General features: G+C 41.4%; 1 protein-coding gene across 2 annotated transcripts; it reads right to left on the reverse strand.

Annotated features, from left to right (window-relative positions):
* Positions 1-6936: 6936 nt before the first annotated feature.
* LOC131246135 (E3 ubiquitin-protein ligase RGLG2-like) lies at positions 6937-73031 on the reverse strand. 2 transcript variants are annotated; one of them, XR_009171203.1, is made up of 14 exons: positions 72907-73031; positions 72522-72820; positions 46610-46694; positions 46388-46528; positions 46180-46293; positions 45992-46089; positions 19859-19938; positions 19676-19781; positions 19452-19579; positions 19108-19288; positions 18778-18834; positions 18458-18562; positions 18063-18258; positions 6937-7308 (listed from the first exon to the last, which is right to left on the reverse strand). XR_009171203.1 is itself a non-coding variant. In XM_058246030.1 (13 exons), the coding sequence occupies exons 2-12, from the start codon at positions 72726-72728 to the stop codon at positions 18482-18484; spliced, it is 1278 nt and encodes a 425-aa protein (XP_058102013.1). In that variant the 5' UTR covers positions 72729-72820; positions 72907-73031; the 3' UTR covers positions 6937-7308; positions 18458-18481. The 2 variants fall into 2 exon arrangements, 1 of the variants encoding a protein (XP_058102013.1); XM_058246030.1 differs by lacking the exon at positions 18063-18258.
* Positions 73032-144179: the final 71148 nt, after the last annotated feature.

A 144179-nucleotide genomic window follows, 5' to 3' on the forward strand; every position in this document is an offset into this window, starting at 1 on the left:
TACACACGTGGACAAGTATACGTGGGCGGACGCTGATGTGAGTGGGGCCCAAAGGCTTGGGCGAGCTACCAGTGGTTAGCAGGCTACTGTGCTAGCATGCTACTGTGCATATAGTGGGGTGGAACCTTCTCCCACATCGAAAGGCTATGGTGGTTATATGTGGACCTACTGAGTAGGAGTTGCGTACTCAGCATCTGATTCATTCACTATCCACTCGGGTTGGTGGTGCGTAACTAAATCATTATATGAACCTTCGCTATAGCCATGATTTCGGTTGGGTACACAACCAACCTGAGATCAAGAGTTTAACAAACTAAGTCTACCTATCCAAAGTTAGGTTTGGTATTGGTGAGACTGGTTTGGATAGAAGTCCCTTATGATGATCCCCACAGCTTGCGATACCGCGTACTATCATCTCGACTACACGCTCCAGCTTTGTCATTTCTTTTGCATTGCATATGACATTTCATCATCAGCATATGACATTTGGTTCACTATGTTTCTGCATTACATGGCCTAAATGGGGCTGTTTTTATTCGTGGATCCGTTAAGATTTGCATATTGCATCCTCAACATATGACATTTGGCTTATTTTGTCTTTGCATCACATAGTCTGGTAAGGCTGACGGTATCTATGGACTTGCTAGTATTTTCACTTACTTTGATACTGTACGATTTATGGACTGATAGTATTTTCGCTTAATCTGATATGGTATGCTTGGCACATACATTGTGCACACACGCACCACCCTTTGAACTTCTTAGTAATCTTATGCACGACCATTGCGTGCAAGTGACGTTAGGTCACAGTAGCATTGAGGCAGGAGCTTATGGCAGATCACTTTGGAGATTTTTATTTATTTATGTATTTCCCTTTTATTACTATAATCTAATGTTTATATTAGTGGATATGTAGTGATAATGTTGTTCTTGTGATTTGGGTACTCTTGTGGTTATGCTTCTTTACAAAAAAAAAAAAAAACATACTGAAAATCATCTTTGTAGGATCCCAGGATCGGGATCTGGCGTATGAGCACTGGGAGTCAAGAGTGGGGTACTACGGAGGCTGTCGATGCCGGATTCGGTGATCAGGAATTCTGTGAGCCCGGTTTCCGAGTTTGGGGCATGACACCCATCGGCCGTCGGTGCATTTGGACAATCCTAGGCTAGGTTCATATGCCGAAGGGAAACCCAAGATGTATATCTAAGTGTTAATATTTGAGGAAAGTTCCCAAGTAGGAAAGTTATTTATGGAAGATTTATTGATTGAGAATGAAAGGTAAGGAAAATGTTGTTAAGAAAACCTAGATAGTCATATGAAAGAAGAAAAAAAGGAGATCTATGTTGTGAGTGTTATATGCAAGACTCCAATGGACGCATTCTATTTGTGTGTGGAAATGTTTTGGTAAGCGGGTCTAAATCCAAGGTGCATCTTATTTCCTAATTTATTTACTAGTATTTTATCTATTGAAAGTTTCCTTATTTGGAAAATGATGCTTTGTTTGAAATGTCTCGTGATATACACTATATTTGGGAAGTTGTATTTGGAAATTATTACACCATATACTATTCTTTGAAAATCACCATGCCAAATCTATTTCTGACAAGTTTTCATGAAAACGTGTATATTTGGAAAGATGATTTCATACATGAAAACACCATGGTGAGGACTGACCGAGAATGGTGATGATTGATTTTAATTGAGAGATGGTAAGGCTCGATGATGAGGATTTGTTTTAATAGAGAGATGGTGAGGATAGATTCAAGAGTGATGATGAGTGATGGTGAGGATTATTATTGAGGGAATTATTAAGTGGTTGTGAGGAATGTTGAGAGGAAAGAATAATGTTAAGGACCATGTGTCTATTTGAGTGGATGATTCCTTGAAATTCAGTGTGACCTAGATGAAGGCATGTGTCTGTCCAAATTGGGAATGACACAAATTGTTGAGTCTTTACTTATGCCCATGAATTGGCTTTGCTAAGTGAGTATTATGCCTCTTGTTGACTTTGTTGAGTGACCGTTATGCCTCGTGTTGGCTTTGTTGAGTGAATATTATGTCATGAGATGGCTTTATTGAGCGGTGGCTCATATTGAGTGAAGAGTGATATTGAGTGTCTTGAGAGAATTTGACGAGTTGATCCTAGTGTTATTTGATAAACCCCGCTTGAGAGTTTATAAATCATTCTTCATTGTTTTGCCAAATGAATTTGCCATAACCTTTCTATACTCGTCAAATTGATATATATTGCCTTGTATATAGAATCCCCTTATTGGGCTCTAGGTCATGCTTTCATTAATAGAAAAACTGCAGACTAAAGAACAGGTGAAGAAACTTCTGAGCTAGCCAAACGAGTTTGACAACATAGACCATTTACTCGTTATGGATGTGGAACTTCAGTTTAAAGACATTTAATGTTTTCAGTCATTTGATGTTTGGATGGGTGATGTTATGACTTCAAATAATTTGATTTATTGATGTGATGATCATTTGAAAATAATTATTCAATAAAGTTTTAGTAGTTGATATATCAGTTTATGTGGTTGAATGTGATTGATGGCAAAATAAATGCTAAATTTTCTTTGACCTGAGTCACCACTCTAAACTTGAAGCTAGAGTTTGTGTTAACCACGGTTTTGGATTTAGGGTCATGACATAAAGTTTTCCCTAAATTCTCCTTTTGGGATCCTGTTTTTGAAACTTGGCATAGGAGAGGTAGGAGCTGAAATTGGGGTACTATAGAGGCTGTCAAGCTCCGGATTCGGGTTACGTCAAATGGGCGTTAGGAACCCGGATTTGGGGTATGACACCCTTTGCACCTATTTGTTTTGCTGAAGAAAAGTCTTCGAAAATTCTTTTTCTTTGCATTTGTAATTATTTGGATTGCAATCTCACAAAGAAAAACGTTTTTCGTTTCAAAGTTGCCACTAAATAAGTCACATTAGAGGCAAACACATTTCCATTTGACTTTAAAATAAAAAAAAAAAAAAAGTTTCTACTCTTGTTGGGAAGGGGAAAGAAAATGAGAACGCTTTCCTAAGTACGTTGTTTCTTGAATAGGTGCATAACTTGTCGATGCAAATTGGTTGCACAAGCTAGTATGCATTTATCCAAACAGACCCTTATTTTTCTTCATTTTGTTGCACAAGATTCTTGCCAAGGTGGTGATTGTTTGTTGTACAAATAAGGTGTATGTGTTTTGGCTTAAATCGGATATTCTGTTATGAGCGGTGGTGATGGCTGCTACAAGTGGTATTAAAGTGTCTAGGTTTTGTGTGGCAATTGGGGTGCATGTTTAGTGGGTAGATTAAGGAGAGAAATTTGATGGCCAAAAAAATTTCGAGCTTTGAAAATCAAATGTGGAAAATTTATTAGTACAATAAGAGCAATACAAGGTATTGCTAAGAAAGGTAAAGAAACCAGAGTCTGTCAGTGATGATGCTCACGAGGAGATGGATCTCAAGGATCCATCAACGATTTGCTGTCTAGCCAATGAGATTTTTTTCAACGAAGTTGATGAAAGGACAGCGATAGCTTTTCTTATATCAAACCAAATGTCTCACGAGTCACATTTTATTTTAGAAAAATGTTATATTATTTGACAATAAAGGAATTAAATACATTCAACAACATCATTTGTCAACTTGAAAGTACCAGTGTTAACATAAGGGAAGTGGAGCACCCAGATTCATAGCTCGAGTGGCAGACTGAGTGAAAGATACCTCGTTTCAACACCGAGGTCTTGGCATCGATTACCTAGTGGGGGTGGCTAACAGTGAAGTGTGAACTGACAGTGGCTGTACTAACGAGCTAACTAAAATAAAATTAATTTTTTTTATTAAAAAAAAAAAAAAAAAAAAAACATAAGGGAAGTGTATAATGCCATGACATTGCTATGCACATTATCAGAAATATATGATAACTTGGTCTTGACTTTTAAGTTATACCAAGGAGGATTCTCTTGATACAGATAAGGTTTGTAGTGCATTATTTGGCGATGAACTTTGGGAAAATGATCTTCAGAAAGTTTGGGTGATTCAGAAGCAGCTCTTGTGACAGGAGGTTAATCTAAAGGTAGCGACAGCACATGAAGAAACTCCTCAAGAAACAAGTCTCTTCACCACATGTGCCCTCTTAGGTATTGGTTTAGCTCATATGGACCAGTGTTGAGGGGGAATGACTCAGCTAGATCAATGATTGGAGTTGGTTCAGTTACACTGTAGATGTCTGATGGGATGATGATAAACCTTGAAAGTGTGGGAGACGTGCCAAAATTGAAGAGAAGTTTACTTTCATTCTCTAAATTAGACACAGAGGGTTGCAAGTTTACTAGTCAAGGTGGGGTACGCAATGTCTCTAAAAGGGCCCGCATAATCATGAAAGGTAGGGCTCGCGTAATCATGAAAAGTATGGCAAACACAACAGTTGAAGATGATGAACTTTCATTGTGGGTATGGCATAGAGGTTGGGTCACATGAGCGGGAGGGCTATGGAAGTGCCAGCAAAATAAAATTTTATATCCATGACAAGTTTGGTGGAGTAGAATTTTTGTAATCATTCTCTATGGGAAGTAACATAGCAAAAGTTTAATGTCAGGAGTCACACTGGCAATGGTGTGCTTGATTACTTACACTCAGATGTGCGCCGACTACATGAAGTGGTACATTATTCTCTGTCTTTCATTAATGACTTTTCTAGAAAAGTGTGGGCAAGAACACTAAGGTCCAATAGTGATGTGTTCAATGCTTTTAAACATTTTAGAGTCGAGATGGAAAAACAAAACAGGTACTACATCAAGACTCCCAAGGATAGTAATGGGGAGGAATAAATGTCAAATGGATTCATCAAATTTTTTACAAGTATAAATGAATCACTCCCCACTTCATAAGCATACACACCCCTCAGGATCCTTACTCTTGCTCGGGTGGTAGACTCTCAGGAGTTTCAACTCCCGGTCAAGGGTTCGAGTACCCATAGCTGGTGAAATTCCACTAGCGTGAGTGTGTGGGGTGTGTGTGCGTGTGTATAAAAAAAAAAACATACACACCCCTCAACTAAATGTTGTTGAAAGAAATAATTGTACATTGATGGAACATGTTAGCACCATGCCAACAAGTAATGTTGGTTTATAGAAAGAATTGTGCGTGGAAGTGTATCCACGACTTGCTATCTCGTCAATCAATCAATCATCAATAGATTTGGAGGAAAAAAAATATAACAAAAGAAATGGTCTAGGACTCTTTTGTGATTATTTTTAGTTAATGATTTTCAATTGTGATGCATATGCTCTGATTCCTAGTTACCAAAGGAATAAGTTAGAACGAATGTTAAGATGTGCATTTTATTTGTTAGCTAAATGGTTTGGAAGGATAACATTTGTGAGATCTAATTGATAAAGAGTGTTCATTAGTCACGATGTTCACTTTAATGAATCTCATACGCTCATGAATGCTTTGTAAAGAGAAAAAATAAATGCAAGTTTTTGGTCAGATGATGTCCAACATTTTGAAGATACACTGAAATATTCGGTTTCCAAACATTGTAGACCCGATAGATCTAAAGAAGAAATTCATGGTGAACTTTAAGAGTTGAAAATAAACAATGTGAACAAGATTGTAAGCAACACATGCATTTTATGATGGAGTATCCATAACTTGTAACTTATCAACCGGCATATTTGAAGGATTATGTGGATCCAGCCACATTAAGGACTTTAGTCGCTGAAAATGACAGATCAAGGTCTTTTAACGAGGCATTTAAAGATGGTTCGGGAATTGGATAAAGGCCATGGAATAAGAAATTTTCTACTTTGAGAAGAACCAAATATGAGATTTGGTAGAATTACCTATGGGCTATAAGGAGGTTGGTTATTGATGTATATGCTAAAGAAGATTATTAAAGTGGAGAAGTTAGAGCAGAAGTTAACTTCTATAATCCCCAGGGCAGTGTGATTATAGTGGTTTGACAAGGATGTGATTTTACTAAACCTCAATTGCACCATAATATAGTGCATATTTGAGTTGCACCGGCATTGAAGACTCGAATACTGCTCATATGGAATGGGTAAAGAATCATGCACCTGCCAAAATAGACAATGGCAATTGTAACTCGTACACTGTTTTTAATCGCTTCTTTTAGGCAGTTGTAACCATCCCCATCCATGTATTTGGACATGGATAACTGTAGAAAATAAGGCCAAATCATGGATGTATCAGATCATTCGATTAGTGCTAATTTTGCATGATAGCATACAAAATGTGTTCTGGATTTAGCAGGTTGTTCAGATCGATCGATAGACTGTATGAGTGAACCGGTGCAACTAGGAGCACGACAACTTATAGCATTCCTCATATTTAATTCCCCGTTACACGTTAGAATCGATTACAAGGAGCAGAAAATTAATACTTTGGTTAATCATGTACAGCGCAAGGCCTTTCTAGAAGAGAACCTGCTATAATTGTACCCCGTCCAACCCTACATTCAAAATAATAATAATAATAATAAATCTAATAACACACTTTTGAAAATTCCCCCGCATGAAAGCATTGGTCCACCATCCATTCTTTGCAATGTGACCGAAAATACTACATGATCACTTATCAAATAAAACAACTTTATTCCGAAAATTCTCCAACATTGACGACATTGAGTGTTTATTATTATTATTATTATTATTATTATTATTATTACGCACACACACACTCACGCCATAGTGGGATTTCACCACCTATGGATACTTGAACCCTTGACTGGATGTTGAAACCCCTGGGGGTCTACCACCCAAGCAAGAGTACATTGAGTTAGCTTCTTTGTAACATATCCCAACCATATTACGTTTATTAGAAAATTTTCAAATAGCACACTTCATTCTGAAAGTTTCTCCAGTATCAACAGCAATGGCTCATGACACATTTATTACAAAATTTCAAATAACACTTTCTTTTTTTCTTATTCTTTTTTTGCAAATTCTGCAACCATGAAATATCACCTTGTATAACCACAATTTCTCACAGATTTCAGACTACACACTTGATACTGAAATTTCTATCCTTGAGACAGCAGCTCACCATTCATGCTGATGGAACAGGACAGTCTTATCTACAAACCTAGTTTGCAAATAACCCATTGAAGAAATTGAAGGGAATTGGGCCTGTTAGTCTCCGCTTTCAATTACAGGATTAACCTTACACTGCTTGAATCCAATCCACATTAACCACGGCTATGTCCTAACCTGCACAATTTCTTGCCGAATTCATTTGGGAGGAGGCCTTCCCTGGATTCCTTGCAACAGATGATAATGACGAGCTCTGCAACAACCATGGCATCAGTTCTCTACTAGCAATGAAGGTGAAATCCACAACCTTTCATGATGATGGCAAGGTTAAAGCCATAAATACCAGCGAGTGCAAGAAATCCCTTTGATACGATAGGGGAAAATTTTTTGATCATGGCACTACTTAACATCTAGATAAATCAACATAATAAGTAGGGCTTCTGCTCATAGGAAGAGAGTGGAAGCCCAATCAATTCTCAAATTGTAGGGCTTCTCCTATGAGCCTAAGGACTGGAGTAATCAGAGAAAGAATAAAGAACCCAAAATGAGAAGATAAAGAAAATTAAGAGGGCAATGAGGAAAAGAAGAAAATTCATCATCATCACTATTGTTAGATGACCATATGCAAAAAATCCAGACGGTCCAATAATCAGGCAGGACACTCGTATGTTGAATGTGGGTTCTTGGCAATTTTATTGAAACCGTTTCTTTTCATGAAAGGGATGGGCAACCTATTGAATGGACCAGCATGAGTTTTGTGCATGGTCATTTTAATGGTGAGGGACACTTGTATGTTGAATGTGGGTCCTTGGCAATTGTATTGAAACCATTTCTTTTCATGTCAGGGATGAAATACCTATTGAATGGACCAGCCTGAGTTTCGTGCATGGTCATTTTAATGGTGAGGACCACCGTATTGTCACAGATTTGCTAATCCTAGCCCTCTTGGTGTAGAGGCACTTTGCTCAAAGCCCTAAAGCTACCCAAGGCATTCTACACCCATGTGCATCACCAATTGCCATGCACTGAATGTGCCAAGAATGCTAGAGAACATAACAAAGCTCAAGTGAAGAATGTTACAGATTTAATGTTTTTGGTCAAAATAAAGAAAGCTCACCTACATATAGGCCAAAGAAACTTTTGGATAAGTTACACCCATGGCCTAGATTATGACACTTGGATCCAATGCTCTAGGAACCTTCCAAACCTTTAAGACGATTCTACACATATCTAATTATGAAACTTCCAAGGGAACTCTAGAATCTTGCAGAGATCTCTGCACATCTCTACAAGGGTCTAACTTGCTCTAGAACCTTGATGCGGACATCACGCGCACACGCGCACTCACGCCACCCCCCCTACGCATGTACGCCAGAAGGAGGCCCCCACCATCGATCTGAATCGATGACGACGTCCAGGGAGGGCCTCTTAGTTAGAAGACAGAGTTTTGGGTCAAGAGAGTGGGCCCGATAGCCAAAAAAAGCCCATCATGAGATCTCATGATCGTGGCCCACTAGTTGGATTGATTTCATATTTTAGGTTTTGCTTATTTATGTTATTTAGAACATCGTGAAGCTTTAGATTTCTTTGATTGGTTTTTATTTTAATTTACTTCATCGGCAAGTAATAGGTTGCGCACATGGCACGAGTTTTGGGGTATAGGGTTTTCCCTATAAATAGACACCCTTTGTAGTTCTTTTGATTCATTGAAAATTAATAAAAATTATGTATTTTCCTACTCTCTGAGTTGTAAAGCCTAATTGGGTGCGAAGTCCTCCCTTCATCGAAGGGTTAACTACCGTGATGCGAAGCCACATCTATCCCAATTCGCCCCCATCCATCGCCATCTCTACTGCTCATCTTTTACCATCCCTTCTTCTCATCTCACCCTATCATCTACACTTCGAATCAATCATCTATTATAGCAATTCTCCTCCCCACAGCAAAATTTCAGCGTCTAGCGCTACAGGAGGGCTGAAACTTCGGTGAAGCACCACGCACAAACCGTACATCGGATCGAGCTGGGATTTGGGGGTTTTGGAGTCCATCACTGGCCGATCAAGGCCAAGGTGGCCTTTTTCTAAATAGTGGGCCCCACACACGTGCGGCCGAGATCACACGCATGTGCGTCTGGGCCATTGTTGTTGTCCACGCGTGCGGTACTTCTCTGGTTCGTCTCTCTCTTCTCTTTTACTCCGCTTTCACCCAAAATCCCTAAATCTAATCCTAAATTACTCAAATCTCCAATTTTATGCCCATTTTCTCACCCTAGGGTTCCTTGATTTAAAATTGGTGAATCCCTTGGATCAGAGATTGATTACTATGCATGTGTGGATGATTATTTTTTATTTTTTAGTATCGTTTGGTTCATAATTTTTATTGATCCAGCCCTATCATGTGTAGGCCTGGACCCACATAGATTCCCCTTAATTGAATGTTTAGACTTTCATGTGGGATATAGACTTTGTGTAATTGTTTCTGAACTAACGTGATCTTAAGCCTGAAATGTCGCATATCATATTTAATTTTCATGTCCTGCATCGAATTTGGTATCAAAGCCTAGGGTTCTTGTAGGGGAATTCATTACATGTTTAGGGTTTGGTTGTTTACATTCATTACGCATCAATTCTCATCATATATGGTTGTTTAGAGGTCCATAAACCCTGACATAAGGTGCTGAAATTTTCTGTTATCCCCTTATTTGAATTATCTTAGAACTTAGTTTTCTATTTCTAGGTTTAGAAACTTTCCTTTTCTGTTTTTTTAGAAAGTTTCTTAATCTGTTTTTATAAACTAATTTCTTTTCCTTTTTCTTTTTTAGAAACTAATTTACTTTAACTTTTTCTTTTTTAGAAACTAACTTACTTTCTATTTTTAGAAACTTTCCTTTTTCTTTTTCTTTAGAAACTAGGTTGTTTATTTTTAGAAACTTTTTTAACTTTTTTTTTTTTTTTTTGGGAAGCTTTCCTAATTTGTTTTTAGAAACTTTCATTTTTCGTTTTTAGAAACTAGGTTGCTTTTCTTTAGAAACTTTCCTAATTTGTTTTTTTTTTTTTAGAAACTTTCTTAACTTGTTTTAAAAACTTTCCTATTTCGTATTTAGAAACTAGGTTATTTATTAATATAAAAAAAAATCTTATATTTTGACAATTATATTGCTAAATTTTGGTTGGCACTCTACACTAAACATGGAACAATTGCAAGAGTCACTAAACAAGTTGTCCCAGAAGTTGGAGTTTCTAATTAAGCGCTTGGAAATGGACCAATGCTTTGAACAGCTTGATGTACGCATTACCCGACTAAAGACCATCGCCAGGACAAACCCCACCATTTAGGTAGATGTCCAATCTCAGGCAGGTGGCCTGGAAGATAGATCAATGAATGGAGTTGGTCAAGGAATCAATTATGGGTGTGTACCCGTGCACCCACCTCATAAGAGACATCAATACCACTATTTTGAGGGGTACAACATGTGTGGCCTTGTGACTAGAGAGAGTGCACCAGAGGCTAGTGTAGAGTTACCCACTAAGGCCATTCCAGAAATGGATGAGTTACGTGATGTCTTTCCTGATGATCTACCGGATGAGTCTCCCCCTAGGAGGGATATAGAGTACACCAGAACATGGGACACTATAATACCTACAGCCGAGTTTACGTTAAATAGTTCTGTTGATAGGTCCACAGGTCTAAGTCCTCGTGAAGTCGTTACTGGTTATAAACCCAGGAAACCTATTGATCTTGTCCCTATGTCACTATCTCATAGGCTGTCAGAGTCTGTAGAGTCTTTTGCGCATCACATTCATTCATGGCATCAAGAAATCAGGCAGAAGATCATGACTAGTAATGAACATTACACATTTTCTGCAGACCAGCATAAACGTTTCAAAGGATTCAATATTGGAGACTCCATGATGGTTCACATCAGCCCCGAGCGGTACCCACCAAGGGCCATTCGTAAGTTACACGCGCGTAGCGCTGGACCCTTCAAAATTATAAAACGAAACGGTCTCAATGTGTATGAGGTAGATCTTCTACCTTCCATGGGAATTAGTTTCACATCCGATGTGGAGGATTTAGTTACTTTTCAGAGGACCACTGATACTTTGTCCGACCCTTCACCCACCCATCCTGATTCCCCATATTTATCCCTTGAACCATGACCCTTTCCCGACCCATTTTCCCAGCCTCTACCTCCCATACATACTCTTTCTAACCTTTCTTCCCAGCCTCTACCTCCCATACCTACCCTTCCAGACCCATTTTTTCAGCCTCTACGTCATATACCTACCCATCCTGACCCATTTTTCCAACCTCTACCTCCCGTACCTACCCTTCTCAACCCGTTTTCCCAGCCTCTACGTCCCATACCTACCCGTCCCGACCCATTTTCCCAGCCTCTACCTCCCATACCTGCCCGTCCCAACCCATCTTCCCAGCCTCTACCTCCCATACATATCCTTCCCGACACATTTTCTCAGCCTCTACCTCCCATACCTAACCTTCACACACCTAAAAAGGAAATAGAAGATATCCTGGACCATCAGATAGTTTCAACGTCGGACGGCGGGTTTCAGAAGTACGTGGTTAAATGGAAGTCACGCCCAGCTTCAGACAGCACGTGGCTCACTGAGGAGGAGCTTCAGAGACTTGATCCTGACATCCTGGAACAGTTCAGGAGTTTTATTTCGCCAGTGGCGAAATCTTTGCAGCCGGGGAGAATTTATGGGGACAACACACGCACTCACGCCGCCCCCCTACGCACGTACGCCAGGAGGGCCCCATCGTCGATCTGGATCGATGACGGCGTCCAGGGAGGGCCTCCTAGTTAGAAGACGAAGTTTTGGTTCAAGAGAATGTGCCTGATAGCTAAGAAAAGCCCATCATAAGATCTCATGATCGTGGCCCACTAGTCGGATTGATTTCATATTTTAGGTTTTGCTTATTTATGTTATTTAGAACATCGTGAAGCTTTAGATTTCTTTGATTGGTTTTTATTTTAATTTACTTCATCGGCAAGTAATAGGTTGCGCACATGGCACGAGTTTTGGAGTATAGGGTTTTCCCTATAAATAGACACCCCTTGTAGTTCTTTTGATTCATTGAAGATTAATAAAAATTCTGCGTTTTCCTACTCTCTGAGTTGTAAAGCATAATTGGGTGCGAAGTCCTCCCTTCATCGAAGGGTTAACTACCGTAGTGCGAAGCCACATCTATCCCGATTCGCCCCCATCCATCGCCATCTCTACTACCCATCTTCTACCATCTCTTCTTCTCATCTCACCCCATCATCTACACTTCGAATCAATCATCTATTGCAGCAATTCTCCTCCCCACAGCATAATTTCAGAATCTGGCCCTACAGGAGGGCTGAAACTTCGACGGAGCACCATGCACAAACCGTACATCAGAGCGAGCTGAGATTTGGGAGTTTTGGAGTCCATCACTGGCCGATCAAGGCTAAGGTGGCCTTTTTCTGAATAGTGGGCCCCACACACGTGCGGCCGAGATCACACGCATGTGCGTTTGGGCCATTGTTGTTGTCCACGTGTGCAGTATTTCTCTGGTTCGTCTCTCTCCTCTCTTTCACTCCGCTTTCACCCAAAATCCCTAAACCTAACCCTAAATTACTCAAATCTCCAATTTTATGCCCCTTTTCTTACTCTAGGGTTCCTTGGTTTGAAATTGGTGAACCCTGGATTAGGGACTGATTACTATGCATGTGTGGATGATTATTTCTTTTTTTTAGTATTGTTTGGTTCATAATTTTTATTGATCCAGCCCTATCATGTGTAGGCCTGGACCCGCATAGATTCCCCTTAATTGAATGTTTGGACTTTCATGTGGGATATGGAATTTGTGTAATTGTTTTTGAACTAACGTGATCTTAAGCCTGAAATCTCGCATATCATATTTAATTTTCATGTCCTGCATCAAACCTTCTACACTTCTACTATGTACAAGCCTCACTACTATGTGCATGTAGAGCCAAAAGGACTAACCCCACGGTGTTGGCCTCTGTGATAGATCTTCCATACCTACTGCACTAACACCCTTGTCAAACCTATAGCATGATAGTGAGCCCGATTGACAAAAATCTCAAGTCCAACGAATCTACATGATCTAATCTTGTGGGCTTCTGCAAAGCGGAAGATGGACGACCTCTTTCTAGCGGATCCTCAATTCTTATGGCCGACCAGACATGATCAACAGCTTGGATCATCAGGTTAGAACCAAATGGACAGGGATATGTCCCACTCTCTCTAGTCTCCGCTTTCTCTTCTCAAAGGAAATTGCTTACAAATGATCTTTTGAAGAGAATTCAAGAGGAATGAAATAGTGATTAGAGGAGACATTTAAGGGGATTAGGATAAGATCCTATTCTTTTGCCCCATCTAATCCCTGTCAACAATTTGGTAACCTCTCTTGGAGTTGGCCCAATTGACCGAGGGCTTCTCAAAGGCCTTAGCAATCAACTTCACATTTGTGGCCTTGAGATCCTCAATCTACTTTTCCAAACCTTCATGGATTCCGGCCATCCAAGCCTTCAATACGTCCACATCACAATTCCTGTCACTCTTGAGTTCCTCTAACTGTCTTGGCATGCTCTTTTCTGTTACTCACCGAGGTCCCCAACTCTCCATTGGTCATGGCAAACTCCAACCTGCCAATGCAATCATCCAATAACCAAATTTCATAGACTTGAATTAGTGGAGATGTCCCTCTAGCTCAGATGTTGCACTTCCTGCCAGCATGCTCAGTCACAATGACCTTTGACATAGAGACGATGCCAAGAGAAATGACTTGCTCTGATACCGATTCTCATAGACTCAATGACTCCTTCATGAATACCCCAACTACTAAAAGTAGCCTTCACTAGTATGCATAACCAAGTGTATGCACAAAACTTAGCTAGAATGCTAGAAAACACATGTGAAAAAACTATTGTTGTAGGTAGAGGATGTTATAAGTCTAATTCAATTTCATCAAGACTTCTCACTACAAGACCATCTTCAAGGGCTGGAAAATGTCTTTGAAAAGCGATGTTTCTTTGTCATCTTTAGAGTGTAATAAGGGAATATATGAAAGAGATCGTGGGTGGTAGCTTTATAGCCCAACAAGAGGCATCCCTCAAATCTAAATTTTCTTAAGCATGGGTAGTGAGATAGATTAGGGTTCTAATTGCCAAACTATGCATGAAACAAGACAACAAGAAAAACAAGAAGCTCTTGAAGTCTTTACTCACAATTATTGTGCACGGTCTTCTCTTCCTATATATATTTTATTTAAATGCCCACAGTCCTATAAACTGCATGTTTGACAAAAGGTTGCCACATGTGAAATGAACCCCATATACCACAAAAATATGTCCCAATAAGAAAGGCCACATGATGAAATTTTATCGGATAGCTATAAGATCAGACATGTTTTATATGATAGAATGTTGGGTAGTCAAGGAACAACATGTCTATAGGATGAGTATAGCTGAAACGAGCATGGTGAGATGAATGAGTGGCAAGACAAGAAAGGATAGAATTGAAAAGACGGCATTTGAGGGAACTTAGGAGTAGCACCAATAGGAAATAAGATGGGTGAAAGTAAACATAGATGGTTTGGCTATGTCATATGCAATGGAGACGTGAACTACACTATCAAGAGTGAATGGGTTCAAGTTGAAGGCTGTAAATGGTCAAGGGGAAGGCTCAAAAGAACGTGGGTGGAGATCACAAGAAAAGTTTTGATGACCTATGGTTTATTCGACTAAAGGATATGGTCCTTGATAAAGCGGGAAGGCAGAACATGATTCGAGTAGCCAACCCCAATTAGTTGGAGTAAGGCTTGGATGATAATGATGATGATGATGATGATGACAATGATGATGAAATAGGCCACATAATCCGGAAAAATCAAGAGAATGCCCTTGATAGGAACATTATGAACAAAACCTTGGTACAAGATGATGAAGTCTGCAAGAAAATGAATATGAAGATCCTAAAGATTGTGCAAGTTATAGAAAACTCAGCATTGCTTTGATTCAAAGGATTTAGCTGAGTTGGCGTGTTTCCATAATATCCATATTCTACCTTTTGGGTTGGAAGAATAATTAGGTGTGATTGTGTGAAAAATCACAAGGATGACACAAGCCTGCCAAGCCCTTGTCTAAAATGCTAGAGCGCCAGCTCGAAAATATCGAATGCTCCTAAGAAGAGTTGCGCTGCCTGTGCTCTTGCTAGACAAGCGAAGGGTGCCAGCCCTCTTGCCTCCAGTGCCCGCACTCATCTTAGAAGCAAAGGAGCACAAGTTGACAAATTCCTTCTAGTCTTTAAAGAGCATGAGATAGAGTGCGTGTCAGTTATCACCTCGTGTGGACCCTATTTGGGTACGGACCCAAGAGCACGTTTATTAATACCCCATCAAGGGTCCGTTTTGAATGTTAGTTTTCATATTCTCGAAATCAGTTTTGAGAATTCCCTTAGAGCTCTGAATCTTTGCAGGTGAATCCTGAGCTCACGCCCTTCTGTTCCTAGCAATCTGCACCATGCAGAATCAGTGCTATGGTGCAGATAGTGCATTTCCACGCTCGGACCTGCACCAAGCATTCTCCAGCCTGCACCTTGGATTTAGAAAAATCAACATCTTAGGAACTGTTCGCAAAGAACCTTAGAGCACTGTTCGCGACGTGCGAACATCTCCTTGGATGTTGGGATTTCTGAAAGTCCCCTTACCCCTTGTAGAGATACCCGTTGGCACTCTTACCCTAGATGAGAGCTGCTCTAGCAACTCGATGAAGACAGATCCAAGTGGTGGCCGTGCTCTTACATCTTGAGGACTATCCCTTAAAGCAATGGTTGCGGTCCACGCTCTAGTATATGGCGCTGCCCATGGCTGAGGCCTAACCTTTATGTTGGCCAAGTAATTAGGCCCAACGCTCTTCGAGTCCACACCCTTATAGTGTTCAAGGCCTCTTTCTCTACCAATTAGCCATAGCTCAGCAAGGATGTTCTCTGAACCTCTAGCCTTAGTTGCTAATGCTTTACTAATTACACATATGCCAAGCCCCCATCTGGAATTCCACACCCTTAGACCTCACGCTCATATCTTCAGCACTCATAATAGACTTAGCGCCCATAGGCCCCACGCCGACTCACATCGCTCCAATGAGTGCCCTTGCCATTGTCCGACGCCCTCTCTCATCTAGCATCCGTGATTCTTTTAAGTACATGATTGGTACTGTGTACCACTTCATGCTTGCTCTTCCAGACTATGTTGTGATGCGCACTCCACGAAAGCACAGTCCTGCATTCCTTGTCTTGTGAGCTGAATGTGCAATACCACACACGGTTCCCCACTCCCTCAGTCCATCCTGTACTAATTGTACCAAGGACTCTATATGTGAGAGAGAGTTGCAAAGTGCCTAGAGCACTCCACACCTCATTGTGTAAGGAGAGCAGGGACTACACTTTGTTCTGCATTGCATGCATTATCCTATGCATCTGCATTAAACAACTTTTAACCTTATTTTAAATAAACTATTTTGTCACCTACTATTGTCTTAGAATCAAGGTTTACTTTATATAGTATAATTAAGGGCTTCTGGTATGTCGTAGCCTTGAATGTAATCAGAACCTGAGATCATAATAAAAGGCTTCCAATTATATGATCTTGTCTCTCTTGTGCAGATGTGGCAACATCTTGTGAATGTCTATAAATGTGAATGTGGATGTCCATGTGATATTTATCCCGATAACAAATACAAGCAAACAGAAATATAGCCAACAAGAACATTCAACCACTTACCTTCAAGACCACATCCTCGTCAAAGAAGCAACAATGTCACTACTTATTCATTCTGTTGGCATGTATATTCACGTCAAAGGGCTGTGATAAAGGTCATATATAAATATGTTCTCTTAATTGGACAATCTGAATAGATGGGAATGTATTGAAGTCACACTTAAAGATTGTTTATACTAGTGTAGTCAAAGGCAACCCAGGTGCACCTCGCCTGGATCCCAAGTGAGGCATTTACCTCGGGCATGCACTTCAGTGCACCTAAGTCTGCCTTAGTGATTGTGCCCAGTTGAGGTACTCTACCCTTATGGGTACCTCCTTTTTATGGTTTCTTTGGGCATTTTACCACCCGTTCAAGGGTGTAAAACATAGAGGGGTCTTTTAAACCCCATTTTGACCAGTGTCCTCTTTTCTTTTAAGACTAAAAGTTCAAGATTACTTTGCCCCAAATTTATTTGTTTCAGGGATTGGGAGTTGGAACTTGGGGCATGGTTTTTATAATCCATATAGGAGCTTTAGCTTTTGATTAATCGTATTACTTTAGTGGTTGACTACTTCCATTGATGGTTTGATTAATGATTATCAATTAGTTGGTTGCAAATACTATCTTAATAAATAGATCAGTTTAGTGTGTATGTTGATCTGTTTGTCTTAACTCCATTTTACTTTTCATTGATTGGTATTGATTTTGATTGATTATTAAAGTTAACATATATCTATCTATCTATCTATCTATCTATCTATCTATATATATATATATATATATATATATATATATATATATATATATATATATATATATATATATATATATAAGTATTAATATTTAATATACATTTCATGTAAATATTAATACTTATTATATATTTTTTAAAAAAATTGCTCTTGGAAACTACAAACCTATGCATAGGCACGGTAGGGTTTCGGGAGCTCTAGGGGCAAGTGTGCCTGGGGTGCGCCTAGTGTCATTAACTACACTGGTTCATACTTGATTTCCAGCATACAATTCATGATTGGATCATTCCTATCAAGATTCAGAAATTTCTTCTGCGACAAGATTCCCATTACAATTTGCACTGCTGACATGTGAAGCTTGCATTGCAAGTTGGTGGATCACCACACTACAAGTTAGTAATAACAGGTAAACTGATAGTGTCTGAGTTTGCTGTGAATGGATAGCATATTTAGGCAATGCAATCTGCATGGACAAATTCTTACCATCAAGATATGAAATACTATAACAGTGTGAAAAGTTAACAACAATGCGAATGTCCCTCCGCATGATGATTAGAACAAATTCTGCGTTTCCCACATGCAGACATTGATAAAATCACAGGTGTAGAGAAAATCACAACTTGAGTTTGGGAAGGGGATGGCGTCATGTTAATCCTCCCAAACCTTCAGATTCATTTATCTGGAGAGATAAAAGGAAAGACAACACAATAAGAATATAAGCAATACTACATCTAAATTTTGTCAACAATGTTCCTTCCTATGCAGATCAAACCATCAGAATTTTCACTATTTTCTCTACAAGTTCACAGAGAATTTAGACATCCTTAGTCAAAAAGGGAACAGAAGATCATAAATAGTGAGAAATCCACAGTACTAACCTCTATACAAAAGATAGGGGCCTTTTAATAGAGCTTGATTCTGGTTCGAACCTTGCTCCCGCACACAGTGCATACATGAAGGTTCTGTCCGCAGTCATAACATGTCTGCCAACCAATTTCTAACATTTCAATGTCTGATAAACATGGCCATAAGAATTGAGGGCAAAAGATTTAAAACTCCAATGCCATGGCCAAGATGTACTACTTTTTTTTAAAAAAAAAAAAACCAACCAGAGATATCTAGTTTGAGTCGCCCAAAATAGAAGCAAGAAAAGAAAGAGAAGATGGAGAGATAAATGAACAAAAGCTTGAAAATTCACCCGATGCCCACAATCAAAGGCCATGTCTTTGGGGCTGCTAAAGCAGATGGGGCAAACCTGTTCAGCTCCATAGGGACAAAAAGATAAAATCAATTAACATATTTCAAAAGAACTCTCTGATATTTAATATCAAATGGCTACTGCACATATAACAAGACTCAGGAAACCAGTTGCACCACTCAAAGGTCTCACTGTGCACAGCATCAAAATATGATACCATTTTCACCATTCAAACCCAAGGAAAGTATCCTTTCACTAGTAGAAACAATTAATTTTTGGTATCAAATCAAAACAAAAAATCCAAAATTAAATATTCCTAAGAACAGCGACCTGCTTATCCTTTGCATCACTTGCTGGTGGAGCCGTACTCATGGAGAAAGTGGTTCCATGATAAGAAGGCTCATTTTGCTGGAAACTGCTAGGTCTAGAACGCTTCAGACTACGAGAAGGCAAGGCATGATTTCTAGGTGGGGGAAGAGGAATCCTGCCTGGTGCATTACCTCTACGTCGACTGTTCAAGCACAAAGAGAGCAATGAAAGCAGTCAATCTATGCCTCGGAATAAGTATTAATTGAGCCAATAAAATAAAATGACAAATAAAAGTGTACAGTTTCATACCCAGCCAACCCCAATTAACTGGGATAAGGCTTAGATGATGATGATTAGTTTCATACCCCAAGATAAGAAGCTCCAAAGTCGCTTCATACTGTGAAGGTATTTCCATCAGCGCAGCAACTGCAAACTCTGTCTCTTTTTTAGGAAGTGGCACATTCTTCGACATAATCTCTGTGAAATTCACAAACTAAATAGACAAACCCATCCATCCCAGTTACTTGTGCTTGCAACATAACTTGTCACTAAATGGCCAAACAAGGGCATAAATATAGATGGGATGAACCTGGAAATTATCGAAAGCCCGAGAAGGGATGTTATCATCAAATTCCTTCATCATGTCCCAAGGCCCATCTCCAACTCCAACTAAAATGATCGACAACGGATACTTGCTGCAAGGAAATGGGTATGTAAGGACTCATATCCAGCCAAAACATTATCTAACTGGAAATAAGTTGCCAAAAATTACCTTGCTTCTACAATAGCATCAATTGTACTTTTCTCTTGCGGGCTTAATTGATCACCTTCGGTATTTACACTTCTTGTAACCTTCATCAACCACAGTTTTTTGGTGAGACAAGCTTTGGTATTGTCCAGTAAAACCTTTACTCATGTTACTGTAGTAGGATATATTTATGTTTGGAAGGAACAGTAATGAATTCGTGACTTAGGCCTATGACCCTATGGCATCAGTGATAGACTCACAAGAGTTTCAACATGAGGTCATGGATTCAAGCACCCATTGTGGTGTAAGTATGTGGGCGTGTGTGGGGTGTGTGAGTGTGTGTGCCAAAAAGAAAAAAAAAAAAAAAAAAAGAAGAAAAAAACAAAGAAAGAAAGAAAGAAAAAAGAATTCATGACTTAGATGAGTAATACCAAAGGATTATATTTAAAAACGAGAAATTTCAAGTTTCCCACTATTACTGACATGAGTGTTACTGTAGTTCAATGGAATTAACAAAGGCAGTGTAAACTTCGTTCTTTGACATTTCGTCATTCAACTAGACAAACCATTCAAAATAGAAACAGAAACAAAAACATAAACATTTCCTTCAAGATTCAACAATATTGAATTGACAAAAGCTGAACAGGCTAGGAGATGGGTTGCACCTGGGTTGAGTTAGGTCAAAGGAGTATCAAACCCAACACATAAAGAACAGATGGCCTGTATATAATTATTTTCTGTACATCAAGGTCCCTCGTAATACTCTCAGTCATCTTATTAAGCCCATAGTGGTGGAGTCCATGTCACGCTCAGCCATAACGATGACGATCTTATCCCACCACATATTTCCATCGACACGTAAACCAAGGCTTGCACATCTACATCCCCAGGGTTGGAAGGAACTCGACCTCAAGTTTTGCTTACTAAGGATCTTTGACAAAACTTGCAAAGCACACCAGTCAGAATGGTGGGTGATGCTAAAGAAATCTGATCAAAAAATAATCGCATTTGGCCCATCCAACAAGGTGATGGATATATGACTGCATTACAAATTAATCAGCTATCTACAATATGGACATTCTCCTCCTAACTTCCAATCAGGTCACATGTGTCAGTTGAAGGCTTTTGAAATGAACACCCCTCTGAAGTGAGAGATCTGACCCAGAATTCTCTCAGAAACAGGATTTGGTGACATAGGAAGGCAGCATCTTCTTCCTGAGGATCACAATTGTTAACACAGGGTTTCTCATGGTACACAGGCCTTTGTCAAGGTGCAAATCTCCAACATGCTTGTTGAGAACGTTTTCATTACTAAAAATATGTTCAAAATATTTATGGGACAAAAACGATGAAGGGGATAGAATTGTCTGTCTATATCTGAGCACGTGCATCCATCATCTTTTCATAATAACGTTGCAGGCTGTCAGACTTGAACTCGAACTTATAATCCATAATGCCAAGTTGTTGAACCTTGAACCATGCTATGCATAAGGCATGGTCATCTATTTGATTATAAAGGAACTTGGTATCATGACTGCCTTAGACGCACAAGCGACCCACTACTAGGGTAGGTAGTTGGTTCGGATGACTCAACAATGGGCTGTCAGGAGGTGTAGATTCGATGAATGGATGAATGAGGTCAAAGTAATGTGGATGGTGGGCGAACGAATTGGACGGTAAAAGGAGAAAAGGTACCATGCTCATTAGGGACTTTGGGCTAGAGTGGGGCAGTTAGGGTCATCTTGGAACTGTTATGGTTATATGGTAGTAAAGGGTTATTCGGAACGTAGAGTGATGGCCTGAACATGAGCTGGAATCTAAACGCTAGGTGAAGATGTGCTAGTGATTGCATGGCTCGAAATGGACAGCTGTTGTGGATGGGAAATCTGAAAGTTTGATGATGTAAAGCTGATGATCAATGAGGATAATTATCTTGGATGTGTTAAGTCTTTGGATGGTCTGAAAATAATTGCACAAGACTGGATTGCTTGAGACGAGGATGGGTTGCTTTGCGAGGGACGATAAATTCAAGAGCAAACAGTGGAATCAAGGATATGGGTTGTACTGTGCACATGGGGGAGATAGGGACTGCTTGGCAGCAGGGGGCAGTAGGGGGGCAATCTTAGAAGGCTGATAGTTTGGCTTGAAGGTTAGAAAGGATAGGGTGGTTTGGATAGGTAATGAAGTGGAGACTTTAACCAGGCACCAAGACTAGATGGTTGCCTAAAATGTATTTTGGGTGGCTGAAAAAAAGTTGTGAAGGATTAACAAGTTGGAATCTGGGATTGCTCGGTTGTCATGGATAGGGGGATATGGATGGGCACGAGTCTGAGAGTATGCATGGGTAGAGAACAAAAGAGGCAGCCATTAAAGAGAAGGAATCTAGGAAAAGAGAACAACACCTGGATGAAGACACGCTAATAGAACATGATGCACCCCATTCACGATGAAACAGCAACACGCACGTGTTACAGTAACGGAGGCAGGGGGAAAACAGATGGAATTGGCACACAATAACTAAGCTATGAGATTTTTGCAAGCATCTCAGTAATGGAATGATGTAAAACATTTCAAAAAAAAAAAAAAAAAAGGATCTGTGAGTATCTTAGCAAGACCAGATCATACTTTGAAATTGCGGGGTCCACAGTAGCTTAGGGCCTGTTTGGAACACATGATTAAATGGTAGTGAATTGCATTAGGTGGAATTAACACCATTATTGCACAATGATTATATGTCTAGAAATACCATGGTATTTTGACTGTCCAATCTCTTATTTGGGATCAAATTCTTCCTTTGGGAAAAACATTGTATTAAGTAAAACCTGTGTTTGGTGGACCATGGAATTGTTCCACCATGGAATTGTAATCAAGGGATCAGATTTCACAACTGATACCGGTCACCTGTATGCATATGCAACTCGATTGTCATGTGTAAAGGGCGCATATGGATGGATGGATGGTGTGGATAAAACACATGCATCAACATGGGGCCCACAGATGTAGTGGATTTCAAAATCCACCAGAAATCCCACCATACCTCCGCTGAGACTGGTGATATGATTCCTAGATTAATCCAATCCTTCCCATCTTTTCCAAATGCTAGATGGAATTTACATCAGACCAAATGCAATTCCAAACCCTTAATCCCACGTTCTAAACAGGCCCTTATCGGGATCAAATGGTTTAATTTAAAAGATGGTCTCGAACGAAAGTGAGGAGAACACCTCATGCAAGGAGAAACAAAATCAATTCACCATTCCTAAACTCTCCAGGAAAAGTACGAGCCAATAGACTTTTGAGATTACAGAGCAAGTAAACCTAGCCTAAGAGAGAAGTATCTTGCTCTCTAAGCTAACAAAACAACTCCAAAAATGACTTATAACCCAGCCCCAGGAAAATTAGAAACTAGGACAAATCAAATGGGACTACTAGCTAGAAACAATCACAGCCCTCTAGGATCAAAGAGAATGAACTGTGTGCAATTAGGCTACTAGTTAGAAACAATCACGGCCCTCTAGGACCAAAGATGAACTGTATATAATTAGACTACTAGCTAGAAACAATCATGGCCCTCTAGGATCAAGGACAATGAACTGTATACAATTATGTAGGTTGTTTTCCTTAATCTACTCAGTCATTCTAAGGGGCTCGCGACTGTTCACATGTCTGAGTGAAGTGGGCTCGAAGTTAGGCTTGGTCATAACAAGACCGATCTCATCCATTCACGTATCATACACATATGAACACAAGGCTAGGATGTCCATGTGACTAATCCATAACCTAATGGATAGGGTCCAGGTTAAGTCTAACAATATTCATAAAATACTTGTGTGATCTCATCAGGTATTAAAAACCAGCTGTAGTTATGAACACATTGACCATTAAATAAATTGATAAAGGAAAAGGTCATCCCTGTTACGCGATACAGGGTGAATTGGTCAGGGAAAAAATGGGTCCTATTGGCGGCCAGTATAGGCCAATAAGCCCGGTATTGGCACCTGTTATACGGCTAGCCATAAGTGGCCGATTCTCACAATTTTATTTTCAGTTTCTCTCGTTTTTTCACTTCTTTATTCATTCGACCTGAAGGGAACTTAGAAACTAATTTTAAACTAAATCTACGCCTATTTTGAGGATCAAAACACAAATTTTGAGTGAGACTCGGTGAATTAAGTAGAGTAGACCATGTTGAAATATTAGAAGGACCATCATTTTTTTTTTCCACTTTCCATCTTCTTTTTGTTGTATTATATTTCATGGGCCCTAATGCACCCAATTATGCTTGATTCATTTTCGGTTAGGGCATATTTGATTGACTTTCAGTACCTCAAACTGGCACTACCCCACCAACAACATCCTTACCAACAAGTGGTCCACTACACCATCAAATACATGTCCAATACCAAGACAGAATATATTTGGGATCCTCATTTTAGGTTTTAGAAATTTACCGATAATTTTTTTGGATTTTTCCCCAAAAATAAATTCAGCCATTGCAAGGCCATATCAATTGATGCAGCCCATACCGTATCGGCCAACTGATGCCATTACATAATACCCTGGACCTCATCAGATATAAATTTTTAAGTACCAAATTTGCCCATAATAGGTGCACTCAATCACTAAAAGGAAGGATTCAACAGAATCTACATGAATTGGGTCAACCTTTTCAAAGTTGAAGATGGACAACCATCTTCCATTGATCCACCAAGAAACTACAGGAGCAAGATTGAACTTATCGACTCCTCTGATTCACGGTTAGTATAGCCCATAGGATACAATCTGGTTTTGTTTGATCGTATGATCGGAGCCTTATGGACAAGCTTGGCCAATCTATCCTTTCCTCTCTATTCTCTTGATTCATATGTTTTCGGTGCTTCTCCTTTGAGAGAATTCCTCCTCTTATAAAGAGTGGTATCAGAGAGGATTAGAGTGAGTCGATTAAGATAGGGATGAGATCTTGTCAATATCTCCTCTAATCTATCTCTCTCCTCTCACCTAGTTTGAATTCAAGAGCACAGGAGGAAGAAGATATCCACACAAACAAGGAAAAATCGTTTTATAGTGTGACTCACGCCTCTGATTCCTTTAATCAGGGTCTTTCGCTTTATGTTGATATGAGACAAGTTGTGTGCGCAATCAACATTGTGACCCTCCCACAATGTGATTGAGTGGGAGATGTTGGACTTGGGTCTATAGGGCCCACTTGCGAGCAACCACTAGTAGGTAGGTCGCACACGGCTTTTCCTAGTGATATCTCCGCTTGCATATCCTTTCCTTCCTATCCACTCAAATTTGAAATAATTGGGAGGTGATAGATATGGATTAGAGAGAATGGGATATGGATTAGAAGAGAATGGGATGCGATTAGATGCGATAGGGATAAGATCGTATCTAGATGTTAACCAACTCCTCTAATCCTCTCTAATGTCTCTTCATAAGGGGAGAATTCTCTTGGAGGACTAAAAAATACAATAGAGAGAAAATAGAGATGAGAGGAGAGTGACTACACTAGTCCATAGGATTCGATCATATGATAAAAAGCATTGATCGTATCTAGTGGGCCATCGTAACTATGAGTCAGAGGGGTGGATTAATTCTATCTCACCCTAGTAGTGTTTATCAGACTACTAGAAAAAGGTCATCCATCTTCGGTTTGGAAATTGTCCATCTAAATCATGTAGATACCGCTGGATCCTACTTTTTAGTGATTGAGCACATAAAAAATACATTAGTTTTCTAGCTAGTCGTAGGAAAGTCCTTATGAGTCTTCAAGTGCGTACTAATAGTTGTAGGAGCTTGATATAACTGTCATTGGAATCTTCTGCACAAATGTGTAATTCAAATCGACCAAACCGCTTTCCTAGCATAACCAAGTTAGTCCAATCTATTTGAGATTGCTTTCCTAGCATAACAAAGTCAGTCCAATCCATTCAAGACAACTTTCCTAGCGTAACCAATCAGTCCAATCCATTCAAGACCTTCATTATCATATATTAAAGTAGCAACACCCATTCTCATCCTCCTATACATAAGAGGGCAGCTAATGACATAAAAAGTCACTTACAAGATTAGCTACTCACATGATGCAATGATTAAATCAAATTAAAGCAATCTATAGGTAATAATAGTGGCTACAATCCATGTTGTAAAAGTAAACAATAATAGTATATTATAGGTCTACAGTAGCATGTGAGGTATGACTCATTCCCTCACAGATTGGCCTTAATAGCCATAATGTTCATCAAATAAAATAGCATTGGATCACAATTACGTTATTTAATCTTTTATCAGTCTCATCCTCAGTTTTAGGACTGAAAGCAGACACCTGTTTCATTTTCAAATGCCCATCGAGGCCCTTTTACACCTTATCATGTAAACATTACCCAAATAGTACCTTAACTTGTTCATTAAGGTTTTTTTTTTTAAGATACATGAATTAACTAATTGAGAACCCAATTTTTAATATGATGGTAAGGGTTAGTTGATCTATCGATTCATGTATATCTTTCGACTTTTCAGATTTTTTAAATTTTTTTAAAAAATAAAAAAATTGTTTAATTTGGAAAAAATAATTTCAAATTTATTTTTATTTTTTACATTTCTATTTTTTTTTCCTTCTTCCTAATGGTTGTATGTTAATGATCAATGGGGTCCATATTTAAAACGTATTACTCCAGTTGAAAATTTATTCTCTATGGATACATAGTTGTATCATGAAATGCACGTACGTATGCATGCATAGATGGATGGATGGATCGATGTGTGTGTGTGTGTGTGTGTGTGTGGATGGATTGATGGATGGTAGGATGGAGGGAAGGATGGATCATGTATGTGTGTATGTACGGATGTATGCATGGATGGATCATGTATGTGTGTATGGATGGATGGATGAATGTATGTATGAATTTATGTATGCATATATGGATTGATGGATGTACTAATGTATGTATGTTTATGAATGGATGGATGGATAGACATGTATGCATGCATGCATGGATGGATGATCACAAATGTGTATATGCAAGATGCATGGTTCATAGATGTGTGTATTAGGTCTGCGTGGATGGATTGATGAATGGTCAGATGGATGGATAGTCGGATGGATGGATGGATGGATGTATCATGTATGTTTGTATGTAGGCATGGGATGGATGCATGGATGGTTCGATAAATGTATGTATGTATGCATGCATGTGTGGATGGATGGATGGATCATGTATGTATGTACGTATATATGCATGGATGGATGGATGGATCATATATATGTATATTTATGTGTGCATGGATTGATGGATGGATGCATGTTTGTATGCATGGATGGATGGATATATTAGTGTATGTATGCATGGATAGACATGTACGTATGCATGGATGGACATATGGACATCTATATATGTATGCATGCATTGCATGGATGTATGACTTTTCTTTACTTTAAAGAAATTTAAGTGATCAATGTGTTCCTAATATTATTGGTTGTATATGTATGCAGGTAGTAGGAAGTAAAATGTCATTAGGAAAAGGAACAATGGACATCGGGTGGAAATGTGGACGGCAAATAGAGGATAATATATTTGGAACAATTTGCAATTATTGTGGCCACCCGTCGAGGAGTGTTGGGGGAGGGAAGACAACACAAGTATTGCAAAGGAGGGAAAGAAGAGATTAGGAAAGTGTTGAGCGATGGGAAGACACAAAAGTAGTGGCAATAGGCACGGGAGAGGGATATTAGGGAGGAGTTATAGGTTCCTAGACAGGATGTTGATGAGGAGCGGAAAGATGATAATGATGACTGTAAACAAGGAAGAAGAAAATGGACAAAATGTACAAAAGAGGACATTCACATCGATCATCTCCCTTTCCCCAATGCTTTATTTATAACCAAAGAGATTTACAAGGATAAACATTTAAAGAAGCTTGGATAAACACAACTACTACAAGAGACCAAGATAAACACACCTATGACCCCAACTAAGATAATCTATAGGTAGGGTACAGCACAAGTGCACGGATGAATATGAAAATTATCATTCCATATGGTGCACCGCAAGTGCGCCCAGGCTATGTACTCTTAAGGGTCTATTTGGTACGTGGGCTTAAATGGGATTCAGTGGGATGGAATTGCATTTGGTCCCATGCGAGATTTCTGATGGATTTTGAAAACCACTACACATGTGGGCCTCACATTGATGCATGTGTTTTATCCATTCCGTCCGTCCATATATGCACGTGACATTCTAGTTATATATGTGTACAAGTGACTGACATCTGTTGTGAATTTGGTTCGTTGATTACAATTCCATGGTCCACTAAACGGGTTTTGCTTAATCCAATGTTTTTCCCATAGCAAGAATTTTATCCCAAACATGGGGATTGGATGGCCAAAATACCATGGTATTTCTAGACATGCAATCATTGTGCAACAATGATGTTAATCCTATCTAATACAAGTCAATACCATTTAATCCCACTGACCAAACAGGCCTTAACACTCCTGATGCATGGATATCAGACATGCCAAGCTTGGTAGTGATGGTTTTTAGGCGAATGGATGGAGCAACTTTGGTGAAGATATCTACTAGCTGATCTTCTGAAGGAACAAAAGGAGTATGCAGAACATTAGAGGTTAATTTTTCTCGAATAAAGTGGCTGTCGACTTCTACATGTTTTGTTCCTTCATGGAATATTGGGTTTAACGCAATCTGTATGGCTTCTTAATAATCACAATGTAGTGAAGTAGGAGAGGATGCAATAAAACCCTTATCCTAAAGGATGGATTTGACCCATACTAGTTCATATGTTGCATGAGTCATGGTGAGTCATGGTATGATATTCAACTCCGGCAAAGGATTAAGCGACAACTAACTGATGCTTACCTCGGCTATTATTCGGCCAAGTATTAGCTCTTACCCTTCGCCAGTGGTGTTGGTCTGGAGGAGGGATAGTTCATGGTGTTTTTGCATTGATCATCGCATTCTGAATCAGACTACTTTTAAGGACAAGTTTATGATTCCTATCACTGATGAGCTATTGGAAGAATTACATGGCACTTGCTTCTTCTCCAAACTGGACCGGTTTGGGTATCATCATATTCATGTTTGGATACTGATATTCCCAAGACCGCTTTATGCACTCATGATGGTCACTATGAATTCTTCGTTATGCTATTTGGTCTTACTAACGCACCTTCTACCTTTCAGAGCCTTATGAATGATATTTTCAGGACATATCTTCGGCAATTCCTTCTAGTCTTCTTTGATGATATTTTGGTGTACAACACGTCTTGGTCCGATCACCTACAAGGCTACAACACCTGTGACACACACTTCTGATTTTAAAGACAAATCAGCTATATGTCAAGCATTTGAAATGTAGCTTCGGACAATTGGAGATTGACTATCAGGGGCACATCATTTCCAGGCACGGTATGGGTGTTGATCCTTCCAAAATTGAGTGTATGGTCCAATGGCCTCAGCCAACCACAATTAAGGTTACGTGAAGTTTCATGGGTCCCCACAATTACTGTTGACGATTTGTCAAGGATTATGGCATTATTAGTGCCCCACTAACTACTCTTCTAAAGAAAAACAATTTCCAATGGATTGATGAGGCGACCCATGCAAGGTATTCCGTAACAGCAACGGTGGCCATAACGGCCACCACTATTAGCTCTAAGATATATGGGTCATAACAGCTATTACAACTGTCGTTACGAACTCTTTTTTTATTATTGAAAAAAAAATAATCCAAAAAACAACAGTGGCTATAACGGCCACCACTATTAGCTCTAAGATATATGGGTCATAACAGCTATTACAACTATCGTTACGACCTCTTTTTTTATTATTGAAAAAAAAAAAAATCCAAAAAACATGTATCTGTCCCATAACATTGAAAAAACCCATAACATTGAAAAAAATAATCGAAAAACCTATATTTGCCTCGTAACAAACAATTATAGGGTTGTTACGGCTTTTACAGGGGACGTATGGGCCGTTAACAACGGTTATGGGTTATTTTTTCCGTAACGGCTGTTACGACCCAATAACGTGTAACAGTTGCCACCATTACCTTCAAGTAGCAGTAGCCTTTACGACACACCACGGACTCATGCCTTTCGGGCCCTTAAGGCAACAATGACCACCACACCTGTTTTAGCTCCCCTGAATTTTTCCAAGACCTTTGTTTTAGAGTGCGATGCATTCAAGACATGCCTAAGGGCGGTATTGATGCAAGTTGGCCCATTGCTTACCTTAACAAGGCCTTATCTAGGAAATCTTGTGGTCTCTCAACTTATGAAAAGAAGATGCTTGCCATTGTCCAAGAGGGCTCCAAATGGCGCCCATACCTCCTTGGTCGATGATTTCAAATCTTGATTGACCATCACAACCTCAAGGTTTTCTTAGAGCAGCAACTCTCCTCTCTTGAGCAACAAAAGTGGGTCTCAAAACTATTGGGGTTTTGACTATGAGATTGTTAATAGGAAAGGGAAAGACTATTGTTGCATATGCACTTTCTCGCCATCATGAGGAAGGTTCTATTCATGCCATTACCATTCCAATTTTCTCATTCCTAAAGGATTTAAGATCCAAACACTCTTCAGTCCAATGTGATTCACCACCGCATTCAACAACTACACTCCAATCCTTCCTCCTCGCCTGGGTATGTGATGGGGACATCATCCACACGCCCCCTCTACGCACGTATTCGAGGAGGAGGCAGGCCCCACTTTCGATTTAGATCGATGACGACATCTTTGGAGGGCCTCATAATTAGGAGGCTGCGTTACGGAGCACTGGAGTGGACCCGATCATCACATAGATTCTACCATCGGATCTCATGATCGTGGCCCACTACTTTAGATGATCTAGAATTTTTAGTTTTGACTATTTTTGTTATTAGAAACTTCATGAACGGCTTTGATTGCTTAGATTAGTATTTATTTGTTTTAGCTTTTGATATTAATGTGTGCACATAGCGCAAGGGTAATTCTGTCTTTTTTGGGTTTTGGGTTTTGGGTTTTCTTATAAATATAGCAATCCCATGTAGGTATGGTAATGATATTTGATGAATAAAAATTCTTGCGTTTCTTCCTCTCTCTTTGCGTTGAAGAATTGAATTGGGTGCGAAGCCCTCCCTTCTTCAAATGGCTAACTACCGTGGTGCAAAGCCACATCCGCTCCAAATCCTCTCCATCTTCTTACGCATCACCTCCATCACCCTCTACACCCCTTTCACCATTTGTTTCACCCCTTTTCACATCCACATTTTCTCCTACAACAGTGCACAAACAAATTTTCAGATTCTGGCCCATCTGAAGGGCTGAAACTTTGGCGGGGTACTGCGCACAGACCTTGCGAAGAATCGATGTGAGACTTGGTATGGTAGCAGCCCATCCTTGGCCGATCCTAGCCTAGAAGTTGGTTTCCGACTTTGTGAGCCCCACACACGTGTGGACGACCTGTCACGCATGTGCGTCCAGGCTCATCATCTGTCCAGTGCGCGTGGTTCATCCCAGGTTCTCTTTTTCCTCTATTTCCTTCTCTTTTGATTAAAAAAGCCCCTTAATCCAAATCCTTAAACCTAAAGAGTCTCAAATCCCAATTATCCCCGATTTTCAAACACTAGATTTTCCCCCAAATTGAAACTTAGTGAATCTCTTGAGTTGGGAACAATCCTTTGTAAGAATGGATGATTCTTACACTCCTTTGGGCTTGTTTGGCTTATAATTTTATTTGATCCAACCCTAAAGTTGTGTAGGCTTGGACCCCCATAGGAATCCTTTTTGAATGTTTGATAGTATGTAGGATGTGGAATTTTGTGACTGTTTAAAATTGGTATAATCACAAGCTTGATTTCTTGCATCCCATATTTAATTTCATGTCCTGCATCAAATTTGGTATCAGAGCGCAAGGTTGTCATAGGGGAATATAATGCATGATTAGGGGTTAGTTCATTTTTTTTTTTTAATGCACCACACCCATTCATTTAGGGTTGTTTAGAGGTCCATAATTCATGATATAGGCTGCTGAAATTTCTGTTATCAGAAAGTTAGCAATTCACATTGCTGAATTTTCTGTTATCCATTTATTTTGACAGCCATATTCCTGGATTTTTGTAGAGTTGCATAATTTCGTCCATATAGCGTCCTATATGTTCATCTAATGTCATTAGTGTGCATATAGTGGAGTCTAGGCGCATATAGTTGCATCTTAGGAACCCTTGAGTTGAGTAGTGCATGCCCACATGTACTGGACGTGGCTTTGGTCTGCTCCCCATCATGAATACCGAGCAACTTACCAAGTCTCTCAGGAGAATAACCCAAAAGTTGGACGCCATGGATGCAAGCATCAAAGCATCTTCGCAATGGATTAATAATCGTTTGGACCAATTAGATGCACGTGTCCATCAAGTTGAAACCTCCACCCGAGCAAACACCACCGTTGGTGAAGATACTCAATCTCAGGCAGGTGGTTAGGAGGATAGAAAAGGGAATAGGAGTGACCAAGGAAATGGTCGTGGGCGCACACCCGTGCACCCACCCAACGAGGGGCATCATGATTAGGAGTGTACACGAACCAGGCTAGCCCGGTTAGCTCGCTCGACTCGGCCCGAAAAAGCTCAACTCGGTCCAACCTGGAACTGAGTTCAGGTCGGTACGGGCCATTTTTCTCAGCCCGAAACTGAGTTCAGGCCGAGTTCGGATAGGCCCTAGTTCGGCCCGACTTGGTCCGAAACCCGACTCGGCCCAACCCGGATAGGGCCTGGTTTCTCATGGGCCATGTCGTACGGATAGAAGATGAATTGTAGCAACAACCCAGCCACAACACGTGTGGAATACGTGTGCATCAATCTAGACCATCCCAAGTCATTGGCCCACTGTTGATGGAGCATATCCCAAACATTGGACTAATCCTACAAACAAATACATCCAATTTGCCTTCTGAATTTGGACCCTTGATCATTTCCCTTCTAATAACCATGTGATGGCCCACAGATGGTTGCCGATCATGTGAGCATGGTTCATCGCAAGGTTACAGCCGGCCTTAAAGCCATGTTGCTATACAAGATTGCTCTGCTATTATTAAAAATCTCTATGTTGGTAAGTTGGAATGGTGGGCCCCACTATTCCAACAAGTTGGGGCCTACCACGGAGACGTGACCCACCTACATTGTTGAATGTGGACCGTTTATCCCTTTACTTCTAACCGTCCAATCTCACATCTCACATACTAGAATGGTACTTAATGATGCCCCTTATTTGATGAATGGCCTATATCTTTCACACACGCATGGGAAGGGGTGGCCTCTTACAGAAACAAATCCAGAGGCGTTATTTGATACTCTGGTAGGTACGACACTTGATACACAGACACAGAATTTGTTCACGTTGCCTACAGTAGCTGGAATTAAGCCAACTAAATTGTGGTCGAAAATCAGATTGGTTGGAGAGTTCCTAACATCTGATTCAGGAACTCTTTGTGGAAAAATGGCCATTGGATGTTTTCATTTTTAACCGTCCAATAAATTTCCATCAATCCATTGTCATTAATCCAATCAAGTGTTCCTTTTTGGTTCCTGTTAAATGGTTTGATTTATGTTAGTATATACTAAGAGTACAAATTCTGGCCCGAACTCGAAGGTTCGAAACTGGCCTGAACTCAGGTTCAAAACTGGCTCGAACTCGAAGGTTCGAAACTGGCTCGAACTCGGCCTAAACTCGCCCGATTGCTGCCGGGCCGGGCTCGGGCTGGACATGTTGGCCCGGTGACCGGGCCGGGCCGGGTTCGAGCTGGGTGTGCCAGATGGCCGGGCGAGGCCGGGTTGAGCCCAGTTCGACTCGGATCGACCCGTGTACACCCCTAATCGTGATCATTATGACCCAGATGTGCAACTCCTCAAGGGAGTTAGGGTAGAGGGCCCTACGTTTAATGGTCACTTGGACCATAAAGCTTTTTTAGATTGGTTGGCGAATATGGACCACAATTTTGAGTGGTACGACATGTCGGATACTCGCTGAATCCAATTTACTAAGATGAGGCTTGTGGGCCAAACAAAGAGGTTTTGTACTACCGTGGAACGAAATAAAGAAAGGTTGAGGGAACCCCCAATAGTCCATTGGGAAGGAATGAAAGCAATTCTAAAAGAGAAGTACCTCCCTTTCTCTTATCACTTGAGGCTGGTTGAAGATTGGCAGTCTCTTCGACAGGGTTCCATGAGTGTGGTTGAATACATTAAGAAGTTTAAAGAGTACTTGACCCAATGTGAGGTTAAAGAGGATCCTATGCTCACTCTTGCTCGATTTAAGACGAGCCTCCGTTCTGACATTAGGAGAGAGTTGCTCGCCAAAGACATAAACACTCTTGAACAAATGTATCAAGTGGTGTTGGAGGTCGAGCAATACCTCAAGGCATTTGTGGGAAGGCGGTTTGAGTCCCGTGATTCTGGCTCTAAGGCCAACCCTTCTGGGGCTAAGCCTGGCACTGGATATCAATACAAGCCTTCCAGTAGTTCTCAGTCTAGGCCCGAGATGATAAGGGTAAAGGACTTGTTGGGTCTAACTCACATAGAGGCGATGTGACTAGGTGTTTTAGATGTCAGGGATTTGGTCACTTTACCCACCAGTGTGGCACGAAAGATGGCACCAAGGTGTTCTTTATTGATGGGCAAATAAAAGTAGTGCCCCCAAAAGTAACGGTGAGGAGGAAGAATATGAGCCAACGGAGATCCCTAGTGATGAGGAAGAGGGAGAGCAAAAGACTGCGACACTTGCAGCTGTTCGTTGCGCCTTTGCACAAACAAAGAATGTCAACGATTGGCGCTGCAATGTCTTCTATACCTATAGAAAATGTGGTGATAAGAGTTGCAAGATGATTGTGGATAGTGGTAGTTGTGCCAATGTGGCATCAACTGGCACTGTGAGTCGTTTGGGCTTGAAGCTTGAAGCCCATCATCAACCCTATAGAGTGTCTTGGGTTGATGAGACTTCCATTCCAGTCTCGCATCGTTGTCTTGTTCCTATTTAGTTTGGAACATATAAAGACACTCTGGTGTGATGTTGTTCCCATGGATGTTAGCCACATTATTTTGGGTAGGCCCTGGCTCTATGACAGGGATGTCACCATATTTGGTCGTTCGAATTTGTGTACATTCTAGTTTGAGGGCAAGAAAGTCAAGCTAAATCCTCTCCCACCCAAGAACACGACTGGAAAGGAGTCCACCACAAAGAGTGGTGCGAGCGGCTCGAAGGAATTGAAAGAATCGAAGTCCAAGTCTAAGCCTCTCCATATTCTAAATGACAAAGACTTTGAGTGAGAGACTGAATCGGACTCAATGGTGTACGCCCTTGTGGCTAGGGAGAGTGCACCAGAAGGTAGTGTAAAGTTATCCACTGAGGCCATTCCGATGGTGGATGAGTTTCGTGATATCTTTCCTGATGATCTACAGGATGAGCTTCCCCTTATGAGGGATATACAACATGCCATTAATTTAGTCCCTGGGGCGACTCTGTCAAACCTCCCTCATTACAAAATGAACCCAAAGGAGCATGTAGAGTTGAAGAGGCAGGTTGATGAGCTCCTAGAAAAGGGTTTCATTCGAGAGAGCATGAGCCCGTGTGTCGTGCCCGCCCTTCTTACACCTAAAAAGGATGGCACATGGAGGATGTGTGTTGATAGTAGGGTCATCAACAAAATCACAATCAAGGATCGGTTTCCCATACTGCGTCTTGATGAAATGTTCGACATGATGACCAACGCTAATATCTTCTCGAAAATTGACCTCAAAAGTGGTTATCACCAAATCCATATACGCCCTGGTGACGAGTGGAAGACGGTCTTCAAAACGAAGGATGGGTTATACGAGTGGCTAGTCATGCCTTTTGAGTTGACTAATGCCCCGAGTACCTTCATGCGTGTGATGACCCGAGTGTTGAGGCCCTTCGTGGAGAAGTTCTTGGTCGTCTACTTTAATGATATCTTGATTTATAGCATGACCAAGGAACAACACCTCAACCATTTGAGGTAGGTTTGTGGGATCCTTAGAGCCGAAAAATTGTACACCAACCTAAAGAAATGTGCGTTTATGTCTAGCAGTGTTATCTTCTTAGGTTTTGTTGTGTCAGCTGAGAGTATGTCAGCGGATCCCAAGAAAGTCAAGGCCATTATCAATTAGCCTAAACCCCACAATATTCACAAGGTGCGTAGCTTTCACGGCTTGACCACCTTCTATAAGCAGTTCATTCGAGGCTTCAGTTTAGTTATGGCTCCCATCATGGATTGCATAAAATAAAATAAATAAATAAATAAATAAAAAGAAGAGTTTCACTGGACGAAGGCAGCCTCGAAGGCCTTCAACGAGATAAAGGCTAAGATGATTGAGGCTCCAGTCACGCGACTTCCGGATTTTTCGAAAGTTTTTGAGGTTGCATGCGACGCGTCAAGAGTTGGTATAAGAGTACTTAGTCAGGAAGGACACCCTGTCGCCTTTTTTTGTGAGAAACTGAATGAGGCGAAGCAAAAATACTCCACTTATGACAGAATTCTATGCAGTAGTGAAGTCGTCGGTGACACTATCTATTGCCGCAAGAATTCGTCTTGTTCTCAGATCACGAGGCCTTGCGATATATGAACTCTCATAAGGCTGGTGTAGAGAATAAGTCTGTCGACGCGTTGAGTCATCGAGTCGCGTTACTCAATTCCATGAGTGTCGAACTCACGGGGCTCGAGCGTGTTAGAGAGGATTATTTTGAGTGCCCAGATTTTGGAGTTGTGTACACATTGTTGTTAGAGAGTCCGTCAGGAGCTAGCAGTGAGTATTTGATATTGAACGAATATTTGTTTAGGAGTGACCATTTGTGCATACATGGCCAAAATTATAGGGCAGTGTCGTACTTGTCAACTGGCAAAGCAAAAAAAAGCAGCATACGGGGCTATACACACCTTTGTCAGTTCCATTCGCCCCTTGGCAGGACATCAGTATGTACTTCGTGAATGGGCTCCCCAAGACCATTTGAAAACACGATTCCATATTTGTTGTCGTGGACCGTTTTTCTAAAATGGCCCACTTCATCCCATGTTTGAAGACTTCTGACGCATCCCATGTTGCCAAATTGTTCTTTAGTGAGGTTCTCAAACTTCATGGGTTACAAAAAACCATAGTGTCTGACCGTGACGTACGGTTCATGAGTTATTTTTAGAAGACACTATGGCATATGATGAGTACTAGGCTCCAATTTTCTTCTGCCTACCACCCTCTAACCGATGGTCAGACTGAGGTGGCCAATAGGAGCCTAGGAAATTTGCTCAGGTGTTTAGTGGGGGAGCACACCAGGACGTGGGACACTACACTACCTATCGCCGAATTTGCATATAATAGTTTTGTCAATAAATCCACAGGTTTTAAGTCCTTTTGAAGTCGTTACTGGTTATACACCTAGAAAGCCTATTGATCTTATCCCTATGTCCCTGTCTTATAGGCCATCAGAGTCTGCGGAGTCCTTTGCACATCATATTCATTCATTGCATCAAGAAATCAGGAGAAGGATCAATACTAGTAATGAATAATACAAATTTTCTGCAGACCAACATAAACGATTCAAGGAATTCAATGTAGGGTACTCTATGATGGTCTGCATCAGGCCAGAGCAATATCCTCAGGGAACCGTTCGGAAATTACACGCGCGTTGCGCTGGACCATTCAAAATTATAAAACGAAACAGTCCCAATGCATATGTGGTAGATCTTCCACCTTCCATGGGTATTAGTTTCACATTCAATGTGGAGGATCTAATTTCATTTTAGGGGACCACTGACACATTGTTTAGCCTTTCACCTAACCATCCCAGTTCCCAAGATCTTTCCCTTGACCCATGGCCTCTTCCCGATCCATCTTCCCAGCCTTTTACCTCCTATACCTACTCTTCCCACATCCAGAGAGGAGATAAGAGGATATTTTAGACCATCAGATTGTATCGACGCTGGACGGTGGTTTTCAAAAGTTCTTTGTAAAGTGGAAGTCACGCCTAACTTCAGACAGTACGTGGCTCACTGAGGAGGAGCTTCAGAGACTTAATCCAAACATCTTGGAGCGATTCAGGAGCTTTGTTTCGCCAGTGGCGAAACCTTCGCAATCAGGGAGAGTTGATGGGAACATCATGCACACGCCCCCTCTACGCACGAATTCGAGGAGGAGGCAGGCCCCACTTTCGATTTGGATCGATGACGACATCTTTGGAGGGCCTCATAATTAGGGGGTTGGGTTATGGAGCATTGGAGTGGACCCGATCATCACATAGATTCTACCATCGGATCTCATGATCGTGGCCCACTACTTTAGATGATCTAGGATTTTGAATTTTGACTATTTTTGCAATTAGAAACTTCATAAACAGCTTTGACTGCTGAGATTAGTATTTATTTTCTTTAGTGTTGGTATTAGTGTGCGCACATGGTGAAAGGGTGATTTTGTCTTTTTTGGGTTTCAGGTTTTCTTATAAATATAGTAATCCCATGTAGGTAGGCAATGATATTTGATGAATAAAAATTCCTGCATTTCTTCCACTCTCTCTCTCTTTGAGTTGAAGAATCGAATTGGGTGTGAAGCCCTCCCTTCCTCGAAGGGCTAACTACCGTGGTGCGAAGCCACATCTGCTCAATATCCTCTCCATCTTCTTACGCATCACCTCCATCACCCTCTATACCCCTTTCACCATCTGTTTCACCCCTTTTCACATCCACGTTTTCTCCTACAGCAGTGCACAAACAGATTTTCAAATTCTGAACCATCTAAGGGGTTGAAACTTCGGCGGAGTACTGCGTACAGACCTTTCGATGGATCGACATGAAACTTGATATGGAGGCAGCGCATCCCTGGCCGATCCTAGCTTAGAAGTCGGTTTCTGACTTTGTGGGCCCCACACACGTGCAGACGACCTGTCACGCACATGCATCCAGGCCCAGACCCATCTGTTGTCCAACGCGCGTGGTTCATCCCAGGTTCTCTTTTTCCTCTATTTCCTTCTCTTTTGACAAAAAAGCCCCTTAATCCAAATCCCTAACCCTAAAGAGTCCCAAATCCCAATTTTCAAACCCTAGATTTTCCCCCAAATTGAAACTTAGTGTATCTCTTGAGTTGGGAACAATTCTTTGCAAGAATGGATGATTCTTACACTCCTTTGGGCTTGTTTGGCTTATAATTTTATTTGATCCAGTCCTAAAGTTGTGTAGGCTTGGACCCCCATAGATTCTCCTTTTTGAATGTTTGATAGTGTGTATGATGTGGAATTTTATGACTATTTAAAAAATGGTATAATCACAAGCTTGATTTCTTGCATCACATATTTAATTTCATGTCCTGCATCAGTATGCTTATGTTGACTCTCTTCTCCTTTATAAGGGTCGTCTCTTTGTTCCAACCAATTCCACTCTTAAGTCGGCCATTTTAAAGGAATTCCATTGCACACTATCTACTATCTGCGCTGGCCTATTTCGGACTTACAAGCAGCTATCACTTAATTTCTATTGGCATGGAATGAAGAAAGATGTAAAGGACTTCATCATTGTGTACCATCTGCCAACAACACAAATATGAGACCAGTTCTCTGGCCGGACTTCTCCAATCATTGCCAATTACAGACCATATTTGGGAGGACATCTCCATAGACTTCATCAAGGGCCTACCTAAGTCCGCGAGCAACTCAACAATCATTGTTGTAATTGATCGCCTCTCCATGTATGCCCATTTTTCGTCCTTAGCTCATCCATATACGACTCATATGGTGGTTGAGGTTTTTGTTCGGGATATCTCCAAATTACATGGCATGCCTCGTACTATCGTATCGGACCGTGACTGCATCTTCCTTGGCAAGTTTTGGCAGGAATTCTTCTCCTTGCAATGTAAGGAGCTTCACATGAGCACAGCTTATCATCCCCAAACTAACAACTAGACCGAATTGCTTAATCATTGCCTCGAAACCTATCTCCTGGATGACCGTCCCAAAACTTGGGTTCAATGGCTTTCGTGGGCCGAATGGTGGTACAACACCTGTTATCAAATAGTTGTTAAGATGATTCCTTTCTAGGCCGTTTGCAAGCGACTTCCTCTGACCATCACTACATACATTCCAAGGACAGTTAATGTTGCACAAGTCAACCAACAATTGTAGGATCGAGATCAGGTTCTTCACACACTACAAGTCCATTTATCGAAGGCCCAAAACCAAATGACAGTACAATATGGCCATCATAGGACTGAGCACAAATTTCGGGTTGGTCATTTGGTGTACCAACGCCTGCATCATTACCGACAATCCTCATTGGCTCATCACCCCAATAACAACCTGGCTCCCCGCTTCTTTGGCTCGTTTCCCATGACGAAGCACAATGGCCCAGTTACATATCGTTTGGCGCTTCCACCAAATTCTAAAATACACCTAGTGTTTCATGTTTCCTTGCTTAAAAAGCATGTTGGCCCTCATGTTCCAATCTCCTCCAACTTACCACTCATGGTAGATGATGTACATGTCCCACTTGTTCCACATGTTGTCCAGACTGTTGAGTTCTCGGGCGTGGTTCAAATTGAATATTGTAGGTCTTGGTTCAGCAACAACATCACTCGGCCGATGATGCAACATGGGAAGACATTGATCTTTAGAAGACTCACTTTCCCAATTTTGAACCTTGAGGACAAGGTTCGTATGAAGGAGAGAAGGATGATATGCACCCATGGGATTGGTGACATGGCATGCTAATGACGTGGCTACTGACATGGTGTGGTAATTATTTGGCTTCTTAGTAGGATGTTGCATTGGGATTTCTTTATTCATTTTCTTCATTATTAGTTAGATGAGGGGTCTTATAATAAAGGGTTATGATTAAGTAGGGCATGTGGGCCTAGGATATGAAATGAATGTTAAAAACCCTACGAACAATGAAATAAGGGCATTGCAGAGTTTCTTTTAGCCTAGTGCTAAGAGGTTGTCTCCCTCAAAGAAGACCATCTTCCATTGGTAAATCCCACATTCTCATAGGGATATACTACCAAGCCCCATCAATCGTCCATCAAGTAGGTTGTGTCCCACCAATCAGGCATCAAGTAGGTCGAGTTCCCAGCAGTTATGTATTCAAGCAAGTCGTGTTGCATCAACCTAGTGAACTGCGCTCTGTGTAGTCTTGATCAGTCATGCTCATCATTTGACATTCAATTAACAAGGGGCGCACTCCACACCCCACTATTCAGATGGCCCGCCTTTAATCAAATGGCCCATCAATCAACGCACCCTGACAGCATCCCATCAATTAAATGCGCGTTCCCTCCTTCGAGTGTACTATTGGCACCTCGACAATGGCAGCAGCCCCTAATATCCTTGGAGTGTGTTGTTGACACTTTGATAACAACAACCCTCATGCTCTTTGGGTTGTGTTGCCAATGCCCTCGCAGCAACACCCCCACACTCTCTATCGAAGAGGCCAACACCCTCTCACTCTTCAATTGGGGCTTGGCAATGGGCGGCATCCTCTCCTTATATGGGCTTACAACTATATGTGCTTTGTCCCTTTCTTATGCGTATCTTAGCAATGCTATGAATCCTCTATGAATGTCAATAGAAATCATATTAATCAGAACAATATAAACAAAGGTACATCTTGATGACAGTGGTGATGCGCAGTCACAGCCTACTCCCTGACATTGGGTAGTCTTGAGCGATTAACAAATTTTATCCGCATCCGGTAGTGGCGATGGCAACGGAGATGGTGACGGCGATGATAGAGTTAATGGCAGTGGTGATGACGGGGATGTAGACCACTCCGGCGAGGGTGGAGATGATACCACTGGGATTGAAGGTGGCAGTAGTGCGGGTTAACGATCAATCTGAATCAACGATCTATCAACCAGTTCATTTGGAAGGGCCGCTTTCACCATGCCACTTGAGACAAGAACATAAATCTCTTCTGTTACAATTGAGCAAAGGAGCATAGCGTTGAAATGGTGGAAAGAAGTTCACACATCGAGGGGTCTCTTGCATGCATCTTGTCATTGATAAATGCCAGCTCAAAACCTAGGAGCTCCACTTCCATCCCACCTTACGCACATGGGGAGTATCATGGTTATGAGCATGGAGGCTACAACACTCTGTCACAGTCGTCTAGCTATGGATACTTGTAGGCCCAAGAGAGCACTTATAATTACAGGTATGGAGAAGGATATTCGGGGTACTCATCATATTATTGGGCTCGGTTCTATGCAAAAGACAGGGTTGGAGTCAGTTTGTTTCATCAAGACCGTACTCGGCCACAGTTAGTTACCATCATACAGTACCCACATCTAGGTATATTCATATAGTTTGAAGAGAGTGAGTACTAGAGATACGTGAGAGAGTACCTCAACTAATATGAATAGACAATGACCTGAGCATAGCATTGTCAATAGTGGAGCATCAGTGATTAGGACATCACTTCACGTACACCTTTGCGTACGTATCAAAGGAGGAGGTGGGCTGCACCGATTTCCCAGTGGCTAAGCGAGCACCCATGATCATGCTAAAGACCCCATGTGCATGTGCAAGCATCTGGAAGACCCCATAATAGGAAAATGCACATGGGCTGCTTAATGGAGTGATCCAAACCGTTGGATTGGATGGACATGACAATTGGGCCGTTGGATCACATGATCGGGCCCTTGATCGTGAATCGTCCATACTAGTTTTTCTTAAATTTTATCAGCTCATAGGATTTAATTTTGTTTATGTTATATTTGGACACCATTATGAGTGTTTTTAGTTGATTTTAGTTAGACTATAGATATTTTCGTCAAAATTCACAAAACAGGGTGTTTATTATAATTTTGGAACTTTCTTGGAGCTATAAAAGAGGATGGGCGTGTGACCCTCTCCCTCATTGGATTTTGTGATTAAGAGAGAGAGAGAGAGAGAGAGAGAGAGAGAGAGAGAGAGAGAGATCTTACTTTCTTCTTCCATCTTCATGAGATTTGAAGATACTTCCATGTGATTTGAGAGAGAGATTGGTGTGAGGCTAATCTTCATCAACGGAGGTGCGAGGTCCCCATCTATCCCCATATCACCATCTATTTTCCCCTCTATCAAGTTATTTTTTTTTTTTCAACTTCTTCGATTCTCCTATCCTAAGCCTTCATCTTCTCCTAAACTCATCTTTCCTTTACCTATCTACAATCTCAAACGCTAAGAGACCTAACCCATCCATTCAATGCCACACGTGTGAACTTTCCAAGTTGGCCGTACGGCCACACCTATCCTTTTTTGCTTCCTTTCACCCTTAAATCAAGAACCCCTTTACTCTCTACCAAAACTCTAACCCTAAATCTAGAAATCCCTAACTTTCCTAGATTTTCCCAATTTCTTAAAACCTTAATTTTACCCTATGTTGTATTAGGCTTTCTATTTTGAAATAGACTATACCCTATGCTAAATGGATGTCCCTAAATCCATTAGATCCTAGTTTCCTTTTATTTAATAATCTTGTGTGACAATGTTGGTAACTTAGGCTAGGATTATGCATGATATTTTTTTGGTTTTCATAATATTCATGATGATTATCGCAATGTTTGTGTTTTTTTGTTAATTGCCTTAATTCTGCTACTTGATCTCACATGTTATTTTGTTCATGCATCAGTCATACATCAAGTAGTATTATGGTCGATCGAGTGGGGCCAACAATGACAACTTGAGCTACCTTGCAACTCTGTGTGAGTACGAGGGACGACTAGATGGGTATTTTTCCAATTCCTTTTTTAGATGTTTTAGCCATTGTTTAATACCTGCATTTGTATGATATGAACTCATTTTGGTTACCATTGCACTATTTTTATTTTTTTATTTTTTTCATTTTTTTTTATGACAGCATATGCTTTAGGCCCCTATTAAATGGAAACTAATTATGTTCAGTTCCTTTTTGCAATTTTTTAATTCATAAATATGTAAATATATGTCTTTTAGCATACCCTGAAGTTTTATTAAAAAATTCCACCATTTATGCCATGTTTCCCTGAGTTAGCGATACATCTCCCGGTATCAACAATATCAATACATGTTTCTGTATCCCCAGTCAACAACACATGTAATGATATCCTTGTTACGAACATTGATCTCCTCGTAATCAGTGCCTTCGATCTGTGTGACATTTGGAAACTAAGCGTGCATAATTTTTGTCCCCGTACCATCTTGCCATTCTTTAATTTCGAATACTCATTTACTCCTTATCACTTCACAATTGGGTGGCAAATCTCTAAGTTCTCAGACTCGATTTTTAGCCATGGAGACAAATCTTCTCACCAATGGTAGTTACCTAATCAATCAAATATAGAGACAACAATGCATCCTAATAAGAATCATGCTTATCATCGTCAATCGCAATGCAATAGTACAATTCTCCCTTGATTTGGAAGTATCTAGAGGGAATTTCTCCACTCTCACTTTGACGAGGTTCAAGAGCTTGTTTAAGAATACTCCCATTGTCCTAATGAACCATAGGAGTGTGCCCATCAGTCCTCTTTTATACATGTTTTTTAATTACATTACAACAAATAATGTATGAAACATATTGTGAATCACTAAACAGAGCACGTAAACAAAACACGCACAAAAGCGTGGTACTAAATTAGTATTTATGGGTTGGGTCCATTTCCATGTCTTCCAAACCCAACCTATTTAATAATTGGGTCCAATGCATGACAACTTAGAGAGATTCTGTGGAACAATCAGGGTGATGTTTTGGACCAAGATCTAAGGCTAGATTCAGATACAGATCATTTAGTATTGGGTTGGGTCTGATGACTCATTGAGTCAGCCTGTATAGTATTGGCTTCGATCAGGCCCATTTGCACTCTACTGGGGGAACACATCCTATCATCATTTCCACTCTGATAAGAGAAATCAAACCCATGAAAGGGTGGAGGCAAAGCAAGTATAGGACTGAATCTTTTTTGTGGTGTGCACCGGTTCTTATAGTAGTTTAACTTACTAACTCTTGTGCTTTCTTTATGGTTTATTGAAATGAATTTCAGATCCCTCCAGCCATAGTCTGTCTTGACTAATATGCTTTTTTCCAGGAGAAAATGTATTCTACTTAGAGACAACTAAAATCCGCTCCCATAGCAAGTTAGAAAACTAGGCTTCTTTGTCAAAAAATGATAATGTTATTGAATGCTATATCTAAAGAAATATCCTTCTCTTTTTTATTCAACCTAACAATGGTACAATTGAGGCTCGCCTTTTAGTAACTTAAGTTGTTGATATGATGGGCCACATCATGGGATGAGTGATTACTAAACCTTATTTGAGCAAAGCATGATGAGAGGAATAGAATTGGGTGTTGGAGCATGAGAGTGCCTGTTTTAAAATGTTAGTGAAGGTCAAGCCTAGGAGGAGCAACAAAGCAAGTTCGAGGGGGAGCAACAACTTCATAGAAGAAACCTGCCATTAAGGCCAAAATATCTCCCCTATCAAGTGATCCTAGCCATCAGATGACAATAGACAATTACAACAAAATGTCCCATTTAGCATGTACAATTCTGGGCGCAATTAGACAGCTTGGACTATCCAATGGGGAGGTAATTGAGTGTTCTCCAATTTCCCATGTTGACCCACTAGACGAATGGTTTATATCACCAAAATATCCTTCTTTTTTTATTCAACTTAGCAATGGTACAGTTAAGGCTCACCTTTTAGTAACTTGTTGATATGATGGGCCACATCATGGGATGAGCAATTTCTAAACCTTACTTGAACAAAGCATGATGAGAGGGAGTAGAATTGGGTGTTGGAGCATGGGAGTGCCAGTTTTAAAATGTTAGCGAAGGTCAAGCCTAGGAGGGAGAGCAACAAAGCAAGTTCGAGGGAGAGCAACAACTTTGTAGAAGAAACCTGCCATAAAGGATAAAATATTTCCCCTATCAAGTGATCCTAGCCTTCGGATGACAATAGACAACTACTACAAAATGTTCCATTTAGCATGTACAATTTTGGGCCCAAATGGGGAGGCAATTGGGTGTCTCCAATTTGCAGTGTTGACCAACTAGACAAATGATCTATATCTCCAAAAGGTGGCCCCACATATATGATATATGTTAGGCCGAGCAAATGCTAAATCCAGGGTGTATATTTCCTCAGAGACATTATACCTGTCCATCAGCAATTATCAACAAAATATGATACTGGCCACCACTTTGCTCCACAATCGTCATAGCAGTATTGATGATAGGAGCAAACGACGTTGGGCCTGCAACATGAAATAGTAAAACCACAACTTATAATCACCAAATGGTCAAACTTTGAGAAGTGCTGAGGAGCGGAGGGGTAGAATACTAACCAGATAGTTGCAGATGTGGGACTATTTCTTTGTACTGCATCAGTACTTCCTCAAAACCATTACAGCGTCTCTCATCTGGATAGAAACCAAAAACATCTTGATCGTGTGTCGATGCTGTCCAAAAACAAAACGGATGTTCATGATCTATCTAATGTGGATAATATCTTTTAATCTAATTCGCTTAAGACACTCTTAACAGAAAACCTACCATCTCCAAACCCAAAACACGGTATCAAGTTATCCTCATCAAAAGTAGATAAGGTTCTTCCAATAATAGAGATTGCTTGTTCATAAGGATTTGGAGAGTCTCCAATGTGATGCAAGCTCCGGTGGTTGAACGATACTTTACCTGATTTGCAAAATAAGTTGGCATGTCACAATACTCACAAAAAGGGTGGGAAACTACTTTAGCAGTTAGATAAGGGCATACCAGTCCACTCATTGCTCTTTGTGAAATCAATACCAATGATGAGATTGGAAGATTCAAGGCCAGCATGTCTAAGAGCCTCTGTCACCTGTGAATATATAATGTGCTTGTCATCCTCATAATCAAACTATAAAGTGAAATACTCTATAAGTGGTATGGTGAACACTATCAATTCAAATTCCAGTTGATAAAGCAACATTGTTTAAATTCTATAATTGACATACCACCATAGACACAAATAATCCACAGAATCATGCTGATATGTAGTGGACAGGAAATACCAAGACAAAGCTCAAGTGGAGTAAATCAGCAATTAAAAGGCAATCGACACAACTCATTGGCATATCTTGGTACTCCCTACACATAATCTAAATACCATTGTTTGGAGTATCCATGATATTATTTGTGTCTCCAGCTTAGCGATACCAATAACACTAGTAGCGATACCGATAACACAAGTAACCTAAAAAATTCCAGGTATTGGTGATATATTGCTAAGTATTGCCAATGTATCGCAAATATTTTCTACTGTGTAAATTCCAAGTGTCACCTGTATCACCAATGTATCGATATCACCAATATTTTCAACAGTGTACATTCCAAGTGTCATTTGTATTGAAAATGTATTAGTGATATTTCGATAATATTACCAGTGTATCGATATTGTGAAAAACTAGTTTATTAAAAAAAAATCCATTTCAATTTTTTTTAATGAGTGCATGGCTGTATGCAAGGTTCAAATTGTCAGCGATAATATCGATCATTATCGCAACGTGGACGATATCGAGACAACAACCTTACATTTCCTTTCCAGTTGTCGATGATTTGTCGACGAAATATCGTGTTCTGGATTTTCTGAAACATTGATGGATGTTTGGATGGAAGGTTGGATGGTTGGATGGATGTATGGGATGATTGGATGGATGGTTTGGATGGTTGGAGTAGTTTCTTACAATAACACATGCTTTTAGGCCATCATTAAATGGAAACTTATTATGTATGCATTCTTTTAGGGTCTGTTTGATTTTCCGACTCAAGTGTAATTACCATGTAAATAGGTAATAATTATTTACCTAGGTAATCACCGCATCTTTCCCAATGCAGATGTTACAACTTACTTTTTTAACACTTTAATCGAGAAATTTACAACATCAATGTGGGGGCCCATCATGATATATGTTACTTATCCACACCGCTCATTTGTTATGCCAGACGATTTTATGGCATGAGCAAAAAAATGAGGCAGATCCAAAGGTCAAGTGGACCACACCACAGGAAATAACGAGAATCGAACGCCTACCATTAAAATCTTCTTAGGGCCCTTAGAAGTTTTGGATCAAGCTGATATTCGTGTTTTCCCCTTATCCACACCTGTGTGACCCTATGAACAGGTTAGATGATGAAAAAACCTCAATGTGGGCCCAGTGAAGAAAATAACTTTCAATGGTGGATGAATTAAGGCCACTGTTGCCTTTAGTGTGGGCCATTTGAGTGTTGGATTTGCCTCATTTTTCGATTCATGTTCCAAAATGTTCTAATAAAATAGATGGACAGTGTGGATATACCATATACATTACAGTGGGGTCCACATATTTAAGTCAACATTTTTGTTTCGATTTTCAAGGTGGAATTACTCTCATATTTTCAAACATGGTGAAAAAGTAATAATTACTTGTTTACCGTGATTTACATGTATCTTGGAAAATCAAGCAGGCCCTTAGCATCTTTTTATTCCTAAATATGCAAATATGTGTATTTTAACATCTCCTGAAGTTTCGCTGAAAAATTCCACCGTTATTTTCCGTGTTTCCCCAATGTTTCCCCGCATTTTCGGTTATTAGCAATATCAATATTATTCCTGTATCCCCAGTCAATTTAACTTGTAGCAATACCAATACTTCGAATGCTACTGAATACCATAGCTATTGTTTGCCATTAGATTTACATAAAATACAAGACTTTTCTACCAATAATTTACCCAATTTAGCATCAAATCTATCAACTATTTCCTTTCTAGATATTTGTTGTGGAAACCAAAAGACTGACACCTAACCCACAATTGACAAGCATTTTTTAGGAGCCGGTGTGATGTCGTAAACTTGAAAGTATTGAAATTAATTGAAGAGATAAAAAGACTTACCACTCACGAGATCATATCCTCCAATTATTAGCCGGAAGAGTGATAATCAATCAAAATTAATGGACTGTGATATATAAGTGTACCTTACAAAAAAGGTGATGCTAAGCGTTCTGAGTCTACCAAAATACATTCTTTGCATTCCCATGTTTACAAAAATGATATATATATATATATATATATATATATATATATATTTCAAATAGTGCCCGTAGCATACACTACATAGTGTAGCATGGTCATAGCGCTACGTATCGTCCTAAATAGCGTAAATCCCCTGCAACGTACGCTACAGGGGTCGTAGCATACACCATAGCTTCGTAGCACGTAGCATACGTAGCGTAAACTACAATGCATTTTTTTTACCATTTTATTTTTTATTACTTTTTTCATGTTTTCTTTGTATCTAATGTTGAGGAATGTGACACTTGTATTCTACTGATACTTTTAACCTTTGTATTTTTATTTCTTCTCATAATTGTGACTCATAGTTTCAATTAGACATTATTAATTAAAGTGGTTTGCTTAGAAAATTGTGATGTGATAATTATTTGATTTGGCTTATATATGTGGATTGGCTTTTAATAAATGATAATTAATAAATCATTTGAACATGCTTATAATTGATAAAATGAATCATCTTTTAGGCATTTTTATATTTTTCTTTTCCTTTTTCCCAATATTTATTTTATTTGTCCTATTTTTAAATTAAAAAATAGAAGTAGCATGCAGCTTACGCTACACGCTATAGAGGGTTGAGCGCTACGTATCACGCTACTGCTATTTAAAACACTGATATATATATATAATGCTCCCCTACAAACCGTAGCATAAGGGAGCTAGATATATGTGAACCTAATCTAAACCATAGCTTTCCAACCACCGTAGACTCCCTCTCACTTATGTTTTAGACTGTCTGAAAGAGAGTCACGAGTCTCTCTCCCTCTCTACTTTCTCTTTCCTATTCCTGCTTTACACTCTGTGCTTAATACTTCATGCCTCTCTCTCTATTCCCTCCTTAGATTATCTATGCGTATAGATTAGGTGTGCTAACATCACCAAGTTCTGTGGAGCCCACCATGATGTATGTGTTATATCCACATCGACCATCCATTTTGTGAGATCATTTTATGGCATGTGCCCCAAAATGAGGCAAATCCAAAGCTCACATCGACCACACTATAGAAGGCAATGTTATTGAACACCTACCATTGAAATCTTCTTGGGGCCATGGAAGTTTTTTATCAAGCTGATATTTGTTTTTTTTCCCCTTAATCTAGGTCTGTGTGACCTTATCAACTGGTTGGATGGGAAATGAACATTACGGTGAGCTCCAGTATGTTTTTTTATTGTGAGCGTTCAATCACCACCGTTTCCTATGATGCTGTCCACTTAAGATTTGGATATGGTTCATTTTTCAGAAAATGCACTAAAAAAAGTTAGAAAAATGAATGGGCCAAGTGCATATAAACAAATATATTAAGGTGGGCCCCACGATCATGACGTGGCCCAACCAAGTGTTTTAACAACGCACCTAGGGGGAATGATTGGTCTTCCGTTTTGAAAATGCACTCACGCAACCCACAGAAGTTGATTGCATGGTGTGCTTGTCACCAAGTTTTGTGGGCCCCACCATGATGTATGTGTTCTATCCACAATTAATCGTTTTTGCTAGATCATTTTAGGGCATGGGCCAAAAAATGAGGCAAATCCACAGATCAAGTGGACCACTCCACAGAAGATAGTGTGGATTGAATGCCTACTATTGAAATCTTCTTGGGCCCATGAAAGTTTTGGATCAAGCTGATATTTGTTTTCTTCCTTAATCCATGTCTATGTGACCTTTTGAATGGGTTGTATTGCAAATAAACACCATGGTGGACCCTAGGAAGGTTTCAATGGTAAGTCATTGTCCCCACTGCTTTCTGCGGTATGGTACACTTGCGCTTTGGATTTGCCACGTTTTTGGGCTCATGCCCTAAAATGATGTCGCCAAATGGATGAATTGTTTGGATATAAAACATACGTCATGGTGGGGCCCACAAAACTTGATGACATCAACACACCACCAGTAGACCATGCAATCCACTTCCATGCAGATTCCCCGCGAAAGCCTTTGGCAGGAACTCCCTGCTTTGGAATGCTAGGCAGGGCCCACCGTGATGTTTGTGAGATATCCACCCCGTCCATTTGTTTTTCTAGATCATGTTAGGATATGATCCAAAAAATAAGACAGATCCAAAATTCAAGTAAGCTACATGAGAGAAAATAGTAAGGATTGAATGTCCACCATTGAGGCATTTGTGGGGCCACAAAACTCCTGGGTTAGGCTAATATTTTTGTGTTTTCAATTCATCTCAATAAGAATGACCTTAAGAATAGTATGAATGGCATATAAACATCACAATGGGCATTTCCATACACACTTTTTCCGGTCGCGTGTCCCATTTGGGTATTGGATCTTCCTCATTTTTGGGGATTGTCCTAACATGATCTAGAAAAACGAATGGACGGGGTGGAAATCTCATAAACATCACGGTGGGCCCCACCTAGCTTTTCTTGGTCGGAAGTTCCTCCATAGTCTTTCGAAGGGATCCATGTCAGTGGAAGCGAATTGCGTGGTGTGCCACACCATGGACTTCGGAGAGGGAGAAGATTGCACACCATGGACTTTAGAGGGAGCGTGGATTGGGTAATATCCCCACTAGGCAACTAGAGACGAACGATCATGTCAAGGGATTTGTGGGGCCCACCAAGATCTATATGTTTTATCCATGTCGTCAATTTCTTTTGATAGATCATTTTAAGGCATTAGCCAAGAAAGGATTCAGATTGAAGGCTCAAGTGGATCACACCACATGAAGTAGTGGGGAATTTAAATTCTACAGTTGAAAACTTCTTAGGGGCTACATAAGTTTTGGATGAAGCTTATATTTATGTTTTCCCTTCATACAACTTGGATTGTAAATAAACATCACAGTGGGCCTTAGGATGTTTCCAACAGTAAGAGGTCAATCCCCACTGCTTAATGTGTGTGGTCTACTGAGCCTTTAATAGGCATTTTTTTGGGCTAATGACCTAAAATAATCTATCGAAATAGATGGATAGTGTGGATCAAAACATATTGATCACGGTGGGCCACATAGAGCCCCTAACATGATTGTTTGTCTCTAGCTACGTCCTGGTGGGGATTGTACCCAATCAGCGCCCAATCCGTGCCCCTTTAAAGATGCTTGACATTGGCGTATTGATTTGTTGGCGTCATCAAGTAATGTGGGCCCCACCATGATGTATGTTTTATATCCAAACCGTTCATTTATTTGGCAAGATCATTGTAGGGCATGAGCCCAAAAATGTGGCAGGTACAAAGTTCAAGTGGACCATACCACAGAAAACAATGAGGACAATGATGACCACTGTTGAAACCTTTCTATCACCCATTATGATGTTTATTTGCCATCCAGCGTGTTCAAAAGGTCACAGAGACCTTTAAATTAAGGGGGGAAAAAGCAAATATCAACTTGAGACAACTTCTGTGGCACCAAGAAGATTTCAATGGTAGGCGTTCAATAACACTGCCTTCTGTGGCGTGGTCCACATGAGCTTTGGATTTGCTTCATTTTTGGCAAATGCCATAAAATGATCTTACAAAATGGATGGTCGGTGTAGATATAACACATACATCATGGTGGGGTCCACAAAACTAGGCGACATCAACACACCTAATTTATATGCATAATAATGTGAGGCAATAAAGAGAGTAATGCAGGGGCATTTTCACACTGTGCTCGAGTGGGGTGGCCTGTGGGATGCGAGGACACACTCGGGGTGAGTGGCCTATGTGAGTTGGGTGGCCTGTGTGAGTCGGGTGGCTAGTGTGAAGCGGAACCAATGTGAAGTGGGGCCCACGAGGGGGGTTCGGCCGAGTTCCTAACCCATGGGATATAGGGCCTGGGATATGAGATAAAGGGATTGATTCACCATGCTCTATCAATTAGAGCTTTTAGAGCAAGTGTTTAATTGTCCTGCGTCAAAGCGGTATCAGAGCGGGAGTTCTCGTGTTTGAAACTCCTCACCGGGGGTGATTAACGCAAGGGCATTTTCACACCGGGCTGGAGTGGGGTGGCCTGTGGGATGCGGGGGCACACTTGGGGTGGGCAGCCCATGTGAGGCGAGGCCCACTCGTGTGAGGCGGGTGCCTCATGCGAAGCGAAACCCATGTGAAGTGGGGCCCACGGGGGGGAGGGGGGGGTTCGGCCAAGGTCCTAACCCATGGGATGTGGGGCCTGAGCTATGAGATAAAGGTATTGATTTGCCATGCTCTATCAATTCGAGCTTTTAGAGTAAGTGATTAATTGTCCTGCATCAGAAAGGCTTGTAGTATTATGCAGGGAGTGTGAGAGAATAGGAGAGAGAAAGTAGAGAGAGAGAGAGACTCGTGACTCTCTTTCGGACAATCTACAACATAAGTGAGAGGGAGTCTTCAGAGGCTAGAAAGGTATGGTTTAGATTAAGTGCGCATATAGCTCCCCTACACTATGGTTCACTATGGTTTAGATTAAGTGCGCATATAGCTCCCCTACACTATGGTTCACAAGGGAGCTACGAGAGCCTCATACTCAAGACTAAGCCCAATAAGAATATCAAAGATATGTTGCTACTCAAATCAACTCTACGATGCTTACCATAGCAAGGCCGTATGAGCCTGTAGTGACTCAATTCCAACCACATTTTCCCAAGCACAGTATAATAATCTCCAAGGATTTCTCCCCCTGACAAAAATTTGTAATTTCAGCATCAACTAAATAGACTTGTCACATTCTTTTTCTGCGAATATGAAGCTGCAATGGGATCCCAAATACTTCTAGTTGATCCACAGTACACAAAGGCTTTGTTGATCTCAAACTTCATGGAGAAAGCAACCCAGACCAAGCTTACCTGGATCGTGGGTCGCTTTGGTACATTGTACGGGAACAGGTACGCAATGCGATACTTCCTCCAATACATGGTACGCTAAGGGTAGGATCATGTGCATCACCCCAATACATACAATGTGTATGCAATATAGTTTTATATATGAACTCATAATGCAATTTATACATGAAAATATGAATGTTATTGTTACAAACCCACATGGTTAGTGTTATATTATAACTAAATAAATATAGTTATAAATCTTTATAACTAAATAAATAAAGTTATAAATCTCTATATTGAAATTTGTAAATATAAATTTACATTAACTTAACCAATAGTAAGAACAAAGAGCACTAATTCGAGTTACTAAAGAGCACTAATTCGAGTTGTTAAAAATAGCAATCTGGATCACAAATGACCCATAAATCCGGAACACTTGACCAGGAACGTAAAACATGGGAGGTTTCATGTTTTAGGTAACATTAACCAAGACAGTACAATCATATCGTCAACCTCCCAATCAGAATGAGCAGGATCATCTAATGTAGGTTCCTCAATCTTTTCCTCTAGATAACCTAGTTCTTCCATCCACCAATGAACATGTGGGTTAACCTAGACTACTCCAAATACTTCTCACTAAGAAGCAATTTCAACAACTAGATACCATCTATATCATCCCCTGTGACAATAATATCATTGAAATAGAAAAAGACAATAAAGAGACCCACGGGTTGCTTGAAATAAAGAGTGTGATCACCACTACTTCAAGAGTAACCAAACTTCAACAACGCAATACTAACACACTTAAACATGACCATGGAGATTGCTTCAGACCATAGCCTTGATGATGCAGGACATGAAATTTTAAACATGATACGTGAGATTCCAGGCTTTAGATCATACTAGTTCAAAACAATCACACAAAATTCCACATCCCACATAAAGTTAAGCATTCAACAAGGGGAATCTACAAGGGTCCAAGCCTACACATGTTAGGGCTGAATCAATTAAAAATTATAGACCAAACAATGCTCAAAGAATAGTAGATTCATCCACACATGCAAAGGATTATTTCCCAATCCAAGGGATTCTCACGTTTTAATTTAGGAAAACCTAGGGTTTCAAAAGTGGAATAGAACTTGGGGATTTGAGATGATCTAAGGTTAGGGTTATGGAAACAAGGCGAAAGAGGAACGAAATAGAGACGAGAGGGAACCTGTAATCAGCCTGCATGTGTGGACAGCAAACCGGCCTAATGCACGTGCGTGGATGGCGGCCCGCATGTGTGTGGGGCCCACGAATCTGGAATCGGCCAGCTAGGGCCTGGTCGGCCAGGGTTGGGCCACCTTCCCTCCAAAATTCAGGCCAAACGGATGATCGGTTTAAACACGGTGCTCCGCCGAAGTTTCAGCCCTCCTGCAGGGCCAGATTCTGGAAATCTGTTGTAGAAGAAAGATTAGCTACAAACGTGGGTGGATTTGATGAGGGGATGGCTGTAGGAGACGAGGAATATGGAGGGTAAGAGATGGAGGCAATTTGGGATGGATGCAGCTTCGCACTACGGTAGTTGGCCCTTTGAAGAAGGGAGGGTTTCGCACCCAATTAGATTTCAACAACTCAGAGAATTAGAAAAGCAGAAAAACGCAGAATTTTATTAATCATCTTCAATGAAAAAAACCCTACAAGGGGTTGCCTATTTATAAGAAAAACCTATACCTCAAAAGTCGTGCCATATGCGTATACTATTACTTAAAGACGAAGTAATAAAAAATACCAAGTAATTAATGCAATCTAAACCGTTCATAATGTTCCTAATAACAGTAATAAGCAAAACTCAAAGTCCTACGTCACCTATGGCAGTGGGCCACAATCATGAGATCCAATGAAGGGATCCACATGATGATCGGGTCCACCCCAAGGAATCAAAACACAGTCCTCTAACTAGGAGGCCCTCCAAGGATATCATCATAGATCCAGATCGAAGGTGGGGCCCTCCTCCTTGTGTACATGCGAAATGGGGGCGTGTGTGTGCGCGAGATGTCCCCATCAACTCTCTCCGGCTGTGAACATTTCACTACTGGCGAAACAAAACTCCTAAACCACTCCAAGATGTCAGGATCAAGTCTTTGAAACTTTTCCTTAGTGAACTATGTACTATCTGAAGCTAGGCATGACTTCCAATTGGCCACAAACTTTTGAAATCTGCCGTCTGACGTCGATATTATCTGATGGTCCAAAATATCATCTATCTCCTCTCTGGGTGTGGGAATGGTAGGTATGGGAGGTAGAGGCTGGAAAGATGAGTCGGAAGGGGGCCATGGATTAAGGGAAATGTCTAAGGAATCAGGATTGTTAGATGACAGGCTAGACAATATATCAGTGGTCCCCTGAAATGTAACTAGATCCTCCACATTGAATGTGGAACTAATTTCCATGGAAGGTGGAATATCTACCACATACGCATCAAGACCGTTTTGTTTTATAATTTTGAATGGTCCAGCGCTACATGCGTGTAATTTACGAACGACTCCCTGAGGGTACTGCTCTGGCCTGATGTGGACCATCACAGAGTCCCCTACATTGAATTCCTTGAATCGTTATGTTGATCGGCAAAAATTTTGTAATGTTCATTACTAGTATTGATCTTTCGCCTGATTTCTTGATGCAATGAATGAATGTAATGTGCAAAGGACTCTGCAGACTCTGATGGCCTATGGGACAGGGACATAGGGACAAGATCAATAGGCTTCCTAAGTTTATAACCAATAACGATTTCAAAAGGACTTAAACCTGCGAATCTGTTGACAGAACTATTAAATGCAAACTCGGCGATAGGTAGTGCAGCGTCCCACGTCCTGGTGTGCCCCCCTACTAAACACCTGAGCAAATTTCCCAAACTCCTATTGACCACCTCAGACAGGTTTGGTAAAGTCGCCCTAGGTACTAAATCAATGGCGGGTTGTATATCCCTCATAGGGGGAAGCTCATCCGGTAGATCATCAAGAACGACATCACGAAACTCATCCACTACCAGAATGGCCTCAGTGGGTAACTCTACACTAGCCTCTGGTACACTTTCCCTAGCCACAAGGGCGTACACCATCGAGTCTGACTCAGTCTCTCGATCAAAGTCTTTGGTATTTAAAATATGGAGAGGCTTAGACTTGGACTTCAATTCCTCAACCAACCTCAAGTGATAAGAGAAAGAGAGGTATTTTTCCTTAAGAGTTTCTTTCATTTCTCCCCAATGGACTATTGGAGGTTCCCTCAACCTCTCTTTCTTTCGCTCCACAGTAGCCCAAAACCTCTTTGCTTAGCCCACAAGTTTCATCTTGGCAAATCGAACTCAACGAGCATCCGACATGTCGTACCACTCAAAATAGTGGTTCATATCCACCAACCAATCTACAAAAGCTTTAGGGCCCAAGTGGCCATTAAACATAGGGGCCTCTACTCTAACTCCGTTAAGGTGTTGCACATCTGGGTCATAATGATCATGATGCCCTCGCGGGCTGGGTGCACGGGTGCGCGCCCATGTTTGTTTCTTTGGCCACCCCCATTCCCTTATCTATCCTCCTGACCACCTGCCTGAGATTGGGCATCTTCCCCAATGGTGGGGTTTGCCCAAGCGGAGGTCTCTAGTTGGGTAATGCGCACATTAAGCTAATCTCAGCATTGGTCAATACGTTGTTCCAAGCGCCTACCCAAAGAATCAAACTGTCGGGTTATGTTGTCCATTGACTCTTGTAATTGCTCCATGTTTAGTGCAGGGTGCAACCCAAAACCGCAACCAGTACGTGTGGGCATACAACTACCCACTCAACTCAAAGGTCTTCTAATGCAACTATATGCGTCTAAATGGGACCAGCAACATAACTGTCCAAACAGTTTGTTAACAGAAAATTCAGCAATGAAAATTGGGGAATTTCTGACAATAGAAAATTCAGCAGTCTATGTTGTGAATGATGGGTCCTAAACAGCCCTATATGATGAAATTTAATGCAAAATAAATGCAAGTAGACTAAACCCTAAACATGCAATGCAATCCCCTATGAAAAACCTAAGCTCTGATACCAAATTTGATGCAGGACATGAAATTTTAAACATGATACGCGAGTTTCCAGGCTTTAGATCATACTAGTTCAAAACAATCACATAAAATTCCACATTCCACATAAAGTCAAGCATTCAACAAGGGGAATCTACAAGGGTCCAAGCCTACACATGTTAGGGTTGAATCAATTAAAAATTATAGACCAAACAATGCTCAAAGGATAGTAGATTCATCCACACATACAAAGGATTATTTCTCAATCCAAGGGATTCTCACGTTTCAATTCTAGAAAACCTAGGGTTTCAAAAGTGGAATAGAACTCAGGGATTTGAAATGATTTAGAATTAGCGTTATGAAAACAAGGAGAAAGGGGTGAAATAGAGACGAGAGGGAACCTGTGATCAACCCGCATGAGTGGACAGCAAACTGGCTTGACGCACGTGTGTGGATGTCGGCCCGCACGTGTGGGGCCCACAAATCTAGAATCAGTCAGCTAGGGCTTAGTCGGCCAGGGATGGGCCACCTTCCCTCCAAAATTCAGGTCAAACGGATGATCAGTTTGAACACGGTGCTCTGCCAAAATTTCAGCCCTCCTGCTGGGCTAGATTCTAGAAATCTGTTGTAAAAGAAAGATTAGCTGCAAACGTGGGTGGATTTGATGAGTGGATGGCTGTAGGAGATGAGGAATATGGAGGGTAAGAGATGGGAGAGATTTGGGATGGATGTGGCTTTGCACCACGATAGTTAGCCCTTCGAAGAAGGGAGGGTTTCAAACCCAATTAGGTTTCCACAACTCAAAGAATTAGAGAAGCAGAAAAACGCAGAATTTTATTAATCATCTTCAATAGAAAAAAAAAACCCTACAAGGGGTTGCCTATTTATAAGAAAAACCTATACCTCAAAAGTCGTGCCATGTGCGTATACTATTACTTAAAGACGAAGTAATAAAAAATAACAAGTAATCAATGCAATCTAAACTGTTCATGATGTTCCTAATAATAGTAATAAGCAAAACTCAAAGTCCTACGTCACAGGGTAGTGGGCCACGATCATGAGATCCAATGATGGGATCCACATGATGATCGGGTCCACCCCTAGGAATCAAAACACAGTCCTCTAACTAAGAGGCCCTCCATGGATAGCGTCATCGATCCAGATCGAAGGTGGGGCCCTCCTTGCGTACGTGCATAAGGGGGGCGTGTCTGTGCGCGAGATATCCCCATCAACTCTCCTTGGCTGCGAAGATTTCACCACTGACGAAACAAAACTCCTGAACCGCTCCAAGAAGTCAAGATCAAGTCTCTGAAGCCCCTCCTCAGTGAACTGTGTACTATCTGAAGCTGGGCGTGACTTCCACTTGACCAGGAACTTTTGAAATCCGTCGTCTGACTTCGATATTATCTGATGGTCCAAAATATCATCTATCTCCTCTCTAGGTGTGGGAATGGTAGGTATGGGAGGTAGAGGCTGGGAAGATGAATCGGAAGGGGGCCATGGATCAAGGGAAATGTCTAAGGAATCAGGATTGTTAGGTGACAGGCTAGACAATGTATCAGTGGTCCCCTGAAATGTAAGTAGATCCTCCACATTGAATGTGGAACTAATTCCCATGGAAGGTGGAAGATCTACCACATACGCATCAAGACCGCTTTGTTTTATAATTTTGAATGGTCCAGCGCTACATGCATGTAATTTACGAACGGCTCCCTGAGGGTACCACTCTGGCCTGATGCGGACCATCACAGAGTCCCCTACATTAAATTCCTTGAATCGTTTATGTTGGTCAGCAGAAATTTTGTAATGTTCATTACTAGTATTGATCTTTCGCCTGATTTCTTGATGCAATGAATGAATGTGATATGCAAAGGACTCTACAGACTCTGATGGCCTATGGGTCAGGGACATAGGGACAATATCAATAGGCTTCCTAAGTTTATAACCAATAACGATTTCAAAAGGACTTAAACCTATGGATCTGTTGACGAAACTATTAAATGCAAACTCGACGATAGGTAGTGCAGTGTCCCACGTCCTGGTGTGCTCCCTCACTAAACACCTGAGCAAATTTCTCAAACTCCTATTGACGACCTCAGACAGGTTTGGTAAAGTCGCCCTAGGTACTAAATCAATGGCGTGTTATATATCCCTCATAAGAGGAAGCTCATCCGGTAGATCATCAGGAAACTCATCCACTACCAGAATGGCCTCAGTGAGTAACTCTACACTAGCCTCTGGTGCACTTTCCCTAGCCACAAGGGTGTACACTATCGAGTCCGACTCAGTCTCTCGCTTAAAGTCTTTGGTATTTAGAATATGGAGAGGCTTAGACTTGGGCTTCGATTCCTCAACCAACCTCAAGTGATAAGAGAGAGAGATATTTTTCCTTAAGAATTTCTTTCATTTCTCCCCAATGGACAATTAGAGGTTCCCTCAACCTCTTTCTTTCGCTCCACAGTAGCCCAAAACCTCTTTGTTTGACCCACAAGTTTCATCTTGGCAAATCAAACTCTACGAGCATCCGACATACCGTACACTCAAAATAGTGGTTCATATCCGCCAACCAATCTACAAAAGCTTTAGGGGCCCAAGTGGCCATTAAACGTAGGGGCCTCTACTCTAACTCCGTTAAAGTGTTGCGTATCTGGGTCATAATAATCATGATGCCCCTCGCGGGGTGGGAGCACGGGTGCGCGCCCATATCTGTTTCTTTGGCCACCCCCATTCCCTTATCTATCCTCCTGACCACCTGCCTGAGATTGGGCATCTTCCCCAATGGCAAGGTTTGCCCAGGCAGAGGTCTCTAGTTAGGTAATGCGCACATTAAGTTGATCTCAGCATTGGTCAATACGTTGTTCCAAGCGCCTATCCAAAGAATCAAACTGTCGGGTTATGTTGTCCATTGACTCTTGTAATTGCTCCATATTTAGTGCAGGGTGCAACCCAAAACCGCAACCAGTACGTGTGGGCATACAACTACCCACTCAACTCAAAGGTCCTCTAATGCGACCATATGCGTCTAAATGGGACTAAATGCTCCTATAGGACTCTATATGAGGGAAACTATGCAATGCTTCTGAAATTCCAGCAACATAACTGTCCAAACAGTTTGTTAACAGAAAATTCAGCAATAAAAATTGGGGAATTTCTGACAATAGAAAATTCGGCAGTCTATGTTGTGAATGATGGGTCCTAAACAACCCTATATGATGAAATTTAATGCAAAATAAACGCGAGAAGACTAAACCCTAAACATGCAATGCAATCCCCTATGAAAAACTTAAGCTCTGATACCAAATTTGATGCAGGACATGAAATTTTAAACATGATATGTGAGATTCCAGGCTTTAGATCATACTAGTTCAAAACAATCACACAAAATTCCACATCCCATATAAAGTCAAGCATTCAACAAGGGGAATCTACAAGGGTCCAAGCCTACACATGTTAGGGCTGAATCAATTAAAAATTATAAACCAAACAATGCTCAAAGGATAGTAGATTCATCCACACATGCAAAGGATTATTTCTCAATCCAAGGGATTCTCACGTTTCAATTCTAGAAAACCCAGGGTTTCAAAAGTGGAATAGAACTTGAGGATTTGGGATGATCTAGAGTTAGGGTTATAGAAACAAGGAGAAAGAGGGGTGAAATAGAGACAAGAGGGAACCTGTGATCAACCCGCATGAGTGGACAGCAAACCCGCCTGATGCACGTGCGTGGATGGCGGCCCGCACCTGTGTGGGGCCCACGAATCTGGAATCGGCCAGTTAGGGCCTGGTCGGCCAGGGATGGGCCACATTCCCTCCAAATTTCAAGCCAAACGGATGATCGGTTTCAACACGATGCTCCGCCGAAATTTCAGCCCTCGTGTTGAGCCAGATTCTGGAAATCTGTTGTAGAAGAAAGATTAGCAGCAAACGTGGGTGGATTTGATGAGGGGATGGCTGTAGGAGATGAGGAATATGGAGGGTAAGAGATGGGGGAGATTTGGGATGGGTGTGGCTTCGCACCACGGTAGTTAGCCCTTCGAAGAAGGAAGGGTTTCGTACCTAATTAGGTTTCCACAGCTCAGAGAATTAGAGAAGCATGAAAATGCAGAGTTTTATTAATCATCTTCAATGGAAAAAAAAAAAAAAAAACCCTACAAAGGGTTGCCTATTCATAAGAAAAACCTATAACCCAAAAGCCGCGCCATGTGTGCATACTATTATTTAAAGACGAAGTAATAAAAAATAACAAGTAATCAATGCAATCTAAATCATTCATGATGTTCCTAATAACGGTAATAAGCAAAACTCAAAGTCCTAAGTCACCTAGGGTAGTGGGCCACGATCATGAGATCTGATAATGAGATCCACATGATGATCGGGCCCACCCCAAGGAACCAAAACACAGTCCTCTAACTAAGAGGCCCTCCATGGATGTCGTCATCGATCTAGATCGAAGGTGGGGCCCTCCTTGCGTACATGCGTAAGGGGGGCGTGCGTGTGCGCGAGATGTCCCCATCACTTGAAAAGTTTGTAAACTGACCCCTTTCCCAGCACTGCAAGAAATCTTGGAGGAGATGCCATATTCACCTCTTCTTGAAGATCACCATGGAGAAAGGCACTTTTGATGTCTACCTGATAAAAGGGTCACAAGAAGTTCGCAGCAAATGAGAGGAACATATGTACTGAATTCAATTTGGTAACAGTAGCAAAAGCCTCATGAAAATCAACTCTATGGGTTCAAGTAAAGCCTTTTATTGCAAGACGGACTTTATAGCACTCTTCTCCATTAGGCTTCTGCTAGTTTGTGCAAATTCTTTTTTAAGGCACATATTTCTTCTAGCATTGCACTTTTCTATTCAGGATGAGAGACTGCCTATCTAACACTAGAATGGACAAAAAAAAAAAAGTGCAAAGCATGAAATGAAAGCCCAATAGCATGGTGATAGAGAATAATATAAAATAAGATTAGAGATGGGATAACCAGTGCATAACCTCTTCCCTTTACATAGCGAAATAGGAAGATCATTTGAATTATAAGTTGGAATCACACGTGATTTAGGAACATCATATTGGAGCACACCACTAAGTGGAAGAACATTTTCTCTTTCGTTGAACATGTCTTCAAGCTTCCTAGTTTTTGAGTAGGAATGGAAACAAAGGATGGAGTCATCAAGGGATTAACAAAAGAAGAATCAAGTGGAGATACAAGAATTAGAAAAGGTAAACAGTCAGACATTGAAGACACCTAAGAAACTAGAGACTCCTGAGGTGAATAAAATGGAATATTCTCAAAGAATGTGACATCCATAGAGACAAATTGCCCATCAGGAATTGTTGAAGAGCAACACTTGTATCCTATTTTTATTACTTAAGTAACACAAAAGATCCATTTGACTACCTTGGAATCCAATTTGTCACGTTGAATGCCCATGAGGAACATGAACAAAATACACACATCCAAATATTGTGGGAGATATAGTAGTCCAATAGGAAGAATCGGCGTGTGAAGGAATCCTACATAACAGATTTGGAAGTAATGAGTGGTTCAAGGGTTTGAAGGGGGTCCAAGCTTCTAATCTGACCACAATAAGAGACCCACAGGGCACTTCTGATGGCAATAGAGGCCTTTGGACTCAAATTTGGTCCCAGAAAGAGCCCAAAACAGAAAACCCCACCGTCTAAGAGATTAATGTATGGAGATCAGGGGTCGAGAGGAGATCCAACGAAAGGAAAATAGATTTCGGCAAGTACTGGCAAAGCCTTAAACTATTCCCGGTGCAGTTCCAATGCCGGAACAAGGCTCTAAAGGTATTTCTGTCGATTTTCGGCAGCCCTAAATGGTTCCCAGTACAAATCCAGCGCCTGAATAAGGCTCTAAAGGTGTTTTCGACAAGTTCTTGATGCAAGACGAAAGGCTTGACCTAGAATGATGGGCTAAAACTAAATAACGGATTAATTAAAGCAAGCAAAATACAAAATAAAACCACTCTATCACAAAGTTAAAGAATCCAAGTAACAAAACATGCTCCAGTTCAAGGCCATAAACAATCTCACAATGCAGATCAAACAAAATATGAATTGATTAAGATCAATAGAAGGTAGAACTTCCATCTAGCATAGGGATTAATCTCAATTCAAGGATATCACTTGTTCTTATTAGGGTTTGTTAGGTTAAGATTAAATTTGGGAACAATGAATTATAGAATTAGGGTTTAGAGATTTGGGGGTTTTGGGTTAGGATTTTAAGTTTTGGAAATTAGGGATTTAGGGTTAGGGATTGGTGAATTAGGATTCTAGATTAGGGCTTTAGAGTTATAGGCTTAGAGTTAGCAGATTTCAAGGGAGAGGAGCAAGGATCAAAGAGGAAAAGAAGGGGAAAGGGTTGTGATGGGGACATCTCACGCACACGCACGCCCCCCTTACGCACGTACTCAAGGAGGGCCCCACCTTTTATCTGGATCGATGACGACATCCATGGAGGACCTCCTAGTTAGAGGACTGTGTTTTGGTTCGTTGGGGTGGACCCGATCATCATGTGGATCCCATCATTGGATCTCATGATCGTGGCCCACTAACCGAGGTGACCTAGTACTTTGGGTTTTGTTTATTATTGTTATTAGGAATATCATGGATGGTTTAGATTGCTTTAATTAGTTGTTATTTTTTATTACTTCGTCTCCAAGTAATAGGTTGCACACATGGCGCGAGTTTTGGGGTATAAGATTTTATTATAAATAGGCACCCATTATAGTCTTTTTTCTCAATGAAGATTAATAAAATTTCTACATTTTTCTGCTCCTCTAAATTTCTAAGTTGTGGAGATTCAATTGGGTGTGAAACTCTCCCTTCCTCAAAGGGCTGACTACCGTGGTGCGAAGCCACATCTATCCCAATTCGCCCCCACCTTCTTCCATCCATATTTCTCCTCCTACAAACATTCCATCTGTAAATCCATCAATATTTGCAGGCATTTTTCTCTCTACAGCAGATTTCCAGAATCTGAACCTACAGGAGAGCTGAAACTTTGGCAGAGCACCACGCACAAATCGTGCATCAGATCGAATTGAGATTTGGGGGTTTTGGAGTCCACCCCTGGCTGACCAGGGCCAAGCTGGCTTTTTTCTAAATAGTGAGCCCCACACACATGCAGCCGAGATCACACGCACGTGCGTCTGGGCCATTGCTGCTGTCCACATATGCGGTACTTTTCTAGTTCATCTCTCCTCTCTCACCCCTCTTTCACCCCAAATCCCTAACCCTAACTCTAACCCTAAATTACTCAAATCCCCAATTTCATGCCCTTCTTCAACCTTAGGGTTCCCCGAATTGAAATCTATGAACCCCTTGGATTAGCGAATTATTTTTGTGCATGTGTGGATGAATTTACCCTCCTTTGATTCGTGTTTGGTCTATAATTTTGATTTGATCCGACCCTAACTTGTGTAGGCCTAGGCCTGCATAGATTCCCCTTGATTGAGTGCTTGAACTTTTGTGTGGGATATAGAATTTTGTGTAATTGTTTCTAATTTAGTATGATCTTAAGCCTGAATTTTTTTTTGCATATCATGTTTAATTTCCATGTCCTACATCAAATTTGGTGTCAGAGCTTAGGGTTCTTGTAAGGGAATGCATTGCATGTTTAGGGTTTAGTTTATTTGTGTCCATTATGCATTAAGTATCATCATATAAAGTTGTTTAGAGGTCCATAATTTCCGATATAGGCTGCTAAATTTTCTGCTATCAGAAAATCTGCATATTTCTTCGCTGGATTTTCTGTTGACAGATTTTTTTTTTTACAGACAGGTTGTTGGAAATTTAGTATTGTGTCTTTTTCTCCATATAGAGTCCTATACGAGCATTTAGTCCTATCTAGGCACATATAGTCGTAGTAAAAGGTCTTCAGATTGAGTTAGTAGTTGTATGCCCACATGTACGGGTTGTGGTTTTGGCTTGCACCCTACATTAAATATGGAGCAATTGCAAGAGTCAATGAACAAGCTGACCCAGCAGTTTGAGTCTTTGGGTAGGCGCTTGAAACAACGTATGGACCAACGCTTTGAACAGCTTAATGTGCGCATTACCCAACTAGATACCTCCGCCAGGGCAAACCCCACCATTGGGGAAGATACCTAATCTCCAGCAGGTGGTCAAAAGGATAGACCAAGGAATGGAGGTGGCCAAGGAATCGGTTATGGGCGCGCACCTGTGCACCTACCCCGTGAGGTACATCAAGACCTCTATGACCCCGATGTACAACTTCTCAAAGGAGTTAAAGTAGATGCTCCCACGTCTAATAGCCACTTTGACCCTAAAACTTTTCAAGATTGGTTGGCAGACATGGACCACCTTTTTTTAGTGGTACGACATGTACGGCCTTGTGGCTAGAGAGAGTACACCAAAGGCTAGTGTACAATTACCCATTGAGGTCATTCCAATAGTGGATGAGTTTCATGATACCTTTCCTGATGATCTACTAGATGAGTTCCCCCCTACACAGGATATACAGCACACCAGGACGTGGGACACCATACTACCTATAGCCGGGTTTGCGTTTAATAGTTCTATCGATAGGTCCACAGGTCTAAGTCCGTGTGAAGTCGTTACTGGTTATAAACCTAGGAAACCTATTGATCTTGTCCCTATGTCAGTCTCATAGGCCGTCAGAGTCTACAGAGTCTTTTGCGCACCACATTCATTCATGGCATCAAGAAATCAAGCAGAAGATCATGACTAGTAATGAATATTGCACGCTTTCTGCAAACCAACATAAACATTTCAAGGAATTCAATGTAAGGGACTCTGTGATGGTCCACATCAGGCCAGAGCAGTACCCTCAGGGAGCCGTTCATAAATTACATGCGCGCAGCGCTGGACCATTCAAAATTATAAAACGAAACGATCTCAATGCATATGTAGTAGATCTTTCACCTTCTATGGGAATTAGTTCCACATTCAATGTGGAAGATCTAGTTGCATTTCAGGGGACCACTGATACATTGTCCACCCTATCACCTAACCATCTTAATTCCCCAAACCTTCCCTTGATCCATGGCCCCCTCCCGACCCATCTTCCCAGCCTCTACCTCCCATACCTACCCTTCCCACACCCAGAGAGGAGTAGAGGATATTCTGGATCATCAGACAATATCGACGTCAGACAGTGGATTTCAAAAGTTCATGGTCAAGTGAAGTCACGCCCAGCTTCAAACAGTACGTGGCTCACTAAGGAGGAGCTTCAGAGACTTGATCTTAACATCTTGGGGTGGTTCAGGAGTTTTGTTTCGTCAGTGGCGAAATTTTCGCAGCCGGGGAGAGTTGATGGGGACATCTTGCACACACACACGCCCCCCTTATGCACGTACGCAAGGAGGAGAGCCCCACCTTCTATTTGGATCAATAACGACATCCATGGAAGGCCTCCTAGTTAGAGGACTGTGTTTTGGTTCCTTGGGGTGGACCCGATCATCATGTGAATCCTATCCTTGGATCTCATGATCGTGGCCCACTACCCTAGGTGACCTAGTACTTTGGGTTTTGCTTATTATTGTTATTAGGAATATCATGGACGGTTTAGATTGCTTTAATTAGTTGTTATTTTTTATTACTTTGTCTCCAAGTAATAGGTTGCGCACATGGCGTGAGTTTTGAAGTATATAGTTTTATTATAAATAGGCACCCCTTGTACTCTTTTTTCTCAATGAAGATTAACAAAATTTCTACGTTTTTCTACTACTCTAAATTTCTGAGTTGTGGAAATTCAATTGGGTATGAAACCCTCCCTTTCTCGAAGGACTGACTACCATGGTGCGAAGCCACATCTATCCCGATTAGCCCCAACCTTCTTCCATCCATTTTTCTCTTCTCCAACAAGCATTCTATCTGCAAATCCATCAATATTTGCAAGCATTTCCCCATCTACAGCAGATTTTCAGAATATGGCCCTGCAAGAGGGCTGAAACTTCGGCAGAGCACCACGCACAAACCGTGCATCGGATCGAGCTAAGATTTGGGGTTTTGGAGTCCATCCCTGACCGACCAGGGCCAAGGTGGTCTTTTTCTGAATAATGGGCCCCACACACATGCAGCCAGGATCACACACACGTGCGTTTGGATCATTGCTGCTATCCACATGTGCGGTACTTTTCTGGTTCGTCTCTCTCCTCTCTTTCACCCCTCTTTCACCCCAAATCCCTAACCCTAACCCTAAATTACTCAAATCCTCAATTTCATGCCCTTTCTTCAACCTTAGGCTTCCCCGAATTGAAATCTGTGAACCCCTTGGATTGGGGAATTATTTCTGTGCATGTGTGGATGAATTTACCCTCCTTTGATTCTTGTTTGGTAAATAATTTTGAATGATCCAGCCCTAACTTGTGTAGGCCTCGGCTTGCATAGATTCCCCTTGATTGAGTGCTTGAACTTTTGTGTGAGATATGGAATTTTGTATAATTGTTTCTAATTTAGTATGATCTTAAGCCTAATTTTTTATTTTTTTTATTTTTTGCATATTATGTTTAATTTCCATGTCCTGCATCAGGTTGGTCGTACAGATGGCCATACGGTCACATCCATAAGGTCGTATGGTCAAGGGGTTGGCCCGTACAGTTGTACGGGTTGGGTAGGTGTAGGTTTAGATGGGTTTTGGAGGAGATGGGGACGGCTTTTGGGGAAAATAAAAGAATAGAGAGAGATTTAGAGAGATTAAGGGAAGTAGAGTGAGAGAAAAGAAGAGAAAAGTGAAGATAATACCTTATGAAAAGAGAATAAGAGAATGAGATAAGATGGAATCATTCCATGGCTTCACGCCACTCCAATCACAGGAGGTTTTCTTTGCTTCTCATGGAATCACTTGTGTTAAGATTATATATTTTTGAAATCATGAAAATTGGAAATTTGCCTCTCATCTGAAGAGATGTCCATGATGATTTATATGTATGTTGATGCACAGAACATTCATTCCTTGCATTGAATAGCACTCGTCTACAGATTGCCTAGGGGACAACCCTTTTGTACCCACTAGATGACCACTATATGTGGAAACCTATCCAATGGGAGGATGCAGGCCTTGCCCATGCCTACCAATGATAGAAGCCTGCTAAGTGCAGATGAGGGTTGTCAATATCCAACCCCCAAGCAAGTGAATGATTTCTATTTATACTCACTCGATGCATCGTCAATGTCATTTGCAACATTCACATTATTTACTTCAATCGCATTATATTTCTGTTTCTATAATGGATTGTTATGTTGTACTTGTATGTATTGTTTTAATTGTATCGTGCATAAATCATGATGGGTTCACTAACTGGGCCTAGCCAGCTGACGGTATATTGATGGAAAAAACATACATATAGAATTGAAGTTGAAACCGTAATTCAGCTACTGGAACATGAGGCCAAACCAGTGGATGACCCACAAGGGCAGTGGCCTTATCTCACTAAAGACAAGCTAAATACGTTGGGACGATAGAGTGATTGGATGGATCTTGTGCTACTTATGATTTCCTTCATCTATGCTTTAGAATTTACCATTGTTTAGGATCTAGATTTATGCATGTTTTTGGAATACGTTGCTGGATATTTGGTTAAGTGATTATGAATGATGAATTACTAACAATCCCAAATGGGTGGACAGTAATATTTTAGTGGTATTTTTTATTTTTTGGGATGTATGGTGGCGAATGTCAGTGAATGAATGTTGGTTGATATAAATGGATGATAGATGCTAATAAGAACTTAGATTATCTATAAAACTATGCCTCCCACACAACTTTATGACTCGTTGACTTAAGTACACTCAGTGTGCGAGTTATGTGCCATAACTCGGATTTGAGGGCGCACACTCTGTATCCGAATTGCGGGGTGTGACATCCACTGGCTCGAATGCCCATGGCCATTGGTTGTCGCTATTAGGGTAGTGATGTTAAATGCCCATGGGATCATTGATCATCTTTCTCAAATTTCACTTTGATTGGATAATCGAAGCGATCCAATTTATGGCTACGAAAATGGTTGATCCATATTGGTAATAATAGAGAATATCTAATCATTGATCTCGACCATCCATCGTGCTGGGCACACCTCTTATTTAACACTTTGATTATATGATCCTAACCACCAATCAATGAGTTGAAAAATGTAAAATTTGTATCGATTATAAGAGGTCTAGTTAGTCATTGATCTTGACCATCCATGATGAGGCCCACCTTTGATTGCCCATCTCTCAAAAACACCCATTATATGATGACCCTAACCACTTGATCAATGGTTAGAAAATACACGCCCACAATTTATTACCATGTCCTATGAGTGATCTAGACCCATAATCATGCGGGGCGCCCTTTTCCTTATGGATCTCACCCAAAAAATCACTTTGATTGGATAATTCAAACCATTAGATTACCAGCTAGGAAATGGATTATCTATATTTATTATATCAGAAAAAGATATGATCATTGTCACCATCATGTGGGACCCCCCTTTCACTACCCATCACTCTTAAAAGTTACTTTGATCAAATGATGATAACCATTCAATCAATGGATTAGAAACTCATTCTCAACAGTCTATATTAATTGAACTAGAAGTCAACAACAGGTAATTATTTAGGCCTTTCATCATGTGAGGTCCATCTTCGATTACCTATCCGTCTCAAAAATCACTCCGATCAAATGGACATAACCACTAATGGCTAGAAAATGGATGTTTGCGTCGAGTGGGGAACCATTCCAAGCTTAACCATGGGAAACCCTTCATGCCAACATCGTGAACTGGGGAATTCAAACTTTTTTTAATTACCAAGTTAATAATTTATGCCACTTTTGTTAATCGGAAGTTAGTAAATTAGCAATTAACTAAGGCTAACCAAACATGCTCATTACAAAATTCATGAATTTGTCAATTAAAAATTTGCCAACTTCATGAGTTGGGTGCCAATCCAAACATCCACTTAATGACACAGTTTGCATAAGCGCCAACTAGCCATGCAGGGCATTTGCTTCCTTTGCTGGAATAATGAACATCAGTTGATCATAATAGCTTTACCCAATGTGAGGTTGCTAGGGCTGTTTCGAGTCACTTCGTTGTCCTTTTCAAGGTCCCTCGGGTACTAAACGGCTCAATGGCAGACCTTTTCAAAAGTTGTAAAGTGGGGCCTTCTCTTTGAGAGGCAAGAATTTTGGGATGGTTCAATATGATATGCTACGGGGGCCATGGAAAGAAAGAAATGCCAGAATTTCTTTTAGCAAGGTGACATCGCTAGAAAATTGTCATCTTCATGATGGAGGGGGGAATGGCCATGCCAAAAATGAGAGATGCAGGGAACTTCTAAAAATGACCACAGTCATAATTGGAAGGTGGTTATCCCGGGTGGCATCGTCATGTCTCTAGTAGGCAGTGTGAGGTGGAAGCCACTTCCACTGGGTTATGTAAAGCTTAATTTTGATGGTTGCTGATTAGGGAACCTGCGGGCCGGGTCCTTCCAATGTGGGTGACATTTTGAGAAAGAGGAGCAAGATCATTAGGAATTTTCTGGGGTCTTGTGGCTTCATGGGGTCCAACGAGGTTGAAATTATGGCCCTTCAAAGATGACTGCATATTTGGGGTGACTCCTCTCACAAAATCCTTGTCATTGAGAGCGACTTTCGTAAGCCATCAAGTGGGCTTCTACCATCTTTGCAAGGCCATGGATATAAATGCTGTTTCTTCGAAATTAGATCCCTATTGCTGATAGGTGGGTTGTTTTCTCTAATATCCTAGAAGCAAGTGATAATTGATTCCTTTGCTAAAGGAGTGACAGAAGGGTCACTCGGAATCAGCTCATTTGTTAGCCCTCTTAATGTTGATTTTGGCTTTTGTCTTCCAATAAAATTTAAGTTATCAAATAAAAAATACAATTGTCTCATAAAGTTATTGGACCCAGTTTGTAAGGAAGGTGGTTCGAACTAGTGGAAGTCATAAGACTTTACATACTCATCATTGGTAGGCAATTGGATCCCACTCTTGGTTAGTTTAAGTAGCTTCAAATTTTGGTAAAAAGTCTTAGTCATATTGTGTTTTAATGCTTCGTTTACTCCATATGTAAAATCTAGTGTACATAAGTGTAAAAAGCTTGGAATGAAGATGACAGAAATTTTTTATTATTTTCATTCATATCTACCATCATTGGAATTCAAGAGAGTTCTCTTCTTTTCTTTGTAAGCATTCTTAAAAGGATGGTACTATACTACTTTTTATCCAGCATTGGGAAACTACTCTATAGAAACTAGTATCCTGGTGGACTAGAGGACCATGTCGGCAAAACAGTTACTCAAACAATCCAACCATGTGTGATCCTCCAGGCCCACTACTCAACCGATCCAGCTATGGGCAAAGAGTTGGACTAGATTACAAACACATACTATATAAATCATCTGGTTTTTGGGCCCATCATTTGATTGATGGGGACATGTCTTCATGATCAGGGGCCTAGATACATCAATGTCTCATCCACATGGTGCCCAACAGACATTAGAATTCTGATGAACCAATAACAAATATATTCATAACAGTTTCCTATAAAGCCTACCTTCCATTGAGTGTGGCAGTAGTTGTGGGACCAACATGGACCCACAGCAAAGACATTCGAACGGACAAAACTCTACATGATCATACGACCAGAATTATCCCATCACTAAAATCTTTGGCCTATGTCCCATCCACATGGTGACCAACACCCTTCATCGATTACTGATACTAGCATTTCTCTAAAAAGCAAAATTAAAGGATATGAATTAAACAAGAAAAATAATCTAGAGACAAAAAAGAACAATTGTATACCTGTTCCAAAGAATTGTAGTTGTCGGATATCCTCAAATACCTCGCCTTCACATTCTTCCCTTGTGCCTCAGTGCTGCAAGGAAGCATGTTTTTCTGTGGCGAAGGTGTGAATGATGCCTGCGGATTACTAGCTCGGCCCCCTGAAATGAACGACGTTGATGATTGCCGGGGTGCCCCACTCTTCCCTTTTGAACCTGATGAACCCATCAACTTCTATGATTCTAAGGATATTCTGCAATTCTCCATAAATCAACCTCCCACCGTCGCGCGGAAGCAATTCAATTGATCAGAACCCCCACCTATGACGAAAACCAGGAACCCTGAGAATGTGTGGCATCTAAAATATCAGAAATCCTTGAAAAAAAAGGACTCAAGCAACACCTACCTTTTAAATCAACCATGAGTCTAAAATACGCAACTACGGAGAAAGCAATGGATGGAGGGTTCGACGAAGTTTCTATCCGTGGAAGGAAGCCTGAGGCACCGGCCACCCGCTTGAGGTACACGATGTGGCCCTGTGGAGCCCACCATGATGTATATGTTTTATGGAAACAGATTGGCTACTCCCCCTGCCATCAGCCCGGTGGCTAATGGTCGGTGCTCTGTGGGCCCCACCATGATGTATGTGTTTCATCCATTCCGTTCATCCATTTTTACAGATTATTTTAGGTTTGGTCCCAAAATTGAGAGGGATATCAATCTCAGGTGGACCACACCACAGTAAAACAGTAGTGATTGGATATCCACCATTAAAATCCTCCTAAGGCACAATGTACTGTTTATTTGACATCCAATCTGTTGATTAGGTCATACAGGCCCAGATGAAGGGGGAAAACAAATATCAGCTTGATCCAAAGCTTTTATGGCCCCCAAAAGATTTTTAATGGTCAACGTTCATTCAATACTGTTTCCTATAGTGTGGTACATTGAGATTTGTATACACCTCTTTTTTGTTATTAGACCATAAAATGATATAGAAAAATAGATGGACGGAATGGATGAAACACATACACCATTTTTTGGCTCACAAAGCACCAACCACCAGCCAATGGGTGGTGGCAGAGGGAGTAGCCAATCCGTCTCCATGTTTTATCTACGCGGTACATCCGTCTTGCCAGCTACACTGTACCACACCATGGAAAACGGTGAGATTGAACTGCCACCGTTCAAAATTTATCGGGGCCAAGAAGTTTTGGATCGAACTTATATTTGTGTTTTCCTTTCATCAACGTTTTTGTGACCTTATAAATAGGTTGGATCCCAAATAAAAGGGTGCGGATTGGTTCTACCCAACGAGACCTAGCTAAGGGAGCCGATTAGCTGTTGTCCGAGTAACAGCTTGGTCGGTGTTACCCTTGCTGCAGGGGGCTGATAAATTTATTTCATATTCACGCTCCGTCAATTTTTTCAGCTCATTTTAGGATTTAAAATTAGAACTGGGCATTTTTTACCCGAACCGGTAGATCAGGCCCGATCAGACCTGATCCGACCCGATTCGAACAGAACCAATGGTCAGGATCGGTCGGAATCGGATAGCGGAATTCAGATCCGAATTATTTTCGGGTCGAATTCGGATAGGCCCTGTTCCGAACAGACCCGATCCGAAACCCGATCCGATTGGATCCGATTCGGACCGACCCGATCCGGACCGTGTGTGTGTGTGTGTGTGTGTGTGTGTGTATTCTTTTACTTTTACCGCTTAGGATAGGTTCGGCACCAAAAAAATCCCACCCATTCCCATCAACTCTATCTCTCTATCTTTATATTTGTGATTCTATCTCTTTATCTCCGTTGAAGAAGAAGGTTGTAGGCATATACGGAAGAAAGAAAGAGGGAAGGAGAAAGAGACTCGCAGCTCTCGATCGAGGAACGGTGTATGAAGTGGTTTTTGTGGGTCTGATCACAAGGTATGTTTTATATCCAAACCGCCCATCCATTTGGCGAGCTCATTTTAATGCTTGAAACAAAAAATAAGACAAATCTAACCATCAACTAGACCACACTACAAAAACTAATGAGAGATTGAACGTCGACCATTGAAACCCTTTTCAGGGTCACCGAAGTTTTGGATCAATATCAAATTTGTTTTTCCTCTTCATTCGGGTACATGTGACTTTATAAGATTTATTTTTCCTTTTCAATCAGGTACTTGTGACCTTATGGACAAATTGGATGTAAAATAAACGTTATGGTGGGCCCTACAATTTTTTTAACGATGAAAATCATTATCTCCGCCACTATTTATGGTGTGGTCCATATGATCGTTGGATATGATTTATTTTTTGGATAATGCTCTAAAATGATCTCTAAAAATAGATGAACAGTGTAGATATAATAAATACATCACTGTGGGGCCCATGTAACTTTGATCTCCTTTGAACCGTTCTCACAACTCGGAGCTCGAGGAGCGTCTGTGTTGTCTTCACACGACACGTACTATAGCAGCTGTATTACAGCTATGCTAGCTACAGTTTAGCTACAGGCTATAATAATAAAGGGTGGCGGATTACGTGTTTGGTAACTCGGTACACGAATAAACTCTGTGGGCCCACCGTCATTTATGCATTTTATCCACTCTGTCCATCTATTTTATTAGTTTGTTTTAAGTGGTTAGCCCAAAAAAGAAGCATATTCAAAGATCAAGTGGACCACACCACCGGAAACAGTGTGAATTTAATGTCTACTATTGAAAAGTTCTTGATTGCCACAGAAGTTTTAGATCAAGCTAATGTTTTTTTTTTTTCCACTTAATCCATGTCTTTTTGATCTTACTAACAGGTTGGATGACAAATAAAGATCACTGGAGTCCTTGGATAGATTTCAATGGTGGAAATCAATACTTCCACTATTTCCTATAGTATGAGCCATTTGAGCTTTGGATATGATTCGATTTTGGGCTCAACCCTTAAAGTGATCTGAAAAAATGGATGGACGGCGTGGATAAACCAAATGAATTCACGATAGGACCAACAGAGTTTACTCAATACGATAAGAGCGTACTGGTTCGATTTCTTTATAAAGCTTCCTGGAGAAGCTACGTAGTTGGTGTAAAGCTTCTTTGGCAAGCTATATGGCTGTACATTTTTATCTGTGTGGGGCCCATCTTGAACTTTTTAGTTTATCCACACCGTTCATTAGTTTTTTCAAATCATTTTAACGGTTGATACTAAATTTTAAGTATATTTAATAATCAAGTAGATCGCATCATAGGAGACGAAGAATAATGATTTCTACGCCATTGAAAGAAACGAATTAACCGAGTTTTACCCAATCTGATCCGAGTCAGTTTTCCTGACCGAGTCAGACTCGGATCGATTCAGGGCAGCAGGAGTTTGGATCTGTTCGGGTTAGATGACCTGGACTCGGCCCCGGATCGGATCAGGTTCGGGTCAGGCCATGTAAATGTCGAACATGGTGGGGTTCGACTGAATCCGATCCGACTCGGTCCGATGCCCAACTCTATTTAAAATGCTATCCTAATAATTAAGTAGATCCAAATCTACGGTGCATCAAGCCATCCGAAAAAGTGGTGAATGATCATTAAAAGCTTTTTTTATGCTTTTTTTTTATCAAGTTAATTTTTGTATTGTCCCTTCAGCTAGTTCTGTTTCACCTTATCAACAGTACGGATCTGCTCCCAACGGGCCTTGGGATGTTTTTAATGGTTAGCATTCAATCATCACTGTTTATTGTGGTGTGGCCCACCTAAGATTTGGATATGCTTAATGTTTGGGACACGATCTGAAAATGGACTGTAAAAACGGATGGTCAATGTGGATACAGAACATATCATAAAGGTGGGCACGGATGGTTAGAGTGGACATAGAACGTATCATAAAGGTGGGCCCTATAGTTACCTGGATGCTCCCGAACTATACTTTCCAAGACTAAACCACTATGTATGGACACAGTACTTAGAGACGAAAATACTCTTGCTTTCATGGTGGCACAGTGGTATCCACGATGCCAATGTGGACTCCATGGATATCACGATGGCACCATCCACTAGTAGAAAAAAGCCAAAAGCTATAGCTAAAGACATATGGCTACAAATTATAACCATAGCAAGGCCGTAGTCATTGCTTCATTAGATTCGTAGTCATTAGTTATATGGCAATGGATCTAATCCATAGCCATTTCTTCTGTATCTTATTATCTCTAATTGAATGCGAAAGAAATAGTGTAATCTGATCTCGACCACTCGTGCTTATGCTGGAGGATTCGAATTAGTTGCTGAAGAGATTCGCAGAGCCCACCACCCACCGCATATGTAGAAAAAGAGGGAGCCGGGAAGGAAGAACAACTGTTTGACTTTGGCACATGAGGTGGCGGGTTTGGCTAGGTAACATAATAGAAATGTATCAGACTGCAAATCCTGGAATGATAGTTCGACCCCGTCCTTGCCCTTGGGGAGTGGTGAGCAGCACAGAACGTCGAATCAATCATATATCCACCAGTTATATCAGGAAGTGACGAGCGCATCAGTTAGTTCATAGACAAGTCACTTTGATTCAACGTACCTTAGCCACAACTATTTCCTTTAATCCGCCATCTCATGCTCTTTCATAGTTCCAGTTTCTAACCGCTAGGGGAACGAGGAGAGCATGAGGGCTAAAATGGATAGAATCACAGGGATCTATAGATGAGGGGGATAGCAAAGATTATATACTCTCTTTTTAAAATAGGATTGCTAAGCGGCTTGGTAAGAATGAAGTATATCCAGAGGTAGAGTAGAGTAGTGTTGGATAACCATTACAACTACGGATAATTGAGTGAGCCTAACATGAAATTGAGTGAGCTTTAAATGAAATTAAACGAGCCTAATATGAAATTGAGTGAGGCTAACATGAAATTGACCGAGCAACAAATGAAATTAAACGAGCATCACAGGAAATTGAGCAAGCCTAACATGAAATTGAGCGAGCTTCAAATGAAATCGAACGAACCTAATATGAAATTGAGCGAGGCTAACATGAAATTGAAAGAGCCTAACATGAAATTCAACGAGCCTCAAATGAAATTGAGCAAGCTTCACATGAAATTCAATGAGCCTAACATGAAATTCAACTAGCCTTAAATGAAATTGAGTGAGCCTAACATGAAATTCAATGAGCTTCAAATGAAATTGAGCGAGCTTCACATGAAATTGAGCAACCCTAACATGAAATTGAGTGACCCTAACGTGAAATTCAATGAGCCTCAAATGAAATTGAGCAAGCTTCACATGAAATTCAACAAGCATCACATGAAATTGAGCGACCCTAACAAGAAATTCAACGAGCCTTAAATGAAATTGAGTAAGCTTCACATGAAATTCAACAAGCATCACATGAAATTGAGCGAGCCTGACATGAAATTCAGCGAGCTTCACATGAAATTCAATGAGCATCACATGAAATTGAGCGAGCTTCACATGAAATTCAATGAGCATCACATGAAATTCAATAAGCTTCAAATGAAATTGAGTGAGCCTAACATGAAATTGAGCTTCAAATTCACGTGATGCTCATTGAATTTCATGTGATGCTTGCACAATTTCATTTGAAGCTCATTGAATTTCATGTTAGGCTCGCTCAATTTCATGTGAAGCTCGTTGAATTTCATGTGAACCTTGCTCAATTTCATGTGAACCTCACTTAATTTAATGTGAAGCTTGTTGAATTTCATGTGATGCTCGTTGAATTTCATGTGAAGCTCACTCAATTTCATTTGAGACTCGTTGAATTTCATGTTAGGCTCATTCAATTTCATGTTAGGCTTGCTCAATTTCATTTGAAGCTCGCTTAATTTAATGTTAAGCTCGCTCAATTTCATGAGAAGCTCGCTCAATTTCATGTTAGGCTCGCTCAATTTTTTTTGAAGCTCGCTTAATTTCATGTTAGGATTGCTCAATTTCATTTGAAGCTCACTCACTTTCATGTGATGCTCATTCAATTTCATGTTAGCCTCGCTCAATTTCATGTTATACTCGCTCAATTATCCGTAGTTGTATGTACTTTTCACTATAGAGCTAATAGCTACGGGTTAGATCCATAGCCATAAAGTTACTAGCTACAAATCTAATGAAGCAATGGCTACACTACCAATGGTTACAGCCTTGTTACGGTTATAATCGGTAGCCATATGTCTTTAGCTACATCCTTTGACCCTGTTTCTGGTAGTGGACGGTGCCACCGTGATATCCACGGTGCCATCGTGGACAAGATAGAGTCCCACAATGGCATCGTGGATATCATCGTGCCACCGTGAAAGCAAGGGTATTTTCGTCTGTAAATAATGTGTCTGTACAGAATGGTTTAGTCTTGGAAAGTAAATTTTGGGAGCATTCAGAAAAGCCAGTGGGTAAAAGGTGAGATTTACAGTGGTAAAAATCTCCCCACTATGTTATTACTCGGATAACACCAAATCCCCACCCCTAGCTAGAGACATACGATCATGTTAGGGGCTTCATGGGGGCCATCGTGATCAATATGTTTTATCCACATTGTCCATCTATTCTAATAGATTATTTTAAAGTATGATTCCAAAAAGTAGGCAGATCAAAGGCTTAAATGGACAACATCATGTGTAGTGGGGATTCAACTCTTACCATTGAAAACTTCCTGGGGCCCACCATGATGTTTATTTTTCCTATGAGCTTTGAGAAGTTTCCAATGGTAGGCTTAAAATCCCCACCATTTCATGTGGTGATGTCCACTTGAGCCTCCAATCTACCTCTTTTCAGGGCTCATGCTATAAAATGATTTGTCAAAATAAATAGATGGCATAGATTAAACATATAGTTCATGATGGCCCCACAAAGTCCTGACACAACTATCAATCTCTAGCTACATCTCAATGGAGGTAGTACCCCATTCTCGCCCTAGCGCCCCAAATAAAGAAAATTTCAATGGGGGCATTAATCTCCACTATTTTCTGTGATGTGGTCCACTTAAGTTTTGGATCTGTATCATGCCCTAATATTAGCTACCAAGGAGTGGATAAAACACGTACATCATAATGGGCCCGGAGGAATTTGAGCCATGTCACGCCACAAGGATATCCCGGTGGTGGCCATCGGCAATTTGCTCTCCAATGACAAAGGAGTGGTACGGTATGGCCATATGAAAGCGAGTTTACTCCAACATAGAATGTTGCGGGGCCCATCATGATGTCCCACTCCATCAATCATCCATGTTGTCCATTAATTCTTCTAATTTGTGTTAGTGCATGATCTAAAAAATGAAGTAAATCCAAATCTTAAGTGGACCACACCACATAAAACAGTGTTTCATTGAACAACGACTGTTAAAAACTTCTAGTACCTACCATAATTTTTATTTGCCATCCAATTAATGGATAACGCACTTGGATGAAAGGTGTTGGGGGAAAAATAGAACGACTTCTGGAATGGACCAACTCTACAAACCAACATGGACCCAATAGGTCTTGTGCCTTAAGAAGCATCTACTGGCAAGGAAAGATCGACCTTCAAGTAGGTCAATGCAACTGTAAGTCCACTCAAATAAGATACAACTATAAGTCCACTCAAATGGCTGGTTACTGACCTAAACCATAGGTCGACTGTAGGTCGACCTAAACCATAAGTCGGATATAGCTCGGTCATATGTCGACTGTAGGACAACCCGGCCATAGGTCGACCATAGGTCGGCATAACCTCTGACAAGACCAATGCTGATCGGACGAAAGGCTCAGTATTATTTACATCTACTATATTTGGCACCTCTACCACCCGATCTTTTTCCATGCTAACAGTCTGGGAATCCCTCCAACAGCCCGAAGATCTCTCCTAAATCTTCAAGAGATAAAATCAGATCCTGGGAATCTTTGACAGCCATAATCTCGGGAAGATCTCCGGCATATCAGGAATTCTAAATGAGAAAGACTCCTTACGGTGTGATCTTCCCTCTCATATAAATAGAGGTACTTCTAACCAATGAAAGGTACACATACTCTATCAAAAAACACGACTGAAGACTCTTTTCCTTAAGATCCTATCCTACAAAAGACCCAAGGTCCTAACTCAGGCATCAGAGAATCCCCTTTACAAGCTAGGGTCTCCTTTTCTCTTACTTTTTGCTGTGCAGGTCCCAGAAGGTTAACTAAGGAGGGTCCACTGGAAAACTGCATCAACAATTTGGTGCCGTCTGTGGGAAATCGAGATCATAGCTATTTACTGCTCTACTATTAAAAACTACAATGGCCAGAGGGAAGAAGAAAACCCAAGCCTCCCTGGTTGCAATCCTAGTTGCACCTGACCATACGCCGCCCCCGGAACAACCTGATAGTCATCGGGATTTTGCGTCCCAACATCAGGTTGACTCCGGCTCAGGGAAGCAGAGTCAACAGTCTCGCGCCAAGGGAAGACGGTTAAACTCTCTTGAATAGTAGGTCGAAATGTTGAGAGAGAACATGGGCTACATGAAGCAGATGCTGGAACAACTACAGCCTCAACGTATGTAAAGGACCAACAGGGAGGATGAACAAATGGGCAACAACCCTTCTCAACCTTCCTGTACGCGCGCTGCCTCTCAGAGGAGCCAACCACCCTCCCAGATGAGCCAACAACATAGCTCAACTAAACCAGCCCCAACTCACGTTTTGGGGATCGCGACCTTACTTGCTTCCGATCTACGTCATGAGCTAGACCAGAAGAAACGCGACAAGACCCCGATCGAGGCTACTACTGAAAGCAGCGAACCCTGGAAGGTCAAGCTCAAAGATCCACGAGATCAGATGGAAACATGCTGTAACGTCTCGAAAAAATCCGTACGAAAACCCGAGTACCACCTCAGGCAGAAATCCCTAAAGACCGTATACTATGGAAATTAAACAAAAATTAATTAAGTACTAAACTAAATTAATGGGTGGATTAGCTTGAACCACAATCTATGCGAATTGCAAGACTCAAAACCATTGAAATTGCTAGCTCAACATTACTTAAGAACCTAAGAGAAAGCCCAAAACCCAGTTGCTCTCGGGAGCACATTGAAACTCCGTATCGGACCTGGACCGCATGTCAAAAGTCCGATAACCGCAAAACTATAAGGTTATGACCACCTTCTTGGGCTTGACAACCATTACGGGAATCAAGCCCAAATAGTATTCAGGAACGCACAACTTGAGCCTTGAGCGAAGTGTGTAAGAAACAAGAATATCTTTAAAAAATGAACCCAAACTTAAGTGAATTGGACCATTCGCTTGTGGGAAAAATTGAAGGCTTCAGACTGTCAGATTTTGACTTAAATACACTCATGGGTCAGGAAAAATTCGCTGCTCATATCTGTATACTTGTGGCCTTGATCGAGTGACGACGACCGCCGATCTGATATAGGTCCGTCACGGTCGATCTGCTTATCTAATCGCGCTAAAAATTCAGTCCTGGCTTAGATCCATTGTTAGGGAACTTACTCCATGACATAGACAGGTAATGGACCTCTAGATGGGCCTCATTTATCAGAAACAGGCACCCTTTGGCTTTAACCTAAGTATACCATGGCCCTGGGGCCATTGACATCACTTTTGGGCCTATTTAAAGACCTTAAACCACTCCTCTCATTCCATACGAATTTCTCTAACCCTAGGAGAGAAGAGAGATAAGAGGAGAAAAGAGTGAGGAGTAGAGAGAGAGATCAGTAGATCGTTGCTGGGATTCACTCCCATTACACCACATACTGAATCACCACCCCACCATCACTACACCGTCGATTCTAACTTCGATTTAGGTAAGAAATCCTAACCCTAATCTTGTTTTAGGAATCCGAATAGAAGAATCAGCGAAATAGCTAACCTATTTCGATGTTTAGGTACCGTTGTTCTGTATATGGGGACGTAAGATTCGAACCAAGTTCGAAACGAGAAATTTAATGAAAGGTGCGGACTATAAATGTTTAGGTTATGGTTTTCAAGGCTTTCAATGTCAGCGATGAGTTATGTCTGACTTGATTGCTACCATATGATCTTAGTTACGATGTATTCAATAAATTATACATGTGTGTGAACTATGTGAATATATAATGCATTCCATGTGTTTGTTGAAATGTTTGAATGAAATTATAATTATAATTTGTGCCTGCTATGAATATTAATCTAGAATATTTGTTTGTTATATGAATGATAACTCCTTATTGAAAGGATTTGTCATAATATATGCTATAACTAAATTAGTTCATGTATGTAGTAATGTGCAATCTAAGTGTTTGATAAAATGTCTGAATGAGAAAGTGTTTGTTGAATCGCTTCTAATGAGGGTGTTGAGATATGATTCTCAACTACCTTATCCATATCTATAATTTCCTTTATGTAATATAAATTGCTACTATGTGATTCATGGATAGAATGCGTATGTATAGTAACATGTTCTATTATTTGATAAAATGCTTAGATGAAAATTTTGTTTAAATTGTTTGTTAAATGTTGTTATGAATAACATATGTGACTACTTAATGCATTTGAGTATGATTGGGACTACTACGTAGTCTAGTCAATCGGTAACGGTTCCCGTTTTAGTGGCCGAACTAGTTTCGCCACATTGGATACGTTTGACGAATCCGAGCCGTATGGTGATTGTCGATAGTGGTTAGGCCACATGGAGTGCTTATGTGCTCCATGTCGATTACCTCAGTGTGTGCTCGTACCAATCGAACTTGTTAAATAACCCATTGGCCTATTGTGTGTTTACTATGTATGAACGCTACTGCTTGAATCTAAGGTACCGCTTAGCAATGTAAAACCTGTCTCAACTATGGTTTCACAATCCACTAGGACTCATGAGCCGAGCATGGTGGTATGGGACACCATGGTCGAGCAGTTGGCCTACACTGGGGTGACAAGCCTCCCTGTAGTGAGCAGTGAGCAACTCAAACTTGTGAGCTGAATATAGTGGTATGGGACACTGTATTCGAGCTGTCGGCCTACGCTAAGGTGATGAGCCTTCCCGTAGTGACCTTGAGTATAAACAAGGCCTACGCTGAGGTGACGAGCCTCTCCATAGTGACCTCGAGTGTAAACTCATGAACTTACCTATCCACTGCTTTTCATTAGGAGTGATGCCCTACAACTTGCCTATCGTATGTGATTAACTAGGATTGACGACCCTAAATGGAGCTTTCGTTTGGGTTAATGATATAAAGGGAGGTACCTTAGCTTCCCGAATCTGCTGTATGAATAAGCCTAATCAAATACTTGGTTAACACGACCATGCACCGCATTGCATGTGCTTTGGTGAGGAAGTGCACGTTTAGGGAGTTTTCCATGCGCGATCGTGAGATGAAGTCGCTGAGGGAGTGTAGGTGAGGGCAAGCATCATTACTGCATATCATTTCTGCATTAACAAGAGTAATTAGAAAGTGATTGTTGTATTGTTTTATCATTACTGCTTGATTGAATTGATAACATGTTAACCTTTGCCTTATAGTACCACTGAGTTGATCACTTACTCCCACTCTAGGAAGGTGTTTTAAAACACCAACCAGACTCTGATTTAGATGCAGGTTATGGCGATGCTTACACGATAGAGCCAGATTTCATAGACAAGGAGGAGGAGTTCTCCTATGTTTAGCTCTCAGGCAGGTCTGTGTAGACCTAGAGTTGTGTCGCTGGGATTACAAGGTTATGGATTAGTTAAATATTTACACTTTGAGATTTTATAAATTTTGGAACAATACGTGTATATATTCAGCCTGGTATTATACTCATACTCTGGGGGTTGAGAAACACTTACATACTTTATATACCTATCTCAGTCTTCGCTCACTTAATTTAATTATCTCTGGAGTATGATATGCCGTTTTAGTGTAATCCCACTCATGTTTAATGTACTAATATGGACAACATTTAAACATCATTATCTATGTTACGTAAGTGATGCGTTGGAACTCGGGAGTTGAGCTTTGCTCGACGCTCGATTTTCGGGGCGTTACACATGTGACAGGCCTATCGAACTACTACGCTGACTCCAATGGAGGCCATAATGGAGGAAGCTGATCCCCCATTCAATGCCGATATTATGAAGATGTGGACACCTAGCATATTCTGTCTACCTTAGATCACTCCGTTCTCGGGGAATACCAACCCTTTGGAACACATGGAGTCTTTCAAAGTCTACATGGAGTTCCAAAATGCATCTGATGCGGTCATGTGCCGAGCTTTCTCTTTAACCTTGACTAGAGCCACTGGACTGTAGTTCAAGCAGTTGAAGCTGAACTCCATTAGCTCATTCTCTCAGCTCGCAGGTCTTCATCACGAACTTCATCAAGGGGAAGAAAAAGCTTAAACCGTACTCCCATCTCTTTCAGGTCGTCCAGAGGGATGGCAAGCTACTGAAAGACTACATAATGCGATTAGGGAAGAAGTCGACAGACGCACCGCGCGCTCGATCCTGAGAGAAACGCAGTGATCAGGGAAGAAGTCAAACAAACTCCTCAAAGTTGAATTCATCGAGGAAGTTTATTGTCTAGACTGGATAGCAAACATTGTGTTAATCAAGAAGGCTAATGAGAAATAGCAGGTTTGTGTTGACTACATAGACCTGAACAAGGCTTGTCCTAAAGATAGCTTTCCTCTTCCCCGTATCAATTAACTTATAGACAGCATCGCTAGGCATGAGCTACTTAGTTTTATGGATGCTTATTCCGGTTATAATCAAATTGTAATGCACCCACATGATAAGATAAAAATCACCTTTATCACTGACAAAAGATCTTTATTATTACCGAGTCATGCCATTTGGTTTGAAAAACGCCGGAGCCACTTATCAGCAGCTGGTCAATAAAATGTTCGCCCACTAAATAGGGCGAATAATGGAAGTCTACATCGACGATATGCTCGTCAAGAGCATTAAAGCTGCAGATCATATTACTGATCTTAAGGAAATGTTCCTCGTCCTTCGTAAATACTGGATGAAGTTGAATTCGAACAAATGTGCCTTCGGGGTTAGCTCGGGAAAGTTCATCGGTTTCTTGGTCAGCCAACGAGGAATCGAAGCGAACTCTGAGACAATCAAAGCTCTGTTCGACATGAGTTCACTAAGGATGATCAAATATGTTCAATGACTTACAGGAAGGATCACTACACTTAATTGCTTCGTATCCTGAGCTACAGACAAATGTCTCCCCTTCTTTAAACAGTTGAAAGGGAAACACAGGTAGTGAACTGGACAGAAGAATGTGAGGCAACCTTCCAAAAGCTCAAACAATATCTAGGGTTTCCTCTGTTACTCTCCAAACCCGAGTAAGGTGAACCTCTACTATTGTATTTGGCTGTTTCTGAGGCCGCAGTTAGATCGACCTTAGTTAAGGAACACAAAGGGAAGAAGTTCCCGGTATACTATGTCAACAAAGCCCTAGTGGCAGTCGAAACCAGATACCTAAGCCTGGAAAAACTGGCATTAGCCTTGATCATCTCTTCCTAATGATTATGACTGTACTTCCAAACTCACACCATTGTCGTCTTGACCGATCAACCACTCCGGCAAGTGCTCCAAAAGCTTGAAGCCTAGGGAAGACTGACCAAGTAGGCGATCGAGTTAAGTGAGTTCGATATCCAGTACCGTAACTGAACGGCCATCAAAGATCAGGTAGTGACTGACTTCATTGCCAAATAACTCATACATCTAGGCAAGATATTGATCTACCTAGGTTGGAGCTCGTCCCAGATGTTCTGCCCAACCAAGCATCCCCAATTACCCCCAACCCACTTAAGTGGACGCTCTATGTTGATGGCTCATCCAACTCTAAGGCAAGTGAGGCCGGGATAGTCCTAGATATCGCAGACCATGTATGTATGCCATACACCTTAAGATTCAGATTCCAAGCCTCCAACAATACAACAAAATATGAATCTTTACTCGTTGGACTTAAATTGGCAACCAATATGGGAGCTCAGGACCTCGAAGTCTTCAGTGATTCCTAGTTGGTCATCAATCAAATAGTTGAAGCATACCAAGCCAAGAAGGAATGCATGAAAGCTTATTTATGGAAAGCTAAAGAATTGATCGAAAAATTCTAAAAATGCAGCGTTGCTCTAATTCCTCGAGCGAAAAATTCCAAAGCTGACATGCTGGCAAAGCTAGCCACAGCAAACGAATACGATATTCCAAGATCAGTCCCAATCGAGTTCCTTACTAAACTGAGCATCGATGAGGACGACCTCGCAATAGTTCTTCTGGTAAGCTCGGAACCTACCTAGATGGATCCAATCGTCAATTACCTCGAAAAAGACAAGTTACCCAAAGATCGAATGGAAGCACACAGATTGTGAACAAAGGCAGCTCGCTACACCATGCTCAACGGTATCCTCTACAAAAAAAAGGGTTTTACCTTCTCTATCTCATGTCTCCAACCAAAGGAAGCAGAGTAAGTCCTAAGGGAAACCCACGAGGGGATCTATGGAAACCACTCCGGAGGCCGAGCTTTAGCCCATAAAGTTATTCAGCAAGGTTATTATTGGTTGTCCATCCAAACCGATGTTCGACAATTTGGTCAAAAGTGTGACAAGTGCCAACATTTTGTAAATATACCTTGACAACCTCCTGAAGATCTCACTCCTATGACCGGGCCATGGCCATTTTCCCAATGGAGAATCGACATCATCGCTCTCCCCACCGGCAAAGGTCTGACCAAGTTTGTCATAGTAGCGGTCGACTACTTCACGAAGTGGGCTGAAGCCGAACCTCTGGCAACTATAACCGAACAAAAGATCACAATCTTTGTCTGGAAGAACATCATATGCAGATTCAGGATTCCTTGAACAATCATCTTCGACAATGGAAAGAAGTTCAATAACAAGCAATTCCAGGGAATATGCGAGAACCTCAGAATTCGTAATGTCTACTCTTCGCCGTGACACCCGTAGGTAAATAGACAGGTCGAAATAGTCAACAAGATCATCAAGCATCATCTCCGAACCAAGCTCGAGAAAGTCAATGGAGCATGGGCCGAGGAACTCCTTAAAGTCCTTTGGGCATATCGAACTACTGCTCGAACTACCACGGGGGAAACTCCCTTTTCTTTAGCTTATGGAGTAGAAGCGGTCACTCCAGTAGAAATCGTGCTATAAATAGCTTAGACCGAGATGTTCGACGAACAAGTGAACTTTGAGTTAATGACATTAAGTCTCGACCTTCTCGAGGAACGAAGAGAACAAGCTCGAGTCCAAACCACTATTTGCCAACAACAAGTGACGCACTTCTACAACTCTAGAGTGAAAATTAGGAGGTTCCAAACTGGTGACTTAGTCCTTCGAAGAACCTTCTGAATACTAAGGAACCAGGATCGGGAACTTTGGGCTTAAACTGGGAAGGACCCTATATAATAACGAGTACAAGCCGACCTGGCTCATATCGACTGGAAATTTGGATGGTCAACTCCTGCCCCATCCCTGAAATGCTAAATGTCTTAAGATCTATCATCCTTAGCAGATCCATGTGAAGTTTATTACATGTTGATCAACCTTAAGATATAACTAATGAGGATTTGTTGCAGCCTGATTCTATGTGGTCTGACCTATGGACGGCCTACGTCTGACCTATGTACAGAATCCGACCTAACTGATTGAATCCAAATCAAATCCCATCCATCTACAAGATCCGACTCGCCTATTGAGTGCGATCTACTTAACTTAGAAAAATCTATAAATGAACACATTGTGTCAAAAGGGGGCAAATTACATTGATAAAACCTCGAAGGGCATGTTTACATCGATTTGCATTTAAAAAAGAAGAAGAAGAAAGGTATTGTAAAGAGAGGTCAATCCTTAAGCCTCAGGGGGTTACTCGGAGGGCTGCTTCATTGCCAGATGTGTTAGAGCTTGACTCAGAATCATCAACAACAAAAAGGTCTAACTCTAGAAAGGTTTCCTTCATCGTCTCGACGCACTTCGAGTAGCCAAGCTGGTATAAAGAATTTATGTCATCCATGTACGTCTGGGAAGACTAATATTCTTTGACAACATCCTCCCGAGCCTGGGCAATAGCTGCTCGAGTTCCTACCTTAAGTTTCTCGAGCTTCACCTCGGTCTCCCTAAGCTTCGCCCCAGCTTCCTCGAGCTTCACCTTTAGTTCTGTCTCCCACCGAGTCGACTTTTCAAAAGCCTTTGCAAGAAGCTTCTTTATGGCCTCCAACTTAGCCTCTATAGAAGAAGTGTGAGCTTGAGATTAAGCGACCTCGATCTCGTTTTGCGTAAGCTTTTGATCGGTCTCGCTTATTTGCCCTTGTAGCTAAGTAATCTCATGATGTACCTTCAACATGCAAGGAGCGAGATGCCAAGGAAAAGAAAGAATGAGTGAAGTTGAACAATCAGAAAGAAAGATGAACTGCTTATGGAAACGCGCTTACCCCAAGAAGGCTCGTCACCACAAACGTGAGGACCGAGTTCGCGGGAGAATCTAACGAGCCAAGGAATTCTGCCTCGGGCACATGTCAATCCACCCAAGCAAGGATATCCTCAATAGCTAGGCGGAGGCCTTGACTTTCCTCCTCCTGAACTCCCTAAGGATCAGCTGAAGAGTGGCCAGTCTCTATAGAACAAGCCCCCACAGACGGCTCGGCAGCTCCCTGTGCCTTAGTAGGAGAAGCCTCTTCCCGAACGGCCGTCCTGACCGTTGTAGCAACAACATCAAGGATGGGCTCCGCAGCTGTTTCCCCTTATTCGACCTCCATCACAACGGGGAAAGAAGGGTCGAACTTCCCCTTGCTTTTGAAGGTCTTTTGCCTCTTCCTTTTTGGCACCGCTATTTCTTCTAAGGAAGGCCCCTGGAGCTTAAAGGCAAGCCTAAGCAAAGGATGAGCTTTAGGCATTTTTGCATCATGACAAGAAGAAACTCAATTATGGAAGCCCATGAAAATTTTCTAAGTCCTAAAGCTCAGTCAGGGTTCTTACCGAAGTTCTTACCAATGAGAGTGAGGTTTAAGCCCGACTTAAGTAGTAGTTCAGGTTGGAGAAGTACTCTCCAAGATCTTTCCTCCTCCTCTAGTACTTTTGTTGTAAGGTGTATGTCCTAGTATCTCGCTATTCCCTAGGATCTCGCGATCCTCTCCATCAAATTTTGGCTACCCACAACTTGTAGATAGCGTTTACGAGCGACCTTAAGTCGCATCCCATAGATCCGAGTCGACTCAATCCAAAACTTATACCATTACGACCGCGCCATCGCCGCGGTTCCAACGCCACGTCTCGTGTGCCAATGCAACGCCTAGACTAGGAGATATGAACCATGCATAATCTTGGCCACAGACTACGTGTTGCTAAGACACATGATTCCAGATTAAGTAGATTCTCTACCTAGAGCCATCATGAGGATGACATCATCCTAGGCTGCGTAGCCTAGGGTGACATCACCTTAGCCCTCCCCATGCTTGCTAGTCATAATGACAAGCATGCCATGCTCCCTTACACAAGTAATGATTCTCTTACAAACTAATCATTTCTCTCATATACATCCCTCTCTCTCCCTCTCATCTTCCTCATTTTCCTAGCAAGAGGAGCTTGGGACATCCATGAGAGACCCATTACTCCAACCCCTTTTAAGTGAGATCCCTCCTAATCCAACCATATAAAACCCATCTCCACCATTGAAGGAGCTCCTTAGAAGCTTGAGAGTTCAAGGGAAGAAGAAGAAGAGGAGGAGGAGAGGTGGGTGTACTCTAGGACTAAATTCTTTCCATTTTCTTGCATAAATTCATATATTTTCTAGCATGGGGCAAGTAAGATCCACCAATCAATGGTGAGGATCCTATCTTGACCTCTAAGTGTGGCCAATGGCCCACCTTAGCTTGCATGTAAGTTCCATGATGGGGCCATTCTCCATGGACCCCATCGTGATGTTGCCTTGATGATTAGCTTGATAGGGTCATCTAGACCCCTTGATGTTTGTGGTGGGGATGGCATCCCCACCTTACATTGCAGATCTGAGGGCCCACACATGGATGGGACCCATCTTGATGTATGCATGGCACCTAGAGGGGCTCATATTGGTGGAGCCCCTCCACCACTCATTTTCTATCTCTCCCTCTCTCTCTTTTTTCCTTATATGATGGCCCACCTGATGATGAATGAGTGTTATTCACGCTATCCAAATGGTGGACCACATGGCTGTCCAAACAGTGGGACTGGCCTACTTTGTTGTCCACCGTCCAGTAGCCATTACTGCCCATTTTCGGGCCGGCCTGGATGGAGAGACAACATAAATATCAGCTTGGTGTGGGGTCGTGTGGCCTACACATGGACACCACCATGATTTATGTGTTGTATCCACGTTGTCCCATTTGTGGGACCCACCTTGCTAAGGTCCAGCAGCATTGCTGTCTGGACCGTTTTGGGACAGGCCCCGATGAAGGGGAAAAACAAATATCAGCTTGTATCCATAGCTGGTGGGCCACCACGTGGACCCACCTTGGTGTATATGTTTTATCCCCACTGTTCAACAGCAGGGACAGTGGGGCCTGCCTTGATGAATGTGTGACGTCCGCACCATCCAGCAAGGACGTGGGACCCACCTTAATGAATGTCTTTTATCCATGCCGTCCAGTCCCTGTACGTGGACCTCACGTGATGTAATTTTTTATCCATGCCATCCAGTCCTTAGACATGGACCCCACCATGATGTATGTTTTACCCACACCGTCCATGGGATGTGGGAACCCACCATGATCTATGTGTTGTATCCACACCGTCCGTGGGACGTGAGACCCACCTGATGTATGTATTCTACATCCATGCTATCCATTACGTGTGAGGCCCACCTACCACGTGTGGGACCCACCAGATGTGTGATATCCACGCCGTCCAACACTTGGACGTGAGACTTATTGTGCTGTATGTGTTTTATCCACACCGTCCAAATGGGACGGTGGGCCCTGACGTGATGTATGTGTTGCATCTCCACCATCCAAGCAAGGGATGGTGGGACCCACTTGAGGTATGTATTTTATCCAGGCCATCCGTCAGTGGTGCGACCAGCAAGGCCCACCTGCTGTGTATATGCAGGCCCACCTACTATGTATGTGTAGGGCCCATCTGCTGTATGTGTAGGGCCCCACTTGCTGTATATTTTATATCCATGCTGCCCATTTATGTTGTGTAGAGGCCCACCTTCCATCTGTGTGTATGAGGATCAGATTGTCCAGATTTCTGGACGTCCAACAGGCCCGGATGGGCTGGACGTCCATCCTTAGAGCCCATTTTAATGCATGAACTATCCATCTATTGTGCTGGACTTTGTTGGTTGTTTGTAAGCCCACTATGATATATGTGTTATACACCTTGCCCATCCATTTTATAGAGTATATGGGCTACCCCATGAGGCCCACTAGGGTGCAAGAGACATATGTCTTCCCTGGCCATTTATTTTTTGGGCTATGGGCTACCCCATGTATCCCACCTTGATGTATGTAGACCATGGCCATCCCTTGAAGCCCACCATGATGTATGAGATAATATGTATGTTGCCCATTTGTTTTCTAGCTATTGTAAGGGCCATGGGCCCTATTATGAGATAGTTTCGATAGCGGGCTGCACTCTAAGAGATAATGGTGGTTAAATGTCCATGTTGTAAACCTCCCTAGGCCCATTGTTAGGCTCATTCTCATCTTCTTGTGGTGGGCTAACCCAAACTATTGGGCCCCCATTATTGATGGTGCTTCCACCGTGCCTTGTAGATTGGTCCAAGCCATATAGCCCATCTTGTGCTTATTGGGCCTCGTAAGAAGCCCAGTTAACTACTTGATGAAGAGGGCGAGGAAGCCCACTCTTTGTACTTAAGCCCATCCTTTTGACTCCCCTTGTTATATACGTTAGACTTACCCATGAGGCTCATTCTTGATATGAGTATGCCATCCAGACCATCTATTGATTGTAGGAGAGTACATTATCATTACTGGATATGCTAGCATAACATCATGATACATGCCTATGCGCATCATTTGCATGCTTATTATAAGGAGTGATTAATCATAATATATGCCATTGGGTTGGTTGTTTTTGGGACTCCCTATGAGATGGAGTTGCCCCACGTGAGCGTGCGGTATGCGCAGGTTTGATGCATGACTAGATGGTGTAACTCATGCATCTTCCATTCTTTGTGATATGATTATTGTACACCCTAGCAACATCAAGGCAGTGGTCTCTACAGGCATATCGTGGATGACAGGATTGGATACCAGAAATATTTAGTTCTAGCATTAGGGCACTTAGGATGTCCTTGGGTGAAAGTCCCAGAACCCTTATGGTACTAGAAGGTTGCTTCAACGTTCAGACCTAGTGGATACATGAGTGCAAGAGTGCTAAATACCAGAAGGTCCATCTCCCACTATGCCATGGTCGGTTGGAAGAGGGTGTTACCTTACTTGCCCGGGTGAAGCAGGCTTTGCTAGGTTGAGTTTGACCAGCTCAAAAATAAATCTGTTACTGAAAAGCCGGGTAGATATTGGCCGAGTACTTGCCAGGCAGGTAGTGAGGTCTCTTACGCTCACTTGGCTACTCGCCTGGGGGAGGGGCAGTCATTGTGAAGCATACTAGACCTCGGTGATATTCCAAAGATGGACTGTATTGATATATAGATCCAGCTGAGGACTAGTATGCTTGCGTTGTATCTTGCATATGACATTTGGCTATGTAGGCCTTGCATCGCATAGCCTTGATACGGCTGACGGTACTCATAAACTGTACTGATATGTAAATCCAACTGAGGATTGGTATGCTTGCTTGCATCTTCCATATGAAATTTAGCTATGTAGGCCTTGCGTTGCATAGCCTTGGTACGACTGATAGCATTTATGGACTTGCCAGCATTTTCTCATTCATGGACTTACCGGCACTTTCCGCATTACTTTGATACTGTATGCTTAGCATGTATATTACGCACACACTTACACCACCCTCTGAGCTTCATGTAAGCTTATGCACGATAGATGCGTACAGTTGACATTAAGATGCAACCGAGCTGAGGCAGGAGCACACGGTTAAGCTTTTGGAGTTTTTGATACTTATCTTGTATTTCCCTTTATGCGTTGTACTCAAAAGTTTTTGATTATAGTGGATATGTGGTGATGTTGTTGTTTGCGACTTAGTTATGCCTCCCTTTACAAAATTTTTTTACTAAAAATTCTCTTTATAGGATCCTAGGATCAGAATCTAGTATATGGGTGGCGAGAGCCGAGAATGGGGCACTACAGAAGCTTTCGACACCGGATTTGACGATTGAGAATTTTATGAGCGCGGTTTCTGAGTTTGGGGCATGACAGGAGTTAGTATTAGAGCATAACTTGGGAATAACTAAGGATAACATCATATATCTGTTATGAACTTAGGACGGTTAGGTCCTGAGTTTGTAACCTTCCGATTTAGTTCCCTAATGTGTGTGCCTTCGAGAGTTCTCAAGGCTGATAGGCCCCTTGTTCCTTCCTATAGGACATGATGCCTAAGAGAGTAGCCCGAGCGACTCCTGCTCCCCTGCCTAAGATTCCTACTCCCCCACCTAAGATTCCTGTTCCACCCATGAGATTCTTGCTCCCCCGCTGGAGATTCCCGCTCCCTCACCTGAGACTTTCACACCCTCATCTGAGACTAGCACAGCACCGACCGTGTCTGTGAGTGATGACCAGTTACAACAGATGTTGCAGGCTGTGACCGCTGCCCTCCAGGGGTAGGGTAAGCGACCCACTGAGATGCCAGCACAGACAGAGCAGGAGCGCGTGAGCGCCCTTCTTGGAGACTTTACTAGGCTCGATCCCCCGCGATTTCAGGGAGAGCTTGACCTAACTATGGCAGAGAGATGGTGCTCCCATGTAGATAATATTTTCAACACCATGAGATGTACGACTGAGCAGTAGGTCCCGTTGGCTGTGTTTCTACTTGAGGGCGAGGGCGAACACTGGTGGGCATCGGTCTCTCGTGCAGTAGGGGTTGATTTTGTATGGACATGGGAGGACTTCATAGACTGGTTTGATTAGAAGTTTTCCCCTGACCACATCTGACAGCAGCGTGCACTCAAGTTCGAGACTCTGGTGCAGGGGGATATGACAGTATCGCAGCATGAGGCCCGTTTTGTCGCGCTGTCAAGGTTCACGACGTATCTTGTTAACGATGAGGGGCAGAAGGCCTTCTGTTTTGAGAACGACTTGTGTTTTGGTCTCCGGAGCCTTGTTGTTGGGCACATGCTCCCGACTTTTGAGCAAGTGGTGCAAAGGGCCCAGATCTACTAGGCAGAGTGGGCTGATTCGCAGAGGGTTCGTGGTCAAAGGGGAGACCGAAAAAGGAAGGTCCCCTCTGGTGGCTCTCAGCAGCTGCAGTGCCAACCATGGCAGAGGCGTGTGGCCCGCCCAGCTGCCCGAGCACCAACACCACCTCCAGCACCACCTCCGAGGCAGTTTCCTGGTGTTTGTTTTGGATGCGGCAAGACGGGGCACCGTAGGCGGGAGTTGAAAAGGGTGAGCATCAAGTCCTAGAGTGGGGGTGAATAGGACTATGCCAAATAAAAATAAATTGCGAAAAGATAACACAGATAGCAGAAATAAAAAGCAACCTCAAATGCACAAGTATTGAGAGGTTAATACAAACATTGTTCTAAGGACAACATTACACCAAAAACCAATGGCTTATGGTAGGATAACCTGATTTCTAAAACATTTGTGAGTATCAAAAACTCAAACTGAAAGAGGCAAAAGAAATAAACCTAGCTATTACAACATTCACCACAAAAACATAAAATAGATTACACCATTCATATATATAATCTAATACAATCATCCACCATAACTCCAAGAATTATAGTGGTTCGTGTGTGTACACCAACTGTTTGGAAATAACCATACAACTACTCCACTCCCAATATCCACACCCACGGCATATTAGCTTTCACTAAGAAAGAAGGTTTTCCAAGGTTTACCTTAAAACCTTTACAGATGTGTTTTTCAATGTGCTTACACAATAAAAAACCCCACGTTGAGATTTTCCTGGCTGATCTCAGTCAAAACCACAAATAGAGATTTTGCTAGCTGAATCTTGTAAATGCTATCTTATCTAAATCCTAGGTTTGTCAAATTTTATAGTGCCAAAACCTCTTGGAATCTATAAGATTAACTTCATGTCATCCTTGCCAATCCTGTCTACATTCAAGTACAAGATCAAGAAGTTCAAGTAAAAGATCAAGAGGTTTAAGAACAACATCAAGAAGTTCAAGTATTACAAGTCTTCAAGCTTCAACTACTTCAAGAGAATGATGTATGATGATTCAACCTCACAAATAAGGTTTGTTTGACCCTAGATTGACCTTAGGATAGGTCATACTGTCACGCCCAGAACTCGGAAACCGAGCTCACAAAATTCCCGATCGCCGAATCCGGCGCCGACAGCCTCCGTAAAACCCCATTCTCGGATCCCGGCACCCATTCACCAGGTTTCGATCTTGGGATACTACAAGGAGGGTTTCACATCATCAGTCTGATTCATAATGAGCATAACAAAAGCATAACCCACAAACAATAAGCACAAGAACACCACCACAAAATCCACTATGATCAAAAACTTTTTAGTACAATGCGATAAAAAGGAAAAAAAATACAATGTAGTGCAAAAGATAGAAACTCCAAAGCTCGTCTGCACGGTCCAACTACGGCAAGACTATGGCTACGACTGCGTCCTGGCGTCTCCTGCACGCATCAATCGTGCATAAGCTTATAGAAAGCTTAGAGGGTGGTGTAAGTGTGTGCGCAATATAAACGTGCTTAAAATGCAAGGTCAAAGTAATGCGGAATCATGGTGATGAGCACATGAATGCAATCAGCCGTACCAAGGCTATGCGGTGCAAGATATGAATGCTATCGGCCATAACACAGCCATGTGATGTGAGATGCAACTCAAGCATGCCAAACCTCATTATATATCAGTACAGTTCTCATTCTGGATAATCACCGGGGTTCAATACACTCCAAATGGCACTGTTGCTCTCCTAGCCGCACAGTCCAAGCGAGCGTAAGAAACCTCACTATCCGCCTGGCCAATAGTCTGCCAATACCTATCCGGCACGTTAATAGAGGATCCATTCGTGAGCTGGTCAAACTCAGCTTAGTATTGCCCCCTACCCTCGGGCGAGTAAGGCCACACTCCTTTCCAACCGACCACGACACAGTGGGAGACGCGGCCTCCTGGTATTCGGCCCTCATGCGCTCATATATCCACTCGGTCTCGACGTTGGAGTCATCCTCTGGTACCATCGGGTTTAGGGATTTTCACCCAAGGACATCTATGGTGCCCGTATGCTAGAACCAAATATTTTCGGTATCCAATCTCGCCATCCACGATATGTCTGTGGAGGCTATGACCCTGATGTGGCTAGGGCATCCAGTAACTACAATCACACAAATGCAAGTGCATGAATCACACTATCAATCATGCAAGCAGTCCTGCGTGTACCATGCACTTATATGAGGCAACTCCGCCTATCAAGGAGCCCATAAACAGTCTGCTCGAAGGCATATGCTATGATCGGTCACTCCTCACATCAGGCATGCGTATGATGCGAATGATCATGAATCATGGACCTGTACTATACTAAACATGTATAAAGAGATGAGCTCAGATCAAAACGAAGATGGGCCTAGACGGCCTACACATTACAGGTATGGGCCTATTAATGGGCCTTAAGGAGAGTTATAATGCGGACATTTAACCAACATTATCCATTTAATGTGGGCGTCAAACCAGCATTGCTCTCAAGGCGTGGCCCGTTGCAAATTCAATACATATACCATGGTGAAATTACACTACATTGGGCCTTATGTATGTCCTATTGGGCCTTGACCCGTGGGCCTCCAGTACATCAAATGGGCCTCATAATATGGGCCTAATACAAATCAAGGTGGGCCTCAACAAGGACCACTAATACATGATGGGCCTCCACAATGGGCCTTAAATTATCTCCAAAACAGTTGGACAGTTGGATGAAACACATACATTATGATGGAGCCCACACTAATAGAGGGTGTGGTTTACAATACTTACATAAGTGGGGCCCACCAAAATGCTCATTTTTCACCCAGCCTAAGGCCCAATATAATGTTTATTTTCCACCCAACTTAAGGCCCAATATAATGTTTATTTTCCACCCAACTTAAGGCCCAATATAATGTTTATTTTCCACCCAACTATTCATAGGGTCATGTGAACCAGGGTAGAGCCCACTGTAGTTTTTTTTTTTTAATTTTTTATTATCCAATCTATCCATAAGGTCACGTGGGCTTGGATAGGGCCCACTGTAATATTTATTTTCCATACAAAATGGGCCCACTGAAATGTTTGTTTTCCATACAACCTGTTGATAGGTCATGTGGACCAGGGTAGGGCCCACTGGACTGGGGCCCACTGCAATGTTTATTTTCCACCCAAAGTACCGTGGGTTGGGCCCACCATTTATTTACATCGGGACGGTCAGGAGCCCACTGTAATGACTTTATTTTATTTTATTTTATTTTATTTATTTATATATGGATAAATATATATTTATATATCACATGGACAGGGGGCCCACCGTGATGTGGTCCACAAATCCAGCCCGCTCATTATGTGTGTCCCACTTGGTTGAGGGTACAGACCAAGTTTCAACCGCATCCAAATTTCAGGTAGGCCCCACCAAGTGTTTTTATATGTTTAGAAATGTCTTTACATGATTTTAGATGGTGTGGCCCGCCTGAGTTCCGTTTACAGTTGAGTTTTTGGATGGACGGCTGGTCCAAGGGGACCCATCAAATGCACGGTGTTGATGGTCGAAAGGAACCAAGGTGGGGCCCACTGCTGGGGCCGTGAGCCCCAGCCCGTCCGTCCGTCAGGACGTCCAGCGTACAGCGCAGGCGCTGCCTGCGCCTGTCGTCAGTGGCAGCAGTTGCTGCTGCTGCTTTTTGTTTTTTTTTTTTTGAAAAATTGTTTTTCTGCGGTTTTTCCCAGGCGGGGCCCGCTTTAGTAAGATCCACACCAACCATTGGATTCCTTGGTCCAAGACCGACCCAAGGAGTCTAATATTCGCCCTATTTTTGGCAAATAGAAGGGTCACGGTGGATTTTAAGGGTAATACCACTAGTTCCCATGGTATGGCCCGCCAGAAAATGGGATCAGCCTCATTTTTCAGTTCAACGTCTAAAATGATCTGAGGAGAAGGATGGACGGCTTGGATTGTGTCTACACATCAAGGTAGGGCTTGCATGAGAGGCCCACCATTTTTTTTTCCTTAAAGTATACACCCATGCCATTAACACTTTACTTGCCAACGTCCAGCGTCCAGGGACGCTGGACGGCATACATAAATATATTATTGGGGTGGGTCCCACGTAGATGTGGCCCACCAACATTTATACATATAATATATATATATATTATATTATATATATATAATACATATTATATTATATATATTATATATATTATGTAAAATATAACATATATTTATATATATATATATAGAGCATTTGGCCCACCTAAACAGTGGATGGTGTGGATCATCACCTACGATAGGATGGGCCACACCGTTTAATGTAGATGGACGGGTAGATGTAACACATATTGGTGGGATCCACACCATTACAAAGGAAGAGAGAGAGATAGAAAGAGGGATATACGGTGAGATAGAGGAACCCCGCCACTATGGGCCCTCTTGATTAAATCACATACATCCAAATGGGTTCCACCAACAAGTGGGCCCTAAAATTTAAAATAATAACAAATCACCCACCTTATCTCCCTTCTTCTTGGTCCCTTAGACTCCAATGCTCCTTAGCTTCAACTTTGAAGGAGGTTGATGGACTCTTGATGGTGGGGATGAGAGATGAGAGGGTGTAGATGGAAGATGGAAGGTGGGCCACACTTGAGAGGGAGAGGAAGCTTGGACGTTTGAGGCTTGAGGTTGCTTGGAGATTTTGAGAAATGAGGGAGAGAAAGAAGATATGGATGGGTGAGGTGAGGTGATGGAGTGATGGGTTGGGTTGAAAAATTGTAAAAGGTGTATGGTTGTTGTTGAAATTTGGAAAAGAGGAGTGGTGAGGTGGAAAGAAGGTGGACTTTTGAAAAAAAGAGGGAATGGGTTGATGTACTTGAGGTAAGGCTTACATTAATAGTTAATTGATGGGACTAATTGTGTAGAGATTTCCTCGAAATCCGCAACGCGCGGTGTTTCTTCGGAATAAATGCTGATCGGCATCTTCTTGCCTGGGTATCGGTTCGGTGCGCAAGTCACGGCGTTGGAACCGCGGTGACGACGCGGTCGCTATGATACAACTTTCGGATCAAGCCGACGTTGGTGCGCAGGACCTGGCTTAGGATCGTGCGCAAACACTGAATACGGTGCGAAGGTTGCCAGAATTTGACCGGAAGGACCGCGGAAGCTAACGGAACAGTACGGATTAGGACACGGGTCTTACACATACAATTTGCACTTATATCATAGGTCATTTGATAATTTTATAGGTTATTTTTTGACCAGTCCTAGTCATGGTTCGACTAGTCCAGACACTGGCTCGACTAGTCCAAGAATTTTCTCGACTAGTCTAATATTTGTTGTGAATTTTTAAAATTTTCTGTTAGATCTCGACCAGTCCTGGAGACTATTTGACCAGTCTAGTGAACAGTGCTCGACCAGTCATGCAGGCTCGACTCAAAGTCTAACAACATTTCTGGGTCCCACTACTCGACCAGTTGAGTGCAGTGCTCGACCTATTGAGCAGGCCACTCGACTAGTAGAGCAAGCCACTCGACCAATCGAGTAGCGATCTTATCTTATCATGCCAAAATTTTTGAAATGTTGTTGGTCCTTCGACCAGTCGAACTGACCATAGGCCAGTTGAGTGAACAATATTTTTGCCTATAAATTGAGGACGATTTTCAGAGTTTGATAACTCGTTCCAAAGATATTAAAGTCACAACTCTGAGAACTCAGTCCCTATTATTGTGAAGCTATTGTGAGGTATTTATAAATTATTTTCATAGCTTTTTTAGTTATTTAATTCTTTGATCTCTTGATTCCATTCTATTTGATATTAAAGGGGATTTTTGTATTTAACCCTTTATGAGATCCAAGAAGTTGAATCCAAAGTAGCCTAAGGTTGGATTTAAATTAAAATTCATTTAGACCTAGAACCCTATCATTTGAGAGATTGAACATTGAACATTGAATATTCTACATCTCCAAAGAAGCGGTTCTACCGGGCTACAACGAAGTATTTTCTTCAGATAAGTATAATTTCAATTTTCTGTATTTGGTTTGTAAGATTGCCAGAAAATCTTTTATTTTTGGTTTTAACTGAGATAGCCAGAAAATCTCAGTGAGTGGGGTTTTTAATTGTGGTAGCCCTTTGAAAACACAATTGTGAAGTTTTGGGTGAACCTTGGAAAACCTATTTCATGGTGAAAGCTAATATCCCGTGGGTGAGGATATTGGGAGTGGAGTAATTGTGTGGCTATTTTCTAACAGTTGGTATACATACAAGCGAACCACTATAATTGTTGGAGTTGTGGTGAATGTTTATTATTGTGCATTTATGGTGAATGATTGTAATTTATTTTCTGCACATGTGGTAAATGTTGTAATAGAAGTAGATATTTATTTCTATTTTATTCTTTATTCCTCTGTATTAGTTTGATACTTTGATACACTAACCGTTCTAGAAATCAGGTTGTCCTACCATAAGCTATTGGTTTTTGGTGTAAGGTTTACCTTAGAACAACATCTGTATTAACCTCTCAATACTTATGCATTTAAGGTTGCTATTTATTTATGCTATTTGGGATTGATAAGTGCTATCTTGTTTCAATTCTTTCTTAATTCCACATTTAAATTTTAATTTGGCATAGTTTTATTCATGCCCCCCCCCCCTCTAGGACTCTTAGCTTGCCTTTTCAAATCTCATAAACCAAAAATATAGAAAATTGAAATATAATATTTACCTGAAGAATGTTCTTCAATGTAGTTGGTAGAACTGCTTCTTTGTAGGCGAAGATGTTCAAAGTTCAATCTCACAGAAGAAGAGGTTCCAGGTTTAGATGAATTTTAAATTAAATCCAACCTTAGGATACTTGGATTCAATTTCTTGTATCTCAAAAAGGGTTAAATTAAAATCCTTCTTTAAATCAAATAGAATGGAATTAAGAGATCAAGAAATTAAATAGCTAAAAAGCTATTAAACTAATTTTAAATACCTCACAATAGCTTCACAATAGTGAGGACTAATATCTCAGAGTGGTGACTTGAATTGGCTTGGAATGAATGAAAAATTCTGAGAAATATTCACTATTTATAGGCTGCAAATTGGTTCACTTGACTGGTCTTGGGTTCAGCCCGATTGGTCCTAGCTGAATGAAATTTCAAATTTTCTAGCGCGATCGAATAAAACAGACCCTCGAGTGGTCGAGTGAATAAAAATCGTGTTACTGGAGTTCGAGTCGAGCCACACTCAACTGGTTGAACTAGTCTCCACGACTAGTCAAGCAGGGTACTCGACTGGTCGAGGACCTACCAGTAAATTTTGAAAAATTGAATTTAAATTTGGACTAGTCGAGAAAAATCCTAGATTGGTCTAGCCAGTGCCTGGACTAGTCGAACCAAGATTAGGACTAATCAAAGCAAAGCCTAAATTAAGTACAATGACCCAAATTAAACATGCAATGTTAATGACCTAATCTTAAGGTCTTTCTAGGGTCATGTATACCTTAAATGTGAGTATTGAAATTGAACAATTGGTTGCTTCGGTAGATAGGACACTGTGAAGCACATGAAGCTTGACCTTGAATTCTTGAACTTGTCTCGAACTTGTGTCTTGATGTACTTGAGCTTGTTCTTGTGACTTGAGCTTGAAGTAGTGTACTTGAGCTTGAATTTGAGACTTGATCTTGAGCTTTAACATAAGCTTGAACTTTAAGCTTAAAGATTGAAGTAATGATGCACTTGAGCTTAAGTACCTCAACTTGATGATCTTTAACTTGTTGTTGTAGTTGAACATGCATACTTGTAGCACATATAACGTCGATGTTGATAACACCACGCTCATCTTTGAATGAAGGTGAACTTTCCATTAATTTGAACTTGAAGGTGAACTTTCTATCTATCAAAACAAGTCAACCATACTGAAGTTTTTTGGCATAACAAAATTTGACAACTCAGGGTGCTAGATTTGAAACATAGTACTTATAGGAGTGTCCCCACCATCAGTAGTAGCAGTAGCCGAGAGTGCCACATCAGCCTCCACCACAGCAGTAGCACCAGCTGCCGAGACCCCAGTAGCAGCTGAGGCAGCAATATAGGATGCCATAATGGTAGCAGCAACAGCAGGGACCTCAGAAGGGACGAACCCCTCCCCAGCCGGCTCAGGCCAGTTTTTATGTGGCCCAGCAGGACCCTCAGTCATCCGGAGGAGTCGTCGAGGGTACTCTTCCTGTTTCTGCATACATAGCTCGAGTTTTGTTTGATTCTGGTGCATCGCATTCTTTCGTATCTGAGGACTTTTGCCGATTGACTGGATTACCGATAGAGTCTGATCGTGAGGGATTGATAATGTTGAGCCCTTTGGGAAGATAGCAGTGCTAAGCCGATTTTGCCTGTCTTGCCCTGTCTTGGTTGAGGAGATCTTTTTTCCTGCTGATTTGTTTGTGTTGTCGATGTTCGAGTTTAATGTCATCCTGAGCATAGATTGGTTCGCTGAGTATCACACTATAGTGAACTGCTGTGCGAGGACTGTGACATTCTGTATACCCGGCTTGCCACAGTTCCAGTTTGTAGTCGAGCTTGGAGGAGAGCAGCTTTCTTGTCTAATGTCGTGTGCCGTTGAGGAGCCAGTCGCCATGGGTATCAACCAGTTGCCGGTTGTCTGTGGTTTTTCTGACGTATTTCAGGAGATTTCGGGATTACCGCCTCACTGACATATCGAGTTTCAGATTGATCTTGTGCTCGGTACTGCGCCCATCTCAAAGGCCCCGTATCGTATAGCACCATAGGAGTTAGGGGAACTGCAGAAACAGTTGGACAAGTTGTGCGAGCTAAACTTCATCCGTCCGAGCAGTTCACCATAGGGTGCGCCGGTACTCTTCGTTAGGAAGAAGGATGGCTCGTTGAGGCTTTACGTGGATTACCGCAAGCTCAACAGGGTCACGATTAAGAACAAGTACCCGCTTCCAAGGATCAATGATTTGTTTGATCAGCTGCAGGGTGCACAGTTCTTTTCGAAGATAGACCTACAGTCTGGTTATCATCAGATTCGGGTCTAAAGGAGGATATCCTGAAGACAGCCTTCAGAATGCGCTATTGTCATTTTGAGTTTCAGGTCATGTCCTTCGGACTGACCAATGCGCCCGCCGTATTCATGCAATTGATGAACGAAGTCTTCCATCCGTGTCTCGATCAGTTTATTGTGGTATTCATCGATGATATTTTGATTTATTCGAGGGCTCACGAGGACCATGAGTAGCATTTAGAGATTGCTTTGCAAACCCTCCGTGCACAACAGCTTTACGCAAAGTTGGAGAAGTATGAGTTTTGGGAGGAGGATGTGAAGTTCCTCGGTCATGTGGTGAAGAGGGAGGGTGTCACAGTGGACCCCTCAAAGATAGATGTAGTGCATCAGTAGGGCCAACCCACGAATGCGTTTGAGATCCGCAGTTTCCTTAGTTTGGCGTGTTATTACCAACGCTTTATTAAGAGATTCTCCCATATTACAGCACCGTTGACCAGGTTAACTCGGAAGGGCGCTGAGTTTGTGTGGAGTGACACCTATGGGTGAGCATTTGTAGAGCTGAAGGATCGCCTCACGTCTGCACCTGTCCTCACTCTTCCCTCTGGGAGTGAAGGATTTGTGGTGTTTACCAATGCTTCGCATGTTGCTTTGGGTGGTGTCCTAATGCAGCACGAGAAGCCAGTGGCCTTCACATCTCGCCAGCTCAAGGTCCATGAGCTAACTACCCCATGCATGATTTAGAGCTGGCAGCAGTCATCTTCGCACTGAAGGTGTGGAGGCATTATCTTTATGGAGTTAAGTTCGAGCTCTTCTTCGACCATAAGAGCTTGAAGTATCTCTTCTTACAGTCCAAGTTGAATATGGGGCAGAGACATTGGATGAAACTCCTGAAGGACTAGGATTTTGATCTTCAGTACCACCCGGGTAAGGCAAACGTGGTGGCGGATGCACTTAGCCGTCAACAACGAGGCTTGGTGGCGCATATGATAATTCAAGAGTGGAAGATGCTTGAGGATATAGCAGTGTATGACTTTGAGTTTAGTCTACAGTCTTTTATCGTATAGTTACCGAGCTTGTCGATTTAACCCTCTCTTGTCACAAGGGTGATTGAGGCTCAGCAGATAGACGAGTTGTTACAGGATTATCGAGCAGAGGTGGCATCTGAGAGTCAGTCAGATTGGCATATAGGTTCTAATGGCAGACTTTGTTTCAGAGGCTGACTATGTGTCCCGGATGTTCCAGAGTTACGCAGGGATTTTATGACTGAAGTACATTAATCGAGGTTTTCTATCTGCCTTGGCTTGATGAAGATATACCGCGACATGAGGAGGCAGTATTTTTGGGCAGAAATAAAGTGCTAGATCACCAGTTTTGTGGCTAAGTGTGACACATGCCAGCATGTCAAGGCCGATCATCAAAGGCCCCCAGGTCCGTTGCAGCCATTGAGCATCCCGACATGGAAGTGGGAGCACGTATCCACCGATTTTATTATCGGCTTATTGAGGACTCAACGTGGTCACGACGTCATCTGGGTTGTCATGGATCATCTAATGAAGTTGGTGCATTTCCTCATGATTCTTGCGACCTGGCCTTTGGACCGACTTGCCAGATTATTCATTAATGAGATTATGAGACTGCATGGTGTCCAGTCTTGATCATTTCTAACCGAGACCTAAGGTTTACATCTCAGTTTTGAAGGAGCTTTCAGAAGGCTGTGGGATCTGCCTTGCAATTCAGCACCGCGTATCATCCGCAGACCGAGAGGGTCAACCAGATCCTTGAGGATATGCTTCGAGCTTGCGTGATTGACTTCTAGAGTAGCTGGGATGAGCATTTATGCCTGGCTGAGTTCACATATAATAACATCTATCAGGCGAGCATTAGCATAGCTCCCTTTAAGGCATTATATAGTAGACCATGTAGATCTCCGAGTTATTGGACCAAGGTTGGAGAGCACCGTCTCTTAGGTCCCGAGCTTGTGCAGTAGATGTTAGAGGTCATTGATATCATTAGGCAGAGGATGCGCACAACTCAGAGCTGGCAGAAGAGTTTTGCTGATCGTCGACGTTGTCCCTTGGAGTTTGCAATTGGGGACCAAGTGTATCTCAAGGTCTCACCCATGAAGGGTGTGGTTTGATTTGGACCGAAGGGCAAGCTCGCCCAGAGATTTATTGGACCTTTTGAGATCACTGGGCATGTTGGCACCGTGGCCTATAGGCTCGCCTTACCACCTCAGTTGTCTGGCATCCACAACATTTTTCATGTCTCTATACTGTGGAAGTGTAGGTCAAACACCATTCCTGTGATTGATTGGAAGCCCCTAGATATCCATGAGGATGCTTCCTACATTGAGCAGCCAGTTCGCATCCTTGATCGGAAGGACCAGGTCCTCCGGACCAAGGTCATTCCCATAGTGAAAGTGCAGTAGGGTCACATAGTGTTGATGAGGCATCTTGGGAGCATGAGGCTGAGATTCGAGAGCACTATCCCCATCTCTTTGTTGATTGATTATACCTGGTATTGTACTTTGATATATATATATATATGATGTCATGTTTCCTCCTTCCTTTTGTTCTGCGTGATAGTGTAAATTTCGAGGATAAAATTTTTATTAGGAGGGGAGAGCTGTAAGGCCCATGTCCTAGTATCTTACCGTTCCTTAGGATCCCGTGATCGTCCCTATCGAATTTCGATGACTCGTAACCTATAGACAGCATTTGCGAGCGACCTTAAGTCGCATCCCGTAGATCCGAATCGACTCAATCCAAAACCTATGCCATTGCGACCGCGCCATCACCGCGGTTCCAACACTGCGTCTCATGTGCCAATGCGATGCCTAAACTAGGAGATATGGCCCGCATATAATCTTGGCCACAGACTGCGTGTTGCTAGGCCATAAGATTCCAGATAAAGTAGCTTCATTACCTAGAGCCATCATGAGGATGACATCATCCTAGGCTACCTAGCCTAGGGTGACATCACCCTAGCCCTCCCCATGCTTTCTAGTCATAATGATAAGCATGCCATGCTCCTTACACAAGTAATGATTCTCTTACAAACTAATCATTTCTCTCATATACATCCCTCTCTCTCCCTCTCATCTTCCTCATTTTCCTAGCAATAGGAGCTTGGGACATCCATGAGAGACCCATTACTCTAGCCCCTTCCAAGCTAGATCCATCCTAATCCAACTATCTAAAACTCATCTCCACCATTGAAGGAGCTCCTTAGAAGCTTGAGAGTTCAAGGGAAGAAGAAGAAGAAGAGGAGGAGAGGTGGGTGTATTCTAGGACTAGATTCTTTCCATTTTCTTGCATAAATTCCTATATTTTCTAGCATGGGGCAAGTAGGACCCACCAATCAATGGTGAGGATCCTATCTTGACCTCTAGGTATGGCCAATGGCCCACCTTAGCTTGCATGCAAGTGCCATAATGCGACCATTCTTCATGGACCCCATTGTGATGTTTCCTTGATGGTTAGCTTGATAGGGTCATCTAGACCCCTTGATTTTTGTGGTGGGGATGATAGGGTCATCTAGACCCCTTGATTTTTGTGGTGGGGATGACATCCCCACCTTACATTGTTGATTTGAGGGCCCACACATGGATGAGACCCATCTTGATGTATGCATAGCATCTAGAGAAGCTCATAGTGGCGGAGCCCCACCACCACTCGTTTTCTCTCTCTCGCTCTCTCTCTTTTTTTTCCTTGTATGATGGCCCACCTGATGATGAATGAGTGTTCTCCACGCTGTCCAAATGGTGGACCACATGGTTGTTCAAACAGTGGTACCGACCCACCTTACTGTCCACCGTCCAGTAGCCCTTACTGCCCGTTTTTGGACTGGCCTGGACGGAGGGACAACACAAATATTAGCTTGGTGTTAAGGCTGAAAGTCGGGTGGGTTGGGTCGGGTTCGTGCTCAACCTTAGCCCAACCCAAGGTTCCTATACCTCAATCCTAACCCAACCTCGGGTTAGGAATTCTCAGCCCAAGCCCAACCCAAGCAAGTTTGGTTGGGCTGGCCGGGTTGGTCGGGTGATATATGCTAATATTTTCATTATTACATTAGTCTATTATATTTTCAATATAAGTTTTATTTTTTATACCTATAATTTCATTAATTATATATGTAGTTATTTATCGTAAAGAACATTTTTTTCTAAATAAACAAGCTAAAATATACGATAACTACTCCTTTAAAAGTCATATGGTGTATCAAGCAATCTATTTGGGAGTGAGAAATCCAGTGTGTCTTGCTAGCTTGAGTCATCGAAAATGACATGGACCAACGAAACCCGACAGCATTGGAATTTCTTATCCATTCAACATAGACGATCTGCACTCAATTATAATTAATTTATAACGAACTTATATGTTGATCGGTTTCGGATTAGGTCGGGCAACCCAAGACCTCAACTCGAGCCTAACCCAAGTTTATCGGGTTGGCATTTGTATGGCCCAAGCCTAAGACCAAACCCAATACATCTTGCCCAAGCCCAACCTAATGTCGGGTCTGTCACGGGTCGGTCGGGTTGAACTCGCCCAACTTTCAGCCTTGCTTGGTGTGGGGCCGTGTGGCCCACTACATGGACACCACCATGTTTTATGTGTTGTATCCACACTGTCCCATTTGTGGGACCCACCTTCTTGACGTTCAGCAGCATTGCTGTTTGGACCGTTTTGGGACAGGCCCTGATGAAGGGGAAAAATAAATATCAGCTTGTATCCATAGTTGGTGGGCCACCATGTGGACTCACCTTGGTGTATATGTTGTATCCCCACCGTCCAACATCAGGGATGGTGGGGCCTGCCTTAATGAATGTGTGGCGTCCGCATCGTCCAGCAAGGACTTGGTACCCACCTTAATGAATGTGTTTTATCCTTGCCATCCAGTCCTTGGACGTGGACCCCACATGATGTAAGTGTTTTATCCATGCCGTCCAGTCCCTAGACATGGACCCCACCATGATGTATGTTTTACCCACATCGTCAATGGGACGTGGGAACCCACCATGATCTATATGCTGTATCCACACCGACATCGTCCATGGGACATGAGACCCACCTGATGTATGTATTCTACATTCACGTTGTCCATTGCATGTGAGGCCTACCTGCCACGTGTGGGACCCACCAAATGTGTGATATCCACGCCATCCAGCACCTGGACATGGGATCTACCGTGCTGTATGTGTTTCATCCACACCGTCCAGATGGGATGCTGGGCCTTGACGTGATGTATGCTTTGCATCTCCACCATCCAAGCAAGGGATGGTGGGACCCACTTGAGGTATGTATTAGTTCTATCTAGGTCGTCCGTCAGTGGGACGACCAGCAAGGCCCACTTGCTGTGTATATGCAGGCCCACCTACTATGTATGTGCAGGGCCTCACTTGCTGTATATTTTATATCCATGCTGCCCATTTATGTCATGCAGAGGCCCACCTTCCATCTGTGTGTATGAGGATCAGACCGTCCAAATTTTCAGATGTCCAGTAGGCTCAGATGGGTTGGACGTCCAGCCTTAGAGCCCATTTTAATGCATGAGCTACCCATTTATTGTGCTGGACTTTATGGGCTATTTGTAAGCCCACTATGATATATGTGTTATACACCTTGCCCAACCATTTTATAGAGTATATGGGATACCCCATGAGGCCCACCAGGGTGCATGTGTCATATGTCTTCCCTAGCCATTTATTTTCTGGGCTATGGGCTACCCCATGTATCCCACCTTGATGTATGTAGACCATGGGCTGTCCCTTGAAGCCCACCATGATGTATGAGATAATATGTATGCTGCCCATTTATTTTCTAGCTATTGTAAGGGCCATAGGCCCCATTGTGAGAGAGTTTCTATAGCGGGCCGCACTCTAGGAGGCAATGGTGGTTAAATGTCCACATTATAAACCTCCCTAGGCCCATTGTTAGGCCCATTCTCATCTTCTCTTAGTGGGCTAACCCAAACCATTAGGCCCCCATTATTGATGGTGCTTCCACCGTGCCTTGTAGATTGGTCCAAGCCATATAGCCCATCTTGTGCTTATTGGGCCCCATAGGAAGCCCAGTTTACTATGTGATGGAGAGGGTGAGGATGCCCACTCTTTGTACTTAGTCCCATCTTCTTGACTCACCTTGTTATATATGTTAGACTTACCCATGAGGCCCATTCTCGATATGAGTATGCCATCTAGACCATTTATTGATTGTAGGAAAGTACATCATCATCGTTAGATATGCTCACATAACATCATGATACATGCTCATGTGCATCATTTGCATATTTGTTATGAGGAGTGATTGATCATAACATATGCCAATGGGTTAGTTGTTTTTGGGACTCCCTGTGAGATGGAGTTGTCCCACATGAGCACGCGGTACGCGCAGGTTTGATGCATGACTGGATGGTGTAACTCATGCATCTTGCATTCTGTGTGATATGATTATTGTATGCCCTAACAACATCAGGGTAGTGGCCTCCATAGGCATATCATGGATGGAAGGATTGGACACTAGAAATATTTGGTTCTAGCACTAGGGCACTTAGGATGTCCTTGGGTGAAAGTCCCAGAACTCTTATGGTACTAGAAGGTTGCTCCAATGTCGAGATCGAGTGGATACATGAGTGCAAGAGTGCCGAATACTAGAAGGCCCATCTCCCACTGTGTTATGGTCGATTGGAAGGGGGTGTGACCTTACCTGCCCAAGTGAAGGGGGCTTTGCTAGGTTGAGTTTGACTAGCTCGAAAATGGGTCCGCTACTGATGAGCCGAGTAGATATCGGCTGATTACTAGCCAGCGGGTAGTGAGGTCTCTTACCCTCACTTCGCTACGCACTTGGGGGAGGGATAGTCATTGTGGAGCGTACTAGACCCCGATGATATTCCAGAGATGGATTGTACTGATATATAGATCCAGCTGAGGACTGGTATGCTTGCGTTGCATCTTGCATATGACATTTGGCCATATAGGCCTTGCATCGCATAGCCTTGATACGGCTAATGGTACTCATGGACTGTACTGATATGTAAATCCAGTTGAGGACTGGTATACTTGTATTGCATCTTACATATGACATTTGGCTACGTAGGCTTTGCATCGCATAGCCTTGGTACAACTAATAGCGTTCATGGACTTGCCAACATTTTTCCCATTCATGGACTTACCGGCACTTTCCGCATTACTTTGATATTGTATGCTTGGCACGCATATTACGCACACACTTACACCACCCTCTGAGCTTCCTATAAGCTTATTCACAATAGATGTGTGTAGGTGACGCTAGAACGCAGCCGAGCTGAGGCAGGAGCATGAGGCTGAGCTTCTGGAGTTTTTGATACCTATCTTGTATTTCCTTTTATGCGTTGTACTCAAAGTTTTCGATTATAGTGGATATGTGGTGATGTTGTTGTTTGTGACTAGGTTATGCTTATGGTTATGCTTCCCTTTACAAAATTTTTTATTAAAAATTCTCCTTATTGGATCCCAAGATCGGAATCTGGTATATGGGTGTTGGGAGCCGAGAATGGGGTATTACAGATGCTGTCAACACCAGATTCAGCGATCGAAAATTTTGTGAGCTCGATTTTCGAGTTTGGGGTGTGACAAACCCTTGATCTGAGCGAGAGATCCACCGTCCAGCAGGGGATGGTGCTTGGGAATAACTGCGATAGAAGACGTAGGCGAACAAGTCATGAAAACTCGAAAACCGACCAACCAAGGAAGAGCTGAAGGATAATTAAGTTTGAAGAATACTGACCTGGGTCGGTAAATGCTGTGGAGACCAAATGCTGATCCAAGGGCCTAACACACTGGTTCCCGAAACCCGAGTACACTACTCGTTTTCCAATAACCCGAGTATTAACCTTTAATGGTGGCTCAAATTTCACGTACATTTTTTTATCAGAGTTGGTAAACTAGTGAAATAAAAATAAATCAAGTATAAGAGGGAGTCCAAATATACATAGCCAAAATTTCAAGTGATTACCCCAAAACTTATACAAACCAATGTCTTAAGTTTTTACGATACATAACAGTACAAATTAAATACAAATAAAATCGGGAATAGAGAGTCGCAAGGTAGCCTGGCTCCTCGTATTCCACATGAACACCAGCATGCACATCCTCTGTGTCTCCTGCACATTGATTACGGTTTGATAATGTCAATGGCTATCCCAGTGAGGTATAACCTCCAAGATTTATCGTATCATCAAGATAATTAAACATAGTTATTAAGAATGGTATTTAAGAAATATTTCATAATGATTATTGTAGAAATCAGATAAGGTTCGTCATATATGCATTCATTAAATAAATTTCACAAAGATAATCTTGTTTAAATGCATGGATGCATATATATGCTCACAGACCTGGGGATGCACATCCAGCTAGCAAAAAGGTTGCCCAAGGAGAATTAGCCACCCAAAAAAGTACTCAAAGGTATGCCCTAAGGAGAACTAGCCACTTGAAAAAGACCATGCAATAAGGACACCCAAGGTAGACTAGTCTCCTGAAAAAGTACTCAAAGGTACGCCCTAAGGAGGACTAGGCACTCGAAAAACTCCATGCAACGAGGACAACCCATAGTGGTTCGAATGCACACAATAATAACTTAAGATCACCATGTAAAATACTCTATGGTATAACCCATAGTGATCTAAGAAAACCCCTGTGTCTTACATCGACCCCCCGGTAAAGTCCGTATGCCATGAAAATGCATGATTAGCCCAACCATTATTATTCAAATTTCAAACAACCACTTTAATGAAGCTCAAAGGTCACTATGAGGAGTTTGTCACCCAGCATAGGCCAACAGCTCAGGCATAGTGTCCCATTCCACCATCCTTAGCTCATGAGACCAACAAATAGGATGTTTAAAGGTAACTTACTCAACTAGTAGCCAATCGTAGTCCAACAAATGGAACTTACCATCGCAAAGTTATACAAAGACAATCCATTAAAGCCACATGAGGCAATTATTCCATAAAAGCCGTAAGGGCCTAATATTCCATTTAATGGTGCGATAAGAAGGGATTATTCCCCAATAGCCACATAGGCACCAATGATTCACAAGATGATGAGTCCACAACTTAAATTTATTTAATCCATAACACAGGTGGCCACTAGTTCGAGGATTTCCTAAAAACACCATCAAGCAAGCACAAGTGGTGGAACAAGCCACATACAATGTCATTAGCACTTACACATATAAAGTACACATCTTAAATCAGAATAAAGATACTAGAGATCTATAGCATGTTAAATTATTTGAATTTAAATCTAAACATGTTGGATTTATAAAGGATTACTCAAATGGAATTGACATTCATAATTATTTCCACATTGCCAGTACGGAACTGAACTGTACTACACCAGATTCAACTCATCTCCACTGATTCAACTCTGGTCGAGCTAAGTTGACTCGACAGTTGCACCACATGCCCATCTCCCCTTCATTCTCCATTCTTCTTTCTTCTCTTTTACTCCCTTCTCCCATCCTCTATCTATCCCTTCTTCACTAGACCTAACAACAAGCGGGACTCACACAAGCCCCAGGGACCAACCTGGACCATCTACCGAGTCAAACAGTGAGTCAAAACTTGATTTCCAGATCTGTTTTTGTTTAGACTCGACGATGAGAACCGAGTTAACTCGGTTAGTGATGGTGCGACTGTGAAACGAGAATGGTGTCCAGATCTCTCCTCATACTTCTACTGATCTCCCTCACTACTTGATTAGATAGGGTCAGAACATGGCAATGGGCCAGACTCGATCAGCCAGGCGGGTTGCTGAGTCAACTTGGCGGAGCCATAAGTTGAAAGGACACTACCTATTCTCTCTATCACCTTCTTCTTCTTTCCTTCCTACTTCTTTTTCTTCTCTAAAGATGTCCAATCATGGACTAGACCCAACTAGCCACTGCCTCGACACCAGTCGAGTTGAGTTGAGTTGGTAGCGACGCAACCTGCCTTGTCTCTCTTCTCTTCTTCTTGGCTTTTATTTCTTCCTTCTCTGCTAGAAACGTCTAGCAATAGCCAAACTAGACCCAATTCGGATAGCGTCTCAACCCAACCAAGTCGGTTGGTGTAGTATCCTGATGCGGCAGCTGTTATACTCTACGGGAGTGCAGCTCCCACTACATTTCTCTCCCTTCCTTCTCTTTCTCTTCTTCTCTTTTCATTTCTTTTTCTTCCTTTTATTCCTCTTTTACTACTAAGGTCCAACATTGGACTTGACATAACTCACCTTGTCTTGCACAAACTCGGATGAGTGGACTCGGTGTGGTGCGGCTCCAGAAACAACGCTTTCTTTTCTCTCTTTTTAGCTTTCCTTTTTTTAGAAAAGGTTTCCCTAAATAGGTTGGCTTTTATAAGTATATGTAATCTCATTCTAGACCTTTCGAATGCTAACTAATCACTAGATTAGTTAGAGATTAGTTAGCCGAGTCAATTTTGAATCTAAGAGCGACACTGGCAATATGATGATTTAGATTAAAATAAGTTACATGGATGTGATCCAGTCATCAGGATGGACATTTGAGATGATGAGTCATTAGATGAATGACCCAAATTAAGGGATGGGGCTCCTTGTAAGATGATGGGTCTTTTGGTTAAACGAAGAGGATGATCCAGTCGTTTATGGCGGATCATCAACGGAGGTGTATTTCCTCGATCTGATTTCATTGGGTGGTTTAGATGGATCCCAAGGACCTTGTGGGACCCACGATCTGGATGGTTCTCCATCATTTCTCGGTGCGTTCGAGATTTTCTATTGCTGGTGAATTTCTCGCAATAAGGAGATCTCGTGCGTGATCGCCGAGTTAGATGCCTGAGAACGCCCTAATTTCTAGGGTCAGGATGTATTCGGGGATGTTGTTAATGGCGAGAGTGGATGGGATTGTGGCAGCATGAAAACGAGATTATTCCTTTCGCAAGTTCTCTCTCTCTCTTTCTTTTTATAACAACCTAGTTTCTAGCGCTAGGATTCCCTTGGAATGGACGATCGAGATGGCAAAGAGAGCTTTGAATTGCCAGCTCATCCTCATAAAAATGGAAATTTCATTTTCAAAAAAGTAGCCGCTCGCAACTTGACTTGTGCCTGTAACTGTGTGCATGCACGTGTGAAGCAATGTGTGAATCCTTTTAGGGTTTGGTCGGGACCACGCCCTAAACGTGATGGACTGTTTGGATCATCCGAGATGATCATGATGGTGGGCTACAGCGGCCACACACAGATGTTATCCATTTAAGCTACCACTTCTGGTGCGCTACAGGTGCACCACTTCTGGTGCACGCACTCAATGGGTGTGGGGCCTACAGTGATGTTTAGAGAAATCTAACCCGTCTATCTATTTTAAGGTATTAGACAAAAATGAGGCGAATTCAAAGCTTAGGTGGACCATACTAATAGATTTACAACCTTTAAGTGTTGATTACATTGATCCATCGGTCAAATTCGTTCCAATCTGGACATTGACGATCAAAAGGGCCTAAGGGGGTCATCTGTACGTTTCTACTATAGATTCCTCAACGTAACCTACCACTACCCAAACAATGTTGATTTTTGCTATTTTATCTTATTATTATTATTATTATTACTATTATTATTATTATTATTACTATTATTATTATTATTATTATTATTATTGTCGTTATTCATCCGGATATTTAAGATGTGGGACTACACTTTAGTTAAATACCTTAAGTTTAGGGTTACTTAGCATAATAGTGGGTCACTCCGAGTGATTATCTAAATTCCTTATCCTCCACATCTGGATGGTTCGAGTAATTTAACAGTTGGATCACTTGATTGAAGGATAGAGATTTCTACCAACGGTCCTAAAGGTCCTACTGCTCATCTAGATGAAGATCCAAGGTTGAATTAGTGGTCCAATGGTCTTAGTGTGATGATCTTGTGGAAGGCCTTTAAGTTGGACCCTGATAAATGGTGGATCTGGTAATTTATGACTCTGATTTGATATTTAAGGTTCAATTTCAAGAAAATGTGATTGTCCCTCTCAAGGATCAATAGTTGGAATGGGCAGATCGTGAGTAATCAGCATGGTTTAGGTTATGGGTTGTGTTCTAATATATGTTCATGTTAGATTTGATTTAAATAGCAACACCTAAGTATTGGAAGGTACGAGGTGTTACAAAGGGTAGGTCGGCCACTTCCCAACATCCAGAGGCCCAGAACCACTTGTCCCTCCAATTCTTTTGGATGATGGAGGGTCGGTAATGAGGCTCCCTCCAGTCCCCCGCCAAGCAGAGAGATAATACCAGCTGGGGTGAAACTTGTTCAGCTTTAACTGGTATAGATGGAGGAACTCCTCGATGGAAAGCTCGAGCTGGTCTATCTCAGACCATAAGATCGCGCAACCGATCAAAGCCCTCCATCCATTGGGGATCATCTGCCCCGGAGCCAAGTTTAGGCGAGCAAGTACCTGCCTTACTAGACCTTGCAGAGGGAGCCTAAGGCCGCATTAAAGGGCGACCTGAAAAATGGCAACAGCTCCCTCTAGAGGACGATCAGGAAGCTCGTCTGGTGAGGGAACTCAGAGGATTACGGACTCAAGGATGTGATATCCTAGTCTAATGTTAAGGGTTAAATATTGCATATTGGACCTCATTTATATCTTGGTTTTATGAACATGATAGTGTTTAATGTCCTATTTTACTCATGTTTGTATTGCATAGGTGAATTTGAGAGCTTGGATTGGAAAAAGGTACTAAAAGCATGAATTTGACGCTCAAAGATCACCAAGGCAAAGAATGGAGCTTATGAGACAAAATGAAGATTTCAAGGTCCCAAGATTCAAGAAAACAAGTGAAGAAGGAATGAAGTTGAAAGAATAAGCGCGGAATACACATTGACTGTGTCATTGAACACCATTCGATGACATCGAACACTAGTCATTGACATCGAATTTATGAAGGAAAGTCGAGTTAGTCGCTAGACAAATTGAAGACGTTTTTCAATGACTCGAGAACTTGTTTGATGACATCGAAGACCTACTCGACGACATTGAATTTTCTATGAAATTTTGACAAAACTCATTGGACATATTGGGCACTATTTTCAATTACTCTAAGTGTTCCTCGATGACATCGAAGATCTGCTTGATAACATCGAAGGTCTCTTCGATGACATTGAATTTATTGAAGAAATTGGTATAACGACACATTATCGATTCCTTGAACAATGTTCGATGACATCGAAGGCCTCTTCGACGACATCGAAGGTTAGTTCGATGACATAGAAGGTTGCAGAGTCTGGATGAAGCTATAAAAGCATGAAAAAAGCATGTATAAAAGACACCTTTGATGACATAGAAGCCTGTTCAATGTCATCAAATGAATCGCGTGAAGTTATGCATAGTTAAGCAGGGTGCGTAAATTTGAGGCAGTTTCTGAATTTTTGCAAAGAGGTGCAAAAGGAGGTGTTGCACAACTATAAATAGGAGTCCCTAGGACATCCTTGGGATCTATTTAATCAATCTAGGGTTTGGAGGAGCGAAGCACAAGGGCGGAGAGCCGTCGCAAAGGATTTTTCTTCTTCCTTAGTTTTTCATGCTTTCTTCTAGTGTTTTAGTTCCAATCATGACTATGGTTGGTTGACCATCTTAGCTAGGGCTAAGAGGTGAAGTTTGTAGCGTGATGGGATGTTTTCTATTGCTTTGATTCATGTTTAAGTTGAATTCTCTTTGATTCTAGTTTGATATTTAAGAAATTCTTTCAGTTTTTAATGGTTTATGGTGACTCAAATTACAATAGATTTGCGATAGCTTTGAGTATCTTTTTTCATGTATTGAGATTATGGAGTTACTAAATCATGTTGTTCACCATCGTCTCATGGGCATGGTTGGATGATGGAATCCCTTCTAATCTTCATAATTCTCATATGTTTAGTTATGAGATTGGTATATTCTATTTTAAGCCATTATCTCCAGGGCATGGTTTTGTGATGGAATCATTTCTAGTTCTCACAACTCTCATCCATTGAGAATTAGGTTAAAGGAAGTTTAAATTTAGTTTTATAGAGATATCTTCTAATTGGATAAGATAGGACTCCGATTCCAGTTGTGTCCTTGAATCAAGCATAAATCTCCCTGATCACCACAAGTGGATCCTTGGAAACCCTAGTTCCCACCTTTGAATTTCATAAGTTTTAGTTAAATAATTCACAATTATTCTCTATACACTTCTAGATTTAGGTTTACATCTTCTTCAAGTTCTACTTCTAATTGCTTTTAAAACACACACGAGATTAGTCCTTGTGGATTCGACCTTGGTCTCACCGAGATTATTACTGCATCGCGACCCTATACTTAGGGTTGTGAACATCTAATTCGAGCTAATTCCTCCTCAGTAAGGGTCGAGGGCATAGGACCTCTCGGATCTTCCTTGCCAGAAGACTCCTCCGGATCCCCTTCGCCAGACAATCCACAGTCCACCCTAACCGACCTCTTTGTCGGGGACCTCTCCATCACCCGTGATGCCTAAAACTCTGCATTAGCCATTATTATTAATGGCGACGGAGGGTTCGACACCGTTTGGAGGCTACTCACCCCACTGTCATCGCCAGAAGCCCCCTCCCATGAATTCAAAGATTCAGACATGATGGCTTTTTATAGATGTTGAGAACCGCTTTAAAGGGAAAAAGAAAGGAGGGGGCAAGTGAAGAATGGAGCTCACCGGAGAAGAAAAGGATGCCTGGTCGCTGGTAAAATAAGTCGCCAGAAGTAACTTCTCTAAGCTAAGGAAGATGACTGGGAAAAGGAGAAAATGCAAAGGGGCTCATGGACTACATTAGGGCTTTCCTTATATAGGAGAGCTAGGTGGCAGCTAGTATGCCCATTGATGTGGATTCCGTACAATGTTCCCTCGACTACCCATGCGTCACTTGACCCTAATCTCAAGAATTGGCCACGCGTTACGTTCTCATTGGTCTAACACCGAAACGGTGGCCTGGCAGACCACATGACCTCGAGCCACAAAACGCCACCTCGACTATGCCGTACTTGATTACTGACACACCTCGACTGCCGTGCTGGCTGAGTCGGGTAGTGAAGTTAAAGCCCTTATGACTCTAGCCAAATTCACTTTTTCAGATCATGATGATTCAACTAGTGAAGAAAATCTGAATAGTGATTATGAAAATGAAGATGATCTTCAAAATGCTTACAATGCTCTATACAAGGAAAGTTGTAAAATTGCTCTTAAACTTAAACTTCAAAAAGAAAAGTTTTTTAAACTCAAAGAATGTTTTGAATCTCTTGTTTTAGAAAAATCCCAAATTTCAGATTGTTTTGAAAAATCAAAATGTGATTTAGAATTCAAAACCTCCCTGATTGAAAATCTGAAATCTGAAAATGAGAGACTTAAAAATGAAGTATCTTCTCTTCTGAGTTTAAAAGATACATGGAGGTATGCCCAAGGAGATCCAAAGTTAGAAAAACTTTTATCTAGATCTAGAAAATGTGGCGATAGATCCAGGTTAGGCTATGACAAAAATGTTCCTCCTAAACAAAAGTATACTTCTCCTAAATTTGTGAAAGGAGAGTCCTCTAACTCAAAAGGAAAAAATACTAGTCAAGGTTTTTCTAAAAATACAAAAGCTTTTCAAAAACCTAGAGGTAGTTATGTCAACTTTAAAAATCAGAACAAAAGCCTACTAGCTGAAAAGATAGTGGATTTACTCAAGGAGCTCTTAAAATCTAACTTAATAGGTCATTCTTATAACAACAGTCAGAAGAAGACCAACTATACTCCTAAACCCAAAACAGTTCTGAAATGGGTTCTTAAAGTTGCTTGCTTGGTTGCCCACACTGCTTTCAAAACAACAAGCCATTCAAAGTGGTACCTAGATAGTGGATGCTCCAGGCATATGACAGGCGACAAGGCCTTATTCACCAATCTTAAAGATATGACTGATGGGTCAGTTACTTTTGGTGATGGAAGCAATTGTAAGATTATGGGCCAAGGTACGATTCAACTCTATAACCTTCCTTTGTTTAAAAATTTTTTGTATGTTGAAGGTCTGAAACATAATCTTCTAAGTATATCAAAAATTTGTGATAATAACCATAGTGTTCAGTTTTCTAATCAATGCTGTGAGATTCTAAACAACAAGGGTTCAGTAATACTAACTGGACGTAGAATGTCTGAAAACTGCTATATTATTAGTGAATTTACCTCATCTAATCAATCGTGTTACATGGTCCATACAGACGAGACTGATTTGTGGCACAAACGTCTTGGACATGTACACTACTGAAATCTATATAGATTGAGCAAACGAGAACTTATAAGAGGTCTACCCAAACTACAAAAGTTAGATAAAATATGTGGTGAATGTCAGATTGGCAAACAAATGAGGAACTCACACAAAAAGGTGAATTCCAATACCACATTAAGACCACTCGAGCTTCTCCATATGGATCTTATAGGACCTACCAGGACGGAAAGTCGAGGTGGAAAAAGATATATCTTAATAATAGTAGATGACTTTACTAGATATACATGGGTTGTCTTCTTAAGGGACAAGTCAGAAACCTTTGAAGAAGTGAAAAAGGTTCTCAAAAGGATTCAAACTGAAAAGGGTTCTTAAGTCAGTAAGATTCGAAGTGATCATGGATCTGAATTTGAGAATAGCGGTTTTGAGAAGTTCTGTAGCGACCAGGGAATATTACATGAATTCTCAGCGCCCAAAACTCCACAACAAAATAGAATAGTTGTAAGGAAAAATAGAGTGCTTCAAGAAATGTCTAATGTCATGTTGAACAGTATGAAGCTCTCTAAGAATCTTTGGGCTAAAGCAGTCAATACAGTTTGCTATATCATTAACTGAGTTTACACTAGTAAAGGTAATAATAAAACGGCTTATGAAGTGTGGTTCGATAAAAAGCCTACTGTCAAATACTTTCGAGTTTTTGGCAGCAAGTGCTATATTTTACGAGATTGTGAATATCCAGGAAAGTTTGATACGAAGAGTGATGAAGGGATCTTTTTAGGATACTCTTTAAACAGTCGAGCAGGTTCTGAACAAAAGGACTGGTGTGATTTAAGAGTCTATCAATGTAGTCATTGATGATCACTTAAACACACCAGTCTCAAGTTCAGATAATGATGAAGTACTAGTAATTGATAAATCTGATACTTCATCTAATCAAACTGATTCTGAACTAAAGATTGTTAAAGATCATCTAACCACACAGATTCTTGAAAACCCTCTCACTGGTGTTCGTACCCATAGATAACTTGAGGATATATGTAATTACGTATGTTTTACATCTCAGATAGAACCATCTAACGTAAAAGAAGCTCTTACTGATGAAAACTGGATTGTTGCGATGCAAGAAGAACTTAACCAATTTGTGAGAAATGATGTTTGGTTTCTCGTACCTAGACCTAAAGACAAACACATCATTAGAACCAAATGGATTTTTAAAAATAAGTCTGACGAGCTTGGCAATATAATTCGAAACAAGGCTAGGCTAGTGGTACAAGGTTACACTCAAATTGAAGGCATTGATTTTGATGAAACCTTCGCACCAGTAGTACGTCTTGAATCAATTAGACTTTTTATATCCATTGCATGTTTTAGAAAGTTTAAAATTTATCAAATGGATGTGAAAAGTGCTTTTTTAAATGGTGACCTGCATGAGGAAGTCTATGTTGAACAACTGATGGGTTTTGAAGACTCCAAAAATGCTGATCATGTGTATCGCCTTAAAAAGGCACTTTAGGGTTTAAAACAAGCTCCTAGGGCATGGTACGAGAAACTAACAAAGTTTCTATTAAGCCATAATTTTCAAATGAGATGTGTTGATAAGACTCTGTTTATCAAAAAACATGATGATCACATTTTAATAGTACAAATTTATGTTGATGATATCATTTATGGATCTACCTGTACTGACTTGACTATTGAGTTTGTAGATTTGATGAAATCTCAGTTTGAAATGAGCATGGTTGGGGAATTAAATTGTTTCCTTGGGTTGCAAGTAAAGTAAAAACCTGACGAAATGTTTATTTCTCAATCTAAATATGCTATGAATTTGATTAAGAGATTTGGATTTGAGAATGGTAAGAAATTTGATACTCCTATGAGTACAACTTTGAAACTCTCAAAAGATTCTAAAGGTAAAAATGTGGATCCAAAATTATATCATAGTATGATTGGTAGTTTACTGTATTTAACTGCTAGTAGTGTCAAGCCCGTGACCTAGTGTCCATCTTGTGCCGTAGGATCCCGCGGTCCTTCCGGTCAAATTTCGGCGACTTGCAACCCTTAAATTTCATTTGCGCGCGACCTTGAGTTCCATCCTGTAAACCCAAAGCGATTTAGCTCGAGACCTGCGCCATTGCGACTGTGTTATCGCCGCGGTTCCGACGCTACGTCTCGTGCGCCATTTCGACATCTAAATCATAAGTTGTGGCCCGCGCACTATAAAGGTTGTGGACCGCATGTTGCGGGACCCACTTATCACATGGCACCATTCCCAACTAGGGTGACATCACCCAAAGTCATCATTGCTTTTTAGTCAAAGCAATTATTGTCTTACATCTCATTATGGCATGCCTCTTTGCAATTAATGATGGCCTTACAAAGCCATCATTACATATCTCTCTCTTACCTCTCTCTCTCCTTCTCCATTTCCATTCCTTGCAATCTCCAACCGTCCATGGAAGCTCCCAAATCCAGCAACTTCAACCTTTAGCCCTCCTAATCCAACCCCTCAAACCCCATCTCCACCGTTAAAACCCCTCCCTTGAAGTTGAGAAGACTGAAGGTGGAAGAAGAAGGAGATCTAGAGCCTTGAGGTGGGTGTTTCTATCTCTCCCTCTTTGTCTTTCTTTTCTCTCTCTTTGGTGTTGATGATTTATGGCCCACTTGATGTATGCATTTTATATCCTCACCGTCCATCACCTATTCGCCCGGAGCATGGCTAGATGGGCCGTAAATCAACTGAACCTGCTGCTGTCCAGCAGCAGGCGTTGGTGTAGAGGAAAACACAAAAATCGGCTTGTTTCAAAGCTTCTTGGGGGCCACCGTGAGGTGGCCATCCACCTATCTTAAAATATATACATATATAATATATATATATATATATAAATAATAATAATAATAATAATAATAATGAGAGAGAGAGAGACACCAGCATTGACGCAGCGTTAGAGCTGCTACTGTTGCTAGCGCCAGCAGCTAACACTGCTGTGTTGCTTGGGTGATGTGAGTGGGGCTACTGCTGGTCCCACCATGGTGTATACGTACCATCCACACCATCCATCCAGTTTTTCAGATCATTTTTATTGGGCCTGGACCATGACGGGCCAACAACTAGTGAATCTGACCGTCCAGTAGACAGTCTAGCCACTGTGTTGGATGTGTTTTAAATCTAGCCGGTCACCTGATTTGAGTAAGAGTGTGGAGCAGGCTTACCTCCTGGGTGGCCCACGCCCTGGTCAGACCCACTGTATTATGTGTATCATAAACACCTTGGCGTTGGGGCCGGTCCAGATTCAGGTAGACCCAACTGCGTCCAGCAGGGCCTGCCATAATGTATTTGTTTTATCCACTCCCTCTATTCACTTGGTGGCCCACCTGGACTGGGCCCACCCTCTAGTGGACCATCTTTAGGTGAGGCCCACTTGATGTAAGTGTTCTATCTAGACCGTCCATCCAATTGGACACCCAGCTGGGCATGACAGCTAACCATGCTGATGCACACGTTGCATTTTTTTCTTGCTCAGCTGGTGGGGCCCATTTATGATGTGCAAGGCCCACCATGACGTATATGTTGTACTCACCACGCCACCATGTTGGGGGCTGCCTTGTGAAACCCACCTTGATGTTTTATGTCCACACCGTCCATTTCTGTACGGTGCCATGTAAGACCACACCATGATGTATGTTGGCCATCTACACCATCCATTTGATGGGTTCCCTTTTTGTATGGAGAGCGTCCAAAAATCAGCAGTACGTGGAACTCAGGTGGCCCACACCATCAAAGCAGTAGAAGATTGACCGTCTACCATTGAAATCTTATTTGGGTCACAAAAGCTTTGGATCAATCTGAAATTTGTGTTTTTTTCTTTCCTTTTGTTTTTTTTTTTTTTTTAAAAATCTTAATTCAGGCCTTGTGATCTTATGAGTAGATTGGTTGGGAATTAAACGTTATGGTGGACCCCACATGGGATCCAGGTATGTTGAGATGGATTGGCTGGTGTACGGCCCTGATTAAGGGCATGATCTATTTATCTAGGCCGTTCATCCATGTGGAGCCCACACATGATGCATATGTTTCATATCCTCACCGTCCATTTGCTTGGACGGTGGGAACCCATCCCACACGTGGGACCCACATGTGCATCTATACCGTTCAGCGTCCAGGGACGCTGGACGTGTTTACGCAGTGAAGTGGAACTGGCAGGTAAGGCGTACTAGTATACCTTTAGAATAAATAATAAAAAAAAAAGAAGGAAAGAAAAGAAGAAGAGAAATGTTATATATATATATATATATATATATGTCATGTAACATAAATATAAATATGTTATGGTGGGCCCTATGTGGGACCCACTTGCTCTACCATGTTGACACAGCTGTAGCTGCAGTGTTCAGCAGCTACATGGCTGTTATGTACGTCTAGTGAAGGACGTGGGCCCCCACCATGCATTGTAACCACCGTCCATTAGGGTGGGACGGTGGGACCCATCAGCGGGGGAACCGATTGGCTGGGGTACCTCATACCAGCTACATGGCTGGTGAGTTGCCGTTAGCAAGTTCTATAAGGCCCCAATGATGTATATGTTTTATCTACACGTCCACTGTTTGGACGGTGAGGCCCATCATGATGCCCGTGTTGTATCCATACCATCCAACCATTTTGAGATATCATGTTATGGTATGAGGTGGAGAATGAGTCAGAACTAAAGTTCAAGTGGGCCCCACCATTGAAATAGTGGATAGTGACATCCACCGTTGGAATTTTCTATGGGGCCACAGTAGTTTCCAATTAAGCTGATATTTGTTTTCACTTCATATATCTCTATGTTACTTTATGTATAGGTTGGATCTCAAAATATATCATGGTGGGTCACACCGTGCAATCCAGCCGTGGTATGGTCCAGATGATCTTTCAACACGATATATTTGAGGGTCATGTGCAGGCCCACTTGTTATGTATTTGTGGCCATTTGGTAAGGCCCATTAGTGTGGCCCATTGATGCTGCCCCCTTGTTGTATATGAGGCCAAATGGTGCGGCCTAATGTATCAACCCACCGTAATGTGTAAGGCCCACATGTGATGACTATTTGAGGCTCACTTGTTGGATATTTGGGCCCACCTTATGTTTGACTCTATATGGACCATTGCTTGGGAGCAATGTTGGTTGATTGTCCACATTGATGGGTAATGATGGTTAAACGCTCACATTGTGACCTTCCCTTAGGCCTTGTTAGGTCGAATGTCATGACCGATTGCCGATTTCAGTTAACGTGACCGATTCTGATTTGTGAAGGCCGATCGTATAGTCCAATTCCGATTGTCGAGGCCGATTTCGAGTTTCGATTCCGACTGTTGAGGCCGGTTATTGACACCGATTGTGAGTATGTGATAGCATAGCATCATCATACATGCCCATACACATCATCTGCATGTTTGTTATGAGATGTGGTTGACCATTGCATATGTCATTGGGCAGGTTGTTATGAGACTCCCTGATAGGCGGAGGTTATCTCACATAAGTGCACAGTATGTGCACGATTGATGCATGACTGGATTGTATGAATCATGCATCTTGCATTGTGTGCCCTAGCGACATCAGGGCCATAGCCTCCACAGGCATATCGTGGATGGTCAGATGGGACACCGGAAATGTTTTGTTCTAGCATACGGGCGCCATAGATGTCCCTGGGTGAAAATCCCTAAACCTCCGTGGCCAGGAGACGCCCCGACGTCGAGACCGAGTGGATACATGAGCGCCCGAGTGCCGAATACCAGGAGGCCGCATCTCCCACCGTGTCGTGGTCGGTTGGGAGGGGGTATGGCCTTACCATCCCGAGGGTAGGGGGCAATACTAGACTGAGTTTGACCAGCTCATGAATGGGTCCGCTATCGACATGCCGGATAGGTATTAACAGACTATTGGCCAGGCGGATAGTGAGGTTTCTTACGCTCACTTGGACTGTGCGGCTGGGAGAGCGGTAGTGCCATTTGGAGTGTACTAAACCCCGATGATGATCTCAGAGATGAACTGTACTGATATGTGGATTTAGTGAGCAGGAGTTGCATACTCATTCATGCATTCATTCATTCACTATACACTCGGGTTGGTGGTGCGCAACTATTTGTTACGTGTGCCTTCGCAATGGCTAGGATTTCGGTTGGGGCGCGCGACTAACCTGAGATCAGGAGTTTACCACATTGCGTCTGACTATCCAAATTTAGGTATAGGACTGATTTGGATAGAAGTCCCTTGTGATGGACCCCATAGCCTGCGATACTACGTACTATCATCCCGACTTCACACTCCAGCATGGTCATTCCATTCACACCACATATTGCATTACATCCGCCGCATATGGCATTTCGGGTTACTATGTTTATGCATTTATATGACCTAGATACAACTGACGGTATTCGTGGACTCATCAGGATTTGTATATTGTATTGCATCAGCGACATCTGATATTTGGTTTGTTGTCTCCACATTGCATAGTTGATCTACATTGCTTCATCAGTATATGATATTGTTTTTATTATATTTCTGCGTCACGTAGCCTGGATAAGACTGATGGTATTTATGGGCCTATCAGTATGTTTTCTTATTACTCTGATTTCGTATGATTTATGATCTTTCTATTGTTTCTGATATTGTATGATTATGGGTTTATCAGTATTTTCGCTTACTCTGATTACTCTGAGATTGCTTACTTGACACTTACCTTATGCATATACTTTAGCCACCGACTAAGCTTTCTATAAGCTTATGCACGATAGATGCGTGCAGGTGATGTTAGGTTGCAGCAGCATTGAGCCTGGAGCTTGCAGCGGTCGTCTGGAGCTTTGATTTATTTTATATATGTATTTCCCTTTCAGTATTGTACTCAAACGATTATTAGTGGATATGTGATGATGATGTTGCCTTTGTGATTTGGGTAATCTTGTGGTTATGCTCATTATGAGATAAATGTACGCTGGAAAAAAAATCCTCCTTGTAGGGTCCCAGGATCGGAATCTGGCGTATATACGCTGGGAGCCGAGAATGGGGTACTACGGAGGCTGTCAGCACCGGATTCAGCGATCGAAAATTTTGTGAGCCGGTTTCTGAGTTTGGGGCGTGACAAGTAGACCTGATATCGCTCTAAGTGTTGGTATTTGTGCTAGATATCAGTCTGATCCTAAAGAGTCACACTTGACTGCTGTCAAGCGGATTATGCGATGTGTCGCAAGTACTATTAATCTCGGTTTCTGGTATCCACATGAGACTAGTGTTCAATTAGCTGGGTACTCGGATGCTGACTGGGCTGGTAATCTTGATGATAGAAAATCAACCAGTGGTGGTTGCTTCTATATTGAAAACTATTTAGTTTCTTGGTTTAGTAAGAAACAAAGTTCTATATCACTTTCAACAGCTGAAGCTGAATATATCGCAGCTAGTAATGCGTGTACACAGCTAGTTTGGGTGAAACGTATGCTAAGTGATTACGAAATTAAACATGATTCTATATTATTATATTGTGATAATTCTAGTGCCATAAATATTTCAAAAAATTCAATTCAGCATTCTCGTACTAAGCACATTGACATTAGATTTCATTATATTCGAGAATTAGTAGAAGAAAAGGTTATATCTTTGGAATATATCCCTACTGAGAATCAACGTGCTGACATTTTCACTAAATCGCTTGACAAAAGCAGGTTTAACAAAATGAAATTTGATCTTGGCATGTGTATTTTAAAATGATTATTTATGCCTATTTGTATCATAGTGTATATAATTGCTCGATTTGTTTTCAAAATTTTGAATATAATGCTGAAAATCAATTTTTCTGGCCGGTACTCGACCAGTCGTGAATCGCGTGAATCACTTAAAATTTGAAAAAAATGCTTCTTCTTCTTCATTTCTTCTTCACTCTCTAACGGGCCGACGCACGACCAGTCGAACCCAACCTTCAAAATCTTCAAGGTTAGTGCTCCTTTTGCATCTTTCTTGTAGATTTGAGTCTAGATTTCTTCTTCTTTTTTTCTCTTGAAGTTATCTATTTCAAATTTCTTTGAGATTTGAGGTTTTTCTTGGGTAAAATCTGATTTGAGAAAACCCACTTCTCAATCCTCTGCAACTCTCTATTTCCTTGAAATCCTTGTTGCAAATGGCATCTAAAGGTAGAAAAATAATATCCCGTGGTCCTTCTTCTTCCTCTAGATCAGCCCCTATTACTAAGCGTCATCTTCGGGCTCCCGAGGACGATCCATCCTATGTTCGAGACATCAGATTACAAAATGTTATTGTTGAACATCCTGTTGACATTAATCATGTTGCTCCATTTGAGATCCTTCCTATGTTCCAAGCTGTAAGTTGGGATAACTTATTACATTGGGGTGGGCCGGCATACCGGTCCATTGCCCAGTCCATGTTTGCATGCATATGTGATTTTTCATTAGAAAATTTATCTTTTAAGATAGCCACAAGAGAAGGACCATTTGACGTTGATCGTCATTTGATTTCAGCTTTTATGAAAATTCCTGTGAGTGATGAGGGCATTCTTATCCATAATTTATCTGAAAAACCCTCAGTATCTAAAGAATGTATGCTCACTAAAGATTTATGCAATTTGGATGTTCAATGGACTCATAAAGGGAATGCGCTTCCTTTAAAATATCTGTTACCTAAATATAGAGTTCTTCACAAAATCTTTGTGTCTAACTTGTATCCTTGATCGGGTAATAAATCTGAATTGACTTCCTTCATGGTACGTGTTCTTCATTCTGTTGCTAGCGGTGCTCATGTTTGACTACCATCCTTGATTTGTCACTCCATTATTCAGTTTCGACTCCATCCTAGTCACAGTGACATTCCTTTTGGTTATTTGATGACTGTGTTGGCTACGCATATGCTAGTCGATATACCGATTGGAGAGGCCCCTATCCATTATCTAATATTTAACAATTCTAATATTAATAAGATGAAGCTTGATTTCCTTCTTGGTCAAGGTGTTGGTGGTGGAAATGTTGAAGTTGGACATTGAACTTGGACATTCAATCATCTACTCTGATTTGGTTCTACCGGGCTGCTACAACGAAGGAGATAATCAGGTATTTTACATTTAATTGTAAATTCCTTTCTGTTTTGGTTTCTTTCAAGATTTGCCAGAAAAATCTTATTGTATTGGTTATCTGAGGAGAGCCATGAAAACTCAGAAGTGGGGTTTTTTAATTGTGTAAGCCCACAGACAAAGACACAATTGTAAAGGTTTTGGGTGAACCTGGAAAAACCTATTTTGTTAGTGAACGCTAATATCCCCTGTGTGAGGATATTAGGAGTGGAGTAGCATTCTGTGTGGCTGTTGTTTAACAGTTGGTGAACACACAGGCGAACCACTATAATCCCTTGTGCTGTGGTTGAATGATTTATACTTCTAATCTTTAATTATTCTTTTGTGGGATGTATGTATGGTGGTGAATGTTGTAATCATTTAATTCAAGCATTGTGAGAATTTTGTAATAGTTTAGAATTTATTTTCTGCTATTCCTTTATCAGCTTGATATTCAATTTCCTTTAAAAGTTGTTCCAGCAAGGTTGCCCAGCCATTTTTATGGTGTATGGCTATCCCTAGAACAGTACATTTGTGATTACAATTTATTTTAATTCAATTTGTATTTATTTCTGTATTCCTCTTCGGTTTGAGATTTGATACAAAGATCTTTCTAGAAATAAGGTTGTCCTACCATAAACTCTGGTTTTTGGTGTAAGGTTGTCCTTAGAACAACATTTGTATCAACCTCTCAAGATCTGAATTTTGAGGTTATTTTACTTTCTTGCATTGTGATTTATTTTGGTTATCATATTCTTTTTAATTCCGTTGTTATAAGTTTTATTTGGCATTGTCTTATTCACCCCCCCCCCCCCCCCCCTCTAGGACATATAGCTAGGCCTTTTCAGAATTAGTGGAAGAAAAGCTGATATCTTTGGAGTACATTACTACCGAGACTCAACTTGCTGACATTTTCACTAAATCGCTTGACAAAAGTAGGTTCAATAAATTGAAATTTGATTTTAGTATGTGCATTTTAAATTGATTATTCATGCATATTTGTATTATAGTGTATATATATTTGATAATTTATTGATTTAAATTTCAATTTTTTATGAAAAATGCATGTTTTTTTATGGTACATGACCAGTCGTAGATGTGCTCGACCAGTCGTGGCACGACCGGACGAGGACGACCCACAACTAGTCGTGTAGCGCGCTGACCCTTTTAAAATTTGGGGAAAACTTCATCTTCCTCATTTCCTTTTTCCTCTCCAACGAGCCGATGTCCGACCGGTTGTACCTACCTACCTAGATCTTCAAGGTTAGTGCGTCTTTTGCGTTTTTCTTGTAGATTCTAATCAATATTACTTTATTTTCACTCTTAGAGTAATTTATTTTGTCATTCATTGCAATTTTAGGGTTTTATCTTAAAAAATCTGATCTATCAAAGCCCCACTTCACATCTTTTGAAGTTACTTATTTCTTTTATTATTCTATTACAAATGGATGCTAAAGGGAAAAAGAAAACTTTCCATGGTCCATCTTCTCGATCAACCCCTTTCACTTAGCGCCATCTTTGGTCACCCGAAGATGATCCCTTATATGTGCGGGATTTGTATTTGCGCAATGTCATTGTTGAGCGACCTGTTGATCTTGAACACATTGCTCCTTTTGGTATTCTCCCACTTTTTCAAGCTGTTGGATGGGCTAACATCTTACATTGGGGTGGGCCTGCATACCAATCTATTGCGCAGTCCATGTTTACTTGTATCTTTAACTGAGAATTTATCATTTAAAATTGATGCTAGAGAAGTTCCATTTGAAGTAGACCGCCATCTGATTTCGAGTCTTATGGACATACCTGTCAACGATGAGGGTATTCCTATTCATACTTTAGCTGAAAAACCCTTAGAATCGAAAAAATGCATGCTCACTAGAGATCTATGTAATATGAATGTGCAATGGACTCATAAAGGGAATGCGCTCCCCTCAAAGTACTTGTTACCCAGATATAGGGTTCTCCACAGAATCTTTATTTCAAATCTGTATCCTCGTTCAGGTAACTAAACTGAACTGACTTCGTTTATGGTTAGGGTTTTGCATTCTATTATCTCAGGGACTAAAGTTTGTCTTCCTTTATTGATATGTCATTCCGTCATTCAGTTTCGTCTCCATCCAGGTCATAATGATATTCCATTTGCCTATCTTATGACTGTTTTAGCTATTCACATGTTAGTTGCTATGCCGGTTGGAGAGGCTCCTATTCATCATCTTATTTTTAACAATTCAAATATTAACAAGATGAAATTGGAATTGACTCCTGGTCAAGTGGATGTGAGTGGTGGTGGAGCTGAAGCAAGGAATGAAGAAGAAGCTGGTGATCTTCCTCCTGATGATATTAATATGGATGATATTTTTAATGAAATTGAATCTGATTCTACTAATGATCCTAGCTATGAGCCATCTGATTTTGATGCTCGTCTTCGTGCACTTGAGGAGAAGGTTGAGAATATGAATGTTGCCCATGATTTACAATTTAAATATATACGCAAGTATCTTAGGTGCTTAAACAAGGGCCTTCGTCAACTTGATCCTACCATACCTGCTCCTTCATTTGGATCTGATTAAGTGTTTTATCCTTTGGTTTGTATTAACTCTAATATTATTTTACCTTTGTTGGTGTGTGAACTTTATTTTTACTTCAGTTTGGTTGACTGACCTATGTTTGTAGAATTTGAACTAGTTATTGATATGTGCACTTTTAAATTGCTCTCTTATCTTGCCTAGTTATTTGCTTTATTACTCTCTTGGCAATCCTTCTTTTCCAATATTTTTTTCTCTTCCATTATCATATTGTGACAAAAAGGGGGGAGAAGATTTTAGGAAGTTTGGATTGATTGGAATGGATATATGGATTGTTATGTTGGGGAAGTAGCATTAATTTTTATGATAGATATGTGTGTGCTACTCAGGGGGAGTAAATAAGTAAGGAAGAATTATGCTAGTTAATGACAACTAGTGCATGATTCTTGCTTCTCTTATTTTCTATTAGAGTGTGTTTTGTCATAAATTTGACAAAGGGGGAGATTGTAAGTGCTATGGTTTCTTGCTGCTTTGGTTGTCAAATTTTGTGGAGCCAAAACCTCAATCTATGTCTTGTGTAGCTCATAGGTATATATGTTCAAGACATTACATCATCTCTCTAAACACTTTGCTTCAAGTCAAGAATGAAGAGCTACTTCAAACTATTTCAAGAAATGCAAGTACAAGATACAACGAAAGAAGTGATCTTGTTTAAAGACTCAAGTTAATGTACAACGTAAGATGAAGTGTAATTCAAGCTCTAGAAGATCTCAAGCTTAAGGTTACATCAAGTAGAAAGATCTCAAGCTTCACAATCTTCAAAAGTAAACTATCATTTGAAGAAATGAAGTCTCAATGTTCATACCTCACTTTTAACGTATGATTGACCTTAGATTGACCTTAGCGTAGGTCATTTTATATAGATAATTCAAATTGAATCATTTTATAGATGTTTGGTCTATTCTAAGATTAGTCCTAAACTCTGTTCGACTAGTCCTAGCTCTGGCTCGACCAGTCCAAGAAATTCATAGACCAGTCCTAAATTATTGCAATTTTTAAAATTTTTTTGGTTGAGCTACGACCAGTCTTGGAGACTCTCGACCGGTCGTAGGAACAGTGTCGACTCGTTCTAGGACCAGTCGTGCACCTTCGACTCAAAGTACAATGATCAAATCAGGTGCCTCACGACTAGTCGTAGGATGCTCACGACCAGTTGTGGAGGGCTTACGACCGATTGTGGACACCCTACGACCAGTCGTGAAATGGTTTTATCCGATTGCATTTAAAATTTCAAAAACATGTTCGGTCTACGACCAGTCGTAGTGTTCTTAAGACTAGTTGTAGATGCGATTTCTGCAACTATAAATAGAACACGAATTTCAGAGTTTTATAACTCAATTCAAATAAAATTAAGGCAACACTCTAAGATAAGTCTGTGTTCATTCTTAAGCTAATTATGCATATTTAATATTCTCTTTTGTTAGATTTTTCTTATTTGATTTTTTTCTGCATTCCAATCTCATTTGAAAGAGAAATTGGGATATTCCACTTCTTGGAATCAAAATCAAATAGAGCTAGCTCTAATTGGATTTAATTTAAAATTAATTAAAACTTAGAACCATTTCAAAGTGAGTATTGGACATTGAACTTCCACATTCCAACTTCTACTCCGATTGGTTCTTCCGGGCTGCTACAAAAAGGAGAAATCCAGGTATTTTATTGTATTGTAAATTTCCTTCATTTTGGTTTTGTTTGAGATTAAGCCAGAAAAATCTTAATCTATTGGTTATCTGAGGAGAGCCAAGAAAACTCAGAAGTGAGGTTTTTGAATTATGTAAGCCCATTGAAAGATACAATTGTGAAGGTTTTAGGTGAACCTGAGAAACCTATTTTCATAGTGAACGCTGATATCCCCTGTGTGAGGATATTAGGAGTGGAGTAGCAAGCTATGTGGCTGTTGTTTAACAGTTGGTGAACATACAGGCGAACCACTATAACTCTTTGTGTTTTGTGAATGTGTGATTTATTTTTCTTATCTTTTATTATTCAAGTTTGTGGGATGTATGTGTGATGTGAATGTTGTAATATTTACATTTCAAGCACTGTGGGGAATGTTGTAATAGTTTAAATTTCAATTCTTGTTATTTCCTTTCTGTTCCTTTACAATTTTAGCTTTTAATTCAAATTGTTCTAGTAAGGTTATCCTACCATAAACCCTTGGTTTTTATGGTGCAAGGTTGTCCTTAGAACAACATTGGTATCAACCTCTCTGTTCTAGTATTTGAAGGTTGCTTTATATTTCCATATTGTGATTGGTTTAAAGTGTTATCTTTACTTTATTCATTTTAATTTCGCTGTTAAAGTTTTAATTTGGCATAGTCCTATTCACCCTCCCTCTAGGACATATAACTTCGCCTTTTCTGGTTCACGTTTCAATTTTGGAAGAGCTACCAGTCATTGATGGGGTCTGTTTTGTAACTTAGCACTGCGTATCATCCGCAGACCGATGGGCAGACCGAGAGGGTCAACTAGATCCTTAAGGATATGCTTTGGGCTTGCATGATTAATTTCTAGGGTAGTTGGGATGAGCACCTATGATTGGTTTACTTCGCGTACAACAATAGCTATCAGGCGACCATTAGCCTGACTCCTTTTGAGGCATTATATGGCAGACCGTGCAGATCTCCGAGTTGTTGGACCGAGGTTGTAGAGCGATGTCTCTCAGGTCCCGAGCTTGTGTAGTAGACATCAGAGGTCATTGACATCATCAGGCAGAAGATGCACACAGCTCAGAGCCGGCAGAAGAGTTTTGCTGATCTTCGGCACCGTCCCTTGGAGTTTGCCGTTGGGGACCATGTGTATCTCAAGGTCTCACCCATGAAGGGTGTTGTTCGTTTTGGAGTGAAGGGCAAGCTTGCCCCGAGATTCATAAGACCTTTCGAGATCACTAAGAGCGTTGGTGCTGTGGCCTATCACTTGCCTTGCCATCTCAGTTGTTTGACATCTACAACATTTTTTATGTCTTTATGTTGCGGAAGTGTGGGTCACACATCATTCCCGTTATTGATTGACAGCCGTTAGAGGTTCATAAGGACGGTTCTTACATTGAGCAGCCAATTCGTATCCTTAATCGGAAGGAGCAGGTCCTTCGGACCAAGGTCATCCCCTTGGTGAAGTTTCAGTGGGGTTATCATAGTGTGGATGAGGCATCTTGGGAGCACGAGGCTAAGATTCACAAGCATTATCCCCATCTCCTTGACGATTAATTGTATTTTGTATTACTCTGATTATATACGATGCTATGTTTCCTGTTTCCTTAGGTGTTTTGGTTAGTTGCGATGATAGTGTAAATTTTGAGGATGAATTTTTTATTAAGAGGGGAGAGCTGTAAGACTTGTATCATAGCCCGTACCATTCCGTAGACTTTCGCGATCCTCCCTGTCGAATGACCTGTAATCGGCATTTGCGCGCGACCTTAAGTCGCATCCCGTAAATCTGAGTCGGCTCGACTTGAAACTTGTACCATCGTGACCGCACCGTTGCCGTGGCTCCAACGCCGCATCTTGCACACTGATGCGATACCGATGCCTAGAGTTGTGGGCCCATGTATATTTTGAAAAAACGCCGCGTATTATGAATTTCAAGAGAATTTCTACAACCCATCACATCAACCAATCAATCACAAGTCAAAGACACAACCCATGCCTCTCCCATCCCTTTCTTACCAATAAAGACAAGAAACCCATATCCCATGCCACCTTACCCCCCATAAGTCAACTCTCTCTTACACACACCCATCCCTCTCTTACACTACCCATTCCTCTCATCTTATCCTTCTTACACAACCCCACTCCTCTCTCATTTCACTCCATTCTCTACCATTTCCAAAGCAACCATGAGAGAAGAATCCTAAGGAGAGAAAATAAGCTAATTGTGTGGCCCACTTCCTACCATAAGATCCCTCATCCTAGCTCTTTGATTCTCATCATCTTCTATCAAAGAGAGAGCCAAGGAGTTTGGCATTCCATCAGACTAAGAAGATCGAACGGTGGGTGTTCTTATAGGTTTAGATTTTTTTTGACAATGGACCAAGTGGGGCCTACCAATTGATGGTACGGATCTCACTTTGGACCCTAGGTGCGGGCGATAGCTCACCATGATTCATATGTTTATTCCATGATGGGGCCATTTTCCATAGACCCCATCATGATGTTTACTTTCCTAGTTTGTAAAAGGTCATCTATACCTTGCATTTTGGTGGAGAAGGAATCTCCACCGTTGATTTTGATTGGTGGGCCCACATGTAATAGGATTCACTTGATGTATGTTGTAATGCATGGAAGGGACGGCCCATAGTGCCGAGGTCCCTCCCATCACACGCGTCTCTCTCTCTCTCTCTATCTACCTCTCTTTCGCATCTAGTGGCCCACCTTGATGCATGATATTATCCACGCCATCCATCATCCGGCGGTGGAAAACCACCTCTATATAATTGCATCCAGGCCGTCCAGTGCCTGGACGTTGGTATTGATAAAAAATAATAATAACATAATATATATATATATATATATATATATATATATATATATATATATATATATATATATAAAATATTAAATATACTATTTGGTGGGCACCACGTGGGAACCCACCTGCTGTGGGCCAGCCGTGGATGTATGGGTCTAATTCACACCATCCAGATGGCTGGATGGTGGGACCCATGTCATGATGTATCTATTGTATCCACGCCGTCCACCAGAAGGAGGGACCCACGCTGTGATGTATCTGTATTTCCACACCGTCCATCCATTTTGGGACGGTGGACCACACCAGTAATGTATGTGTTTCATCCCTGCCATGTGGGGCCTACCTGGATGGAAGCTGATTGGCTGGAATACCTCACGCCAGCTATGTAGCTGCTGTTGCAGCGTCAGCAGGTCCTGTGGGGCCCTGCAACAACGGCTGCTTTGACGTTAGTAAGTTCCGTGGGCCCATCATGAGATATATGTTATATCCCAACCGTCCATCTGGACAGTGGGGACCACTCCCCCTACCAGTTGCTGAGCAGGCGTCAGTAAGCTTTGTGGGCTTGATCATGAGGTCTCTGTTATATCCAGACCGTTCATCTGGGGACCCCCAGTAGCGGTAGCTGCATTGACATCAGCAAGTTCTGTGGGTCTCGTTGATGTATGTGTTACATCTAAACCGTCCATCCAGTTGGTGAACTCATCTTAAGGCCCGAGACTAAAAATGTGGCAGATCTATCAGGTGGACCACACTGCAGAAAACAGTGGAGAATTGAACGCCTACCATTGAAATCCTTAGGGATCACAGAAGTTTTGGATCAATAAGATATTTTTTTTTTCCTCTTGATTTAGGTCTTTGTGACCGTTTGAACAGATTGGATGGAAAATAAACGTTATGGGGGGGCCTGGTAATTTTAAGGGTGGAAATCATTATCTCCATTGTTATTTTTGGTATGGTCCAGATGATCTTCCAATGTGATTTGTTTTTGGGTAATGCTCTAAAAAGATCTCTAAAATATATGAATGGTATAGATGGTGCGGCCCATTATTGTGGCCCATCTTGATGTATATGAGGCCCATTGGTGCAGCCCATTGTTGTGGCCCATCTTAATGTATATGAGGCCCATTGGTGTGGCCCATTGATGCGGCCCACTTGATGTATATGAGGCCCATTGGTGCGGCCCATTAATGCGGCTCACTTGATGTATATGAGGCCCATTGTTGCGGCCCATTGATGCAGCCTACTTGATGTATATGAGGCCCATTGGTGCGGCCCATGTGATGTGGCCCACTTAATGTGTAACACCCCGTACTTTTCAGTTCGGGTGTTACCAAGATGACCAAATAATTCATTTTAAATGGGATATAATTGTGTGTGTGTGTGTGTGTGTGTATATATACAAAATGATTTTACAATTATTTGTAATAATATATATGTTACTTAAATCATTTGTAATAATACATATGTTACTTAAATTATTCAAATTAGGTATACTAGTTATTTCACATGATTTAAACTATATGTAACATAAATTGTGTGTCAACACATTGCCATAAAATTTACGTATGTTGACTACTATTTACATTTTTAAATTTAAACTACGTATCATTATATTATATCATATATATAAAATATACATCACTTAGAATAATTAATGTTTATATATATGTAAAAGAAAAATACACACACACATAATACTTCAAATTAAATACGCTATTTCTTGTTAAATAATTATTAATATAAATTCTAAAGGTAGTACAAGTTGTATATATGTTGATAAAATATATTATAGTATATGCTAATGTAATTGTTATTACTTAATAGATATTATTCCATACTAATATTGAAACTGATGAACGGACCAGATTTCACTTAAGACCACCATGGGCCGCGCAAGCCACCAATCGAACACAAATTGGCTTGTATGACCCACCTAAGTCAGGGATCTACCCCATCTATTGGGTCGGGCCCTATTTTGGAGCTGAAAAAGCAGATGAGCGGGGTGGATTGATTAGGATTGTCCCTGTGGGCCCCAACTTTAACGCATGTGCATGAGGAGTGCGTGCACTCGCTGCACACTGGGTTGGAAAACCCAGTCAAATCGCCTCTGACCGATTTTTCCAAAAGAGGGAGGATCTCCCGCCAGCGCTTGTTCAAACGAACCGATCCCATTTTCCCACCATCCCACCCCAGGCATTTGATCCGATCCGTCCATCTTACAGATGGGTCAATTTGGAACGAAACCTGGGTCGTCTCACATGAATAAGTGTAGTCGAGAGGGCACAAATCGAGTCGCTTGTGGACTGTGAAAAACTATATTTCCAGAAATGGGGACTGCGTTCCGTGCAACACGCTGGCGATCCGCTGGGGGGTCTTTGGCAGATCTCAGCCGTCCATCCTAAGGTAATCCTAGCCCCACGAAACTAGGGTTCTTGCAAAGAAAGAGAGGGAGAGAAGCAGTAGCCGCACCACTCCCTGTTTTCCCAAAAAAAAAATCGTTTGCCTCCTTCTCAAAACCCACCACCCAGTCGTTCCCCAAGCTTCGAAAAAGCTCACCTCCGAGCTTCCCTGGGTCCATCCAGACCTCCCACAACCATCAGATTGGAAGGAAGTGCGATGGTGGTGGATCCGCCATTACCACCGCTCCATCTTCCCCGACGGAACTGAATCCGGCTGCGCCTTTGATGGCTGTTTTGGGTATGCGTGGGGTGAAAGGAGTGGGGCAGGTGCATGGAGAAATGAAAAAGGAAGGGAAAAGAAGAGAAGAGAGAGAGAGAGGGGGGATGGATTTGCTGTCGTGGCTGCCGCACCACCTGCGACTCGGGCCGTGTCTGAGCAGAACGCTCGAACTCGCTGACTGGTTTGGGCCTGGGTTGAGTGATGCTGGATGCTTCCAGCAGCAGCAAAAAAACAAAAGGAGAAGAAAGGAAAGAAAAAAAATAATTTGTTGCTGCTATTGCTGCCGCACCTAGCCCGGCCGGAGGAATCAGCAGCTCGTCGTGAGTCCAGCAGCAGGTATCACTGCTCACGTCTTCCTCCATCCAACATCTTCAAATAAGGGCTGAAACCAACCACTGGTTGGGCCTGAGATCAGCTGTGTGTCTGGGCCGGAATCTGGCCATGAATAGCCTCAAATCTGAGCTGGAATCCCGGCCTAAATATGGCGCAGTTCCGAGTGTGCATTAGGCCGAGAACAGATCACGCATTGGGCCATAGCTTGGGCCAAACTTAGGCCTCCAAATCTGGTCTGGGCCATAGTCAGAGACCAGGCCCAGCTCGGCCACGAAATCTGGCCTAGGTTCAGCCACGCCACATAGCACTATGGGCCTCACCACGTGCATGTCCGGTGGGCCGCACCTGAGATAAATCTCAGTGGGCCTCGCCATAACTCATGCGGGCCACACTCGGGCAGCGAGCGGGCTGCCGTGCTAGGCCAAAAGCTGGTCCAGTCCAACCCAAATTTTGGGCCATCTATGACAGCAACATTGGGCCACAACCAGGCCCAGTTTGGACTACAACTAGGCAGCTAGACCGGGCCAAGGTCAGGCTCAGTTCAGGCCTTGATTGTTGGGCCAGGTCTATACCAAGGTCACATGTAGGAGGGCCCTTATTGACCTACTTGCCAACTTGCATATTGGTAGTCTTGAGAACACTACTTGATTCAACTCTTGGGTTGGAAACAATTCTAGGTAATCGATCATACATATTGGGCCGTTAGTTAACAGTGGGAATCTGAATCAAGGAAGACATTCATCTAAGGTCAGGACTCACCCTTTGAGCTTCCCACTTATATTCATTAATCTAATCATAGATGTTGCATTAATCCCTTCCTTTTAGTATCTCCTTAGTCACTTGATTGAACTGCTTAACTAATTGTGTGAATATGTGAATATGTGAATATGTTATTCGCCTGACTCCTATGCTAAATAATGAATATATCTCTCTAATTATAGCAAGTATAAATGAGTAATGACAACATGCGATCTTTAGTCATGCATTGTTAATTAACTGTACGTTTGTCGTTTGTGATTGAGTGATGTAATGAATGAAACTTGTCATGAACCCATCATCTTGTGGTCCATATTTGACTTACGCGACTTGGATCGCACATATGCCTTACATGGCTTGGACCGCACATTGTCCTACGAGGCTTGGATCGTTTATGTGCCCTCCGTGGCTTTGATGGGACATCGACCCTATTCTGTGGCATGTTGATTATATTTGCATACTTCGTTGATTTTCGGGTCATTATGTGGAGTTCGTTATGATTTTCGAGTGGAGCTGAAGTTCGCTTGTCGATTTTCTAGCCATCTTGCGGAGTTCATACGATTTTCGAATGACGCCGAAGTTCCCTTGTTGGTTTTCTCTTCATCTTGCGGAGTTCAGTCGTACCATGATTTTCGGGTGGAGCTGAAGTTCACTTATTGATTTTCTAGCCATCTTGCGGAGTTTACGTACGATATGATTTCTGGGTGAAGTAGATGTTCGTATGTTGGTTTCCTAGCCATCTTTCGGTGTTCAGTCGTACCATGATTTTCGGGTGGAGCTGAAGTTCGTTTATCGATTTTCTAGTCATCTTGCAGTGTTCATATACGACATGATTTTCGGGTGGTCTAGGGTTTGTATGTTGTTTGTCTCTTCATCTGTGGTGTTCTATCGTACCATGATTTCTGGGTGGAGCTGAAGTTCACTTATCGATTTTCTAGCCATCTTGCGGAGTTCACATACGACATGATCTCCGGATGAAGAAGAGGTTTGAAGGTTGATTTTCTTTTCACCTCCTGGATTTCACTTATACCATGATTTTCGGGTGGAGTAGAAGTTCGCTTATTGATTTTCTAGTCATCTTGCGAAGTTCACGTACAAATGTGTTCTCGGGTGTAATAGAAAGTCGAATTGTTGATTGTTTGGTTATCTGGACATATTTCCTTGCGTTACGATTGCTATTATAATTTGTTTATGATGAAATTTTATTGATTGGTTTAATTTTTGAATATATGAGTATGATCATGCAATGCCCTGTTTAATATATCGAAATTTCATGACTTGCAATCTATATTGGACTATGAATGATGAGTGTGTAATCTTAAAGGGTGCTCCTCACTGCGATAGCCATTGACGCTATCAAACCGTAATAGTTGATGCAAGTATAAGGCGAGCCGATGCTGTTCACTAGGTTGCTGAAGCAGTTCGAGTAGCTAGGGAGCTAGGCGGGGTCCTTGCAGCCCACATTGATCTCTACTACTAGTTGATAGACTCATGTTTTCACTTACCTGAACTTTGTATTTGGAATTGTATAAGTCCTATATGGGCGCCACATTTGGAAATTTGGTGATGATCAGAATATTTTTATTCAATGCATGGTTTATTCTAGCTTTGTTGCTGTTAACTCTGATTTATGACAATCGGTTCAAATTTACACTGGATTTTATAAGCTAACACTTAGGTTTTTGGGAAACGGTTATATATTCCGGTCTTGAAAACATGGGACGTTACAGTTGGTATCAGAGCGAGTTTAGATAAACCAAGCCTTGGGGAAAAAACAGGACTTATACGACTTTAAATACTCCGAAGTTTCATTAATGAAATTAGAAAATTGAAACTAGGTTCCATTCCCGTATTTTTAGGGTGCTTTGAGAATCTAGAAATATAAATTTTAGGCTTCCTTGAATTTCGTAAGGTTAACCATTTGAACTTAGAAACAAAGACTTAGGTTCCCTTATAAACTATAGTTGTTTGAAATTAGGAACTAAACTACGGTATCATAGGGAAACAACTAACCACTACATTCTACATTAGATCGGACATATGCACTCTTTGAACCTAAAAACACATACTCGGGACTATAATTTAAATTTCCATAAGGCTTAGATAATCAGAGTGCGCATGAAAGCGTGTTAGGCCATCATAGACTTGTCCTTTGTTAAAATAGGAGACTGTATGAAATTTCAAAAAAAAAAAAATCCTGAATAATCGGGTTCATGGACTGATGGAATCATATTTAAACGAAGTGTACGCGGTTTGATTCTAATTCTAAATCCTAGAAAATTCTAATGACCTCAATGCCCTGATCAAGCAGAAGGTCAAGATCCACTAGGATTAGGAAGGGATACCAAAGAACTCACTGCCCTGTTCAGGCAGAAGATCATTGTATCAGGCTCAGACCAACCATAACCGTCTGTTTGTGTTAACCCGAACATTGAAAAGATAAACTACTATTTTTGCTCTAGATGACCTGAAATTTGTTATTGTGAAGTTCAAACCCACACATAAATATAGAATAATAATAAAACTTTTCTCTACATCATTCTAGCAAACCCTGGATTTTTAAAGGAACTTAGGATGAGCGTGATCAAATCTCGTGGACGAGATTCTTCTTTCAGGGGGTAGATTGTAACAACCCTATTCCTGTAGTCAAACATGAACGCTTATTCATAAAAACATGCTTCACGGGGGAAAATAGTGAATAGTTAGAGACAGGGAAAATAGATTTTCTTCGCCCCATTTAAGGTAGAAGTATTGAATTTCAGGAATGAAATTCTCTTTAAGGGGGGTAGATTGTAACACCCCGTACTTTTCAGTACTCAGGTGTTACCAGGAAGACCAAATAATTCATTTTAAATGGGATATAATTGTGTGTGTGTGTGTGTGTGTATATATATATATATATTAATACAAAATGATTTTACAATTATTTGTAATAATATATATGTTACTTAAATCATATGTAATAATACATATGTTACTTAAATTATTCAAATTAGGTATACTATTTATTTCACATGATTTAAACTATATGTAACATAAATTGTATGTCAACACATTGCCATAAAATTTACGTATATTGACCACTATTTACATTTTTAAATTTAAACTACGTATCATTATATTATATCATATATATAAAATATACATCACTTAGAATAATTAATGTTTATATATATGTAAAAGAAAAATATACACACACACACACATAATACTTCAAATTAAACACGCTATTTCTTGATAAATAATTATTAATATAAATTACAAAGGTAGTACAAGTTGTATATATGTTGATAAAATATATTATAGTATATGCTAATGTAATTGTTATTACTTAATAGATATTATTCCATATTAATATTGAAATTGATGAACAGACCAAATTTCACTTAAGACCACCATGGGCCGCGCAAGCCACCAATCGAACATAAATTGGCGTGTATGACCCACTTAAGTTAGGGATCTACCCCATCCTTTAGGTTGGGCCCTATTTTAGAGCTAACAAAGCAGATGAGCGGGGTGGATTGATTAGGATCGTCCCTGTGGGCCCCAACTTTAACACATGTGCATGAGGAGTACGTGCACTCGCTGCACACTGGGTTAGAAAACCTAGTCAAATCTGTAAGTGCTATGGTTTTATGCTCCTTTGGTTGTCAAATTTTGTGGTGCCAAAACATCAATCTATGTCTTGTGTAATCTATGTCTTATGTAGCTCATTGGTATATACGATCAAGACATTGCATATGGGTTTAAGACATTGCATCACCTCTCTAAACACGCTGCTTCAAGTCAAGAAAGAAGAACTAGTTCAAACCATTTCATGAAATGCAAGTACAAGATACAACGAAAGAAGTGATCTTGTTCAAAGACTCAAGTTAGTGTACAACGTAAGATGAAGTGTAATTCAAGCTCTAGAAGATCTCAAGCTCAAGGTTACATTAAGTAGAAAGATCTCAAGCTTCACAATATTCAAAGGTCAACTATCATCTGAAGAAATGAAGTCTCAATGTTTATACCTCTCTTTTAAGGTATGATTGACCTTAGATTGACCTTAGGGTAAGTCATTTTGTATACATAATTCAAATTGAATCATTTATAGATGTTTAGCATGTTCTACGACTAGTCTTGAACTTTGTTCGACTAGTCCTAGCTCTGGATCGACTAGTCCAAGAAATTCCTAGACCAGTCCTAAGTTGTTGCAATTTTTCAGAATTTTTTGGTTGAGTTACGACCAGTCCTAGAGACTTCTCGACCGGTCGTAGGAACAGTGTCGACTCGTTCTAGGACCAGTCGTGCACCTTCGACTCAAACTACA

The sequence above is a fragment of the Magnolia sinica genome, chromosome 5, assembly GCF_029962835.1.
Source record: "Magnolia sinica isolate HGM2019 chromosome 5, MsV1, whole genome shotgun sequence".
NCBI classification, from domain to species: Eukaryota; Viridiplantae; Streptophyta; class Magnoliopsida; order Magnoliales; family Magnoliaceae; genus Magnolia; species Magnolia sinica.

Excerpts from the sequence above, each read along its gene's own strand:
- LOC131246135 (XM_058246030.1), bottom strand. The coding sequence starts at position 72,728 with ATGGGTTCATCAGGTTCAAAAGGGAAGAGTGGGGCACCCCGGCAATCA. Across the intron at positions 46,695-72,521 it reads ACTACAATTCTTTGGAACAG|GTGACAGAGGCTCTTAGACA; the intron begins GTATACAATTGT and ends ATATATTCACAG. Across the intron at positions 19,289-19,451 it reads TTGGAGCTTCTTATCTTGGG|TCGACGTAGAGGTAATGCAC; the intron begins GTATGAAACTAA and ends GTGCTTGAACAG.